Here is a 144,179-nt window from a genome sequence, read left to right on the forward strand (position 1 = left end):
TCTTTTCCTTAAATGGCTCAACTTAACTTCCTAAAACTCAACCAGTTGCTATCAAGTTGACTCCAACTCATGGAAATCCCATGTGTGTCAGAGTAGGTCTGTGCTCCATGGGGTTTTCAATGGCTGGTGTTTTGCAAGAAGATCTCCATACCTTTCTTCTGTGGTGCCTCTGGGTAGACTCAAACCTCAAACCTTTTCGTTGTCAGCTGCACGTGTTAACTGTTTGCTCTACCCAGGGAATCCCAGGTTAGCATAGTGTTTAGTAAATATGTGGTGAAAAATTCTATAGCGTAGATGGAAACAATCTGAAATCTTTCTGAAAATTAGTAACCCTAAAACTTTAATTCTTCCAGCCACAGGTCCCTTTTTTATTTTACATTAGCCACAGCTTCAAGACTTTGAACTTGTTGGGATTCTGAGAAATAAAAATTTAAAGACTCTTGGCTTTTAAAAATGGAATTTTCCATTCTTTCATATTCTCAGCACTGTACAACTTCTAAGAATATTTAAAATTATATCCAATTGAATTTGGAGCATTTCTCTGACTCAAGGCCATAACTCATAGAGTCGTTCTACCAATATTCCCACTGACTCAGAAAATACCTTATAACTAGTACATTTACATTTACTTGTTTCTGTATCATTGATGAATAAAATAATGAGTAAATATGATTAAATAGCAAGATTTAGCAGAAATATATTCTATTCTGTTCATCTTCTTTTAGAATACTTGATGTTATCTTTTTTTCTCCTTTGGGTATCATTCTAGGTTTCTCAGATTTGCAATAGGGTAACCTTAGACAATATTCTCTTTTCGATACCCAAATTGTCTTAACTTTGGCCAGTAGAGTCACTTTTAGACTGGCTCCTGTGTCCTTTTGACATGACCGTATTAATCTTTGAAAGCATCTTTGCTTTCTGACACAATAAGATGTTACCAGGCTTATCTTCTATTTCTTAGCCTTATATATGGAATCAGCTGTTTTTCTTTGGTTTGTACCATTTACCAATTTCCATGGTATAAGTACCCCCACCATGACAGGCTTCAAGTACTAATATGATATCAACGAACAGACAGTTGGAAGGCCATGTGCATGACTGGCTCTTGTGAGCTGGCCCCAGCACACTACTGCTACCTCACTTTATGAGTCAGAGCTTACCACAGATCCAGGTGTTAGAGACTAATAATATTAGGCAAGATTAATAAATATATATATTCTTTAAATAAAAATGAAAAAGAATTTTACTCAACATTAAGACATCTACTTTTATAATTATAGACAATGCTTTAGTGCCTATGAGTGATCAAAGATGGCTACTATAAAATGTAACAACCTGTAGCTGGCAGATTTGAAGCCCTGCAATTTATAAAAAAAGAAAAAAGATGCAAATTGTTTCTATCTATGCTCTGTAATTAATTCAACAAACGTTTATTAAATCTTTCTATGTGCCAAGTACTTACAAACTTTAAAGATTTAAAAAATACACAGTGCTGATAAGAACACTGTATTTATTATACAATGACCAAATGCCCCAGATTTTCCAGGACAATCCCGCTTTCCATATTTTGTCCCAGCTTCAGACCAGGTAGAATGATTTTAATGTGCAATATATGAGTATGATGAATTTGAGGTTGTAGTCTTCCAGCAGTGCTATATTATGTGTTAAAGGATAGGCCTATGAAGTAGAGGAAAAGAAAACACCACTCTCTTTCACTTTCCTTCCCTCTGATGCCGGTTGTGCTGGTGGGCTAAGGGCTGCGGTGGGCTGCGGTGGGCTGCAGGATACGGGAAAATAAAATCACCAAAAGGAGTGATGATCAGCGATCTCATAATAAATCTGGATGTTAATTCACATGCCTCAGGACATCCAGTTGGGAACTACACACCAACATCTGAGATCAGACTTTCATCTACCTCATACCCTGTTTAATAATTACTGGAGCCCTGGTGGCACAGTGGTTAAATGCTGTGCTTGCTAACCAAAGGTCAGCAGTTCGAATACACCAGCCACTCCTTAAAAACCCTATGGGGCAGTTCTACTCTGTCATACAGGGTCATTACAAGTTGGAATCGATTCGACCGCAACGGGTTTCGCGTTTAATAATTATAGGTGATTGGAATGCAAAAGTTGGAAAAAGATGAAGGCTTAGTAGTTGTAAAATACGGCCTTGGTGTTAAAACGGATGCCAGAGATTGCATGATAGAATTTTGCAAGACTAATGACTTATTCATTGCAAATAGCTTTTTTCAACAACATTAACCACAACAATATACTTAGACATCACCAGATGGAAAACACAGGAATCAAATTAACTACATCTGTGGAAAGAGATGATGGAAAAGTTCAATATCATCAGTCAGAACAAGGCCGGGGCCAACTGTAGAACAGGCCATCAATTGCTCATGTGCAAGTTTAAGTTGAAGCTGAAGAAAATCAAAACAAGTCCACAAGAACCAAAATGCAACCTTAAGTATAAAAAAGAAAAACCCTAACTCATTGCTGTCAAGTTGATTCCAACTCATAGCGACCCTATAAGACAGAGTAGAACTGCCCCATATGGTTTCCAAGGAGCAGTTGGTGAATTCGAACTGCTGACATTTTGGTTAGCAGCCAAATGTGTAACCACTGTGCCACCAGGACTCCAACCTTGAGTAAATACCTCCTGAATTTGAAGACTATCTCAAGAATAGATTTGACTCATTGAATGCTAATGACTGAAGACCAGATGAGTTGTGGGACGACATCAAGTACATCATACATGAAGAAAACAAAAGGCATTAAAAAGATAAGAAAGAAAAGACCAAAACGGATGTCAGAACAGACAATGAAACTTGCTCTTGAACGTCAAGTAGCTAAAGCGATTGGAAGAAATGATGAAGTAAAAGAGCTGAACAGAAGATTTCAAAGGGCAGCTCGAGAAGACAAAGTAAAGTATCATAATGAAATTGGCAAGACCTGGGCTTAGAAAACCGAAAGGTAAGAACATGCTTTGTGAAGATTACAGCCAAAAAAACAACAACATAGACACAGAGGCAAGCAAGCAGACATTATCTGAAGATGATGAAGGCAGATGAGTCTACACATCCAGAGCTCCAAGGATTGCTAGCTACTTGAAGCTGTAATAGTCAAATCAGTGCCCTGAATTCAAACTACTATCCTCCTGAACTGTGAGAAAATAATATTCTGTTTTTTTTTAATACTACTCACTTGTGGTACCTCTGTTACAGCAACACCAAGAAACTAAGACATGGTTTTTTGTTTTTAAGCTTACTCACATTAATTTTATTAAAAGTAAATATGATGAGTTCCAGTATTTCATATGATTGTGAATCACATTCCAGTTCTCCAGAAAGTCACATATATTTTCAATCCGGAAGGCTAACGTGCCCTCCTTGTGCAACCGATGAATCACACAGATAGCTTAAAATGCCCACAATTAGGACATGCTCTAATGTTAAATAATAATTGGAATTCTTTGCAAAAGGATTTGTACACTCAAGAGTGAACTATTTTGTACCTGAAAAGCTTACCAAGAACAAGACAATGGCTTAAAAATTACTTTTCTAAATATAGTTCCCATACAAAATAGTTTCCAGACAAAATTATTAGTTTATCTTATTCTATTTAAGCAAGAATTTAAAAAATAGTAACTATGTGAAAGCTACAGCGCCACAAAGATTGAGCCATTTTACTAGTGTAAGTACGCAGAACAGTCTTGGAACAGGCAAGTAAAATATTCAGAAGGCTGAATCATGGCTGCCCACCAAACTGATTTCAACTATTATTTACACACTGTGAGACAGCAGAAACACCTTATGCAGAGAGTTCAGTAGCAGAATGGCACTTGGTTTGCTCTTAGTAGAAATAACATAGATGCAACAATTTAGAGACAAACAATGGCCTTGCATGCTGAAAATCTGATTTTTTCCCTCTGATCCACACACTGTTTATGGTGTAATCTGTCGATGAGTAAACAAATGTGTAGGATTAATCTCACTGGGATCTAGGCCCTTTAAACCGAAAACAACAAACCCGTTGCCTTCGAGTCGATTCCAACTCATAGCAACCCTATAGGACAAAGAAGAACTACCCCATCAGGTTTCCAAGGCTATAATCTTTATGGTCCACAGACTAGGAAGAAGGACCTGGCAGTCTACTTCTGAAAAACATTAGCCAGTGAAAACCTTAGAATAGCAGCAGAACATTGCCTGATATACTGCTGGAAGATGAGCCTCCCAGCTTGGAAGACACTCAAAAGATGACTGGGGAAGAGCTGCCTTCTCAAAGTAGAGTCGACCTTAATGATGTGGATGAAGTAAAGCTTTTGGGACCTTCATTTGCTGATGTGGCATGACTCAAGATGAGAAGAAACAGCTGCAAATATCCATTAATAATCAGAACCTGGAATGTACGAAGTATGAATCCAGCAAAATTGGAAATCATCAAAAATGGAAAGGAACACATAAATATCAATATCCTAGGCATTAGTGAGCTGAAATGGACTGGTATTGGCCATTTTGAATCAGACAATCACATAGCCTACTATGCTGGGAATGACAACTTGAAGAGGAATGGTGTTGCATTCATCGTCAAAAAGAGTGTTTCAAGATCTGTCCTGAAGTACAATGCTGTCAGTGATGGGATAATATCCATATGCCTACAAGGAAGACTAGTTTCTACGACTATTATTCAAATTTACACACCAACCACTAAGGCCAAGATAAGGAAATAGAAGATTTTTATCAGCTGCTACAGTCTGAGATTGATCAAACATGCAATCGAGATGCATTGATAATTACTAGCAATTGGAATGCGAAAGTTGGAAACAAAGAAGAAGGATCAGTAGTTGGAACATATGGCCTTGGTGACAGAAAAAATGTCGGAGATCAAATGATAGAATTTTGCAAGACCAACGACTTCTTCATTGCAAATACCTTCTTTCGCCAACATAAACGGCGACTATACACATGGACCTCGCCAGATGGAACACACAGAAATCAAATTGACTACATCTGTGGAAAAAGATGATGGAAAAGCTCGATATCATCAGTCAGAACAAGGCCAGGGGCTGACTGTGGAACAGACCATCAATTGCTCATATGCAAGTTCAAGCTGAAACTGAAGAAAATCAGAGCAAGTCCATGAGAGCCAAAATATGACCTTGAGTACATCCCACCTGAATTTAGAGACCATCTGAAAAATAGACTTGACACACTGAACACTAGTGACCAAAGACCAGACGAGTTGTGGAATGATGTCAAGGACATCATATGTGAAGAAAGCAAGAGGTCATTGAAAAGACAGGAAAGAAAGAAAGACCAAGATGGATGTCAGAGGAGACTCTGAAACTTGCTCTCAATGTCGAGCAGCTAAAGCAAAAGGAAGAATTAATGAAGTAAAAGAACTGAACAGAATATTTCAAAGGGCCTCTCGAGAAGACAAAGTAAAGTAGTATAATGACATGTGCAAAGAGCTGGAGATGGAAAACCAAAAGGGAAGAAGAACATGATCGGCATTTCTCAAGCCGAAAGAACTGAAGAAAAAATTCAAGCCTCGAGTTGCAATAGTGAAGGATTCCATGGGGAAAATATTAAATGATGCAGGAAGCATCAAAAGAAGATGGAAGGAATACACAGAGTCATTATACCAAAAAGAATTAGTCAGTATTCAACCATTTCAAGAGGTGACATATGATCAGGAACCGATGGTACTGAAGGAAGAAGTCCAAGCTGCTTTGAAGACACTGGTGAAAAACAAGGCTCCAGGAATTGATGGAATATCAATTGAGATGTTTCAACAAACAGATGCAGTGCTGGAGGTGCTCACTCGCCTATGCCAAGAAATATGGAAGACAGCTTCCTGGCCAACTGACTGGAAGAGATCCATATTCATGCCTATTCCCGAGAAAGGTGATCCAACCGAATGTGGAAGTTATAGAACAATATCATTAATATCACATGCAAGCAAAATTTTGCTGCAGATCATTCAACAACGGCTGCAGCAGTATATCGACAGGGAACTGCCAGAAATTCACGCCAGTTTCAGAGCAGGACATGGAACCAGGGATATCATTGCCGATGTCAGATGGATCCTGGCTGAAAGCAGAGAATACCAGAAGGATGTTTGTTTACCTGTGTTTTATTGACTATGCAAAGGCATTCGACTGTGTGGATCATAACAAATTATGGATAACACTGGGAAGAATGGGAATTCCAGAACACTTAATTGTGCTCATGAGGAAGCTTTACATAGATCAAGAGGCAGTTGTTCAGACAGAACAAGGGGATACTGATTGGTTTAAAGTCAGGAAAGGTGTGCATCAGGGTTGTATTCTTTCACCATACCTATTCAGTCTGTATGCTGAACAAATAATACGAGAAGCTGGACTATATGAAGAAGAACAGGGCATCAGGATTGGAGGAAGACTCATTAACAACCTACATTATGCAGATGACACAATCTTGCTTGCTGAAAGTGAAGAGGACTTGAAGCACTTACTAATGAAGATCAAAGACCACAGCCTTCAGTATGGATTGCACCTCAACATAAAGAAAACAAAAATCCTCACAAATGGACCAATGAGCAACATCGTGATAAATGGAGAAAAGATTGGAGTTGTCAAGGATTTCATTTTACTTGGATCCACAATCAGCATGGAAGCGGCAGTCAAGAAATCAAAAGAAGCATTGCATTGGGTAAATCTGCTGCAAAGGACCTCTTTAAAACATTGAAGAGCAAAGATGTCACCTTGAAGACTAAGGTGCACCTGACCCAAGCCATGGTATTTTCAATTGCATCATATGCATGTGAAAGGTGGGCAATGAATAAGGAAGACCGAAAAAGAATTGACGCCTTTGAATTGTGGTGTTGGCGAAGAATATTGAATATACCATGGAATGCTAGAAGAATGAACTAATCTGTCTTGGAAGAAGCACAACCAAAATGCTCCTTAGAAGCAAGGATGGCAAGACTGCATCATACATACTTTGGACATGTTGTCAGGAGGGATCAGTCCCTGGAGAAGGACATCATGCTTGGCAGAGTACAGGGTCAGTGGAAAGAGGAAGACCCTCGACACAGTGGCTGCAACAATGAGCTCAAGCATAACCACGATTGTAAGGATGGCTCAGGACCAGGCAGTGTTTCGTTCTGTTGTGTATAGGTTCGCTATGAGTCGGAGCCGACTCGATGGCATCTAACGACAACAACAACAATCCTTATGGAGAGGCCCTGGTGGTGCAGTGGTTAAGTGTTTGGCTGCTAACCAAAAGGTCAGCAGTTTAAATCCACCAGCCATTCCTTGGAAACCCTATGGGCCAGTTCTATTCTGTCCTGTAGGGTCGCTATGGGTCAGAATCTACTCAACGGCAATGGGTAGTCTTTATGGAAGACAATTGCCACATTTTTCTCCCGTGGAGTGGCTGGTAGGTTCAAACCATCAACCTTTTGGTTAATAGCCAAACACTTTAACCATTGCACCACCAGGACTCCTTCAAAGTCTCTTGGTCTAACCAAAATCAATTCTTGGTTGATACTGGACTTCCATAAGGAGCCCTGGTTAAGCAGTTGGCTGCTAGCCAAAAGGTGGGCGGTTCAAACCCACCAGTGACTCCACATGAGAAAAGACTGGGCAGTCTGCTCCTGGTGATCTGCTCCCTTAAAAATTACAGCCTAGGAAACCCCATGGGGGTAGTTCTGCTCTGTTACATAGGGTCACTAAGAGTCAAAATTTGACCCAATAGCACACAACAATGAGAACACCATGGAGTGTGATTGAGGAAGACTGGCGAAGCTGAGCTGTTCAGACACCGAAAGTTTTCATCTCTTAGTCCCCATTTTAAGATTCGCTGCCTGGTGCAAATTGTTAAGCCCTCAGCTCCTAAACAAAAGACTGATGGTTTGAACCTACCCGGAGGCACCTTGGGAGAGAGGACGGGTGATCTGTTTCCAAAAGGTCACAGCCTTGAAAAGCCTATGGTCCTTCTTTCTTGTCTGTTTTACTCTGCACATGTGGGGTCACCATGAAATAACATCTACTAGACGTCGTCCAACAGCAGTCGCCATCTTGTCTTTTGTTTCTTTTTTTTAAAGGCACTGAATTTTTTTTTTTAGTACACATACATACGTAATGTATATATAGAAGGATGCACAAATCATAATAGTACACGATGATTTTTACAAAGAGGACACACGTTTATAATTAGCATTCATACCAAGAAAAGGTCATCATCATGAGCATCCCAGAAGCTCCCCTTCTAGTCGCTGTTTTCCCCAAGGGTACCTATTCCCCTTACTTATAACACTGTAGATTATTTTCCCAGTTCTTGAAATTTATGTAAATTTAATTATATAGCATGATCTCTATCATGTCTGGATACCTTCACTAAATATCATGTTTATAAAATTTGATCCGTATGCTGCTTTAGCTCATTTCTTCTCAATGCTCTCTAGTATTCCATTATATGAATATTGTAAAATTTATCTGTTCTACTGTTGATGTTCATTCTGTCGTATGTAGAGTCACTATGAGTCAAAACCGACTCAATGGCACCTAACAATAATAACAACAACTGTTGATGAGTAATGGGTTACTTTCGTGTTTGGGGCATTACCGAATAGTGCTTCCATGAACATAGTTTTACATGTTTTTGGTAAATGTACGCATTCTTGTTGAGCATGTGTACCTAGTAGTGAAATTGCTGTGTCATAGGACATACATATGTTTACCTTTAGTATATATATTGACAGATACTAGGGTCGCTATGAGTTGGAATGGACTTGATGGCAGCAGGGTTTTCTAAAGTGTTTGTACCAGTTTATATTCCATAAGCAGTAGATGAAAGTTTGGGTTGTTCCACATGGTCATCAACACTTCATATTTTTCATCTTTTTTTTTTTTTTAATGTTATTTTATCCAGTGAGTGTGTAACACCAGTTGATGATGAAAGCAATTAGGCAGCTAGGAGTATAAAGAAGCTTCCTTAATCTGACAAAAAGTGTCTGCAAAAATCCTACAGCAAATGGCATACTTAATGGTGAAATATTTAAAGCTTCCCCCCGAGATCAGGAATGTGACCTGGATGCTCACTGTCACCTCTTGCACTCAACATTGTATGGGAGGTTCTAGTCAGGACAATAAGTAAGGACAAAGAATTAAAAGGAATAAGGACCAAAAGGGAATTAGTAGAACTGTCATTATTGACAGATGACATGACTGTGTATGTAAAAATATCTAAAAGAATCTATGGAAAAAATTATAGGATTTAGTAAGTAAATTTAGTGAGGTTGCTGCATAAAAAAGTCAAGGTACAAAAATCAGTTTTATTTTACACACCAGCAACAACCAAATGATCTTGGTTGCCAGTGTATTGGTTCTATAGATCAACTGGGGGCAAGTGATATTTTAATAATATTCAGGTGTCTGATCCATGAGCTAGGTATAAATCCTTATTATTTAGTTCATTAATATTTCTCAGTTATGTCTTATAATTTTCATTGTACATATTTTGCACATATTTTGTTAATTTATTCTAAAGTTTCATACTCTTTGATGCTATTGCTAATGTTTCTTTTTCGTTTTGTTTTGTTTCCAATTTCCAGTTGTTCATTAAGAGAATGTAGAAATATAATTGAATTTTGTATGTCAAACTTGTGTCCTGCATTTTTGCTTCACTTTCTTTTCTTTTTTTAATTGTATTTTAGGTGAAAGTTTATAGCGCAAATTAGTTTTTCATTCAAAAATTTACACACGAATTATTTTGTGACATTGGTTGTAATCCTCACAATGTGTCAGCACTCTAACTCTCCCCTTTCCCTTTCTACCCTCCGTTTTCCATGTCCCTTCGTCCAGTTTTCTTGTCCCTTCCTGCCTTCTCTACTTTGGGCAGATGTTGCCCATCTGGTCTCGTATACTCTATTGAACTAAGAAGCACATGTGTTATTGTTTGTTTTATGGGCCTGTCTAATCATTGGCTGAAAGCTGGGAGTGGCTTCAGTTCTGAATTAGCAGCGTGTCTGGGGGCCATAGCCTCAAGGGCCCCTCCAGTCTCTGTCAGACCAGTAAGTCTGGTCTTTTACCATTTTGTCTTTTAGATTAATTCTATAGTATGAACCTTCCCCATAGTTTCACCATGACACAGCACATCCAACTCATAAGAGCTTGGAAGTTTGAGTTTTAAGCTTAGAAATTTTATAATCGTTCCTGCAGTTACACATGTAGAACATTGAATGAATTTCTTCATTAAACCCTTTACTACATTGTCCATTATTATGTAAACAATTTGGACAATTTTTGGGTCCCTTTTTTTCTGTGATAGTCTTTATCATCTTGATTTTTATCACCTTTCTCATCTACTTTAGATTTGTCAACTTTTGAAGTATCATTGTCCATTTTCTTAAGGTTCATTTTACTTCAAAAATTAAGATTCACACTCAAATTCTCATTCTTGTAGTTCAGGAGTCAGCTTAAATATAATATCCTCTAATTTATTATCCAACCTCAATATTTCTAATGGATTTGTCTCACAGACTTGGTTGCCACACCTTAGACAATCATTGCCCATCTTCAAAGTGATGGACAATACAAGTCCTACAGAACATATGGAGGCATTCTGTCACCATAGCTGCCTTGATCCCTTTGTAGATACAGCAGGTGATATACAGATTGAAAATTTTCACCAAATGTGTCCTTTGGATAACCCTTTGTGGTTAGCTAAGACTAGCTTTTGTATTTAGTAGTTCAGGCAAAGAGGACATTGTTGTTGTTAGGTGCTGTCGAGTCAGTTCCAACTCATAGCGACACTATGTACAACAGAATGAAACACTGCCGGGTCCTGCGCCATCATCACAATCATTGCTATGTTTGAGCCCGTTGCCGCAGCCACCGTGTCAATCCATTGCATCAAGAGTCTTCCTATTAAATGAAGAACACCAAGGACACGGGGCAATTACGAGCCCAAGAGACAGAAAGAGCCACATGAACCAGTGACTACATCATCCTGAGACCAGAAGAACTAGATGGTGCCCGGCTACAACCTATGACTGCCCTGACAGGGAACACAACAGAGAACCCCCGAGGGAGCAAGAGAGCAGTGGGATGCAGACCCCAAATTCTCATAAGACCAGACTTAATGGTCTGATTGAGACTGGAAGGACCCCAGTGGTCATGTCCCCCAGACCTTCTGTTGGCCCAGGACAGGAACCAATCCTTCAGACATGGATTGGACTGAACAATGGGTCGGAGAGGGATGCTGGTGAGGAGTGAGCTTCTTGGATCAGGTGGACACTTGAGACTATGTTGGCATCTCCTGCCTGGAGGGGAGATGAGAGGGTGGAGGGGGTTAGAAGCTGGCAAAAAGGACATGAAAAGAGAGAGTAGAGGGAGAGAGCAGGCTGTCTCATTAGGGGAAGAGTAATTGGGAGTGTGTAATAAGGTGTATATGGGTTTTTGTGTGAGAGACTGACTTGATTTGTAAACTTTCACTTAAAGCACAATAAAAATTAATAAAAAAAAAAAGAGTCTTCCTATTTTTTGCTGACCCTCTTACTTTATCAGCCATGATGTCCTCCTCCAGGGAATGGTCCCTCCTGATAACATGTCCAAAGAACATGAGACCATCCTCACTTCCAAGGATCACTATAGCTGTATGCCTTCCAAGACAGATTTGTTCGTTCTTCTGGCAATCCGTGGTATACTCAACATTCTTTGCCAACACCATAATTCAAAGGCGTCATTTCTTCTTCCATCTTCCTTATTCATTGTCCAGCTTTCACATGCATATGAGGCGACTGAAAATACCATGGTTTGGGTCAGGCGCGCCTTAGTCCTCAAAGTGCTTTGCTTTTTAACACTTTAAAGAGGTCTTTTGCAGAAGATTTGCCCAATGCAATACATTTTTTGACTTCTTGACTGCTGCTTCTATGGGCGTTGATTATGGATCCAAGTAAAATAAAATCCTGGACAACTTCGATCATTTCTTCGTTTATCATGATGTTGCTTATTGGTCCAGTTGTGATGATTTTTGTTTTCTTTATGTTTAGGTATAATCCATACTGAAGACTGTAGTCTTTGATCTTTATTGGTAAGTGTTTTAAGTCCTCTTAGCTTTCAGCAAACAAGATTGTGTTATCTGCATATCACAGGTTAATGAGTCTTCCTTCAATCCTGATGTCACGGTCTTCTTCATATAGTCCAGTTTCCTGGATTATTTGCTCAGCATACAGATTGAATAAGTATGGTGAAAGGGTACAACCCTGACACACACCTTTCCTGATTTTAAACCCTCAGTATCCCCTTGTTCTATTCAAACTACTGCCTCTTGGCCTATCTACAGGTTCCACATGAGTACAATTAAGTCTTCTGGAATTCACATTCTTCAAAATGTTACCCATAATTTGTTATGATCCACACAGTCAAATGCCTTTGCACAGTCAAAAAAACACAGGTAAACATCTTTCTGGTATTCTCTGCTTTCAGCCAAGTTCCATCTGACATCAGTAGTGACAACCCTTGTTCCATACCCTTTTTTGAATCCAGCATGAATTTCTGGCAGTTCCCTGTTGATGTACTGCTGCAACAGCTTTTGTATTACCTTCAGCAAAATTTTACTTGCGTGTGAAATTAATGATATTGTTTGATAATTTCCACATTCTGTTGGATCACCTTTCTTTGGAATGGACACAACTATGGATCTCTTCTAGTCAGTTGGTCAGGTAGCTGTCTTCTAGATTTCTTGGCATAGGTGAGTGAGCACCTCCAGTGCTGCATCTGTTTGTTGAAACATCTCATTTGGTATTTTGTGAATTCCTGGAGCCTTGTTTTTCACCAATGCCTTCAGCACAGCTTGGACTTCTTCCTTCAGTACCATCAGTTCATGATCATATGCTACCTCCTGAAATGGTTGAAAGTAGACCGATTCTTTTTGGTACAATGACTCTGTGTATTCCTTCCATCTTCTTTTGATGCTTCCTACATCGTTCAATATTTTGTCTATAGAATCCTTCAGTATTGCAACTTGAGGCTTTCAGCTTGAGAAATGCCAAGTATATGCTTCCCTCTTGGTTTTCTAACTCCAGGTCTTTGACCATTTCATAATACCTTACTTGGTCTTCTCTAGCCATCCTTTGAAACCTTGTGTTCAGCTCTTTTACTTCATCATTTCTTCCTTTTGCTTTAGCTACTCTACATTCAAGAGCAAGCTTCAGAGTCACTTCTGACATACATTAACCACTGTACCACCAGGGCCCCTCCACAGGTATACACTTAGGATTTCAATTCAGGGATAATGTACTCATTAATGGAGCCCTGGTGGCACAGCGGTTAAAAGCTTGGCTACTAACAAAAAGGTGGGCAGTTCCAAACCATCAGGGTCCCTTGGAAATCCTATGAGGTAGTTCTGCTCTGTTCTGTAGGATCGATATGAGTCAGAATCGACTCAAGTGCATCAGGTTTGTTTTTTTGGGGGGAGGGGTAGGGGTACTCACTAGCCTTGCTTCCACTGCCAGCCTTATTTCTGCTTTTGTGGCCAGTAAAAATGTGACTGTATTAGTCCTTTTTTTTAGCCAAATGCTTTAATGGGAATTAAATTATTAATAAATTTTAGTAAGCTCATTGTTCATTCATTCTGCATGTTCCTACAATTATGTGAAGTGCCTGGGAACAGAGATGAAACACAAAATCTCTGCTCTTGAGGAGACAAAGAAGACAATTAAATTACACAGGATTTAATGGAAGCAAACAATTAAGGAAAGTTCCTAGAGGAGGTAACTCCTCAGTTAAAATTTGAAGAGGTTCCTACTTGCATTGCACTGTCTGTATCCTGCATCCCCTTGAAAGACTTTCATTAGGTGTTCCATCAGCCTGCAACTTCCACATGCAACCAAATACTGATTCAGCTAACTTATATTGGGATACTATTCTGGGCCAGACAAAAACTACCAACCCAGATCATGCTCCCAAGGAATTCCAACCTAGCTATCTAAAATTGAAGATAGATAATGGACCACAATCACCACAACCTCCAACAGACTGAGCCCAGAACAACTAGATGGTGCCCACTTATCACCACTGGCTGCTGTGACAAGGATCACAATAGAGAGTCCTGGATAGAGCGGGAGAAAAAAGTAGAACAAAATTCAAATTCACACAAAAAAAAGAAAAAAGGCCCGACTTGCTGATCTGACAAAGACTGGAGAAGTCTCAAGTGTATGGCCCCCAGACACCCTTTTAACTCAGTACTAAAGTCATTCCCAAGATTCACCCTTCAGCCAAAGATAAGATAGGTCTATAGGGCAAACAATACACATGTGAGGAATGTCCTTTGTAGTTTGATCATGTATACTACACTAAATGGGCTCATCAGCCCAGAAGCAAAGATGAGTAGGCAGGAAGGGACAGGAAAACTGGACAAATGGAAACAAGGAGCTGGGGTGGAGAAGGGGAGAGTGTTGACACATCTCAGGGTTAGCAACCAGTGTCACAAAACAATTTGTGTATTGTTTAATAAGAAACTAATTTGCTCTGTAAACTTTCACCTAACAAAAAAATCCCATTGCTGTCAGGTTGATTCTGACTCACAGCGACCTTACAGAACAGAGTAGAATTGTCCCATAGAGCTTCCGAGGAGCAGCTGGTGTACTCAAACTGCTGACCTTTTGGTTAGCAGTCAAGCTTTCAACCACTAAACCACCAGGGCTCCACTTTTACCTAAAGTACAATCCTTGTTGTTGTTAGGTGCCAGTTCCGACTCGTAGAGACCCTGTGTACAGCAGAACAAAACACTGCCTGGTCTTGTGCCATCCTCACAATCATTGTTATGCTTAAGCCCATTGTTGCAGCCACTGCATCAGTCCATCTCATTGAGGGTTTTCCTCTTTTTTGCTGACCTTCTAGTTTACTAAGCATGATGTCCTTCTCCAGGGACTGATCCCTCCTGATAACTTACCAAAATATGTGAGACGCGTAGCCTTGCCATCCTTGCTTCTAAGGAGCATTCTGGTTGTACTTCTTCTAAGACAGATTTGTTTGTTCTTTTGGCAGTCTATGGTGTATATATATATAAAAAAGCACAGTAAAAAATTAAAATTGAAGATAGAATGTGGTAAGTCTGGAAAAACACGCATAATCTTTAGATGGATTTGCTTTGGCTGGGAGGATTTTGCATTTGAATTGACTCTTGAAGAATGATGTTATGGATTGAACTGTGTCTCCCAAAAATGTGTCAACTTTGGCTAAGCCATGATTCCCAGTATTGTGTGATTGTCCACCATTTTGTCATCTGATGTGATTTTCCTATGTGTTGTAAATCCTACCTCTTTGATGTTAGTGAAGCAGGATTAGAGGCAGTTATGTTAATGAGGCAGAACTCAATCTACAACATTAGGTTGTATTTTGAGTCAGTCTCTTTTGAGATATAAAAGAGAGAAGCAAGCAGAGAGACATGGGGACCTCATACCACCAAGAAACTAGTGCCAGGAGCAGAGAGCATCCTTTGGGCCCAGGGTCCCTACACTGAGAAGCTCCTAGTCCAGGAGGAGATTGATGACAAGGACCTTCCTCCAGAGCCAACAGAGAGAAAGCTGAAGCTGACCTGAATTTGGACTTCTAGCCTACTATTATTCTGTGAGAGAATAAACTGTTTGTTGAAGACATCCACTTATGTATTTCTGTTATAGTAGCCCTAGATAACTAAGACAGATGGGAAAGCTTTTTTTTTTTGCACACAGGGATGACAAGTTTTTTTTTTTTTTTAAGGCAGAGACAGTAGCAAAGTAAAAACTGTGAGACAGGAGATGGGACCTGTTTGAAAAATTGATGTTAGTTTGGCTGGGCAAAGGGTAGATATACTTCTAAATTATTATTATGTGGTTGTATATTGTGGAGCCCTGGTGGCATAGTGGTTAAGAGCTGTGGCTGTTAACCAGAAGGCTGGCAGTTTGAATCTACCTGCTGCTCCTTAGAAACCCTATGGGGCGGTTCTACTCTGTCCTATAGGGTCACTATGAATCGGACAGCAATGGGTTTGTTGTTTCTTTTTTTAGGTTTTTATGTTCTATATTCTGGATAAGATTGGAATGATAGCTTAGGGCCATGCTTAGGAGCCAAGACCTGCACTGGCCAGTATAGCAGCCACTAGCCGCATGTGGGTATTGAGCATTTGAAATGTGGCTTGTGGGACTGAGGAACTAAATTGTTAATTTTGTTCAATATTAATCCATTTAAATGTCATATTTAAAAAACTGAACCAATATGAAATATTTTTTCTGTTAAACATAACTTTATTGTTTTAATAGGAGTACATTTTACTTTGATGGTTAAAAATTTAGTGTCCCAATTGAGATGTGCTTCAAGTTGCTGGATTGCAAACACCTAGTACAAAAAAAAGTAAAATGTCTCACTAATAATTTTTACATTGATTACGTGTATTTTGGGTATATTAGGTTAAATAAAATATATTAAAATTAACCAATTTTGAAGCTACTGGAAAATTTTAAATTATATATATGCTCACATTATAATTTTATTGGACAGTGTTGGTCTAGACTTTATTCAATAGCCGTTGAAGGTTTTTGTGTAGAAGATTGATATGATTACAATTCTGATTGAGGGTAATTCATCTAGCACTGGAGCGGGATGGTGTAAATTTTGAAAGATTGGTGGAGGGAAGACTCTTAGAAAGTGATAAAGATGCAGGTCCTGGGATCAGGTCCTTCAAAATTATTTGGAATGAAGAACGGTTGAACCCAGTTTAGGCAGGAAAATCAACATTTCTCAATTTTTTCTTTTTTCACCCTGAGGGCTTATTTTCTACAGTGTTTTCAAATTCAAATAAATTCTGCTCACACCTAGCCAGATTAAGAAAGATTAAAATGTAAACATGCTGTAACAAAAATTGTTCTTTGTGAGGAATGTTATAAATGCAAACATAGAACTCACCTGGGCTGTCTTTGGAACAGTCACTAGCTTTTTTGTGTGCCTTGAAATGCCATTTCCATTGTTCTGTGAAAGAGGCAGTTTCTCCTGTCTTTACCTCAAAGTGCCTAAGGCTCTGCATCCCCTGATTATAGGGTTTTTGGTTTTAAAACTGAGGCAATGTAAAATGTTCCTGTTAAACACAACTTTATTGCTTTGGTAAAACTGCATTTCACTTTAACTGTAGAAAATTTAGAGTCTGAAATTGAGATGTTTTGTAAGTGTAAAATACACACCGGATTTCAAAGACTTAGTACAGAAAAAAAGAATGTAAAATAATAATTTTTGTATTGATTACATGCTGAAATGGTAGTAATTGGGGGTATTTAAACCAAAACCAAACTCATTGCCATGGAGTCGCCCCACAGAGTTTCCAAGGAGCGCCTGGTGGATTGAACTGCTGACCTTTTTGGTTAGCAGCTGTAGCTCTTAAGGACTAGGCCACCAAGGTTTCCTGGGGTATATTAGGTTAAATGAAATATTTTACTAAAATTAATTTCTCTTATTTAAAAAAATGTTTAATGTGGCTACTAGAAAATTTAATATCACATATGTGGCTCTCATTATATTTCTGACAGACAGCACTGCTGTATGGGATATTCTTTTTCCTTTGGCTGCTAAATTCAGTTGCTGTGGTGACTAAGGGGGCCAGCAGGCGCAGTGTTTCCTGGAAGGAAAGGGTGAGATGGGGGAGGGGATGTGTAACATCTTGGAAAGTCTTCTTGGTTGTCACGTTTCTCAGGCCCTCAATTCTCGGCTAATTATCTCAGAAAATCTCGTTTTGGGAAATAGACAATGTAATCTGGCTTGTTATATCAGTTATATCAATTTGAGTTCTAGATCGTCAACCAAAACCCAAAAGGAAGATGCACTTCTAGCTCATCATTTAGAAAAGTTTATCCATTTACTTGCTCTGCTTCTTTTACCCTCTTGTACTACAGGGGTTGCTAGGCTACATATTAATGGGCATTAGGAATTTGGCCATTGTTATCTCATCCTTGATATTATCTCTCACTTACCCAGCTCCTTTAACTAGAAACCAAATTGGTTTACTTTGTTTACTGTCAGACTGGAGCCTCCTTTCTCTCTCCCCTGTCATTCTTCATCTTTCTCTGTTTTCATCTTTTTTGCTTTGTTTCTCCTCATCTCTTTCAATTTTCTGGTATAGGTTAGTAATCAGATGGTTATCTCACCCTTTCTTCAAGAAATTCACAGTCCTTAACTAATAAGATATTGATAATCTGCCCCAGTTGCGTGAGAATCAGCTCAGTTAGCCTTGTTCCTCTTTTATTTAAGTGGGAGGAGTAAGCGAAACCTGTAAAGTCTGTGAGAGCCAGGACTTCTTTGTCCTACTGGCTGATGAATCCTCAGTTTCTTGGAGAGTACCCAATATATAGTATGTGCTCAGCAAATATTTACTTAATTGATTTGATAACTATTGTATCTCTAGATGCCAGAGGTGGATTAACCGGTAAGCACGATATGCACTGGCTTGCATTGAGCAAGGTACACACAGGCTTAATTGTATTTACTGGCTAACCTGTGGCGAGCAATCTCACATGGGTTTCAGCACACCTTTGATGTGGGTGGGGGACAGGTGAAATTGTGCGTTGAAGATTGGTGGGAAGACACAATTGAGCCTGTGGGAACCTTGCTTATAGGGTAATCCAGCCCTACTAAATGCTGTAATCCTAACTATAGGCAAAATGTTGCAGAATGGGTAGAACTCAGTATGGCGAATGCTACATTAAGAAGTTTGGATTGTATTGCAGGGGCAGTTGGTTCCTCGCTTTTTAGCTGCCCAGGAGAGTTGGTCTGGCTCTTAGAGATTCAGATTTTCTTCCTCCTGGGTGAAATTATGCTAATCAGAGGAAAAGCAGAGAGCCCAAAACAGGCCAAACTCTCCTTTTGCTTTTCTTCTTTCAGAGTGCCCTTCTCTCCCCTTCAATATTATAAATCCACCCTCCAATCAAAAATCAGCTGATAAAACTCATAGGTTTGTTTGTTTGTTTGTTTTGCTCACACTCCTTCAAGCAGCCTTAATTCTCTGATAGCAGCACCTGCTAGACTTTGCCTTAGATAAATAGCATTTATCCTCATCCCTCTGTAGGTTGATTCAGTCCTGAACAGAAGTGAGAGCCAAAATAAATGTATTTGCTCTACCTCCAGGCTTTTCTGTTAGCATTTTGTCTGTGAAACTAAGAAGTTGCTATTAGAGGCAAAGAAGAATAAGGATGAGGGCTCACAGGATGTGGTTTTAAAAGGGGTGGGGGAAGGAAGGGAGGGAGTTATTGCTTGCTTGCGAGGAAAGAGGAGTACCCAAATTTGAGGTCATAAAATTCCGAGAGGTCAGGCGGGAGTGGGGTGGGGCTGGGGGGCTTGACTCCCTTCCTAGCTCCACCCCTTACAGAGAATATAAATAGGTTGCTGGCACATCTCTGCCTTAGATGCTTTAACGGATGAAAGTGAGTGTGAATTGGTGAGGACCTGAAGAAAACTTGCTGCCGAAAAGGACGTTTTGAAGCTTTTGTTGACTGGAAGAGGTGTTTCCGGAATCCTGCTCCTAGATCTTTATTGAGGATTCAGAAAGGATTAAATTAGGGCCATGGGGACAGAGAAGGTAAGAATGATGTAATTACTGGTTATTTTTGTCTGTTTGGGGGACACTGAGAAAGGCAAACCTTAATGGTGATGTCATATGCTTTTTTCCTCTAAGTCATCCTAAGGCCTTTTCATTTCTCTTCCAGACTGCAGTGTTACAGTTTCACCAGTTCTCTTTGAATGTCATACCCAAAAAGATTTATTTCTGTTCTATTTTCACCTTCCCATCCTATGGGAAAGTCGCTTGTAGAAGTTGTGTTTATTTCTCCGGTTTATTTTACATTGTTATATGCTGTCGAGGGTGAGATGGTTGAGTGTCCATAGGAACCGGGAGCTGCTTGGTTGTGTTGCTTATGAGTGTGTCTCTGAGGGCCATCGTGGGGCTTTCTTTGGAGGGACCTGGGATTCAACTGGGGGTGTGCATCAGTGACCTGCCATCTGTTCTGTAACCTCTAGGGTTCCTTGGATACTAAGGAGAGAGAATCCCAAGTGGCCTTTCTATTGTGATTATGATTGTGAATGCAGAATTTATTGATGTATTATTGTGTGTCGTGTATGCATTTTTTGTAGGGAGGAAGACATTCTCACTAAGATAAACTGACTTGAGAATAAAAGAAAACAAGAAAAGGGAAAATGGGAAGGAAGTAAAGGACCTTGAGGAAAGTGAATAATGGGGTGGCGGAGGGCGGGGAGGAGGGGAAGAAGTTTCTGTTAAAAGGGAAAAGGGTTAAACAAAACAAGAGCTATGCATTGGCAGAAGCCCGCAGGTGTTTCTGCTTATTTGGGACTGAGACCTTATTTGGGACTGAGACGGCTGGGAGGCCCCATGCAAGGTCAACTCAGAGCTGACGCTCCCAGGCTCTGCCTGACCAGGGAAAGAGAAGGAGTCTAAGATAAAAAGCTTAAGATAAAAAAAATAATAATAATAATGGATGGGATTGGGAGTGTGGAGATGGCATTAGGCATTAAAATTGAGTTGCCCTGAGGTGGAAATCCAGGATAAGGTAACACCCACTTGGATTACTCCCTGCAGAGTGAGAAGGTTGATCCTCACCAGCTTCACTCCCGAAGAAATGTCTTCTGTGCGTTGGGTTGAGAATAAGCATTTGTTCTCCCCCTGCTGGGTGGGGGTTAGCAGTACAGTATCCAAAATACATAAACCCAGTACTGTCGAGTCGATTCCGACAGGACAGGGTAGAACTGCCCCACAGAGTTTCCAAGGAGCACCTGGTGGATTCGAACTGCCAAGCCTGTGGTTAGCAGCCGTAGCACTTAACCACTACGCCACCAGGGTTTCCTATCCAATAGACACAGCAGAAGAGTTTCAAATGGTGCCAGGACGCAGCGAGTAGATAAAGCAAATTACATGGTCCAGAGAGATAACAGATTTTATTAAAGAATAGCCCAGTATCTTCACATATATGACCACCACCATCACTCAGGACTTCTGTGGACTCTAGGGTGTAGTTGAGATTACCCTGGGTCTAGCTGTTTTCAAAAGAACCAGTTCTTAGAAACCCTAAGGCTGTTGTTTCTCTGCCCTCCTAGTTCTTTGTTATATTCCTGAGTGCAATTCCATCATTGTCTTTACCTGGGGCAGTTTTTTAAATGCTTCCAAACTGTCCGACCCATTTCTTAACTTCCTTCTCAAATTTTCTTGTTACTTTTCCCAAGTTAACTTCAAATGCTTTTCTATCTCCGGATAAGTTCCTACTTATCTGTTCCTTTGTTACTCCCGTTTATTACCTAAATCTCACCTAATTCTCATACTATTCATAGACCAAGCTCTCCTAATACATCTCCTTAGTTAATAAGAAACAATCATCAAGAGTTTTAAGAATTGTCTTTCTCCCCACCCCCCCTTCCCCCTCAGGTCACTGCCTCTCTGGTCTTTGCCATCACCATTGCTACAATCGGCTCTTTCCAGTTTGGCTACAACACTGGAGTCATCAATGCTCCTGAGTTGGTGAGTACTGGACAAATGGAGTTAGAATTTGGAGTAAAAAAAAAAAAAAAACCCATTGCCATCGCCTCGATTCCGACCCATAGTGAACCCTATAGGACAGAGTAGAACTGACCCTGTAGGGTTTCCAAGGAGCACCTGGTAGAGTCGAACACCCGACCTTTTGGTTAGCAGCCATAGCTCTTAACCACTACGCCACCATGGTTTCCAGAATTTGGAGTAGGGAAGTTATTTTTAAGTAGAGTTTCAGGCATTCAGAATTGAAGACAAACTTGCTATCTAGCCTGGCTAAGGTGAAGAGGGAGAATATATTGATGGGGAAGTCTTGTGTCATTTAACCAAAGCAAAAAGCTTATTTGTCACCTACCCTGGACTGCACTCATTCTCACTTTTACCCTATGATGATAAAAACCAAAAACCAAACGCGTTGCCCTTGAGTCAATTCCGACTCATAACGACTCTATGCTGATACAGCCCCTCTGTTAGCCCTTAAGGGATAGTTAAGGTGGGATAGTTGCTAATGGAAGCTGTTTGAACCCACAAGAAGTGAGTTTGAAACCACCAGTGGCTCAGAGCAAGAAAGACCTGATCTGCTTTTGTAAAGATTACAGCCAGGAAAACCCTACGGGGCAGTTCTGCTCTGTCACATGGGGTCGCTATGAGTAGGAATCCACTCAAGGGCACCTAACAACAAGGGATAGTTACAAATAAGGGGGGAATACCTCTTAGGAAAAGAGTCCTGGTGACGCAGTGATTAAGTGCTGGGCACTAACCAAAAGGTCAGGTCAGTGGTTCAAACCCACCAGCTGCTCCACATGAGAAAGATGTAACAGTCTACTCCTGTAAAGATTTGCAGCCTAGGATATCCTATAGGGCAGTTCTACTCAATCCTGTAGGGCCACTGTAAATGAGAATCTACTCCAGGGCAATGGGTTTGGCTTTTGCCTCTTAGGAGAGGACTGGGGTAGTCCTGAACATCACTTCTGCCACCTACTGGGATTTTCAGAACAAATAAAAAACTGCTCTTTTTACAGCTAGTAATGAACTCCGGATCCCTGGGTGGTGCAAATGGTTAAATGCTGTGCTACTAGCTGAAAGGTTGATAGTTTAAACCTACCCAGAGGCACCTCAGAAGACAGGCTTGGTGATCTGTTTCTTAACGGTCACAGCCTTGAAAACCCTCTGGAGCAGTTCTACTCTGCATACTTGGGGTCTCCATGAGTTGGAATCAACTTGAATGCAACTAACAAGAATATTAACCTCAGTATTTTATCTGTCCATTTCATCCCCATAACTTTGAGTCCCTACTTATAAAGCAAGTGAAATGCTGTCCTGTTAGGAAGGGTAAGCACCCCCCACATTTCTAATCTTGTTCTTATCCAACTGTAACAGTCTGTCCTCTTGCCAACCGCTTTATTTTGCAGATTATAAGAGACTTTCTCAACCGCACTTTGGATGCGAGGTCAGAAAACTCTCCCTCAGCGATATTGCTCACTTCCCTCTGGTCCTTGTCTGTGGCTATCTTCTCTGTTGGTGGTATGATTGGCTCCTTCTCCGTTGGACTCTTTGTCAACCGCTTTGGCAGGTATTGACCAAAAGCTGGATGAAGAAGTGGGTCATACTGGTTGTACTGAAGACAGGTATTGAGAATTAGGGCAGGGAGATGGTGTTTTCGAATGAGAACACCCCATCAAAGGAAGCTTAGTCCACCTGGCACTGAATATGACTGTTCTTGCTTGGAGCTCTACTGTCTTGTATAGCTTTCACTCAGCCTTTTAGGAAATGGGCCATGTGAATGATTGGCCTTTGCAGTCCAGCTTAGGCTAGTTCAGTTATTCTCTAGTAAGGTCAGCTGTGGAGTTTCCCAGAAGCATACTTTATTTACAGGGTCAGAAGCTGTTTGCTTTTCTAAATAATTCTGGGATTCCATGCAAGTAATTTCATTATTTTACACAGCAGGATCTGTAGGAAATATTTTATAATCTTTGGTCTTTGGCAAATACGGATTATGACGAAATAACTGATTTTTTTTTTTTCCCTCAAGGAGAGAAATTTGAATCTCTTCACTCTAAGTTAGCTTAAAATGTGTTACAAGGTAGAATGCTTTCAGTAATGATTGGCGAAAGAGCCATTTCGTTTGCTAAATAGGTGTGCTGGAAGCAAATGGAATGCAAGTTTAAAAAATTAATCAAGCAATCTATTTGATGATGTTTAATTTTTGTTGTTTTGTGAGGCTACCCTCTGTCAGTAAAATTTTAATTGGGACCTACAACAACTAATATGGCTTTCTTCCTATTGTTTTATTACCAAAAGAACCCAATAGAGGAGTGAGGGAACAGAAAGGAATGAAGAAAGTAATTTTTCTCCACCTTGGCCTGCATATTTAGGATCCCCGGGGGAGCTTTTAGAAGTCCCAGTGCCAGATCATACAGCAACCCAATTAAATCAGCATCTCTGGGGATGAGAACCATGTATCAGTATTTCTGAAAGTTCCCCAGGAGTTCCGGTGGGTAGCCAAAGTCAAGAAATCACTGTTGAGGTATAATGGAGCTGGTTCTTCACAATACCTGTAGTAGTTTTCCAGCGTTAATCTTGTACTTCAGCCTTCTTTCAGCTGTTTCAGTGTCTTTGCCTCTTGCGTTTCCCACACAAATGCATTAATCTATTATTTCATAGTGGTTATCAACACTAATCATTAATAGCATCACCCCAGTCTAGTCTAGAGAAGGCCAACCAAAGCTGATAATCCCTTTTGCATAGTATTTTCTGTGGATGCAGAAAAACTTGTTTGAAATAATCTATCCTCTGTATGTTGGTAATATCTAAGCAACTATGTTATATGAAATGTAGTAAGAAGCATAAAAAGAATGAGCACTAGTCCAAAAGCTTCTCTTTAGTGTGTTCCTGTATCAACTACATGGGAATTAGGGTTCTCAAACTAGCTGGCATCGGATCACTTGGAGGGCTTTTGAGAAGATTGCTGGGCCCCACCCCTAGAGTCAGACCTACTGAGTCATTAGTTTGGGGATGAGGTGGGGTAGTTTCTGGGTTGCTAGTTTGTGGACTGCTTTGAGAACTACTGATTTAAGATGCTTGCTAAAATCCTAGATTTATAGCTGGTACTCACAGATATTCTTAACCAAGTTCTCTAGATGAATTTTTTGCATACACAGGTATAAGGACCATCGATCCTGATTATTCTAACTAGAAATGTTCTGATAATAAACAGCGGAAAAGAAAAATTAGATTCAAAGAAGATGTATAAGCCTGGAGAATATCAGAATAAGGAAAGAAGGGGAAAGATTTAGGGCTAGTTTTGTTAACCTCACCTGTCTTTGATTTACCCTTACAGGCGCAATTCGATGCTTATTGTCAACATATTGGCTATTGCTGGTGGCTGCCTTATGGGGTTCTGTAAAATAGCTCAGTCGGTTGAAATGCTGATCCTGGGCCGCTTGATTATTGGCCTCTTCTGCGGACTGTGCACAGGTTTTGTGCCCATGTACATTGGAGAGATATCTCCTACTGCTCTACGGGGTGCCTTTGGCACTCTCAACCAGCTGGGCATCGTCATCGGAATTCTGGTGGCCCAGGTACTCTAGGACTTCTCATACTTAATGTTAGTTTCATGGCTCATTAAATGAATTAACTTAGGTAAAGAAGTCAGGAGAATGTCTGGCACATATTCAACCATATTTAAGTTTCAAGTATCACTATAGCTCACAGACAGTTCAAAAAGCAATGAGGATCAACAACAGAAAAGAAAAAAATTTTCTTGTGGTAAAAGAGTGGAGTTTTTTTTTTGTTTTTGTTTTTTAATGAACTCGTGACCTTATGAGGTTTATTGCATTCTCTTTGTCTGGTTTCTAGATCTTTGGTCTGGAAGTCATCTTGGGGTCTGAAGAGTTGTGGCCTGTGCTATTGGGATTCACCATCATTCCAGCTGTGCTACAAAGCGCAGCCCTTCCATTTTGCCCTGAAAGTCCTAGATTCTTGCTCATTAACAGAAAGGAAGAGGAGAATGCCAAGCAGAGTGAGTATCTTTCACACCTTTCCTTTAGGAATTTTAGGGTTGTGGTTTAAGGATATTGGATGTATTTTTTTGTCACCCACTTTCCCTGCCTCCCTGCCCCCTCAAAAGGCAAAATTGAACGAACAGTTTTCTGATTACTGTTGGGATAGAAACTTTGAGCTTCTAAAGAGTGAAGTGAGAAGGCAAGTACTGTATGGAAGCTGATTGATCAGCCATATCCAGGTCTCCTTGCTTTGTCTTGTGCTGCTGCTGGCTGCTTCCCAGTAATCTTACAGGAAAGATAAATTTGGGACAGCACATTGACTTTATCCTTTCCCCTTTGTTCTTTTCACTAGTTCTCCAACAGTTGTGGGGCACCCAAGACGTGAACCAGGACATCCAGGAGATGAAAGATGAGAGCGTTAGAATGGCCCAGGAAAAGCAGGTCACTGTGCTGGAGCTCTTCAGAGCACCCAATTACCAACAGCCCATCATCATTTCCATCATGCTCCAGCTCTCTCAGCAGCTCTCTGGAATTAATGCTGTGAGTATCTACTTTTGTGTCAAAGGTGTCCTATGATATTTCACTTAAAACACCTGCCCAGAGATATAAGTAGCATCACCTTTTAGTTGTTGCTCCCCTACTCACATATACAACATCTGAAGTCCCTCACAATGTTTGCCACATAGCCTGCAACTCAGAAAATTTTCCAGGTTGATAATTTTACATGTAGAAAAATGAGAAAATAGATGAAATTAAAGTTTTAGATCACCCATAGCTTTAGAGCTTATGGTTAACATTTGCCCTCCTCTAGACTTTTTTCAGTATGTATGTGTGTCAGATTTATCTAATATCCATTAATCTTTTTGACCACTAATTTTTTACTTCCAGTCTTGTTTAATTCCAGTGTATCTATGATACCATCAATGAACATGTAAACCGTACAACCAAACTATATCCTAGAATTTATGCATCTCAGTGTTTTTGTTTTTCTAAGACTTTATAGCCTAAAATCAGTGTAAGGCCCTGGAGAACAGATAGGAAATCAATTCAAGAGGTTTGGGAGGACATGGGTAACTTCTCTCAGAGCTGGCCTTACCATTATATATTTTTTACAACTAGAGTAGTAACTATGGTAATTTAAATTGTGTAGCAAAGATGGAAGCTAGCATTTGGCAGCTGATTCATGCCCTGAGGGTTGTCTGCCAATTTTTGATCAACATAACAAGGCATTTTGCAAAACACTTAATGCTTAAAATAGAATTTAGTCCTTGGCCTTTTCTCCTGCCTAAAGGATACACTTGGCATTTGAAATAACAGTAATTCTCATGAGGGGTTGGAGGCTTATACATCAGCATCTGGGAGGAAAGAGAGTTTGAAAAAGTCTCCCAGGTAATTTGATGAATCGCAATCTCAAATTTCCTCATTTGAAAAATCCCTGGAATAAAATATACCCCCAAGACTTTCAGAGCAATAGAGCTGGGACTAGGGTGAGGTAGGTGAGGTACCTTGGTGTAAGTGCATGGTCGTGAGAGTGAGTGCCTCAAATTATGTGCTCTGGGCAGCTCACTTGCCTCACCCTATTCCTGGCTCCACAGAAAAGGATCTGAGACTACTGTCTGAAAACTGCATGTGATAGATAGATGAGCACTCTGCAGGACAGGACAGCCTCCTTCCACTTCGGGAAATGGTGTGTAAATTCATTGCTTTTAGAATAAGATGTCTCCCAATTTAGTCAGCAGATTCTGCCCTGGGTATGTAGTCTAACCCAGAATTACCTGGGGCAGTGGTAAGAGGGAGCCTTGATTCTATTGAATCATATCTCTGGGTAGGGGCCTGGGGATTGCTTGTTAGTCTCTGAAAGGTTAAATCTGATGTATAGCAGGTTTGGAAATCACTTTTCCAATCTACCTTTGAGGAAATAATGTTTTCTAGTTTCCCTTAAAAAAAGGCAAAAGGGTGAGTGGGTGGTGGGGAGGGGGGGTTGGGTAGTGCTTACCTAGCAAAGTAAACTGCTTTTCGAAGAGATGATGTGGAGATTAGTTTAATTTAGCTTGATGGCATTAGATAGCAAGGTAGTGTTTCTGTAAGAAGTTTGCTTGAGATGTATGTGTGTATATTCTCTTCATGATAAACAAGTCCACACATCAAAAACATAATTAGGTTTTTCACATGTGGCCTTGTTTGTAAGGAAGAGAATTGGCATAAACATTGCTAGTTAGAACTATTCAACTATCCTCAGAAGCGTATGTCATCATAAAATATTATATTGGAATTTTTTAAAAATAGTTTTCATTAGCTCATCCTTGTCTCTCTCCCACAGCAAGGATGCAGCTATAAATCTCAGTTTCAGAAAAAAACACAATCTGAATCTTATTTTAGAAAATACAAATATACATAGTTTCTATTTTAGCTAGTGGGGATTTGCAAAGTTGTTTCTTGAGGAGGCAAATCCTAATATGGTGCCATATATTCATCAAAAAAACTCTGAGGAATATTGCTACAGAGGCAGGTACTCTGAGTAAAATATAAACTCTTAAACTGAACCTGAGGGACGAACTGAACTTGAGTAATCTAGGTAATGTTCTCTTGCTATCTTGAGGTCTGAGTCCAAAATTTTTGACATTTTTTTAGCTATGGTAGCAACCTTACGTTTTATTTTAGCACAGCATCTAGCAAATAGTAAAAGTTCAAAAATAGTAGCTGGTACTATTTCCTAAAATAGGTAGAAAAAGCATAAGGCTAGGAATTCTAGCCTAAACTCTCCTTCTGGTTAAATGAACACCTCAGTTTCTTCACTGTCAAAATGAGACATCAATGTTGTTCCTATCAATGTTTTGAGGATTTGGGAAAGAGGCCATTGAAAAAGCACTTAGTACGACTTAAAACCTTTATTCAAGTGACTAACGTAGTAGGTATAAGAAAGAACCTAAATGGAGCAATGGGAATAATCACACTATAAAGAAAAATAATAGAATTGAGAATTAAGAGAATGGAGATAAGATGCAGAATATTTGCAAAAAAGGATATTGTGATTGAACAAAGAAACCCTGGAAAGGACTCTTCCTTACCTACTGAAACGTTTGAAGGTGTTTTTGTTTTTGAGTTTATTTTTTGAGGATTTTTTTGTTTTGTTTTTAAACTGGTAAGCACTGCTAATTCAAAGTTGCATCTTGTCTTAGTCATCTAGTGCTGCCATAACAGAAATACCACAAGTGGATGGCTTTAACAAAGAGAAATTTATTCTCTCACAGTCTAGTAGGTTACAAGTCCAAATTCAGGGTGTCAGCTCCAGGGGAAGGCTTCCTCGCTTTGTCGGCTCTGGAGGAAGGTCCTTGTCCTCAATCTTCCTGTGGTCAAGGAGCTTCTCGGGCGCAGGGACCCTGGGTCTGAAGGACACGCTCTGCTCCTGGTGCTGCTTTCTTGGTGGTATGAGGTCCCCCACTCTCTGCTTGCTTCACTTTCCTTTTATCTCTGGAAAGATAAAAGGTGGTGCAGGCCACACCCCAGGGAAACTCCCTTTACCTTGGATCAGGGAGGTGACCTGAGTAAGGTTGGTGTTACAATCCCACCCTAATCCTCTCAACATAAAATTACAATCACAAAATGGAGGGCAACCACACAATACTGGGAATCACGGCCTAACTAAGTGACACATATTTTTGGGGGGACACAATTCAACCCATGACACATCTCCTTTTGTTTTGTTTGTTTGTTAAGGTGTTCTATTACTCCACTGGAATCTTCAAAGATGCAGGTGTTCAGGAGCCGATATATGCTACCATTGGTGCTGGTGTGGTTAATACTATTTTCACCGTGGTTTCGGTAAGTTACATGGATTAATAATTTTGGGGTAGAAAAGAGGAATCCTTGCTACAGACGTTCAAAGATGGCTTGCATGTCCTTCAACCTCCCTACCATCATTTAGTTAAAACTTTTTTGTGGTTTTTTAATTCCTCTTTGGGGAAAAGAAATACACTAAATGATGGGTCTCTTCACTCTACAAGCAAATATGGGATGGATGAGAAAGAGAGGCAGAGAAGGGACTGTATAGGATGCTTTGAACTTAAAACTGGAGGAGATATATAACTATAGCAAGTATCCTCTTAGTAAGGCAGATTCAAGTAGCTCATACAGTATCTTCACGAAAGGAAAAGCAGAAGTTTCATGTTATTTTTCTTCTTTTAGCTATTTCTGGTGGAAAAGGCAGGAAGGAGGACTCTACATATGCTCGGCCTTGGAGGCATGGCTGCTTGTTCCCTCCTCATGACTATTTCTTTGTTATTAAAGGTGAGTGCTCTCTGAGTGAAGGAAGGGAGGGAGGTTACAGTTGACTCTGACAGGGGGTGGTTAGTTAAGGTTGGAAATATCAATAAAGTCAAATTTGGGAGAAACAAGATGCCCAGAGTTTAAAGAAAGGTATATCTTCAGAGATAAGTAATTAAACTATTCTATTATAACCTATACATTTATATAACTTCATAGTTTACAAGATACATTATCTAATTTAATTCTTAAAATAACCTTGAGGTAATTATTTTTCCCATTTTATAGATAATAAAAAGGTTACATGGAAAATGACCTGTGAGATTATACAGCTAGGATTCAAAAACCCAGGGCTGTTGATTCTAAGTCCAATAACTTTCCATTATACCACAAGACAGAAAAATCTTGCCATTACTGATATTCATTTTCCCTTTGAGAGAGTAGAGTGGCTAAACAAATCTAGAAGTTAGGAAACTAGTATCAGTCAGTACTTATCTCTGGGAAGCTGGATCCTAGGTCATGTTCTCTTTAATATTAATTTTCCTCTATTCCATTCTCACAGGATCAGTATAATTGGATGAGCTTTGTCTGTATTGTGGCCATCTTGATCTTTGTGGCCTTCTTTGAAATTGGACCAGGCCCCATTCCCTGGTTTATTGTGGCTGAACTCTTCAGCCAGGGACCCCGCCCAGCTGCAATGGCAGTGGCTGGTTGTTCCAACTGGACCTCCAACTTTTTGGTGGGACTGCTCTTCCCCTCAGCTGCAGTAAGTAAATCAAAACAAAACTCACCTAGCTTATCTTGAAACCAGACTACTTAGACCAACATGTTTAAGATAATACTTAACAACGGTCACTGATGCCATGAAGGATTAGATATCAAGGGGGTTTTTTTTCTCCTCATTTTAAAAGACATATTTATAGAAAAAGAAGAAATGACAGTAGCAGAAAAGACTGAAGCGGGAAGGCAAAGCTGGGAACTTCTAAAAGACCACTGAAATGGTCTGAAACCATACAGGCGTAGTTATGCCTAGAAACAGAATGGTAGTGATAAGCCTCAAAGATTCCAAACCAATACTAAATACTTGATCATGGCTTCATGATCTTAAAGACTCACTAAGCATAGGATGTTAATGAATCAGACAGATATTGTTATAAAATGACCTGGAGCTGATTTGTTAAATGAACTTGGCAATGAACATTTAGCATGCATTTACTATTTCTGTGAGTCTTTCAAAAACCAAGATTTTATAAGTAATAATCAAAAGTCCTAAAATAATTCAATAGTATTTGGAAACTGCTAACTTAAATGACTAGGAAAAGAAAATTCCAGGGAAATAATAGTAAGTTAGCAATGGAATTGTGAAGAAATCTTATCTTCATTAAATATGGGAGGGTCATGGCTTGAAGCCTGTCGGCAATCTGGATGAGAAGAAAATGGATGTTTTGTCAATGATCAGATTTTAACATTGACCCTCCTTTTTTGTCTCCTTTCACTAGAGCGCTTTAGGACCCTATGTTTTTATCATCTTTACTGCCTTCCTTGTTATCTTCTTGATCTTCACCTTCTTCAAAGTTCCTGAGACCCGTGGCAGGACTTTTGAAGATATTACACGGGCTTTTGAAGGGCAGGCACAGGAGACCGGGAGATCTGGGAAGGGCCCCATTGAGATGAACAGCATCCAGCCTGTGAGGGAGACCACCACCAATGTCTAAGTCGTGCCTCCTTCCCACCTCCCTCCCAACATGGAAAAAAAACCTCTCCCTGGATGAAGGAGAGACCTCATCAGGATGTAACCCAGGACTGTTTCTGAATGCTGCTACTTGATTGCTTTCTTATCCCACATACTTCACGAGCACTCAGATGAAGCCATTGTTGGGGTTAGTCGTATCTTCAATGGCTTTTTAAACATTTTATTTCTTGGACATTCTCTTCTGTTTAGGAGAGACCAAGTGAACCTACCTTCATTTCAGGAGGGATTGGCCACTTGGCATATGACAACTTTGCCAGTTCTTCCTCCCTTAGGTTCTAATATTGCCTCACTAGGTCATACAGGGAGTACAAGTGAGGTTACAGTTCCCCCAACCTCAGACTTACCAGGAAGAGAAGCAGATATATTTAAGGTGTAGAGGGCAGAGGGGGATTAAATAAGACAGCACCTTCCTTACTTCCATATAGCTCTGCAGAGCAAATTAACTTGTTTTATTTATTTTATCTTCTGGTTTTATTGCATAAATATTTATTTTTTTAATGTAATTTTACCAAAATAATGGAAAACCAGGAAATCGAGTTAGAGGGAGGTGTTTAAAGAGAGGCTATACGGTAGAAGAAGATTCAATACTGGAGAGGTTATGGTTCAATAAGGAAGAATTTAGGGAGAAATAGTAGTATAGTACATTATTGAAGGGTATATGAAGTGGTGCCTGAGGTTTGTACATTACCTCTTAACAATTTCTGTCCTTCAGATGGAAATTCTTAAGCCTAATTTCTCAGAAAAGTCATGTGCCTATATAAAAAAGCTAGTGGTTTCCTTTGGAACTTTTCTCTTTGTTTAAAATTATAGTTTATACGTAGTATTACTTGAAATCTAGGATTGTTAACTAAGATGGGATTCTAGTTGATGGCAGTTGATGTATTCTAATCTCGGGGTGGAGTCCGTAGGAGGGAAGATTATTTCTAGAAATCTCTCTCCCTTTAATGGACCAAACCATTCCTTCCCCTTGTAGTGGACTCATATTTTTCAAATATCTCACTACCCACCTGGTGGCAGAGCCCTCCAAATGAGAAACTTAGAACATTGATTCTTGATAAAGTATTTCTCCACTTTGTTCTTTAGGAGATTTTAGGTGTTGGTTTTTTTTTGTTTTGTTTTGTTATAATCCATAGCTTTAAAGGAACTTACAGGAGAATATTTATAACTAACTTGAATTTGTAACCTCAGCTCTGGGAGAGGATTTTTCCTGAATGTTTATTATCTAGCTTAAGTGTGTTCTTGCTTCAGGGTCATGGCATGCTTGTTTATGTCTGTTTTATCACTTTTAGGGAACTTGAACCTTCCCAATAGACCACACTTGAGATAGTCCGAATATATGTGCAGTGTAGCCCACACTTGAGAGAGCATGAATGTATGTGCACTGTCACTTTGCTCTGGGTGGAAGTAATTTATTGGTAACTTGTTTCCTCTATGTTCCTACTGCTTCCTTTTGGGTAAGACTGTATTAAAACACATCTCTATGTATAAAGATACCACTGCCTCTGCTGGGTGGAATTTGCATCTTTGGTTTTCTCCCAGTCTTTAAAATTCAATCTCATCTGTCCTCCTTTCCTTGGAGAGTTGGGGAGAACTTGATAAATCCTGATGTTGAGGATAGAGGGCTCAGCCTTGCTCTGGAGAAGAAGCAGTGGAGAGAGGGAGGCAATCTTTTGAGGGGATAAGAAGCAAATGGAAGACTGCTTCTAGCCCTGGAGAGTTTCAGAGGGTTAGATATGATGGAGGGGATTTACTCTCGCCACAAGGTCATCAACACTTCTACAATCATCTCCTAGTTTCCCAGTATTTTTATAAATGAAACTGGGCCCTGATGACACTCACCCTCTCTTCCCATTTTTTCATGTTTGATCTCCCTTTCCCTCTTTGGTGCTTACACATTACACATAGCCAAATCCCTGCCTTTGACAGTATTTTAGTTCTCAGTTCTCATCATTCCCTCTGGTCACTGAGCCTTTGGATAAAAACCCACGTAACTATGGAGTGGGGCTCTGTTGGAAGAGGTGACTTCCCTCTGATCTAACTGCCCCTGTACTTCTGGCCCCTCAAAGACAGTGGGTTGGCAGTAATGCAGCATGGAAGGTTTCTCATTTCTCAGTGACCAGGCTGTGAATATTTCCAAATGGGTTTTCTATTATTAATGTTACTGTGCTTCTTTTGTTTTGAAATAAAAATGGTGAATGTGCATATGACATCACAGACTCCTTCCTGTTTTTGTCCTCCTATAACAACAGAATCAGCTTTAAATCCTAGTTTGGCTACTCATTACCTGTTGTGACCTTGAGCAAGTTTCTTAGTCTCATTTCAATGCATATGAAAATACCTGTTTATTATGTCGATTAAATGGAAAGTTAAAGCCTTAGCACATTGCTTTGCCTATTTAATAAATTACATTGCTTTCCTCCCTCCCAGTGAGGATTAGCTGTTATTCTGCTTTTCTCTTAAGCTTTCCTATTTCCTTTCTTCAGTCTTTGCTTCCTCAAATTCATCCATATGTCAGGGTGATCCATATGGCATATATGTCACTATCCTCCTTAGAATCCTTCAATAGCTTCCAGTCAACTAAAAAATGAAACCTAAATCCACTAGTTTATCACACCCCAAGGGCAAGGTCCCTGTTACCTTTTCAGTTTGATTTATCATTTCTTAGCTCCCGTTCATATAAAAAAAAACCTCACATCCACTAACACTTTCACTCTTCTGCTTTTGCTTATGTAGTTCTCTTGACACTCCCTACCTTTTCATTCACTTACTAAAAATATTTGCCTACCTTTTTTACTTTTACTTACGCAGCCCAGGCATTAGCTCCATAAAGCCTTCCTTATTCTCAACATGTTCTTTACACTCTGGTACTGTGGTAGGTGTTAAAAGGAATGAAAGGATGAAATATTTTCTGAAAGAGCTTTGGTAAGTATACCATATTCTCCATAATTGTGGTTATTGTCTTGACTCCCTTTTTCCACCTCTGTTCCCTTAAAATGCATTTTCTACATAACCAGAGTGAAACTTTTAAAATCAAATCATGCCACTCCCCTTCTTTAGGCCTTCAAATTGTGGCTTATTGCACTTAACATTCAGACTCCTTACCGTGACCTATAAATAGGGGGATCATAAGTCCTAATTTACTCCTGTTGTCCTGGTGTAATTACTATTCTGCATTCATTCATTCTCAAAGTGCCCTGACAATAAGTTATGGTTAAACCAGAAAACAACAGTTACCATCTAGTCAATTCCAGCTCATGGCAACTGCTACATACGTAGAGTTTTCAGTGGCTGATTTTTCAGAAGTTGATCACCAGGTCTTTTTTACCCTAAGACACCACTGGCACCACTGGGTGAACTCAGACCTTCAACCATTGTACCTCCCAGGTTACCCTACCTTCATCTTGTTATGCTTCGTATTTGCTGAGTGAGCTCTGGCCCCAGTGGTCTTTAGTTCTCATGTTCATCAAGTTCATTATTACTTAGGTTCTTTGCACTTGTCTCATCCTTGGAGTATTCTGCCTGAGAGTTTTACATGGCTGACTTACCTTGTGAGTTATGTCTTAGTTAACCTCTGTAGAAATTAAGCTCCATAAAAGCAAGTACCTTGTCTGCCTTATTCATGGATATATCTATAGTGCCTAGACCACTATCTAACACTACTTATTTAAGTGTATCAGTCTGGGTCCTATCCGAAGACAGAAAGCACACATCAATTTCAACAGGGAAAATTTAAGGAATATTAAGCTATAATAAAGAGTGAAAGAAAATACGATACCCTAGGGCTGAAGGAAAGTATCCAAGGAAGGACAAACTTGGGAGGCCACATCCCCAAAGCTGAGGTTCTGACCTCACTGGAGATGATGAGTAGCAGAGAAATTTGCTGGTTTGGGCCAGAGCTGTTTTACAGTCAGTAGACAAGCAGGCAACAACTCTGCAGGATCCGGAGCTGGTGGCCAGACCTGTGTATAGAGGGAGTCAGGATGCTAATGTGGGTAGAAAGCCTGAAGCAAGTGGTGTCCCTATGGAAAGTGATCACTAGGCTAAGCCAGGCTGCAAGGCTGCCGAGGGACCTTGCATTCCAGGTGCATGGCTGGGGTAGAGCACCACCAAATTTTCTCTCACTGGCACCGTTCACCTGCAGGGGAAGCCCCTTCCTCTTGGACTATCCTTCCAGCACCCTCTACTGAAAAATCCTAACATTGTGCTTAACACTGTAAAAAAGAAATGCTTAAAGGAATTCCACTGATTACCACAAAGCAGGTGTTGAAGGGTGAATCTGGAGCTAAGAGGCAATACATTGATAACCGGCACAATAAGTATTTGTTAGGCAGCTGGATGGAATAGTCCTTGGTTGAGAGCATTTTCTCCTTCCACACTTCCCAAAGCTACCTGATTTTATATAAAATTAAAATCAAAATCTTTTTTAAACTGTGTTTATTGAGGAAATTTGGCCAATCGAGTGGCCCCAGCTGAGGTTAGGAGGGAGGTGAAGAGACGGGGTGGAGGGTGGGAGAAGGTTGCCCTGGGCAGGGCAGGTGAGACAAGGAAAGGGTAGAGAGAGTAGGTTAGGGTCTGGGACTCAGAACCGCGAAATTATGTTGGGGGCCAAGCTGCACGAGAGGTAGCGGCTACACCACGCTGTCACCATCACCATGGAAAGCTTGGGCTGTCAATTCTCGAAGAGAGGCACCAAGGAATCATCTAGTAACAAATCTGTCTCCTTGACCAGGGCCATGGCTGCAGCCGAGCCGCTGAAAGTGCGGGTCCCTCCAAGCGGCTATCTCCTCCTTCTTCCGGTCGCCGTCCTGCTCCCGCCGCTGCCATAGGGCGGGCGCCTCAGCGAGCACCAAGCCTGCCAGAGTCCCGGGGCTCGCAGCTCCGTAAGCCCCTTTTCGGGCCCTGGGGCCGGGGGCCGGCTCTCCCATCCCCGGTCGTCCCACAGAGGCAGGGCCTAGCCGAGCCGAAACCGCCGACCCGGCAAAAGGCGCGGCTCGGCCTCCGCGAGCAGCCTTCACTGCGCAGGCGTGGGCGGCTGCGGAAATGTGTTTTATTCCGTTTTGTTCAGGATCATTAAATCCATTTTTTGCTATAACCTAGGATGTGTTTGGAACCCAGCAAACCTTCAAATGCAGGTATTTCCCGTCTCTTATTCTGAAGTGAATTTAAAATTAACTGCTCTTCTTGGATTGCTCTAGGCTTTGTGACTTAATTGCGTAAGGCTAAATCATCGGAGTTGGGAAATATTTCGGAGATTAAGTTATTAAATTCAAATCTCATTTTTTACAAGAGGAAACTGAGCCCCAGAGAGATGAATAGTTTCCCAGTGAATCACTGGCAAAGCTGGAACTAGCACTCTTGTCTCTCTCTTTTGATATATATATATTTTTTAATTTAGCATTTTGTTCATGTATTGCTCAATCAAAATCAAAGAATACAGCAAACGAACGTTTAGTACAGGTTAGAGGTGAGTGAATAATAATATGATACAAGCAATACCGGCTCATCCACAGGTACAGAAGGACCTGGGCCTAGAGGACATGTTACTTAGAGGACCAAGGAAATGTTTTGATTTATTTTAAAATCAGAAGAAAAAAATGAATGGATTATATTCATTGGACTATCTTGATTTTCAGTTGGAAAATATAATTTTTGACATTTTTTAAAATGGAGACTGGGTCCATGATCTCTCTTTTAATTTTAATGTGGTAAGACACAAAACATTTGCCATTTCAACCATTTTTGGGGTACAATTCAGTGACATTAATTACATTCATCATGTTGTACAATCATCACCACTGTTTCCAAATTTTTCCATCAGCCTTAACGTGAACTGTATGCCCATTCGGTAATAACTACCCCTTTCCTCCTCCCATCCACCCCTGGTAACCACTAGTAAACTTTGGTCTCTATGCATTTACATATAAGTAGGATCACACAATATTTGTCACCCCTGTCTCTTGGCCAAATGCTCAATGATTGGAATAAAGTTAAGTAGCGACCGAGGTATAAGGGTGCCAGTTTCTACACACTCTTACCAGAATGTTTTATTATTGAACTTTTTAGTCTTTATCCATTTCAGGTCAAAAGGGGTCCTTTTTCTTTGAGTTTGTAATTTTAGTATGAGGCTGGGCATTTTTTCCACATGGTTAAGAGCTCTTTATATTTCCTTTTCTGTGAATCATTTGTACATAGCAGAGGAGGAATTTTACTCCCAGGTATACCCAAGAGAAATGAAAAAATATGCCCGTACAAAAACTTGTATGAAAATGTTTATAGCAGCATTGTTCACAGGAAGCGAAAATTGGAAACAACTCAAATGTCCATCTATTGATGAATGGATAAACAAAATGTGGTATATTCATAATCCATGTAACAGAATATATGTATGAATATACAACTGAATATAATTTGACTACAAATAGGAATGCAGCACGTGCTATTTGTGGTACAATAGGGACGAACCTTGAAAACAATATGCTAAGTGAGAAAAGCCAGTCACAAAAGACCGCATATTGTATAATCCCATGTATATGAAATGTCCAGAAGAGGCAAATCTATGGAGATAGAAACTAGATTAGTGGTTGTTTAAGGCTGGGGGGATGGGACACAGAGGGCAAGTAGCACAATGTTTTCAAAGGTTTATCCATTCATCATTTGATGGACATTTGGATTATTTCCACCTTTCTGGCTATTGTGAATAATGCTATTGTAAACACTGCTGTACAAATTTTACTTTGCTTTGTTTTGTTTTTGTGCCCTTGTGGTACAATGGTTAAATGCTTGGCAGTTTGAGCCCACCAGCTGCTCCGCAGAGAACAGACCTGGTGATCTGCTGCCTTAAAGATTTCTACCTAGGAAACTATGGGGCAGTTCTATTCTGTCCTGTAGAGTCCTTATCAGTCCAAGTTGACTCAACAGCACACAACAACAGATGTACAGGTTTTTATATGGACATATGTTTTAATTTCTCTCAACGGAGTAGAGTTGCTAGGTTTTATGGTAACTGTGTTTAACCATTTGAAGAACTGTCGGGCTGTTTTTGAAACTGCGCCATTTCACGTTCCCACCAGCAGAGTATAAGGTCCAATTTCTCCACATCGTCACCAACACTTGTTATTATCTGATTTTTTGTTTATAGCCATCCTAGTGGGTATGAAGTGGTACCTCATGTGTTTTTCATTTTCATTTCCCTAATGACAAATGAAAATTTTGAGCATCTTTTCATGTGCTTACTGGCCGTTTTTGTACATCTTCTGAGAAACATCTAAACAGGTTATTTACCCATTTTTAGATTGGATTGTTTGTCTTTTTATTATTGGGTTGTAAGCGTTTTTTTTCTATATAGTCTAGATACAAGTCCCTTGTCAGATACATGATTTGCAGATATTTTTTCCCATTCTGTGGGTTGTCTTTTTCACTTTTTTGGTAGTGTCCTTTGAAACACTTAGTGTCCATTGAATTTTTTTAAATTTTAATGAGGTCAGATCTGTTTTTTTCTTTTGTTGCTCATGTTGTTGTTGTTGTTGTTTTAAATCTAAAGATCTACTGCCATGTCCAAGGTCATGAAGATTTACCCTTATGTTTTCTTCTAAGAGTGTCATAGTTTTAGCTCCTATTTAGGTCTTTGATCCATTTTGAGTTAATTCTAATATATTGTGTGAGGTAAGAGTCCAGCTTCATTCTTTTGCATGTAGTTTTCCAGGGGTCCCAATACCATTTGTTGAAAAAACTATTCTTAGCACTCTTGTCAAAAATTGGTTGACCATAGACACATGGGTTTATTTCTGAACTCTCAGCTCTCTTTTATTGACCTATATGTTTGCTCTTATGCTAGTGCCATACTGTCTTGATTACTGTTGCTTTGTGGTAAGTTTTTAAATTGGAAAGCATGAGCCCTTCAGCTTTGCTCTTATTCAAGATTGTTTTGATTATTCAGTGTCCCTTGCAGTCCTATACGAATTTTCAAATCAGCTTGTCCAAGAAGCCAGCTAGGATTCTGATAGGGATTGTGTTGAATCTGTAGTTCAATTTGTGCAGTATTGCCATCTTAACAATATTAAGTCTTCCGATCCATGTACACGAGATGTTTTTCAATTTATTTAGATCTATTTAAATTTCTTTCAAAGTTTTACAGTTTTCAGAGTATAATTTACACTCTTTTTTGTTAAATTTATTCCTTGATATTTTATACTTTGATGCTATTATAAATATTTCTTAATTTTATATTTGAATTATTTATTGCAAGTATATAGAACTGTGATTGATTTTTGCATATAGATCTTGTATCTTACAACCTTGCTGAACTTGTTTATTGATTCTAATAGTATTTAGTGAATTCTTTAGGATTTTCTATGTACAAGATCTTGTCATCTGCAAATAGATATAGTTTTACTTCTTTCTTTCCAATCTGGATGGCTTTTATTTCTTTCTCTTGCCTAATTGCCCTGGCTAGACCCTCCAGTACAATGGTGACTAGAAATGACCAGACATCCTCGCCTTGTTCCTGATCTCAGGAGGAATGCTTTTTTAAGTCTTTCACCATAAAATATGATGTTAGCTATTGTCTTAGTTATCTAGTGCTGCTGTAACAGAAATACCACAAGTGGATGGCTTTAACAAAGGGAAGTTTATTCTTTCACAGTCCAGTAGGCTAGAAGTCCGAATTCAGGGTGCTGGCTCCAGGGAAAGCCTCTCTCTCTCTGTTGGCTCTGGAGGAAGGTCCTTGTCATCAGTCTTCCCTTGGGCTGGGAACATCAGGTCCAAAGGACATGCTCTGCTCCCAGCCTGATTTCTTGGTGGTATGAGGCCCTCCCCTCTCTGCCAGCTTCCCTTTCCTTTTATCTCTTGAGAGATAAAAGGTGGTGTAGGCCACACTCCAGGGAAACTCCCTTTACATTGGATCAGGGATGTGACCTTGGTAAGGGTGTTACAATGCCATCCTAATCCTCAGTAACATAAAATTACAATCACAAAATGGAGGACAGCCACAGAATACTGGGAATCATGGCCCAGCCGAATTGATACACGTTTTTGGGGGGGACCTAATTCAGTCCAGGACACCTGTGGATGTTTTGCAGATGCTCTTTATCAGATTTAGGAAGCTCCCTACTATCCTAGTTTGCTGAGTGTTTTTTATCATGAAAGACTGTAGGATTTTGCCAAATGCTTTTTTTCTGCCTCTGTTGAGATGATCCTGTGGTTTTTGTCCTTTATTCTATTGGTATGATGTATTACATTGATTTTGTGTGTGGAATCAACCTTACATTTTTGGGATAAATGCCATTGGTCATGGTGCATAATTCTTTTTATATGTTGCTGGATTTGGTTTGCTAGTATTTTGGTGAGGATATTTATATCCATACTCTTAAGAGATATTGGTCTGTAGTTTTCTTGTAATAGCTTTGCCTGGTTTTGGTATTTCAGTAATACTATTCTCCTGGAATGATTTGGGAAGTATTACCTCTTCTTCTATATTATGAAGAGCTTGTCAAGAATTGGTATTAATTCATCTTTATATCTTTAGTAGAATTCACCACTGAAGCCATCTGGGCCTGGGCTTTTCTTTGTGAGTAATTTTTTAAGTTATTAATTCAATCCGCTACTTGCTATGGGTCTGTTCAGAATGTCTATTTCCTTTTGAATCAGTTTTGGTAGCTTGTGACTTCCATCCATTTCATCTAAATTTTCTAATTTATTAGCATAAAATTATTTAAACATTCTTTTATAATCATTTTTACATCTGTGAGCTCAATGGTAATGTCTCTTCTTTCATTTCTGATTCTAGTAATTTTTACTTTTATCTCATTTTTTCTTGGTCTGTCTAGCTAACCCCAACCCAGTATTGCCAAATCAGTTCTGATTCATAGTGACCCTATAGGACAGAGTAAAACTGCCCCACAAAGTTTCCGGGGCTGTAATCTCATGGAAGCAGACTGCTACATCTTTCTCCCTTGGAATAGCTGGTGGGTATGAACCACCAATCTGTCGGAAAGCAGCTGAGCACTTAACCACTGTACCGCCTGGGTGCATTTATCTAGCTAAAGGTTTCTTAATTTTATTGATCTTTTCAAGGAAACAGTTTTTGATTATATTGATTTTTCTGTATTGTTTTTCTCTTATCTATTTAATTAATTTTTACTCTAATCTTTATTATTTCCTTCTGCTTACTTTTAGTTTGCTCTTCTCCTTCCCGTGTCTTCGGGTCAGACCCTAGGTTATTGATTTAAAATCTTTCTTCTTTTTTAATATAGGTCTTTGGGTATAAATTTTCCTCTAAGCAGTGCTATAGCTTCATTCCATAAGTTTTGGTATGTTGTGTCTTCATTTTCATTCATCTCAAAATATTTTCTAATTTTCCTTTTGATTTCTTGTTTAACCCACTGGTTGCAAAGTTATTTTAACATTAGAAAATCAAGTACTGTAATTCATCACACAACAGATTAAAAAAGTATAATTGTCTCTGGTATTTTAATTGGAATAATATTGAATTTATAAATTAATTTGAGAACTAATATCTTTACAATATTAAGTCGTCTATTTTTGTATTCCTCAAAAGAGTTTTACAGTTTTATTTATATAACTTCTCAAGTAAATTAGGGCATACTGTATTTCATTTTATTGATGTGTACTGATGCTTATAAATCTTTTCTATTGAAAGGTGGCTTTTTGAATAGAACCTAAAATATAGGAAGAATTCACAAACACTGGAATAAATTTCAATCACTGCAGAGTATATCATCAATGTTTAACATAACAACTCCTTAAAATGCTATCTTGATCAACACTGTTTTACAAGTATCTAAAAAATGTGCTTTATAATATAATCTTAAGTGGGGAAGATAAAAGCAAGAGGTAGTGGAAGTGGTGGCCGTATAAGGTCTCATGAATTACCCCAGTGTCAAACTGCTGGGGAATTGTGCCTTCTAAAAGTAATCCCCCCTCACACACACACTCTATTTAACAAATATTATTTTGCATCCACTGTATGATACAAAGGAACCCTGGTGGCACAGTGGTTAAACACTGGGCTTCTAACTTAAAGGTTGGCAGTTAGAACCCATCAGTGGCTCCACAGGAGAAAAGACCTGACAACCTGTTCCCATAAAGATTACAGCCTAGGAAACCCTATGGGGCAGTTCTACTCTGTTGAATAGGGATGAAGGAGTCACAAAGAGTTAAGCGCTCTGCTACTAACCAAAAAGGTATGTAGGGGAATCTCATTGTAGTTTTAATGTGCTGTTTCCTAACGACCAGTGATGTTGAGCATATTTTTATGTGTTTTTATTTGCAATTTCTGTATCTTTTTTGATGAAGTATCTATTCAAATCTTTTGCTTATTTTTAATTGGATTGTTTTCTTATTAAGTTTCTAAAAAACAGCTTTATTGAGGTGTAATTGACATACAACAAATTGCACATATTTAAGGCATATAATTTGATAAGTATTGACATACGTACACTTGTGAAATCATCGCCATAATCATGGAGGTGGGATGGGAAGAGGATGGGTCAGAGGCTGGTAACCTCTGGTTCGGAATACAGTTTATTATGTTCTATACCAGTAATTAAACTTTTCTGAGAATCTGATAAAAGTTTTGGACTCTCTACCAAGAAAAACAGATGACTCAAAATTTTGCTTACATACCTAAGGCTTTCCTGACTACCTTCTATTGCTGTAGGTGAAACTCTTCCTCTTCTGATTGTAAGGCTCATTCTTGCTCACACCTCCTGCTACGTATTAGACTGTTTTGCTGCCTTTTTCTTTTCTCATCATTTCTTTCCTTTCTTTTCTATTTATTTTTATTCTTTACCACAAATCTTTTGTGCATGCTTCTCTGTTAAGTGCTGAGCTTTGGTGCTGATTGTACAATGGCGAACAAGACCTTGCCCTCCAGGAATTTACCTGAAGATTATCTGTGACTGTATTCTATTAGAGAAGAAGGGTTATTGCAGCCTTAAACCTTAAACCAAAAATATCCCCTGAAGTCTTCTTAAAACCAAACAATAGTTTAGCTTAACCAGTAAAGAATGTTTGCCTTGAGCATTGTGTTATTTTAAGATCTGCAGGGTACTGAATTGACAATAGCAATTTGAGAGATTAGATAGGAGCCCTAGGGAGGCAGTGAGCTTATGTTCATGGGGGAGGAACAACTTAGAAAAGGAGGATGGGAATGGTTGCACAACCAGAAGTATGTAATCAATGTCACTGAAGTGTGTATGTAGAAATTGTTGAATAGGTATATGTTCTGCTGTGTATATTCTCAGCAACAACAAAAAATTAAATTGTAAAAAAAGAAAATTGGCTATTGCAATACTGTGAAATATATCCTATGATTGGGGAAAATGCAGAATGCAAAGGCTGCATTACTTGACTTAGTTGTTACTGGCTAGTAAAGGCTACCCAAAGGAGGTGACAGTTAAAAATAAACCTACCCCAGACACTCTGGTAACTCAGAACTGAAGCTGCTCCCGAAATCCACCTTTCAGCCAAAGATTAGATAGGCCGAGCTCTTAACCACGTATTAAAGATAAACATGCAGAAGTGAGGGGAGCAGCCACCAGCCAGAAGTTGTGTAATTACCACAGCTTAGTTCTTAACAGTGGTTAAGAGCTTGGCTAATAACTGAAAGGTCAGCAGCCTGACTCCAGGAGCTGCACCTTGGAAACCCTGTGGGGCAGTTCTACTCTGTCCTATAGGGTCGCTATGAGTCGGGCTCAGCTCCATGGCAACGGGTTTAGTTCTTAACCCACTGATTTTCAGGTTTTCTTTTATATCTGAGAGCATTCCCTGCCTCACTCTTTCTGGGAATTGCTTTGAGGGAAGGCCTTGTAATCATTAGCTAATACATCTCAAAAGGCTATTTGAAAGGAAATACATACCAATTCAAATTGGAAAACAGGGGACTTACAGTATTTGCTCAAAAGCACAAAAAGGAATTGACATTGAATATCTGTAAAGAAGTCTTGATGTTTGTTCAAGGAAGTAAAACATTAAGGTTTTTGTGTGTGCGTGTTAAGTTTTTTTAAACTAAAAGCCAGTCGTGGAGTTTTTCTGATAGGAAGGAGCTGATATCCTGTTTGTATACCTCATCTGTGGGTATAGAAATCCGTGCGTTTATATTAAGCCACTCATCTATACCAATTAGACTACAGATTGGCTGCTCCAGTGATTGTAATTGCTCTTTTCACTGGAAGATACTGAGAGAGTGTGACATGGAGAAAAGCAGGGGAGGAGGAGAACCTTCTTGGTAAGAGCAGAAAACCACAAATTTAAACACAATAAAGACTCTTACAAACCCTACAGTTCGTATCAGCCCAGCAGTTTTCCAGGTCATGCCAACAGCCCTGAGGTTTCTTATCCTGATTCTCTGTGTAGTTTGTGGAGACTTAGCTGTATTTCTCTCAGCCAGTGTGGATACTGCAGGATCACCTCCTTTTCCCCTTTGGAACCAGACTGTCACTGAGTGGTAAAATCCTAGAGAGTCTCTTTTAAGCTTTCAGGGAATTAAGTGGTGTCTTTGATTTGCAAAGGAGTCAGGGTCAGACTCACCTTGTCTGTGGGGCAGTTTTGATGTGGCTGCAGCTTGTCATTCTTGGCCTTTCAGTTTGTAGTGTGGGCAGGCTTGCAGTGAGATGTCTTAGGCAACGGCAGTTCTTTCTCCAGAATTCCCAAGGTGATAGATATATCAGTACAGTGTTGGTTTGGCAGTATGAGCTCATCCTAAAAAGGAAGTTAGAGTAGAAGTGAATCCTCGACCAATAAGACTACGATGTATCCTCTAGGTGTTAAAGGGAAACTGTTGAAATCTTCTTGGGTCCTACAATGGCTTCCTATAGACTGTGCCCCACTAATTCGTTGGCCTGCTGTTTACAGGATACTCATGATAATTGGACAGTCGCCATGAGTCCGAATCAACTCGATGGCAGTGGGGTTTAATGATGTTTATAAGGACCTTGGGTGGTGGCGTAGTGGTTAAGCGCCATGGCTGCTAACCAAGAGGTCAGTAGTTCGAATCTGCTAGGTGCTTCTTGGAAACTGTATCAGGCAGTTCTACTCTGTCCTATAGGGTTGCTATGAGTCGGAATTGACTCGATGGCAGTGGGTTTGTTTTTTTGTTGGGTGGTACAAGCGGTTTGCTCGTGGCTACTAACCTAAAGGTTGACAGTTTGAACCCACCCAGCAGCACCATGGAGGAAAGTCCTGGCAATCTGCTTCTATAAAGATTACAGCCAAGAAGACCTGGAGGAGCAGTTCTGCTCTGCAACACATGGGGTTGCCATGAGTGTGAACCGACTCGACAGCAACGGGTTTGGTCTTTTTTTAATGACACTTACAGCCCATTTGCTGCTATGCTATAGTTCCCATTTGATTTGGTCAGAATGCTGAGGGTGGTACAAGATATGAGGTTGAAATCTGACATTTAGAACTTTACATACATGCTGGATAATTTGGCCCATAAAATGAGAAAGTTGGAGCCAAGATAAATAAAGAAAAGCATACCAGTTTGGGCTTTTTTCCTGGTATGTTGATCCCAAATTATGCTGAAAGAAGAACGTAATGATTTAAAATGAACTAAATGGGAGTGGGACTCTCATCCTGACCCTTGGAGTGAGCACTATTAATAGAAAGTAGATCTATCTTAGGCCCAAAAAGAGTGGACTAAATTTTTCTGGGGTCCAAGTGATAAGTGGTAACAAAAAGCTAGTCATACAGTCTTGTAAACAGACAAGCTCAATTTATAGCCCCTACTTGACAATACCTTTCTGAAAACAGCTCAAGTTTGGAGTTTAGCCACAGCATCTCTTGGCAATTGAAGGGAATAAGACATAAGGGGCTTTACCCTATACACTCTTTTATATCCTGAAACCTTACCCTGCTGGCCTGAGTCTGTGTCACTCCAGATCATTCCCAAAACACGCTAAAATTTGTGGGAAAAAACAAAGAAGCAAATTTGAAATAAAACTGTCATTAATATAGGGGGTAAGCAAAATGCTTACCAGCCAGGACTTAGGGACCAGCACCCCAGATTTTTAAAATTACAAGTTTCCTTTAAATAAGTGAATAACTGTGATGGTTAAGGTTGTGTGTCAACTTGGTTGGGCCATGATTCTCAGTGGTTTGGCAGTCACGTAATGAGGTCATTTGGCAGTTATGTAATGATGTCATTTGGCAGTTATGTAATGATGTAGTTAACCTTCATTTTGTGATATAATGTAATCATCTTTATGGTATGATCTAATATGATCAGTCAGTCAGTCGTAAGGGGAATTTCTTCAGGGATGTGGCCTGCATCCAATATATATGAACATTCTGGCAAAGCTCACTGACTATTGCTGTCTCTGGATCTTGCATCTGCTTGTCGTCTTCTGATCTCTGGTTCTTGGAACTTGAGCCAGCAGCCAGCTGTATTAGCTGCTAATCTTGGGATTCGTCAGCCTCTGCAACCTGTGAGTCAGCAGCCTACCATCTACCTGCCGATGTTGGGTTTAACATTTCCTGGAGCTACGTGAGTCAGGAGAAGCTGCCATGCTGACGTCTGACTCGTGGACTTGGGCTTGCCAGCCTCTACAACCATGTGAACATTTAGCATTTCTTCAAGATAAATCTCTCTCTCTCTCGCTTTCTCTTCATATATATATATATATATATGTATATATGTATATATATATATGCTTCACTGGTTTTGCTTCTCTAGAGAACCCTGCCTAAGTCAGTAACTAACCACTTCAAGATCTACCTGATGGTAAGTACAGAAGGCTGAATCTCATGACACCCAGTAAGGAAGATTAGATATTTGATGCTTAGCAGGTAAGGGAATGCTGAAACTTATAAATTTGCAAACTTCAAAAAGGTCGTTAGAAAGTTGTACTGATAGCATACATTAGAAAAAAGATCAAATGTGCATTTGAAAATAAAAGGAATAGTAGTGTTGAGAAGACCAGAGAAGAATGTAACATTGAATATCTATAAAGGCATTATGATGTTTGTTCAAAGGAGTTAAACGTTAAGCATCTTTTCTGTTAATAGAATTTTGATTGACGTAGAGTTATTTTGATAATGGAAAGGCCAGTGTCCTCCTCCAGTCAGGTGAGACAAGGACTGAGAATTGCCATTCGATTTAGCAACATGGAGCTCACTAGTGATCTCCATGGGAGCAGTTTCCTGGAGTGACGTGGTTGAAACCCTGATGGTCATGGCTCAGAATAAGATGGGAGGATATCAGACAAAATATACTTTGAGAAAAAGAGTGTTGTAAGAGAGAAATAGGATAATAAAATGATTTTAAAAATCAGTGATAAAATGAATTAATACTCAACCTTTTCAAAATATAGATGAGGAGGGAACACTTCCTAACTCATTGTGAAAGGCTAGCATTACTCTGATTCCAAACCCAAAGACATAAAAAAAGAAAATTATAGGCCAATATCCCTTATGAGTATAGACGCAAAATTCCTTAACAAAATACTAGCAAACCAAATCCAAAAGCTTATTAAAAGGATTTATACCATAAGCAAGTGAGATTTATCCCATGAATGCAAGGGTGGTTCAACATTAGAAAATCAATCAATGTAGTACACCACGTTAATAGAGTAAAGGAAAAGAACCACATGATCATCTCAATCGATACAGAGAAGACATCTGACAAAATCCAACACTGTTATGAACTGAATTGTATCCCTTAAAATAAGTGTTGGAATCCTAAGCCATTGTCTTAGGCTGGGTTCTGTAGAGAAACAAAATCAGTAAACTGTATAAATATTATATAGAAAGGAATTTGTGTCAAGGAAATGACTCATGTACTTGTAGAGGCTGGAACATCTCAAGTCCGTGGGTCAGGCTGGAGACTTCTCCTGATTCACGTAGTCACGGGCTGGTGAACTCAAGATCGGCAGGTCAGACAGCAGGGCTGTTGCTCATATGCTGCAAAGACTAATGTACCCAAAGATCAACAGGCAAGATGGCAGGTAAGCTGCTAGCTCAAGTCCCAAGAACCAGAGGTCAGACGAAGAGGAGCCAGCTGCAGGATCCAGAGGGAGCAAAAGCCCGCAGCCTGGCCAGAAAATCCACTTATATTCAATGCAGGCCATGCCCCCAAGGAAACTCCCTTTCAACTGATTGGCTACTCACAGCAGATCACATCATAGAGATGATCACATATCAAATCTCATCATGGGAGTGATTACATCATCATATGACTGTCAAACTACATCATAACTGCCAAACCACTGAGAATCATGGCTGAGCCAAGTTGACACACAACCTTAATGATCATACCCATATACCTGTGGATATAATCCAATCTGATGGAGTGTAATCACCATCCATATGCCGTTTAATGTAAATATCAGTTGAGGTGATACTACTGTAGGATGGATCCTGTTGTTGTTGTTAGGTGCCGTCGAGTCGGTTCCGACTCATAGCGACCCTATGCACAACAGAACGAAACACTGCCCGGTCCTGTGCCATCCTTACAATCCTCATTATGCTTGAGCTCATTGATGCAGCCACTGTGTCAGGCCACCTTGTTGAGGGTCTTCCTCTTGTCCGCTGACCCTGTACTCTGTCAAGTATGATGTCCTTCTCCAGGGACTCATCCCTCCTGACAAAAGTATGTAAGACGCAGTCTTGCCATCCTTGCCTCTAAGGAGCATCCTGGCCGCACTTCTTCCAAGACAGATTTGTTCATTCTTTTGGCAGTCCATGGTATATTCAATATTCTTTGCCAACACCACAATTCAAAGGCGTCAACTCATCTTCGGTCTTCCTTAGTCATTGTCCAGCTTTCACATGCATATGACGCGATTGAAAATACCATGGCTTGGGTCAGGCGCACCTTAGTCTTCAGGGTGACATCTTTGCTCTTCAACACTTTAAAGAGGTCCTTTGCAGCGGATTTGCCCAATGCAATGCATCTTTTGATTTCTTGACTGCTGCTTCCATGGCTGTTGACTGTGGATGCAAGTAAAATGAAATCCTTGACAACTTCAATCTTTTCTTCGTTTATCATGATGTTGCTCATTCGTCCGGTTGTGAGGATTTTTGTTTTCTTTATGTTGAGATGTAATCCATACTGAGGGCTGTGGTCTTTGATCTTCATTAGTAAGTGCTTCAAGTCCTCTTCACTTTCAGCAAGCAAGGTTGTGTCATCTGCATAACGCAGGTTGTTAATGAGTTTTCCTCCAATCCTTATGCACCGTTCTTAGTCATATGGTCCAGCTTCTTGTATTATTTGCTCAGCATACAGATTAAATAGGTATGGTGAAAAAATACAACCCTGACACACACCTTTCCTGACTTTAAACCAATCAGTATCCCCTTGTTCTGTCTGAACAACTGCCTCTTGATCCATGTAAAGGTTCCTCATGAGCACAATTAAGTGTTCTGGAATTCCCATTCTTCCCAGTGTTATCCAGAGTTTGTTACGATCCACACAGTCGAATGCCTTTCATAGTCAATAAAATACAGGTAAACATCCTTCTGGTATCCTCTGCTTCCAGCCAGGATCCATCTGACATCAGCAATGATATCCCTGGTTCCACGTCCTCTTCTGAAACCAGCCTGAATTTCTGGCAGTTCCCTGTCAATATACTGCTGCAGCCATTTTTGAATGATCTTCAGCAAAATTTTGCTTGCGTGTGATATTAATGATATTGTTCTATAACTTCCACATTAGGTTAGATCACCTTTCTTGGGAATAGGCATAAATATGGATCTCTTCCAGTCAGTTGGCCAGGAAGCTGTCTTCCATATTTCTTGGCATAGACGAGTGAGCACCTCCAGCACTGCATCTGTTTGTTGAAACCTCTCAATTGATATTCCATCAATTCCTGGAGCCTTGTTTTTCACCAGTGTCTTCAGAGCAGCTTGGACTTCTTCCTTCAGTACCATCGGTTCCTGACCATATGCCACCTCTTGAAATGGTTGAATATCGACTAATTCTTTTTGGTATAATGACTCTGTGTATTCCTTCCATCTTCTTTTGATGCTTCCTGCATCATTTAATATTTTTCCCATGGAATCCTTCACTATTGCAACTCGAGGCTTGAATTTTTTCTTCTGTTCTTTCAGCTTGAGAAACGCCGAGTGTGTTCTTCCCTTTTGGTTTTCCATCTCCAGCTCTTTGCACATGTCAGCATAATACTTTACTTTGTCTTCTCGAGATGCCCTTTGAAATCTTCTGTTCAGTTCTTTTACTTCATCGGTTCTTCCTTTTGCATTAGCTGTTCGACGCTCAAGAGCAAGTTTCAGAGTCTCCTCTGACATCCATCTTGGTCTTTTCTTTCTTTCCTGTCTTTTCAGTGACCTCTTGCTTTCTTCATGGATGATGTCCTTGATGTCATTCCACAACTCATCTGGTGTTCGGTCACTAGTGTTCAATGCATCAAATCTGTTCTTCAGATGGTCTCTAAATTCAGGTGGGATATACTCAAGGTCATATTTTGGCTCTCGAGGACTTACTCTGATTTTCTTCAGTTTCACCTTGAACTTGCATATGAGCAATTGATGGTTTGTTCCACAGTTGGCCCCTGGCCTTGTTCTCACTGATGATATTGAGCTTTTCCATCATCTTTTTCCACAGATGTAGTCAGTTTGATTTCTGTGTGCTCCATCTGGCGCGGTCCATGTGTTTAGTCTTCGTTTATGTTGGCGAAAGAAGGTATTTGCAATGAAGAAGTCGTTGGTCTTGCAAAATTCTATCATTCGATCTCTGGCATTGTTTCTATCACCAAGGCCATGTTTTCCAACTACTGATCCTTCTTTATTTCCAACTTTTGCATTCCAATCGCTGGCAGTTATCAAGCATCTTGATTGCATGTTTGATCAATTTCAGACTGCAGCAGCTGATAAAAATCTTCTATTTCCTTATCATTGGCCCTAGTGGTTGGTGCGTAAATTTGAATAATAGTCATATTAACTGGTCTTCCTTGTAGGTGTATGGATATTGTCCTCTCACTGACAGCGTTGTACTTCACGATAGATTTTGAAACGTTGTTTTTGACGATGAATGCAACACCATTCCTCTTCAAGTTGTCATTCCCAGCATAGTAGACTATATGATCGTCCAATTCAAAATGGCCAATACCAGTCCATTTCAGCTCACTAATGCCTAGGATATTGGTGTTTATGCGTTCCATTTCATTTTTGATGATTTCCAATTTTCCTAGATTCATACTTCGTACATTCCAGGTTCCAATTATTAATGGATATTCGCAGCTGTTTCTTCTCATTTTGAGTCCTGCCACATCAGCAAATGAAGGTCCCAGAAGCTTTACTCCATCCACGTCATTAAGGTTGACTCTACTTTGAGGAGGCAGCTCTTCCCCAGTCACCTTTTGAGTGCCTTCCAACCTGGGGGGCTCATCTTCCAGCACTATATCAGACAACGTTCCGCTGCTATTCCTAAGGTTTTCACTGGCTAATGCTTTTCAGAAGTAGACTGCCGGGTCCTTGTTCCTAGTCTGTCTTAGTCTGGAAGCTCAGCTGAAACCTGTCCTCCATGGGTGACCCTGCTGGTATCCGAACAGTGGTGGCATATCTTCCAGCATCACAGCAACACACAAGCCCCCACAGTATGACAAACGGACAGACACGTGGGGGGGGGGATCCTAAACCTCATCATTTCCAAGTTATAAAAAAAGCAGCATAGACACAGAGACACACTCCCATATTCAGGCGAAGACAGATGCCATGTGAGGATTACCAAGAACCAAGGAATGCCTGGCTCTACTAACAGAGAAGGAATCCACATGGCTGAGACCCTGATTTGGACTTTCAGCTTCCAGAACTGTGAGAAAATAAATTTCTGTTCTTTAAGGCTCCCCACTTTTTATTATAGCAGCACTAGGAAACTAAGACAAACACCCTTTCATGATAATAACATTCAACAAGCTAGGAATAGAAGGGAAATACCTCAATACGATAGATGGCATTTATGAAAAACCCACAAGTAACATAGTAATTGGAGAAAGACTGAAAGCTTTTCCCTTAAGATCAGGAACAAGACAAGGACACTCTCACCACTGCTATTCAATATTGTACTGGACTTTGTAGCCAGGGCAATTAGGCAAGAAAGAGAAATAAAGGATATCTGAATCGGGAAGGAAAAAGAAAAGCTATTTTCACAGAGACAAGATCCTATATGTAGAAGACACCAAAGAATCCACAAGAAAACTACTAAACTAATAAATGAATTCAGCAAAGTGATAGGATACAAGGTCAACACATAAAAATCAGATTTTTATGTATTGGCAATGGCAAATATGAAATGGAAATTAAGAAAGCAATTCCATTTATAACAGCATCTAGAAGAATAAAATAGCTAGGAATAAATTTAACCAAGGAATTGAAAGACTTGTACGCTCAAACTATAAAATATTATTGAAAGGCATTAAAGAAGTTCTAAATAAATGGAAGGACATTCTATGTTTATGGATCGCAAAACTTAAAATTGTTAAGATATCAACACTCCCTAAAGCAATCTATAGATTGGATGCAATATCCATCAAAATTCTGACAGCCTTCTTTTCAGAAATGAAAACAATCCTCAGATTTATGTAGAACTGCAAATAGGCCCATATAGCTAAAGCAATCTTGAAAAAGAACAAAGTAGGAGGACTCATACTTCCCATCTCAAAACATAAAGTTACAGTTATCAAAACTGTCTGGTACTGGTATAATGATAGACTTATAGACCAGTGAAGTAGAGTTGAGAGTCCAGGAATAAACCATACATCTATGGTCAATTGATTTTTGATAAGGGTGTTAAGTCCATCCAGTAGGAAAAGAATGGCTTCTTTAATAAATGGTGCTGAGACAACTGGATTTCCACCAACAAAAGAATAAACCCAGACCCATAAACCCCCAAACCAAACCCATTGCTGTTGAGTCAATTCCGACTCACAGCGACCCTACAGAACAGAGTAGAACTGCCCCATAGAGTTTCCAAGGAGCGCCTGGTGGATTTGAACTGTGGACGTTTCGGTTAGCAGCCATAGCAATTAACTGCTTTGCCACCAGGGTTTGCACCTAGACCCATACGTCACACCATATAACCCACCAGTGCCGTCAAGTCGATTTTTGTATATGGTCACACCATATACAAAACCAAAAACCCATTGCCGTCTAGTCAATTCTGACTCATAGTGGCCATATACAAAAGCTAACTCAAAATGGATGCAAGGCCTAAATGTAAGAACTGAAACCATACAAATCTTAGAAGAAAACATAGGGGTAAAGCTTCAAGACCTTGGTTTTAACAATGGATTCTTAGATATGACACCAAAAGCATAAGCAACAAAAGACAAAATAGATAAATGAGACTTCATCAAAATTAAAACTTTTATTCATCAAAGAACTTTTTCAAGAAGGTGAAGCAACAACCTCCAAATTGGGAGAAAATTTTTGGAAACCATATATCAGATAAGGGTTTAATATCCAGAATATATAAAGAACTCTTAAAACTTAACAACAACAACAAAAAAAAAAAACAGTGAAAAAATGGGCAAAGAAATTGAGTAGACATTTACTCAGAGAAAGGCCAACAAGCACATGAAAAGTCGTTCAGCGTCATTAGTTTTTGTTGTTGTTAGATGCCGTTGAGTCGGTTCCAACTCCTAACAACTATGATAATGTTACATGTCAACTTGGCTAGGCCATGATCCCCAGTATTGTATAATTGTTTACCATTTTGTGATCTGATGTAATTTCCTCCATTTTGTTTTGTAATTATGTGTTGTAAATCCTAAGCCTCCATATATTAATGAGGCAGGATTAGTGTGAGGTGTCAAGTCACCACCTTATTCAAGTAAGGGGAATCTCCTTGAGGGTGTGGCTTGCACCCACTGTATATGAATGCTCTGGCAAAGCTCACTCTCACCTCGGATCCTGCATATGGCTCATCATCATCTGACCTCCCCCTCTTGGGACTTGAGCCAGCAGCCAGACATCTAACCTGCCAATTCTGGTATTCATCAGCTTCCGCAGCCCTGTGAGCTAGCAGCCTACCATCTGACCTGATTTGCCAGCTTCCACAGCCCTGTAGGCCAGCAGCCTGTCATCTTACCTGCTGATTTGGGATTCGTCAGCCCCTGCAACCACATGAGTCAGGAGAAGCCTATAGCCCAACGTGACCCACGGATTTGGAATTTGCCAGCCACTACAGCTACATGAGCCATTTCCTCGAGATCTTCATTAGTTTTGCTTCTGTAGAGAAGCCCAGCCTAAGACAGCGACCCCACGTATAACAAAATGAAATGTTGTCTGGTCCTGTGCCAATCCTTAGAATTGTTGCTATGCTGTAGCCCACTGTTGCAGACACTGTGTCAATCCATCTTGTTGAGAGTCTTCCTTTTTTTTTGCTGACCCTCTACTTCTCCAGAGACTGGTCACTCCTAATAACATGTCCAAAGTATGTGAGATAAAGTCTTGCCATCCTTGCTTCTAAGGAGCATTCTGACTGTACTTATTCCAAGACAGATTTATATATTCTTCTGTCTGTTCACACTAATCCTGCCTTATTAACATATAGAGGCTTAGGATTTACAACACATAATTCAAATACATCAATTCTTTGGTCATTAGGGAAATGCAAATTAAAACCACAAAGAAGAGTTGAAAGCAAGAGCACACCCAGATGCTTGTTCACCAATGTTCATTACTGCTTCCAGTAGCCACTGTAGTTTAACATACTAGACAGATGGGTGGTGGAGGAGAAGAATACCTTTTCAAAAAATGGTGCTGGACATAAAACAAGCCTTTGCAGAATCCAAAACATCAAAATATTACAAAGCATCTTCTCAGACCACAAGGCCATAAAAGTGGAAATCAATAACAGAAAAATTAGGGAAAAGAAATCAAATACTTGGAAACTGAACAATACCCTCCTGAAAAAAGACTGGGTTATAGAAGACATTAAGGAGGGAATAAAGAAATTCATAGAATGCAACAAGAATGAAAACACTTTATCAAAACCTCTGGGACACAGCAAAAGCCGTGCTCAGAGGTCAGTTTATATTCATAAATGCACACATACAAAAAGAAGAAAGAGCCAAAATCAGAGAACTGTCCCTAGAACTTGAACAAATAGAAAATGAGCAACAAAAGAATCCATCAGGCACCAGAAGAAAACAAATAATAAAAATTAGAGCTGAACTAAATCAATTAAAGAAAAAGGAACTAAATCAATTAGAGAACAGAAAAACAATTGAAAGAATTAACAAAGCCAAAAGCTGGTTCTTTGAAAAAATTAACAAAATTGATAAACCATTGGCCAGACTGACTAAAGAAATACAGGAAAGGAAATAAATAACCTGAATAAGAAACTAGATGGCCCACATCACAACAGACCCAACTGAGATTAAAAGAATCATATCAGATTATTATGAAAAATTGTACTCTAACAAATTTGCAAACCTAGAAGAAATGGATGAATTCCTAGAAAAACACTACCTACCTAAACTAACACAATCAGAAGTAGGACAACTAAATAGACCCATAACAAAAAAAGAGATTGAAACGGTAAGCAAAAAACTCCCAACAAAAAAAAGCCCAGGCCCAGACGGCTTTACTGCAGAGTTCTACCAAACTTTCAGAAAAGAGTTAACACCACTACTACTAAAGGTATTTCAAAGCATAGAAAATGACGGAATACTACCTAACTCATTCTATGAAGCCACCATATCCCTGATACCAAAACCAGGTAAAGACATCACAAAAAAAGAAAATTACAGACCTATATCCCTCATGAACATAGATGCAAAAATCCTCAACAAAATTCTAGCCAATAGAATTCAACAACATATCAAAAAATAATCCACCACGACCAAGTGGGATTTATACCAGGTATGCAAGGCTGGTTTAATATTAGAAAAACCATTAATGTAATCCACCATATAAATAAAACAAAAGACAAAAACCACATGATTTTATCAATTGATGCAGAAAAGGCATTTGACAAAGTCCAACACCCATTCATGATAAAAACTCTCAGCAAAATAGGAATTGAAGAAAAATTCCTCAACATAATAAAGGGCACCTATGCAAAGCCAACAGCCAACATCACTCTAAATGGAGAGAACCTGAAAGCATTTCCCTTGAGAACGGGAACCAGACAAGGATGCCCTCTATCACCGCTCTTATTCAACATTGTGGTAGAGGTCCTAGCCAGAGCAATTAGGCTAGACAAAGAAATAAAGGGCATCCAGATAGGCAAGGAGGAAGTAAAATTATCTCTATTTGCAGATGACATGATCATATACACAGAAAACCCTAAGGAATCCTCCAGAAAACTACTGAAACTAATAGAAGAGTTTGGCAGAGTCTCAGGTTATAAGATAAACATACAAAAATCACTTGGATTCCTCTACATCAACAAAAAGAACATCGAAGAGGAAATCACCAAATCAATACCATTCACAGTAGCCCCCAAGAAGATAAAATACTTAGGAATAAATCTTACCAAAGATGTAAAAGACCTACACAAAGAAAACTACAAAGCTCTACTACAAGAAATTCAAAAGGACATACTTAAGTGGAAAAACATACCTTGCTCACGGATAGGAAGACTTAACATAGTAAAAATGTCTATTCTACCAAAAGCCATCTATACATACAATGCACTTCCGATCCAAATTCCAATGACATTTTTTAATATGATGGAGAAACAAATCACCAACTTCATATGGAAGGGAAAGAAGCCTCGGATAAGTAAAGCATTACTGAAAAAGAAGAAGAAAGTGGGAGGCCTCACTCTACCTGATTTCAGAACCTATTATACAGCCACAGTAGTCAAAACAGCCTGGTACTGGTACAACAACAGGCACATAGACCAGTGGAACAGAATTGAGAACCCAGATATAAACTCAACCACATATGAGCAGCTGATATTTGACAAAAGACCAGAGTCAGTTAATTGGGGAAAAGATAGTCTTTTTAACAAATGGTGCTGGCATAACTGGATATCCATTTGCAAAAAAATGAAACAGGACCCATACCTCACACCATGCACAAAAACTAACTCCAAGTGGATCAAAGACCTAAACATAAAGACTAAAATGATAAAGATCATGGAAGAAAAAATAGGGACAATGTTAGGAGCCCTAATACAAGGCATAAACAGAATACAAAACATTACCAAAAATGACGAAGAGAAACCAGATAACTGGGAGCTCCTAAAAATCAAACACCTATGCTCATCTAAAGACTTCACCAAAAGAGTAAAAAGATCACCTACAGACTGGGAAAGAATTTTCAGCTATGACATCTCCGACCAGCACCTGATCTCTAAAATCTATATGATTCTGTCAAAACTCAACCACAAAAAGACGAACAACCCAATCAAGAAGCGGGCAAAGGATAGGAACACACACTTCACTAAAGAAGATATTCAGGCAGCTAACAGATACATGAGAAAATGCTCTCGATCATTAGCCATTAGAGAAATGTAAATTAAAACTACGATGAGATTCCATCTCACTCCAACAAGGCTGGCATTAATCCAAAAAACACAAAATAATAAATGTTGGAGAGGCTGTGGAGAGATTGGAACTCTTATACACTGCTGGTGGGAATGTCAAATGGTACAACCACTTTGGAAATCTATCTGGCGTTTTCTTAAAAAGTTAGAACTACCATACAACCCAGAAATCCCACTCCTAGGAATATACCCTAGAGAAATGAGCCTTCACATGAACAGATATATGCACATCCATGTTTATTGCAGCTCTGTTTACAATAGCAAAAAGCTGGAAGCAACCAAGGTGTCCATCAACGGATGAATGGTTAAATAAATTGTGGTGTATTCACACAATGGAATACTATGCATCGATAAAGAACAGTGACAAATCTGTGAAACATTTCATAACATGGAGGAACCTGGAAGGCATTATGCTGAGTGAAATTAGAGGCAAAAGGACAAATATTGTATAAGACCACTATTATAAGATCTTGAGAAATAGTATAAACCAAGAACACATACTTCTGTGGTTATGAGGCGGGGGTGGGAGGGAGGGTGGGAGAGGGTTATTTACTGATTAGTTAGTAGATAAGAACTACTTTAGGTGAAGGGAAGGACAATACTCAATACACGGAATGTCAGCTCAACTGGACTGGACCAAAAGCAAAGAAGTTTCCAGGATAAAGTGAATGCTTCCAAGGTCAGCGGAGCAAGGGCGGGGGTTTGGGGACTATGGCTTAAGGGGACTTCTAAGTCAATTGGCAAAATAATTCTATTATGAAAGCATTCTGCATCCCACTTTGAAATGTGGCATCTGGGGTCTTAAATGCTAACAAACGGCCATCTAAGATGCATCAATGTGTCTCAACCCACCTGGATCAAAGGAGAATGAAGAACACCAAGGTCACATGACAACTATGAGCCCAAGAGACAGAAAGGGCCACATGAACCGAGACTTACATCATCCTGAGACCAGAAGAACTAGATGGTGCCCAGCCACAACCGATGACTGCCCTGACAGGAAGCACAACAGAGAACCCCTGAGGGAGCAGGAGATCAGTGGGATATAGACCCCAAATTCTCATAAAAAGACGAGAGTTAATGGTCTGAATGAGACTAGAAGAATCCCCGCGGTCATGGTCCCCAAACCTTCTGTTGGCCCAGGACAGGAACCATTCCCGAAGCCAACTTATGAGACATGGAAGGGACTGGACAATGGGTTGGAGAGAGATGCTGATGAAGAGTGTGCTACTTATATCAGGTGGACACTTGAGACTGTGTTGGCATCTCCTGTCTGGAGGGGAGATAGGAGGGTAGAGAGGGTTAGAAACTGGCAAAATTGTCATGAAAGGAGAGACTGGAAGGAGGGAGCGGGCTGACTCATTAGGGGGAGAGTAAGTGGGAGTATGGAGTAAGGTGTATATAAGCTTATATGTGAGAGACTGACTTGATTTGTAAACTTTCACTTAAAGCACAATAAAAATTATTTTTAAAAAAATATGTAAAAAAAATGGTGCTGGAGCAATTGGACATTCATAGGTAAAAAAAAAAATGAACCTCAACCTAAACTTCACACCTTTTATAAAAATTAACTCAAAGTGGATCGTTGGCTTAAATGTAAAATGTAAATGCATAAGAAAACTTCTAAAAAAGAACATGGGAGAAAAATTGGGGGGACCTAAAACTAGGCAGAGTTCTTAGGCTTCATAGCAAAAATACAATCATTAAGAGGATTCCATTTAACCCACCAAAAAAATCAAACCCACTGCCATCGAGTCGATTCCGACTCATAGCAACTCTATAGGACAGAGTAGAACTGCCCCATAGAGTTTCCAAGAAGCACCTGGTGGATTTGAACTGCCGACCTCTTGGTTAGCAGGCATAGCACTTAACCACTACGCCACCAGGGTTTCCAGATTCCATTTATGTGTGGGTAATTCCATGAACAGCTGCCTTCTCTGTCATGAGACCGGAAGAACTGGATAGTGCCTGGCTACCATTACTGAACATTTTGATCAAAGATTCTATAGAAGAAACCTGTTGAAAAGGGGGAAAATGAACAGAACATCAAATTCTCGTGAACTCCAGGCTTTCTGGAGCCATGGAGGCTGGATGAACTCCCAGAACGATTTCTCTGAAATTATTTTTAAACCTTAAACTAAAAATATCCCCGATGTCTTCTTAAAGCCAAACAATAGTTTAGTCTGCCTTGAGCATTATGCTCTTTTAAGAACTACCCATGTGGGATCAAAGTGACAACAGCAACTTGAGAGATTAGATAGAAACCTTAGGGGGCAGTGAGTTTATCTTAATGGGGGAGAAACAACTCAGAGAAGAAGGGTGAGAATGGCTGTACAACTCAAAGAATGTAATCAGTGTCACTGAATTGTACACATAGTAACTGTTGAGTAGGTATATGTTTTGCTATGTATATTCTCAACAGCAACAACAAAATAAAATTTTTTTTAATAACTTTTATTAAGCTTCAAGTGAACGTTTACAAATCCAATCAGTCTGTCACATATAAGTTTACATACATCTCACTCCCTACTCCTACTTGCTCTCGCCTTCTTGAGTCAGCCCTTTCAGTCTCTCCTTTCTTGACAATTTTGCCTGCTTCCCTCTCTCTCTATCCTCCCATCCCCCCTCCAGACAAGAGTTGCCAACACAATCTCAAGTGTCCACCTGATATAATTAGCTCACTCTTCATCAGCGTCTCTCTCCCACCCACTGTCCAGTCCCTTTCATTTCTGATGAGTTGTCTTCGGGGATGGTTCCTGTCCTGTGTCAACAGAAGGTCTGGGGAGCATGGCCGCCGGGATTCCTCCAGTCTCAGTCAGACCATTAAGTTTGGTCTTTTTATGAGAATTTGGGGTCTGTATCCCACTGATCTCCTGCTCCCTCAGGGGTCCTCTGCTGTGCTCCCTGTCAGGGCAGTCATCGATTGTGGCCGGGCACCAACTAGTTCTTCTGGTTTCAGGATGATGTAGGTCTCTGGTTCATGTGGCCCTTTCTGTCTCTTGGGCTCTTAGTTGTCGTGTGGCCTTGGTGTTCTTCATTTTCCTTTGCTCCAGGTGGGTTGAGACCAATTGCTGCATCTTAGATGGCCGCTTGTTAGCATTTAAGACCCCAGATGCCACATTTCAAAGTGGGATGCAGAGTGATTTCATAATAGAATTATTTTGCCAATTGACTTAGAAGTCCCCGCAAACCATGGTCCCCAGACCTCCGCCCTTGCTCTGCTGACCTTTGAAGCATTCATTTTATCCCGGAAACTTCTTTGCTTTTGGTCCAGTCCAATTGAGCTGACCTTCCATGTATTGAGTGTTGTCTTTCCCTTCACCTAAAGCAGTTCTTATCTACTGATTAATCAATAAAAAACCCTCTCCCACCCTCCCACCCTCCCTCCCCCCCCATAACCACAAAGGTATGTGTTCTTCTCAGGTTTACTATTTCTCAAGATCTTATAATAGTGGTCTTATACAATATTTGTCCTTTTGCCTCTGACTAATTTCGCTCAGCATAATGCCTTCCAGGTTCCTCCATGTTATGAAATGTTTCAGAGATTCGTCACTGTTCTTTATCGATGCGTAGTATTCCATTGTGTGAATATACCACAATTTATTTACCCATTCATCCGTTGATGGACACCTTGGTTGCTTCCAACTTTTTGCTATTGTAAACAGAGCTGCAATAAACGTGTGTGCATATATCTGTTTGTATGAAGGCTCTTGTATCTCTAGGGTATATTCCTAGGAGTGGGATTTCTGGGTTGTATGGTAGTTCTATTTCTAACTGTTTAAGATAACGCCAGATAGATTTCCAAAGTGGTTGTACCATTTTACATTCCCACCAGCAGTGTATGAGAGTTCCAATCTCTCCGAAGCCTCTCCGACATTTATTATTTTGTGTTTTTTGGATTAATGCCAGCCTTGCTGGTGTGAGATGGAATCTCATCGTAGTTTTAATTTGCATTTCTCTAATGGCTAATGATCGAGAGCATTTTCTCATGTATCTGTTGGCTGCCTGAATATCTTCTTTAGTGAAATGTGTGTTCATATCCTTTGCCCACTTCTTGATTGGGTTGTTTGTCTTTTTGTGGTTGAGTTTTGACAGAATCTTGTAGATTTTAGAGATCAGGCGCTGGTCGGAGATGTCATAGCTGAAAATTCTTTCCCAATCTGTAGGTGGTCTTTTTACTCTTTTGGAGAAGTCTTTAGATGAGCATAGGTGTTTGATTTTTAGGAGCTCCCAGTTATCGGGTTTCTCTTCATCATTTTTGGTAATGTTTTGTATTCTGTTTATACCCTGTATTAGGGCTCCTAGGGTTGTCCCAATTTTTTCTTCCGTGATCTTTATCGTTTTAGTCTTTATGTTTAGGTCTTTGATCCACTTGGAGTTAGTTTTTGTGCATGGTGTGAGGTATGGGTCCTGTTTCATTTTTTTGCAAATGGATATCCAGTTATGCCAGCACCATTTGTTAAAAAGGCTATCTTTTCCCCAATTAATTGACACTGGTCCTTTGTCAAATATCAGCTGCTCATACGTGGATGGATCTATGTCTGGGTTCTCAATTCTGTTCCATTGGTCTATGTGTCTGTTGTTGTACCAATACCAGGCTGTTTTGACTACTGTGGCTGTATAATAGGTTCTGAAGTCAGGTAAGGTGAGGCCTCCCACTTTCTTCTTCTTTTTCAGTAGTGCTTTGCTTATCCGGGGCTTCTTTCCCTTCCATATGAAATTGGTGATTTGTTTCTCTATCCCCTTAAAATATGACATTGGAATTTGGATCGGAAGTGCGTTAAATGTATAGATGGCTTTTGGTAGAATAGACATTTTTACTATGTTAAGTCTTCCTATCCATGAGCAGGGTATGTTTTTCCACTTAAGCATGTCCTTTTGAATTTCTTGTAGTAGAGCTTTGTAGTTTTCTTTGTATAGGTCTTTTACATCCTTGGTAAGATTTATTCCTAAGTATCTTATCTTCTTGGGGGCTACTGTGAATGGTATTAATTTGGTTATTTCCTCTTCGGTGTTCTTTTTGTTGATGTAGAGGAATCCAAGTGATTTTTGTATGTTTATCTTATAACCTGAGACTCTGCCAAACTCTTCTATTAGTTTCAGTAGTTTTCTGGAGGATTCCTTAGGGTTTTCTGTGTATATAATCATGTCATCTGCAAATAGTGATAACTTTCCTTCTTCCTTGCCAATCCGAATACCTTTTATTTCTTTGTCTAGCCTAATTGCCCTGGCTAAGACTTCCAACACGATGTTGAATAAGAGCGGTGATAAAGGGCATCCTTGTCTGGTTCCCGTTCTCAAGGGAAATGCTTTCAGGTTCTCTCCATTTAGAGTGATATTGGCTGTTGGCTTTGCATAGATGCCCTTTATTATGTTGAGGAATTTTCCTTCAATTCCTATTTTGGTACGAGTTTTTATCATGAATGGGTGTTGGACTTTGTCAAATGCCTTTTCTGCATCAATTGATAAGATCATGTGGTTTTTGTCTTTTGTTTTATTTATGTGATGGATTACATTAATGGTTTTTCTGATATTAAACCAGCCTTGCATACCTGGTATAAATCCCACTTTAAAAAGAGAATTCCATTTATGCAACATTTGTGAAATAACGTAAGTACAGAGATGGAGAACAGATTAGTGGTTGCCAGGGGTTAGAGATGGTGTAGGGGAGAGGTACGGCCATGATAGGGTAACACGAGGGGGTCTTATGATAATGGTACAGTTAAGTATTTGTGGTGGTGGTTATACAAGGCTACACCTATGATAAAATTGGAGGTACACACACACACAAATGACTGCATGCATAACTGGTGAAATCTGAATAAATGGTATGGATTGTTCTATTATGATTTTCTCGGTTTTGATATTGTACTATAGTTACATAAGGTGTTGTTCGGGGGGGATGGCTGCAGGAAGGGTATACTGGACTTGTACATTTCTTTGCAATTTCCTGTTAATCTATTATTTCAAAATAAAAAGTTAAAAAAAATTAGTTGGTGAATTTTACTTGTATGTAAATTACGACAATTAAAAAACCTAGGGGTCAAGTCCACACTGGTATAAATAAGTGATTGAGTATATTAATAAATGGGAGAGATAAATCTCTCATAAAGAATTCCAAAAAAATTATGGAGATACTCTACCCTCAGGGAGGGTGTATTAGATTCCTAGGGCTGTCGAAACAAATTACCACCAAGTGAGTGGCTTAAAAAAAACAATTTATTCTCTTACAGTTCTGGAGCCCAGAAATCTGAAATCAAGGTGTCCAGCGGGCCCTGTTCTCTTTGAAGGCTCTAGGAAAGAACCTTTCCTTGCCTCTTTTATCCTCCGGTAGTTGCTGGCAATCCTTGGCACTCCTTGGCCTGTACAGGCATCATCCAGTCTCTGCCTCCATCTTCACATGGCTTTTTCTGTTCTGTGGCTCTGTCATCTCTTCTTACAGGGACACCAGTCATTGGAGGAGGGTCCACCCAAATACAGTATGAATTTTAGCTTAGCGAATTATATCACCAAAGGCCTTATTTTCAAATAAGCTTACCTTCTGAAGTTCTGGGTGGACACAAATTTTTGGGGGGGAGGGGAGAATATTCAACCCAGAGGAGCCCCTGGGTGGTGCAAATGGTTAAAGTGCTTGGCTGCTAACCGAAAGGTTAGAGGTTCAAGTCCACCTAAAGGCACTTCAGAAGAAAGGCCTGGTGGTCTACTTCTGAAAAATCAGCCACTGAAAACCCTAGGGAGCACAGTTTTACTCTGATACACATGTGGTCACCATAACCAGAGTCTGTGAGGGCCATGAACTGTACAAAATGGGTCCTGCCCTCAAAGGACTCTGGGAGAGAACCAGAGTGCCTTACTGGGCATTGAACTGAGCCAGGAAAAAACATCAAACACCCGACTTTATGGTAATGTCAACTGAAACCTATTAACTAGCACAAAAACAACCCCATCCATCATAGACATGGTTTTGTCTGGTTCCCCCGCATGTATCCTTGCACGTAAGCACTAGGTATACAAACCCACACCCCCCTGTGCAGACCTCTGTCCCCAGTGACTCAGTGCTTCACTGTCCATTGCGGGAATGTTGGCATCTACCTCTGTCTGATAAAAGCTAGATCTGATCAACCTGGCTTTTTCTGCCTTTTTTTTCGGAATCTGACCGGTGCCCCTCAGAGCCACTCCTTGCTGCTGGTCTGGTGGAGTGTGACAGAGTCCGCAGCAACTGTTTTTTGTTTTTTTTCTTTTAATTCAACCCACTACAGAGGGGAAGCATAACTCCCTACTCCTCACATGAGGGCTGCACATAGTGACTTCTTTCCAAAATTGGGGGATGAGGGGCAAAAAGAGTGACTTTACAGTGGAGAAAGCTGACAAACCTGACAAACGCTGCTTCAGCCAGGTGATCAAGGTCAACGACAACAGTCATAAATCATGTTTATAATAGGTACTCTTGAAATGATGTGATGAAAATGGCACTTTATCTCTGTGATCTTTCTCCCCAAAGCCCATAACCCCTGCCTAATCATTAGGAAAACATCAGACAAATTCCAGTAGAGGAGCTTCTACAGCATACCTGGCCAGAATTCCTCAGAACAGTCCAGGTCATCAAAAACAAGAGTATATTAGTACTATACTAATATATTAATAATAGAGGGAAAATTAAATTTAAAAAATTAGACCTGACATCAAAAGAACAAAAGATGCAAAATAGATAAACTAGACCTTATTAAAACTAAAAACTTGTTCTGCAAAAAGCCCTATTAAAAGGATACAAGACAATTTACAGACTGGGAGAAAATATTTGCAAATCACATATCTGACAAAGGATTTGTATTTAGAAAATACAACCCCTGATGCCCTTGAGTCAATTCCGACACATAGCCAGCCACCCTATAGAACAGAGTAGAAGTGCCCCGTAGAGTTTCCAAGGAGTGCCTGGTGGATTCAAATTGCTGACGTTTTGGTTAGCAGCTGAAGCACTTAACCACAATGCCACCAGGGTATCCAGAAAATATAAAGAACTCTGAAAACTCAACTTTAAAAAACAATCCATCTACACCAGTGTTCAATGCAGCGCTATTCACAATAGCCAAAAGGTGGAAACAACACAGATACCCATCAACAGATAAATGGATAAACAAAATGTGGTAATACAATGGAATAGCACTCTGCCATGAAGAGAAATGAAGTCCTGATACATTCCACAACATGGATGAATCTTGAAAACATTTTGCTGAGCGAAATAAGTCAGTGACAAAAGGGCAAATGTTACATGGTCTCACTAATACGAAGTATATACCCAAACCAAACCAAACCTGGTGCTGTCGAGTCGATTCGGCTCATGGCGACCCTATAGGACGGAGTAGAACTGCCCCATAGAGTTTCCAAGGAGCGCCTGGCAGATTCAAACTGCCGACCCTTTAGTTAGCAGCCATAGCACTTAACCACTACGCCACCAGGGTTTCCATGAAGTGTATAGAATAGGTAAATATATAGAGATCAGAGTTTAATAGTAGTGAGGGGTGGGAGCGAGGGAGAATGGGGGAATTATTGTTTAGGAAGCATTTAATTTTTGTGCAAATGGAAAATTTAGCAAAGGCTATTGATCATGGTTGCACAACATGATTAACGTAATTGAGTTCACTGAACTGTGTATGTGAAAAACGTTGAATTGTCAAATGTGGTGCTATGTATATTTTTACAACAATAACTTTAAAATCCAATTAAAAAATAGAGATAAAAATTAATTTAAAAAATAGGTCAGAGAATTTACAATAGACAATATTTTTACTAATGAAAATATGTAAAAACCTGTGTGATACAGGTAAAACTGTACTTTAAGGGAATTTATAGCTTTAAATGTATATATCAGAAGAGAGAAAAGGCTGAGAATTAAGGATCTTCAGAAGTTAGAAGAACAGCAAATTAAACCCAAAGAAAGTAGAAAGAAGTAGTTAATCAGTTGACATCTGAATGCCATTTTTGCTGGTTAGAGTGTCAGCTAATTGCACAGGAACTTAGAAATGTCCACCCACTCCTTATTCCCCTAAACAATGCAAAAAGTTGTGGTACAATGTTTATTCTGGACCAGTGCTGGGGTGGCTTTTGCACACCAGCAATTTCCTTTTATGATATGGTTACCTCACAACTTCATTAGGTTTTCTTGGAGTGGATGCTATAATCTATAACTTCTTGATATGATTTATAATTTTTCACTTAAGAAAGCCTAACCAATATGATTGACATGTTGTTAGGTACCCTTGAGTCGGTTCTATGTATAACAAAAGGAAACATTGCCCGGTCCTGTGCCAGCCTCACAGTTGTTGTTAGTTTGAGCCCATTGTTGCAGCCACTGTGTCAGTCCATCTCATTGAGGGTCCTCCTCTTTTTTGCTGACTGTCTACTTTACCAAGCATGATGTCCTTCTCCAGGGACTGATCCGTCCAGATAACATGTCCAAAGTAGGTGAGACGAAGTCTCGCCATCCTTGCTTCTAAGGAGCATTCTGGTTATACTTCTTCCAAAACAGATTTGTTCGTTCTTTTGGCAGTCCATGGTATATTCAATATTCTTCATGATTGACATAGAAAGTAGCACTATCTTCTGATTATAAAAAACATTCAGGATATAATGTGTCATGTTGAATGAAAATAAGTCAAAATATTTGAAATTTTAATATCCTGGGTACTTTGTGAAATCGTCAGTAAACACATAATGAATGCTCAGAATTGCATCAGACCCCAGGTTTCAATATTTTTCTAGGTCCCATCCTACTCAAAATTCTGAAATGTCCTATCACCCATGTTTCTGAGATATCTGGTAAAAGAAGAATTGATTTGGAATAATAGGTCCTAAGTCTGAAGCCAAGATTTGCTCATTAATACTTGTGTGATTTGTTACAATTTACTTAGCCCTCTAAAGACTCTTTTTTTTTAATTTATAACATCAGGATTAGAATGAAATGGAATGAAGTGATCACAGCAACCCTTCAACAGATAACAGTTATAAAAACTGGATAAAATATCTATTTTAAAAATCTTCTTTAAACACAAAGTGTTCAAAAGTACACAGAAACTATAAACCAAACCAAACCCATTGCCATCAAGTCAATTCCGACTCATAGCGACCGTATGGACAGAGTAGAACTGCCCCATAGAGTTTCCAAGGAGCACCTGGTGTATTTGAACTGCGGACCTTTTGGTTAGCAGCTATAGCCCTTAACCGCTATGCCACCGGGGTTTCCAACAGAAGCTATAAAAAATAGATAACATTTATTCATCAAAAACCACAATTAAAAGTAATAAGAATTGCAAGCGTTTGGTTTTTTGGCATGAAAGTGCTTTCCAACCCCCATGATTCTGGCAACAGAAAGCAGTGGGAGGGATAGGAATCATGGCTTCACTAGACCAAGGTGCTAAAGATCAGAGTTCAGAGTTAGGAAAACAGCAGAAAGTTTAAGGAGGGATTGCCTTAGTTATCTAGTGCTGCTATAACAAATATCACAAGTAGATGGCTTTAAAAAACAGAAATTTGTTCTCCCAGTCTAGGAGGGTAGAAGCCTGAATTCAGGGCACCAGCTCCATGGAAAGGCTTTCTCTCTCTATGGGTTCTGGGGGAAGGTCCTTGTCATCAATCTTCCCCTGGTCTAGGAGCAACCAAAGGACATGCTGTGCTCCAGGAGTATCTTTCTTGGTGATATGACGTCCCTTTCCTCTCTGCTCACTTCTCTCTTATATCTCAAAAGAGATTGACTCAATGTACAGCCTAATCCTGTAGATTGAGTCCTGCCGCATTAACATAACTGCCTCTAATCTTGCCTTCTTAACATCGTAGAGGTAGGATTTACAACACATAGGATAATCACATCAGTTCACAAAACAGTGGACTATCACACAGTACTGGAAATCAAAACCTAACCAAGTTGACACACATTTTGGGGGGACACAATTCATATTTTGGCAGCAATAAAATTATAAAAAGAGTGAGATTCAAAATCTTAAATATAAACTCTGCTCAAATCCCTAGATGACAGCTAAACTATGCTCACCTAAGGATGATTCCCGGGAGCCCAGTAAAAGGCAGGCAGAAGCATAGAGTCTGTTCTAGAAAGATAGAGTTCAATGGGAAAGCTCAGTAACTTTGCAATTTTTTAAACTCAGTTTGTTCCCCAGCCTTCCACAGCCCAGATGGCAGAAAGCTGAGCCCTTGTGACTGGAAGTATAAGAGGACAGAGCCCAGGGTCAACAGAGCAGTTAGAAATTAGAAGGGAATTCTACCAAAAAAAAACCTACCAAAACAAAACTACAGAGAAAATGATCCTAAATAGTTAAGTATGATCTCTGCTGAAATTCTTGGCTGACCACCAAATTTTGCAAGTACAAGAGTCCCCACGGGGCCAGTCTAAAAAAGCAACAACAGAAAGCTATTAAGAACAGAGTAGAGAGATCAGGTGCATTTTGCTGGGAAGATATTTGCCTACTAGAACAACAACAATAAAAATGCCCAGAACACAACAGAATCCAGTATTGCTACAGCTAAAACATACGACATCAAGTTTTCAACCGAAAATTACTAGCTCATTTTACCCCCACAGAGTGTTCCACTTTGACCTACTCCTAAAAACTAGAGGTGGACCACGGGAGCCTACCTCTTACCTCTCTCAGATCATATCCTTGTTGGATGCCCCATATCTGTCCCAAACTATAAGTATGCCAGATTCTCTGATTCTAGTGAGCCCTGCATTTTCCTCAGCTAACTTGTGGTTTTGGCCATGAACCACTGCAAGATTCTCTTGTAAACTCTCGGGGAAGCTGAAGCCATGCCTAAGGTCCAGGAACTCAGTTCGGCTTATCTTCTCCTTGTGCGCCTTCATTGGCAATATTGCCCTCCTCACACATGTATGTGCTTGCTACACATTTCTTCACGACTAAAGAGGTGATGAAATGTTAAAGAGAAGCCAGGAAATGATTGATACAAAAATCAGGATAGTAGTTATCTTGTGAGAAGGGACTGGGGCAAAAAAAGAAAGTGACATGAGTTTCTAAGGCTCCAGTAGAGTTCTATTTCTTGATCTAGGTTGTGAGCACAAGGGTTTCATTTTGTTATTATTTTTTTAATGCATTGCACACATATACTTTATATATAATACTTCACAATTTAAAAACAAAATGAAGACGCAGAATTTCTGGGTTAGATTCTGTCTGTCTTGTCAGAGAAGGTAAATGGATGTCTCAAGTTTTCTTCTCTCACTGAATTTAGAGAATAAGCTTAATTTTGGAGCCAACCTAGAAGAGAATAAGTATCTCTTCCTCATCATTGAAAAACAAAGCAGAAAGACCTATGGAAATACATATGTACATAAATGTAAACTCTATGGACAGAAGTGTTTTCTGTTTTTTTTCCCCCACCACTGTATCTCCGGTGCTTAGAACAAAGTCTGGTAAGTAGCAATATTTAATAAATATTTGTTGAATAAATGAATAAGTTCATGATATTAATGTGTTGTGGTACATCCTGAAGGCTTGGTCATGTTCTCCCTGTAAATTTTGGAAAAGAACATCTGGGTTCGTGTATTATGCCTTGCCTTTTTTTTTTCCCTCAATCTTCCTGCTGATACAGTCAAACAGGGTGAACGAGACTGATATACTTTCAGTTAAATCCTATAACGTTCAACAGATCTCTCTCTGCATGCCCTCAGGAATTTGTACCTCCACTGTAATACCTAATCACACTCTGCCAAGAATGTTTGCATGTCTGGCTTCACCACTGTAAGCCAAATTGTAAAAACAAGTGTCATTCACTCTGCCAAGGTTTTTTTTTTTTTCCTCCCCATCTCAGTGCCTCCAGTTGGTTCCGTTTTGGAAGTTCCTCAGTTAATCAAGCATATCGGCATATATCTACCATTACACAATTATTTCCATCTTGAACTGCATGCACTTGAGGAATATGCCTGAGCATCCATTCCCTTGTCCCTCTCTGAACATTTGGCGATGGTTAGGAAACTTCTCAAATGTTCTAAGACAATTGAGGAGATTGGTGAGCCCAGGGCAACAGAGGACCACTAGAGGGAGGTGTGACCCTCCAAGTGGCCTAATGTTGGCTTCCCAGGCCCTGCCCAAAGCAAGACAGTCAAATCGTGGTTCAAAAGCCAGGGCTCCAAGGTTCTGGCCTTCCCTAACAGTAAAAAGTACTTGAGCTATTTTCATATTTCAAAAATGCTAATGGAAATGTTACTGTTTACTGGCAGTTATTTATTCCCAAAGAGGTTACTCGTATTCTTCCCAAATAGAGATCTTTACCATTTTTGTCTGATAATATGTGCTCTGAAAAAATTCCAATAATAGTAAAAATTCCCTCATAATGTTACTTCCTAGAGATAACCCCTGCTGTTTGACATATATCTATCTTTTTTTTTTTTAATGTCTATGTGACATAAATGGAATCATCTTAACCTGTAAAATAATCTTCCCTTTTACCTTAATAAGGGAATTCTTTACCGTGGATTTAAATCTACCTCGTTTTTAAATTTTTATTTTATTTTTATGACTGTATAAATACAATATATGACACTATCTGGACATAATTAAGCAAAGTTATATCCATTGACATTTAGTTTAGCTTTTTTTTTTTAAGCTATTGCCAACGATGCTGCAATGAGTGTCTTTGTATGGTTGTCTCATTAATGCCTATGCACAAATTCCTAGAAATGTAATTGGTGGATGAAAGGGTATTCACATTTTATGTTTTCCTACACATACTGGCATTTATTGCATACATTCTATGAGCTAGACAAAATACGTATTGTATTAGATGATTATCTCATCACATCCTCACAGCAACCTTTTTGAAATAGCTTCAAGCATTATTTCATTTACATACAAAGAAATTGAGACTCAAACATTTGCAAAGTAACTTGCCCAAGGTCACAAAGCTAGCAAGTGGTAGAGCTGGGATTTTTCATTTTTGTCTTTACCAACTCTTGAAAACCTGGGTCTAATCATAGCAATGAATCTTTGGTGGTATAGTGGTTAAGTGCTGTGGCTGCTAACCAAAAGGCTGGCAGTTCAAATCTACCAGGTGCTCCTTGGAAACTTTATGGGCCAGTTTTACTCTGTCCTATAGGGTCTCTATGAGTCGGAATCTACTAGATGGCAGTGGTTTTGGGGTTTTAATCATGGCGAAAATGGCTCTTTTATCTGATTGCCTTTCAGGATGACATACCAATTTACTCTTCCTCCAAATTTTATGTAGGAGTGCCCATTTATCCACAACTTCCTCAGCCCTAAACATTTTTCAGTCTTTCTTAATATGATAGATGAAAAATGTTTCACTGCTTTTCTTTTACACTGAGACTGAGAATATGTGCTTATTGTTTTGTTGGTTTCCTGACTTGCTTAGGACATTCAAGATTAGATAGTCCATTACAATCTTCTGGTATTTTTATTATTTAAGTTTTCATATTTTAATTCATTTTGAATTTATTTCAGTATCAAGTTTAGTTTATAAGACATTTGGAGTGCCATAATTCCACAAATCTCAGTGTTATTTACAAAAGAATCACTTGATGATAAAGGAATGTGGTTTATGGGACCACATGCATTTATCATAACCTGATGGTTTGTGAGAGTCTGATATCACATTTGCTGTAAAATACTCTCTCACTCCTCAGGAATTAGGCTAACTCAGCGGGAATATGCAAGTTGGTAAAGTTGAACTTTTTCACACAATAGATAATAGCTGATGTTACATCCCAAGTTTTTCATTTGTAAACTAGCTTCGTAATTTTGAGTATAGTAACTGTTTCCACATTTGAGACAGAGTGTACGAATTACTAGTCCTTGGGTGGTGCAAAAGGAGCCCTGGTGGCACAGTGATTCAGCCTTGGCTGCTAACCGAAAGATTGGTGGCTCAAACTCACCAGCCGCTCTGTGGGAGAAAGATATGGCAGCCAGCTTCAGTAAAGATTTCAGCCTTGGGAACCCTATGGGGCAGTTCTGCTCTGTCCTATAGGGCCACTGTCTATGAGCTGGAATTGACAGCAACTATTAATAGTAATGAATTACTACATACACATACACAAGCGCATATATGTTTGCGTAGAGAAATCTGTGGATATGAATACACACCAAACTCCTAACAGTGGTTATATTCAAAAAGAATTGTTGACAGGGGAGGCGTTGAAAGAGATGGTGGATAAGTGGTGAAGAAGAAATGGTGCTTAAAAAAACAACTGTGCATCCTTCAGAAATTTTTCTTTTCTTTACATTGTGTAATAAGCATGCATCATTTTTTTTCAAATTTTTTAAAAGAGTGAAAAATGTTTTAATTATTAAAAGTTTAAATCAATAACAAATATTGGACTATCGAGTCTACCCAGAGGCACTTCAGAAGAAAGGCCTGGTGATCTACTTTAAAAAAAAAAAAAGCCATTGAAAACCCTATGGATTACAATAATCCGATCCACAACAGATCACCAGACCATGCAAGATCGGGCAGCATTTCCTTCTGTTGTGCGTGGGCTTGCAGACTCAACAACAGCTCACTACAACAACAAAACTACATATAATACATCGTGGTGATCTAAACTAACCTAAGGAGCCTCGGTGGCACAGTGGTTAAGAGTTTGACTGCTAACCAAAAGGTCAGCAGTTCAGACCCACCAGCTGCTCCTTTGAAACCCTATGGAGCAGTTCTACTCTGTCCTATAGGGTCACTAAGCGTTGGAATGGACTCCACAGCAATTGGTTTTTTAACATAAACTCAATCAAATGTGCAATTTCCATATGTATTTGTTAGTGTTTCTGAACTCTACATTGTAAAGCCAATTTAGCTGTGGCTCTGCTGCAGCAGGTACATACTAGTTTTACTTTATATCAGAAACTCTTGGTTTCCCACTCATAACCAAGGATTCACCCTCTTCTCAAGGTCATGTCTTTTTGTCAGATGGTGAATCTTGCTTGATCTAAGCCATTTATGATTATCTCATTTGCTCGTTAGTTAAACCATGGGTTTATGTCAATTCTGGATGATAATATGGCTGAAAGCCTTCTGAGAACACTTTTCTGGCTTTTATATTGTCCACCGGTAAAACTAATAACTCTGACAGCCCTGTTGGGACCCAGAGTGGAACCAGCTTCAGAGGGCTGGTCAATACGCTGACTGAGGATGACAAAACATAGACATGGAAGGAACATAAAGCAACAGTAACTCTGAGCCACTGGATTGAAAAACAGAAGCAAAATTCCAACCTTCATGTTATTTGAGAAGTAAAATATAATATTGTTTAAGCCATTTTTTGATGGGATTTTTGTTACCTGAGCCAAATGCAAACCAAAATGCACTCTAATTTCATGGATTTTTATATTTGGAAATTCTCATTATTCTTCAAATTTTTTTTATTATTATCAAATATTTATTCACCTTAACTAACTTTAGAATCAGATTGTCAAGTATCCTAAAAAAACACACATATAATTAGAAGAATTTTAACTTCACTACAGTAATGAGTCTTCCCCTTCAAGAACATAATGTCTTCCCCTTCAAGAACATAGTATTTATTTATTCAAATATCCTTTTATGTTAGTTAATGAAGTTCTACAACTTTCTTCATACGCATTTTACGTAATCCTTATTAGATCCCTAATATCTATCCCAAAAGTAGACTGGCACAAATTCTTTTAATAACTCCCATAGAATTTTGTCATGAAAAAGAATTTGAATTTTATTCAGTATGCCTCTGATCTCTGAGTGCTTGCTAAAAAATGTATTTTCTTGGGCTCTAAACTCAGGAATCCTGATTCCGTAATTTGTGATAATTCCCCAGAATCTGGATTTTAAAAAAAAAAAACCTGTAAAGATTATTTTGCTTAACATGGGATACTAAAAGAATACTATGATACGTAAGTGTTAGCTACTAAAAGGTTTTGTTTTGTGGAATAACATACTTAAATTTGCTTTTTAGGTTATTTTCCCTGTACTATATATAGAGAAGGAACCCCTGGTGGTGTAGTGGTTTAAGTACTATGGCTGTGAACCAAAGGGTCGGCAGTTCAAATCCACCGGGCGCTCCTTGGAAACTCTATGGGGCGGTTCTACTCTGTCCTATAGGTCTCTAGGAGTTGGAATTGGCCCGACGGCACTGGGTTTGGTTTGGTTTTGGTTATAGAGAAGAAAGGCGTTCTGGTGGTGCAGTGGTTAGGAGCTCAGGCTGCTAACCAAAAGCAGTTTGAATCCACCAGCTGCTCCTTGGAAATCTTGTGAGGCAGTTCTACTCTGTCCTATAGGGTCGCTGTGGGTCGGAACTGACTCCATGGCAATGGATTTGGGTTTTTTTTGGGGGGGGGGGTTATAAAGAAAAGAAGCCATGGTGGTGCAGTGGTTAAGGCGCTCGGCTGCTAACCGAAAGTTTTGGCAGTTCGAACCCCCCAGCTACCCCACGGGAGAAAGATGTGGCAGGCTGCTTCTATAAAGATTACAGCCTTGGAAACCCTAAGGGCAGTCTACTCTATAGGGTCGCTTTAAGTTAGAATCCACTGGATGGCAATGCGGTTGGTTTGGGGTTTATGGAGAAGGGATTGGGGGTGGGAAGACCAGAAATAGATCAGTTAACATATTTTAATGATCAGGCCTAATAACGAGGATCTAGATTAGGATCCTATGGGGAAGAGTGTAACAGAGAGGAACATAGGGAGTTTTGGAGTCAGACAAAATCTGGGTTTGAATCCAAATTTTTACCACATACAACCAGTTATCATCTTTGGCATGTTGTTTAAGCTTTTGGCCTCTTTTTCCTTATATAAAAATGGTTATAATAATAATACCTACATCATATGAATATACGGAGAGTATGAAAAAAATGTGCTACACATTAGGGGCTCAATACATCATGTTTTTGTTGTGGCATGGAGTTGAGTTGATCCCTACTCATAGTGACCCTATAGGCCAGAGTAGAACTGCCCCGTAGGGCTTCCCAGGTGGTAATCTTTACAGCACTTTGCCAGCTCTTTGCAAACTGTAAAGCAGCTGGTGGGTTCAAACCTCTGACCTGTCAGTTAGCAGCAGAGCACTTAACCATTGTGCCCCCAGGGCTCCTTCGATGTATCACGCCTAATATGGAAACCTGTCGGTTAGTTTGGAATATATTTAAGAGGTAGACTTAGATACTAGTCACTACAGAGATATAGCGGTTAAAAGTAAATATCCTAGGATAATGGCCAGACTTCTGGGTATAATAATAGGGTGGGTTATAGTGTCACGAATCAGCATTAGAAATGCTGTGAAAAAGGAGAAAGGAAAACGATAATGGGGTTTAATTTTGGATTTGAAGTGTCAGTGAAATTTCCATAACTGTAGGTTGACATTTACTGAGTGCCTACTATATTCCACAATCTGGGAGCTCTTTTGCATACATTACCTACCACCAATCCTCACCACAATGGAGTAAGAAAATTACTACTCTTATTTTACAGATGAGGAAATGGGAGTATTAGAAAACAGGTTTGTACACATGGAGATACCAAGTAGCAGGTATGTCCTGAGCGGGGACACTGCAGTTACAGATTTGGGAATGTTTGGCCTAGGGGTGTGGAGGTGCTAGTGAGAAAAAAGGGTAAAGGGTAAAGACAGAGAATAGAACAGGGCTGCCTACAACACTACTATTCATAGAGTGGACAGAGAAAGAAAATCCCATAAAAAAGCTGCAAATTAAAGATGGGAGAGGCATCCTAGCTAGGTCCAAAGAATGTAACCATTCGAGTTTCTATAAAGACAGGCTGTCATGTCTACATTCCTTACTCCTGAAGCCTAGCGAACTCCTAGCAAAATATCTGATATTTAGTTAAGTATTAACAAATATTTGTTGACTGAACTAATGAAGGGTACATTTTGAGGTCATTGGTAATTTTAGCTTGATTGGTTAGGGGCAGAACGTGGATTGCAGTGGATTGAAGAGGAATGGAGCAGTTTCTCGGTAGAGACAAGGGTTGTATTTGACTCAGACAATAAATGCAAGGCAGCAACGTTGGATGTTATTTAAATTTCCTGAGCTTGTTTCTTTGTACATAAATAGTAGTTAACCTCAGATTGCCACTTACGGATCAAGTGAAGTTTATGTTCTCCCATGTAGTGCTATATAAAGTACTCTTAAAGGAATTTTGCTCCAAGTTGGGCCTCACTTTTTTTCACTTTTAGAAGATGCAAGTAGTATTTAAGAAAAGGCAGAGTAAAGAGCCACTGATAGTTAAAAATCATATTTCCTATGAAGACTGATATAGAAGATACTTATAGCAAGGGCTTTTTTGCTTGCAGAGTCTGAGTAGATAAAAGGTAGCATTTTTGACTTGAGGAGATAGGGAAACCCTGGTGGTGCAGTGGTTAAGAGCTGCAGCTGCTAACCAAGAAGCCGGCAGTTTGAATCCCACCCACTGCTCCTTGGAAACCTATGGGCAGTTCTACCCTGTCCTATAGGGTCACCCTTGAAGGCAACTAGTTTGATGATATAGGAATTAGTTAGGGAATCAGTGTGAGTTCACACACTTGTAATAGTTCAGTGGGCAGCACTGTGAAGGAAATCTGCAGAGCCTGACAGTCTGGGGGATGTTAAGTATAATTGTAGGATGAATAAAAAGCTCAGGATGGGCAGGAGGTTTAAGATTTGAGATCTAGGATCTGAGAGGCTAAGATTTAGAAGTTGCAGAGCAGACAAAATACATAGTTAATCTGGTGTAACGTGTTTGTTGTATTGTGCGAGGATGCTCTCTACAGCTGGAAGAGAGGAAAACAAGTGGAACTTATGTAAACCATAAGATGTGTTAACTTGAGATGTTAGTAACCTGTAAGACACATTAGACTTAGGTAAGTGGAGCACATGTGTACAGAACATAGGGATAGGAGCAAGGGGTACCTAATTGTCTTATTAATTCTAACACTAAATATCGTTACAAGAGGCACTCAACATCCCCAACTCTTAAATTGGCCATCCATTGGTGACACCCATCCCAGTCCCACAAGTACCTTGCCCAAGTAAAGCAAATAAATTCCATAGCTACTCATCAAGCTAAGAGGAACTAGAGTCATGGCCAGTTCTTGCCCCTAGGTGTCTCTGATAGAGCTAACCTGTGACCTGACCGTCTGCAGACACATTCCTTTTGCAGAGCCTAGCCGTGGTTCAATCTCAAATTCTTGTCCTCAGTCCCCATCCACAGTTCTTGTAAATAAGCCATCAGTGTAGAAGGATGGTGCATCAGAGACAGGACTCATGAACCATGCTAACCTTTCTACTCTACTTGCACTGAATCTTAAGTGCATTCGCCTACCACATCTTGTGCCCCTTGTTTTTCACCTCTTATAATTTATTATGGTTCGAGCATCTTTGATTTGTGAGCTTTTGTTTCTTGGAAGATCACCTGGAAGCATACTTGGAGGTAGTGATACCATTGCATTATAGTAATTTTCCAGGACTTTCTTTTTGGACCAGTTTAACCCGGAATGGCTTAAGCTGGGAGACTCACCACCAGCTGCTGCTGCTTTTCTATCAGGTTTCACTTCTACCTCACACCAAGGAAGCTATTCAAATGCCTACATTTTGGTATCCTTAGTCGAACTAACTTCCTGTGCCAGAAGCTTTTGTCTGCCCCAATTAACTTCTTTCTTTAACAAATTCCCTTTAACTTCAGGCTTGAGGCAAAAGCTGACATGGCCCCAGGAGGCATGCAATATTTACCAACATCCTCCCCCACATTTCCCTGCCTGTCTGGCAGTTGTTGGCCTTTATCTTTTTCCCTGCAGTAGCCAGGTTTTTCTGAATAGTAGGATTATTCAGAGTAGAATTAACCTTGTCCTTACCCCAAGAACTAGGTGCTTGAAATTTCCTTCTGTAAAGATTTACAGACTTGGACACCCTATAGGGCAGTTCTACTGTCCTATAGGGTCGCTAATGAGTGAACTCAATGGCAGTAGCTATTTTGTTGGGTCTTTTCACCTTATTCGCCTTCTATTGTGTATATTCTTGGTGATCCTGTGACCAAAAAAAGGGTTAAGCTGACAAGCCTTAAGTTGAGTTTACACCTAGGAAAGGACTTAAATTTTGCATTTCGGAAAAGCCTTTTTTTTTTTTTAGCCTTTTTGAAGCTTCCTCTTAACAGTGACTTACAGATAGTGAATTTTGCTCTAATATTTACTGGTTTTAGTCTAATAAAAAGTGATCATTTACCATTTTAGGGATTAACTATGTTTTTCAAGTTTCTAGAACATCAAGACCCTGTAGGACAGAGTAGAACTGCCCCATAGGTTTTCCTAGGCTGTAATCTTTTACAGGAGCAGATCCCAGATCCAGAAGCAGATCTCCAGGTCCCAAGGAGCTGCTGGTGGGTTCAAACCAAACTTTTCCGTTAGCAGGTGAGCGCTTAACCGTTGCACCACCAGCTATGGTACTTCACAGCTATGAGATATAAATTTCGGGAAAGATATTTATGATACATTCTCAAGTAGAAAAAGCAAACTGCAGAACAATATGTCCTACATCAAACAAAGTATTTAAGACCTGTGTGTTTAATGAAATTTTTACTGTTTGAACCTCTGGGTAAAATTAGGGCAGAAGACAGTTAACAGTAAAATGGTATTATTTTATTTATCTGTACTAATATTTATAAATCAACCAGCCATACTGGTACTATTACCATAATGCAGCAAAATACAAAACATCTTTCAACACATATTCAAATAATGAACAAGTTAGAGGTTATAATAAAACAGAGCAGAAGGGTGGAGGAAATCAATGAAGCTCCTTATGGCTTAACCCTTCACCTTAAGCCTTCCAATTCTATAAAATACAAATAATCCTTTACCACATCTTTGTGCTTTTAGTTTCTATTCTTGAGGCCAGATTCTAAAGATATCTAAGCCAAAGACGTATTTTATCATGTTGTCCAGAGCAACAAAGGTGCCTGTTAATGAAACCTGTTTGCTTAAATGTCCATCATAACCCTGCTCCCCCAATCTATACAACAGGCACAAAGAAAACCAGGATATCATGGCAGAGATATATAGCTCTAAAACAAGAAGTCCTACAGGAGAGGAAGCAATGCAGCCACTGCCCAGATTAACATTGAATTATATACCCATTGTCACCACATCTTCAGGCTGTATGTTCATGGAATAATTTAGGAATAAATCTATGGTTTGTGAGGTCTCCAGATCACTGACAGAATTTTGCTGAAACTGGACCTGGGGCAGCAGGAATTCCTCTCCACAGTTTTGGAACTGATTGTTCCAGACCTGGTTGTTCCAGGATGATTGGTTGTTCCAGGATGATTGGCTGTTCCAGGATGATTGGCTGTTCCAGGAGTGGTTGCTCCAAGCCTGGCTGTTCCAGGAGTGGTTGCTCCAAGCCTGGCTGTTCCAGGAGTGGTTGCTCCAAGACTGACTGTTCCAGGTCTGGTTGCTCCAAGTCTGGTTGCTCCACATCGAAAGGTTTCCAGAGGGAAGGCATCCCTGGTGAGAGGAAGAGTAGAGGTCCAGGAACTCTATAGGTACCGAGACCTTCTGAAAGAGAATGGTGGTAACTGAAAGGGTACAAAGAATATCAGAATTGTCTGTGGTCGAGGTTGTATGTTTCAGGGATGGACAAAACTAAAAGGCCATTGGAAGAAAACAGCACACAAATAAGTTTCTTGTTACCTGAGCCACACTATTGCTAGTCTTTGACCAGTTGGTGTTTTTCTGCCACCTCTTACATTTCATTCTCTGGTTCTGGAACCAGGTCTTAACCTGTAGGAAAAAGGCAAGGGTGAAACTTCAGACACTAGAAATGTAGGCATGCTTGAGAAAGAGATGCCGTTCACTAGTTTCCCTGGCAGTTAAAAAAAAAACAAAAACAAAAACAAAACTACCTAAAGTTCAGGAACAGAATTTGAATTTCTAGATCCCTTTTAAAAATCCTGAGCCAATGTTCTGAGAATAAATATCCAAACCCCTCTGAGCCAATGTTCTGAGAATAAATATCCAAACCCCTCAAGACAGTTGGCCGCTTTTTGTTTAATAAATCAAAGCACACTACATCTCTCTCTACCAATTAGTTCACATTAAAATTTCTGATCTCCCTTTTTTATAGGGCTTACCCAAGCATTAGTTACAGCCCCCCCCAAGCTTATTTATATTTAATGATAATGGTAGCATTTCAATTCAGGAATTATAAAATATAACACTAGGACAATGACTATAAAATATCAAGTTACATTCCAAAACACATCAAACTAAAATTCCCAGATGGCTTACTGACTATGAGTTAAGAAAATGAGATCATAGAAGGGCCAGAAAACAAATATCTTGGAATAGGGAAGGACTTTATAAGTATGGCACCAAAAGACAAACTAAAATATTTTACTGAAGAAAAGCCTTCAATACATCATTATAAATGATACACAATTGATATAGAGATGAGCTTTTAAATCCATTTTAAAAAGTGAACATTGGCTAGAAAATAAAGAGTAAAGAGGATTAAAGCAATTGAGAGGGGGAAAAAAAATGGCCAATAACACAGATGAAAAATTATCAACCTCAGTAATCAAATGCTTGCATGTCTGGAAGTTAAGAGTAGTCCTTCTGTGATTAAGGAAAAATGGGAAACATTTTCACAATCTTGGTTTGTGCAACAAGGGAAGGTGGTTAAATAATGATGACATATTCACACAACAGAATATGTAATGGAAGGAGTGCTGGTCAAGAAACCAAAATATTCAATTTTCATTCAATTATCTGGGGGGGGGAGGAGGGGAGGTTCATCCACAAAAATGTTATTGGATCCTGATCTGCTCATCAGTTTTATCTTATTGCAAGAACAAAGCAAGCTTACCTGTTTGTAGGTAAGGTTCAGGGCTTCGGAAAGCTCTTGCATCTGCTGGAGGCTGAGATATTTCTGTTTCTGAAACCTGTCTTTGAGTATGCACAGCTGCATCTGGGAGAACACGGTTCTGACCTTCTGCTTCTTGCCCTGACCCTTACCTTCCTTCTTCACCGTGCTCTTCCCCACTAAAGCAGAAGTGGACGGTTTTATTTGGGGACTGGTGGAAGAATCAGGGCTATCCTGAATAAGCCCATCCGTGGAGGAAGGAAGAGGAGAGGCTGTTGGGAGAAAATAAAATGACAAACTTTTACCTAAAACCTTGCAAATATCAAAATATTCTATTTACAAACATTGTTTTCAATTCACTTTCATAAATCCTCACAAGCCCCAAAGCTAGTTAGGCATTAAGTAACATCTTAATTCTTAACTGACAATTATTGAGCACTTTGCTAACCTCATGTACACCTAACAATCCAAGAAATGCTATTGATGACTGATTTTAACATGTAATGGAACAAGCTCAGAGAGGCTTTTAACAATGTGACCACCACCATACATTGCTGGGGAGCAGAGTGGAACTCAAACCTCAGGCAACTTACTCTGGCAACCACCTTTAACTGCGCACTGCTGTCAGAAAGAATGGTGATCACCCAACTAATGCCTACCTTAGCTCTCCATAAAGAACTTGTTTGTAACCTTACTCAGCACTACCTATGTAATTTTTTAACTAACTACATGATCAGATTCTGGGTACCCTACAAAATCAACAATGTACTGCCCAGGTTATTTCTAAATACCAGGACTAGCAGATGTGAACTGATAGGCTTCCATCTCAATCCAGACGTTGCCTTTACAAGCTGTGACCTCATCTCCAAAATAATTCCACCCTCACAGGGTTTCTTCATGGATTAAAACGAGGTAATAGATAAAAAATGCTTAGCACAGGACCTGACATTAATCGATTTAGTAACTAAAAATTAGGTTTACTTCTGTTATTACCTAGACTTAGTAGCCACTTAAATATTTGCACTGAGGTGTTCCTAGGTTCACAGTGAAATTCTATCCTGTAGTCTTGGAAGAAATAGACCTTAAACAGCAAAAATTCACCATCTTGTGTTTCTTGCCAGTAGGCCTAAGAAAGTCTTCCACTAATGACTAGAAGTGGAGCAGACCATGTTCTAAAAATTAGGTATACAAACATTAAGGAGCCCTAGTGGTTCAACAGGAAACTACTCTGTCCCATAGGGTCACTATGAGTAGGAATCGACTTGATGGCACTGGGTTTAGTGGTTCAGTGGAAACCCTGGTGGCATGGTGATTTTAAGTGCTGAGGCTGCTAACCAAAAGGTCAGCAGTTCGAGTCCACCAGGAGCTCCTTGGAGACTCTATGGGGCAGTTCTACTCAGTCCTGTAGGGTTGATATGAGTCGGAATTGACTCGGCGGCACCGGGCTTTTTTTTTTTTTTAAGTAATACAGTGGTTAAGTGCTCAGCTGCTAACCAAAAAAAAAAGACCTGCCAGTCTGCGACAGTAAAGATTACAGCCTAGTAAACTCTGTGGTACAGTACTACTCTGTCCTGAGTCGGAATCGACCTGATGGTACCTAACAAAGTACAAACCTTGTACTTGCTTGCTAAGAAGGATCGGCCCACTGTTTGTTCCCAAGCTTGTCCTCTTACAACCCAGCACCCTATTCAATGTTTGAAATTATAAAAACAAGGACATTATCACAAAGTTTAGAAAAACGGGATCATATTCAAGCCTAACACTCGAATATAGCAGTTATTTTGCTCAATTATTCCTCCTCCTTAACTTATTTTTACAGTTTTAACAAATGCAATTTTGTAACCTAGTTTATGTCGTGTTAAAAAATGGCATTCCTGGATGAAAGGAGCTTACTTTTTTATTTCAAAACTCCATTTCCAATAAAGTGGTAGCAGATTCACAGTATCCCAAGCATTCCTCGGTTACCATTCAGAAGCATTAGTAATACGGATTTTGAAGCCAAACTAGTTCGAATCCCAACTCTAGCCACTTTGATGATCAGCAGATTGAACTTCCTGGAATTATCTTTACCATAAAATGAGGTGAACACTTCTGTGAGTTTTATGAGAATTGGGCATGGTACCTAGCACATATACTTAAACTCAGAGCTGCCCAATATTATCCACACACACCCAGAAGCTGGGAGAAAAGCCAACTCTTACAGTCCTTATTTCAGTTACAGTAAAATACCTCAAGGTGAGATTTATGGAATTAGCCATGCCATTGCTGGCACTCTGTGAATAAAAGTAAATAAAATAAAAACGTGATGCTCACTGCCAATCCGTGTTCTGTCTTCTAGCCAATTAACAGTAACACTTACTGACAACTGTGTGCCCAGTACTATAGTGTTAAGATTTATTTATGCACCCGCTCATTTAATTATTACAGTAACACATCTGTATTCCCACACTACCTAAGCTTGCAGGTTTCTCAATAACTAGCAAGGGCACTGTTTAACTACTGAGAGTTCTCATCTCTCAGCCCTAATTCACACCTGGGACAGGACATAGTTAAAATGGCACGAGCCACCAAGTTACAATCCAAAGAGGGTGTCAAGAGGCTTAATAGATAACGATATCTTACTTGTATTCCAAACTCAAACCCACAGCCGTCGAGCCCATTCCGGCTCATAGCGACCCCATAGGACAGAGTAGAACTGCCCCATACAGTTTTCAAGGCTATTAATCTTTACGGAAGCAAACTGCCACATCTTTCTCCTCAGGAGCGGCTGTTGGGTTTGAACTGCTGACCTTTGGGTTAGCAATCAAGTGCTTTAACCACTGTACCACCAGGGCTCCTTCTCCTTAAATTAATGGGCTAGAATTGCTCAAGAGGGATATAGATGACCCTCAATTCCCTTTCCTTCTTTCTCTTTCCGTTAAGGAAGTTAGACCTCCAAGGATTAAATTTTTCTTACCAGTCTCTGAGTAGAGTGCCTCAGCAGATGACATTTGCAAGGATGTGTAATTTTCTTCAGCCTCCAAAATCGCAGATATTGGTGAAGTGTCCCTAGAATCACATGCTTCAGGCAGGCTTTGGGGAGAAGCTAGATCCACACTCATGTTGTTGGGTAGAAGAATAACAACAAAAAAGACTTAGACTGTGATAAAGGCCAAGTCAGACTTAAAGGTTTTTCAGTGGAAAATATGAAGATCTCCAGATAGGAGAGTATTAAAAGGCTGGGTTGAAGGGAATAGCCCCAAGAGCCAACAGGAGAGCAGCCCAATCCAACAAAAATGAAAGGTTTGGAGTCTCTGGATTTATAAATGAAGGCTCAGTATATAACGAAGGCCTTAGGCCGGCCCCTTCTGGCTGCCCTCATTCCACCACACACCCTGGTGAATTCCCAGTTAATCCTGTCTGCCAGTCTCATCAAGTCCATTGTAATGCAAAAGTTCCTGAAAGTAGAGCTGCAGGGTAACCCAGACTGGGTGGAGAAGGAACTAGAAACCTGGGGCCAAATAACCGACAGACAAAATAACCAAAAATCAAACCCCTTGCCCTCAAGTCAATTCCGACTCCCAGCGATTCTATAGGACAGAGTAGAACTGCCCCATACGGTTTCCAAGGCTGCAAATCTTTAACCAAAGCAGACTGTCACATCTTTCTCCCTTGGAAGTGGCTGGTGGGCTCAAACCGCCGACCTTTTGGTTCGCAGCCGAGCACTTTAACCACTGCACCACCAGGGCTCCTTGTCAGACAAAATAAACCCGGCAATTAAGTACTTCCAAGTTCACCGTGTTTCCACCTGTTAAATCAAAGATGCACCTCCAATATCCGAGGCTACCTCTGGTAATGGGTAATTAACTTTGGTTTTGAGATCCTTCTGAAAACCAAAACCAAATCAACTGCTTTTGAGTTGATTCCAACTCGTACCAACCCAACAGAACAGAGGATAACTGCCCCATACGATTTCCAAGGAACCCTGCTGGCACAGTGGTTAAGAGCTCAACAGGTTAATTTTTACGGAAGCAAACTGCCACATCTTTCTCCCATAGAGCAGGTGGTGGGTTCAAACCACCGACCTTTTGTTAGCAACCCAGTACTTTAACACTGTGTGACGCTATCGGGCAGAGTAAAACTTCCTCATAGGGTTTCCAAGGAGCAGCTGGTGAATTGGAACTGCTGACCTTTCCGTTAGCAGCCGAGCTCTTAACCATTATGCCACCAGGGCTTTCAAAACCTGCCTACTTTGGCAGAAGCTTCAACTAGCTCCATTTTCCTCTTTGATTCACCCTAAGGTCACAAGAAAACACAGGCAGCATTGCAGTACGTCGCTAAGGCATCAGTTGATGTTCAAAACGGTACTTGTTTTCCACTCCTATTTTGCTCTTTTAGCTTTCAGAAAGACTAAAGCTTTCTATCAGGATTGCTGTTGTTAGGTGCTGTCGAGTGGATTTCAACTCGTAGTGACCCAAGGTGACAGTAGTCTTGTTTATAACAAAAGTCAGAGGGAAGGGTTTGTAACCTGCAACATAAGACATTTTGGTCTTTTGTTAGTAATTATGTTTCTGCCATTACTATGGAGTTGATTCCAACACATAGCGACCCTGTAAGACAGAATAGAAGTGCCCCATAGGGTTTTGAAGGAGCAGCTGGTAGATTCGAACCACCAACCTTTTGGTTAGCGCCAAGCTTTTAACCACTGTGCCTCCAGGGATTTTTATACACAAGATCCAGGATAGAATCTTGGTACAGGCACTTATTAGAAAAAAATATATATATATTCATTTGTAACTAAGGGTGACAGTAACTACCTCAGTGTATCCTTGCAAGAATTAAAGAAAATAAAGTGCTAAATATACATAATAGTTGACACATCAGTGACCTATACACAGTGGCTGCTAATAGAAATCCTTTCAGGATCCTGTGCCTATGACCACCAAGTTGGAAACGATCTTTTTGTTGTGATTTTTAGTTTAATCCACTGAGCAACATGATAGAATGAAAGCATCCCCTTCTTACTCCAGGAGATATTGGGTGTTGTTGTTAGGGGCCATCAAGGCGTTTTCGACTCATAGTGACCACATGTGATAGTGTAGAACTGCCCTCAGGGTTCCCTAGGCTGTAATCTTCAGGGAAGAAGATCACCAGGTCTTTTCTCCCGAGGAGCTGCTGGTTGGATTAGAACTACCAACCTTTTGATTAGCAGCCAGCCTAGAGCTTAACCATTTGTGCCACCAGGGCTCCTTTTTATTGCCCACTAAGCCAACCCAATTGAAGAAGGGAGCTAAAAAAAATCCTCTAGGCAAATAATATTCCTGTAAACGGAATTGCCAAAGTATTTGAAACAGTCATTTTTTGGCCTCTTGTCTTTCCTAGTCCGTCATCTTTTGGCTTTTTTTCTCTGGCTTTTTCCTTAATTACCTTTTCCTTCTCAGGCTTGGCCTTTCACCATGTCTTTCAACCCTACCCCACACTCAGGTCTTCTCCCTCCTCAATTTTTTTGGTATGTCTTCCAAGGAATGAAGTTTTTAGAGTTGCGTTCCAACACTAACATAGTAATGGGCAACACTAAGTCTACAGCCTTCAGTCTTCCTCTTCATTCCCAAATGCAACATTTGAGGAAGCTAAGATTTCGTTGCCATTCACAATCTCAATTATATAGTTTTCTAAGACACATCCTAAAACTAATCTTCCCATTCACTCTGTGACTTGGGTCTCCACGGAGAGCTGCTGGTTTTGCTTCCACCTGAACTGATTTTTGTTCACAAAACAAAGATGCGACTTTGAGACAGTAGGAGGAATATTGTCAAGTTCAAAGCTGGGGGACAATATTCTGCATAACCTTTTCTTTGTCTTCTCAAACTATCATTCTGGAGGAGGAAAGAGGAGGAACAGGGGCATCAGGGAAAGGGTGAATGAAACTCCATTCAACGTGCTTTAAGCAGATAGTCTCAGTCACATTAGAAGTAGGATGTTGATTTCTTTAAAAAAGGAAAAATCTGACTCCCTGCCTCTCAACCAGCACAGGGTGGAGAATGGAGCAGTCAGGGCAGTCAAACACCTGAGTTTGCCTGCTGCTCTCTTATTTTTTTCTCTAAACTGCTGGTACAAGGAAGCTTTGTTCTTTCCTACCAGGGGGTCTTTGCGTGAAAGCCTGGAGGGATTCTCCCCATCCCCCCACCCCGTCCCATCGAATCTAGGGTGAGAGTCACCGGTGTGAAAGACCAAAGGAAGGGAAGGGGGCTGGTAGCTGGAAGGCAGACTTACTACATTCTTCCCCATGGAAAGCCATTTGAATAAGGCTGAGAATGCTTTGGAAGCTGTAGGAGACTTTGGATTTTGGGGGATGGGTTGTTCAGGTGGAGGAGGGGCGGGCTGGGTTGTAATGTGCTGGAGTCCGGAACTGCAAATACAATACTGATTCGGTGAAATCCTGATTTTAGATTTAATTCTCCTAAAAGGATTGCCTGGGAAGGAAAAAAAAAAAAAACAGCTGAATATTAGAGATGAAAACTATTTTACAAATAAGATTGATTATTTATAGATAAGAAATTACACACTAGGCCACACAATCTCTTAATGCAGGCTTCCTATCTCAAAATTTAGTGCTTTTCCCATCAGATTTTTTTTCTTTTTTTTGTCAAGGTAGAAAGGAAGTGACAATCATCAAGAGTACTACTGTAGAATTCACCTCCCAGTTTTCAGAGATGGTGTATACATCCAAATGAAGTGGAATTATTCCGTCTATTATTGACTTGCCATTGATTTCACTCCTTACTCCATTGTTCACTTGGATTGACTTGCATATATCCAAGCCGATAGTTATTCACTTATTTTCTTTTTGCTTGATTCTTATATAAGTTTCTGCGTCTGTTTCTCTCTTCATTGTTTCACTGTACCTAATAAACATGTACGTAAGTAGCTCCTGATCGAGTTATCAGGATACGTATATATATGTGTGTGCATGTATTTATATATATATATATATATATATATATTTTCTTAACTGATTTAACAAACATTGGTCAACAACTTTTTGTTTATTGCTTATTCAGCTAGTAGTTAATGAGTGCCTATTATATGCCTGAGATAATTAGACTCTATTCCTGCTTTTAGGAGCTAACAGTAATACACAATATATAAAGACAATTGCAATATCATGCGGTAGGTATTAAAAACAAAAACAATAAAAAGGAGGTGTGTACTGGATGCTAAGGGACTACAAGCCATGGGAGGTGGGATGGGGGAGGGGGAGTCAGGGAAGAATTCCTGGAGGATCTTAAACTGAAAAAAAAAAACTGAACTGAGATGGAAAAATGTGATGAGAATACAAAAAAAAAAAATCAAACTCGTTTGCCATCAACTTGATTCTGACTCATAGCAACCCCATAAGACAGAGTAGAACTGTCCCATAGGGTTTCCAAGGAGCGGTTGATTGATTCAAACTGCCAACCTTTTGGTTGGCAGCCGAGCTCTTAACCGCTGCACCACCAGGGCTCCATGTATGTATATATAAAAAAAAAATGTGTGTATAGGGGAAGGGAATTCCAGAAAAAGAAAAACCACTTGTGGATTCCGATTCGTGGTGACTCCATGTATGTCAGTATAGAACCCTGCTCCATAGGGTTTTCAATGGCTGGTATTCAGAAGTAGATTGCCAAGCCTTTCTTCTGAGGTGCTTCTGGGTGGATTTGAACCTCACACCTTTCAGGTTAGCAGTTGAGTGCATTAACTGTACCATTCAGGGAAGAGCCCTGGCAGTGCAGTGGTTAAATGCTGGGCTGCTAACTAAAAGGTCTGTGATTCAAACCCACCAGCCACTCCGCAGGAGAAAACAGAAAACCAAACCCATTGCCATTGAGTCGATTCCAACTCATAGCGACCCTATAGGACAGAGTAGAACTGCCCCATGGAGTTTCCAAGGAGCACCTGGCAGATTTGAACTGCTGACCTTTTAGTTAGCAGCCATAGCTCTTAACCACTAAGCCACCAGTGTTTCGTTGCAGGAGAAAGATGTGGCACTTTGCTTCCATAAAGATTACAGCCTTGGAAACCCTATGGGGCAGTTCTAGTCTGTCCTACAGGGTCACTATGAGTAAAAATTGACTCAATAGGAGTGGAGGCCACCCAGAGACTCCCAAGAAAAAGAACAATTAGGCCAAAGGCAGCGCCAAGGCATAAAAGAACATGATGGATTCCAATACTGTCATTTAACGTGGCTCAAAGGCCTAGTGCCCGTGAGGGAATCATAGACGATAACGTCAACAACTTAATTAGCATCTAAACAAGTACTGAAAAATTACAGTAGAGTTTTGATTAATGTGATTTTAATAAATGCAGATGGAGATATCAAATAGGTCATTGGAAATTAGGACCCAGAGACCGGAGAGGTGAAGAAGTGACCATGGATAGTAAAAAGACTATATGCTCTGCATTTAAATCTTCTCTTATTAGTGTACTCCCTCCTTGTGTTCCTCCTATCATTCTGGTGATTCTTCCTTAGTCTCCTTTGCTGGTTCTTTCTCAACCCCCATATATATGAGAGACTGATTACACACATGGACAAGAATCAGACCATAGGTAAAAATAGAACTCTCTTTCCACAATCTGCAGCAAACAGACCAGGAGGCCAAACCACAACCTCTGCAGCAATTGGCCCAACCATCAGGACTTGATCAATAACTAAATTTTGTCCCCACTTCCAATGTCGGTCCAACCAGAGAAAGCCAAACATACTTCCCTAAACAATCACATAGGATAAATCACATAGGATGCCTGATTCTATTTAGCCCACCTCCTGTTTCTCCATACCAACAAAGACCAATCAGGGCATACTTGAAACTTCTCTTTTTTTCCACTATAAAGCTTTAACAAATTATGGATAACATTGTGAGGAATGGGAATTCCATAACACTTAGTTGTGCTCATGAGGATCCTTCACATAGATCAAGAGGCAGTTGTTCGGACAGAGCAAGGGGCTACTGACTGGTTTAAAGTCAGGAGAGGTATGCATCAGGGTTGTATTCTTTCACCATACCTATTCAATCTGTATGCTGAACAAATAATAAGAAGCTGGACTATATGAAGAAGAACGGGACATCAGAATTGGAGGAAGACTCTTTAACAACCTGCGTCATGCAGGTGACACAACCTTGCTTGCTGAAAGTGAAGAGGACTTGAAGCACTTACCGATGAAGATCAAAGACCACAGCCTTCAGTATGGATTACACCTCAGCATAAAGAAAACAAAAATCCTCACAACTGGACCAGTGAGCAACTTCAGGATAAACGGAGAAAAGACTGAAGTTGTCAAGAATTTCGTTTTACTTGGATCCACAATCAACAGCCATGGAAGCAGCAGTCAGGAAGTCAAAAGACGCATTGCATTGGGTAAATCTGCTGCAAAGGACCTCTTTAAAGTTTTGAAGAGCAAAGATGTCACCCTGAAGACTAAGGTGCGCCTGACCCAAACCATGGTATTTTCAATCACATCACATGCATGTGAAAGCTGGACAATGAATAAGGAAGACCGAAGAAGAATTGGCCCCTTTGAATTGTGGTGTTGGCGAAGAATATTGAATATACCATGGACTGCGGAAAGAACGAAGAAATCTGTCTTAGAAGAAGTATAACCAGAATGGTCCTTAGAAGCAAGGATGGCGAGACTGCATCTTACATACTTTGGACTCATTGTCAGGAGGGATCAGTCCCTGGAGAAGGACATCATGCTTGGCAGAGTACAGGGTCAGCGGAAAAGAGGAAGACCCTCAATGAGGTGGATTGACACAGTGGCTGCAACAATGAACTCAAGCATAACAACGATTGTAAGGACGGCTAAGGACCGGGCAGTGTTTTGTTCTGTTGTGCATAGGGTCAGTACGAGTCGGAACTGACTTGACGGCACCTGACAACAACAACAAAGCTTTTACACTCCCTTGCCTACCTTTGGAAACCCTGGTAGCATAGTGATTAAGTGCTACAGCTGTTAAACAAAAAGTTGGTAGTCCAAATCCACCAGGCACACCTTGGAAACCCTTTGGGGCAGTTCTACTCTGACCTATACGGTCAGACTATGAGTCGGAATCGACTCAATGGCAATGGAGTGAGCCTGCCTTCGGGAATCCCTGAGTGGTGCAGTTAACACACTTGGCTGCTAACTGAAAGGTTGGAGGTTCAAGTCCATTCAGAGGCACCTTGGAAGAAAGGCCTGGCAATCTACTTCTAAAAAATCAGCCATTAAAAACTCTATGGAGCACATTTCTACTCTTGACACACATGGAGTTACCATGAATCAGAATCAACTCAAAGACAAGTGTTTTTTTGGCTGCCTTTGAGGCTCTACCAAATATAAGTGATGGTGACTGACTTCCTTGTTATAGCAGTCCCTGAATAAGTAGCCTCTGTTCTCATTTGGGATATCTTCATTTATTTCTACATATCTAAATGTTAGAATGTTCCAAGGTTTAATTTTCAAACCTCTTTTCTATCTACACTTACTACCTTCGTGAACTCATCCTGTGTTCTGACTTTAAATACCACTTGTATACTTTTGACTCTCAAATGCATATCTTTACCCAGGCCTGTTTACCAAACTAAAGTTTCCTATATTCAACTGCCTACCTAACAGCTCCATTTGGATGTCTAATAGCCATCTCAAAATTAATATTTTCAAACGAAACTCCCAATGTTTCTTCCTAGACAAGCTTCTCCCAAACAAAAAAACCAAACCCTTTGGTGACAAGTTGATTCCAACTCATCGTTCACCCTATGGGACAGAGAAGAACTGCCCCATAGGATTTCCAAGGAGTGGCTGGTAGATTCAAACTGCTGACCTGTTGGTTAGCAGCCAAACTCTTAACCGCTGTCCATCTCAGTGGAAGACAATTCTATCTTTCCTGTTGCTCAGGCCAAAATCATAGAACCATCTTTGTTGACTATTCCTTCAAAATACATATAGAATCCAATGGCTTATTTTACTCTTTTCCCTCCATGTCTGTTATGGATTGAATTGTGTCCCCCTCCCCGCCCCCAGAATATCTGTCGAATTCGCTACATCATAATTCCCTTGTATGATTGTCTACCATTTTATCTTCTGATGTGATTTCCCAATATGTTGTAAATCCTATCACTATGATGTAATAAGATGGATTAGTGGCAGTTATTTTTTTTATACTGATGATGTCTGAAAGATTAGATAGTGTCTTAAGCCAATCTCTTTTGAGATATAAAAGAGAGAAGCAAGCAGAGAGACATGGAGACCTCATACCACCAAGAAGGCACTGAGGTTCTTGCCCTGAGATGCTCCCAGACCGAGGCAAGACTGATGACAAGAACCTTCCTTCCAGACAGAGAGAGAAAGCCTTGCCCTGGAGCCGGTGCCCTGAATTTGGACTTACAGCCCGCTGGACTGTGAGAGAATAAACCCTTTGTTAAAGCCATCCACTGTGGTATTTCTGTTATAGCAGCAGTAGATAACTAAGACAACATGCTTCCTTTTTTCCACTGAGTGAGTTTTTGTTCATCATGACTATCAGGGTTTGGGGAATCATCAGAGTAGCAAGAAATAGTTATTATTATTTTTTTTAAAGAACATTTTTTTCATTGCCTGTGTTGTAAGAGAGCTGGGGATTTAAAATTAGCTGTGTGCCATGGTAGAAGGGTCGGCTCACATTTGGTACATGTGCCACCCAAGCTGCATGGGAACTCTTCCAAATACTTCAAAGCTGCGACTCTGACCAAACCAACATCTGTGGCCTGAATTATTCCAAACCCTTCTAAGCAGTCTCCCTGTTTGCACCCTAATTTTCCTATAATCTAGTCTCAACGCACTGGCCAGAATGATTTTTTTTTTTCCTAAGAGTAGTCAGATCTAGCCGTTCCTTTGTTCAAAATCCTCCTTTGGCTTTTTTCCATTCAAAAAGGTCCCCCTCTGGCTTTGTAATTTTCCTCTCTGACTTGCTTCCTTATATTCTCCCCACCCCCATGACCTCCTTGTGATATTGAAACTAGACAGGGAAGCTCCAGGATGGGGCTTTTGTCCTTAATTTTATCTCTCTGGGCCACTCTTCCTTAGAAATCTAACCAGCTAAATCTCTTAATATCACCTTTTCAATGTCTTTCTCTCCCTATGCTCCACTTTATTATTCTTCTTAGCACATATTAGCACCTATACAGTATACATTCTATCCATCCATCCGTCTATCCATCCGTCCATCCATCCATCCATCTACCTATCTACCCTTTATCTCCCCACTCTCACTAAAATATAAACTCCATGAGGACAATTGTTTTAATTTTTGCCTTTTCTGTTTAGTATGGTGTCCCCAGTCCTAGAAGAGTGGTCCACAGGCCAGCAATGTCAGCATCACCTAGGAGCTTGTTAGAGATAGAAATTGACGGGTTTTACCACAGAATAATTTAATAGGAACCTGGTGGTGGGGTTCAGGAACCCGTGTTCTAACAAAGTTCTCCAGGTAATTCTTATGCACTCTAAAATTTGAGAACTATTGTTCTAAAACAATATCTGACAAATAGCAGATGCTATTAGGGAACCTAAAACTAACACAGAGTCCCACAGTATAGTTGTTTTTAAGGGTTTTTTTTTTTTTTGTCACACTGAATTGCACAGTAATATTTAAATGTAAGGAAGTACTCTTATTTGCTTACAAAGCCCTAGTTCTCATTTAAGCCCATTCCTTCATCAACAAATAATTACTGAGCATCTATACCATCAGGGCTCCAAACTGATAAGTCAGTGAGCCTGGAGCTCTTCTAGAAGAGTTGACTATAATTTGCAGCACTCCTTCAGGCTTCCCTGGGAGATAGATTACTCTCGAATCCCCTGTATTGTAGGGATGATCCACACTACAATCAAAACTGCTAATTTAAACAGATGCTTCACCAAAGAAGACCTTCAGGCAGCTAATAAACAAATGAAGAGGGATTCCTGATCATTAGCCATCCCAAGGCAAAACCAAACCTGTTGCAGTCAAGTTGATTCTGACTCTTAGAGACCCTATAGAACAGAACAGAACTGCCCCACAGGATTTGCAAGGGATGACTGGTGGATTCGAACTGGTAACCTTTTGGTTAGCATCCAAACACTTAACCACTGAGCCACCAGGGCCTCATTACCCATTTCGCCCCCACTCAAATCAAAACTACAATGAGATGCTGTCTTATATCCCCCCCTCCCGTAATGGCACTGATCAAAAAAACAGAAAACAACAAATGCCGGTGAGGCTGTGGGGAGATTGGAACTCTTATACACTGCTGATGAGACTGTAAAATGGTACAACCACTATGGAAATCAATATGGCACTTCCTTAAGAAGCTAGATATACTATAAGATCCAGCAATTCCACTCCTAGGAATATATCCTAGAGAAACAAGAGCCGTCACACAAATAGACATACACACATCCACATTCATTGTAGCATTATTCACAATAGCAATGGGATGGAAACAACCTAAGTGTCCATCAGTGATGAATGAATAAACAAATTATGGTACATACATACGATGGAATACTACGCAACAGTAAAGAACAATGATGAATCCATGAAACATCTCACATCACGGATGAAACTGGAAGACATTATGCTGAGTAAAGAAGTCAATCACAGAAGACAAATATTGTATGAGACCACCATTATAAGTCAATAGTAGTTTTATACACAGAAAGAAACATTCTTTTATTGATTGATCGTGCTTTAGGTGAAAGTTTCCAAATCAAGTCAGTGTCTCATACAAAAAGTTATACACACCTTGCTATGTACTCCTAGCTGCTATTCCCCTAGTGAGACGGCACACTCCTCCTCTCCACCCTGTACTCCCTGTGTTTGTGTTCATTCAGCCAGGTCCTTTCTCCCTATTCCTTCTCATCTTGCCACCAGACAGGAGTTGCCCACATAGTCTCATGTGTCTACTTGAGCCAAGAAACTCGCTCCTCACCAGTATCATTGTCTATCTTATAGTCCAGTCCAATCCCTGCCTGGAGAAAAGAAACATTCTTTGATGGTTACCCGGAATGGGACGGAGAAAAAGGGAGAATCACTAAATACATAGTGAACCAAACCAAACATATTCTTGACTGGCCTATAAAATAAGCAATAATACCTGCGAGGAGTGTGCTTCTTAGAACAATCAGCTGTACAAGACCAAAAGGGCAACATTTGCCCAAAAGCAAAGACGAGAAGGTAGGGAGGGGCAGGAAAACTTGGTGAATGGAAACAGGGAACCCAGTGTGGAAATGGGAAGAGTGTTGACGCATTGTTGGGATTGCAACCAGTGTCACAGAACAATATGTGTATGAATTATTGAATGGAAAACTAATTTTCTGTGTAAACTTTCACCTAAAGCACAATAAAATGTGTGTTTTTTTTTTAAAAAAAAAACCCTAATTTAGAGATTACAAAAGGAGTTACACAGCGTTTCCTCCACTTATTTTGCCTGATGCAGCTAAAGCGCATGAGCAGAGTTTTTTCCCTAAAACCAAAAAAACCAAACCAGTTGCTGTTGAGTTGATTCTAACTCCTCGTCACCCCTTGTGTTGCAGAGTAGAACTGTGCTCCATAGAGTTTTCAAGAGTTTTTGGAAACAGATCGCCAGGTCTTTCTTCTGAGGCACCTCTGAGTGAGTGTGAACCACCAACCTCTGGATTAGTAGTGTTTAACTGTTTGTACCGCCCATTTTTCCCTAAAAGAGTTTTTTATTATAAAAAAATGTGAAACTTCATAAACTCTCACATACGTATATCTACCACCACATATATCTACTTATGGCCAATTTTGTTTCATTTATGACCTTAACATGGTGACAAGTTTTGAAGTCCCAACATATGGAAACCCTTGATTCCTTTTTCCATCATCCTGCCCTTCATTCAATCAATAACTGTGTCTTGATAATTTTACTTCCTCACACTTCTCCAGTCTGCCCCTTGGATGTCCAACACCATTCCTCTTAACCCTTGTTCAGGCAACACCTCTTGTCCAGGGGTTCATGCTCTTTCCCTGCCTTCAGTAGACCTTCCGCAGACAGAACCACTGTACACCAGAGTGATCTACTCCAAATTCAACCATATTATCCCTCTTCTCTAAGTTAGCTCAGACTTCACAGCATGGTGCACAAGACCCTCCCTTGTCTGCTTCCTCCCTTCCTCTTAAGCCAACTTCAACCTCTGGCAAATTTCTTTATCAAGCTATCCTGCTGCTGTGAATGCTTTTCACCCAGCTCTTTGCTTGGTTAATGTTTAGTTACCTGTCAACACACAGCTCAGGTGACCTTCTAGGGTGCCTCTCTTCTGTGCTGCCTTAACACCCAGTGCCCAACCTCTCCCACAGCAGTTACAGCTTTCATTTAGGTTTTTTTTTTTTTTGTGTTTGAATTCTCAGCTAGATTAATAACTCCTTTTGGTCCTGCTATGTCCCTGTGGGAGACCCTGGTGGTGTAGTGGTTAAGTGCTACAGCTGCTAACCAAAAGGCTGGCAGTTCAAATCCACCAGGCGCTCCTTGGAAACTCTATGGGGCAGTTCTACTCTGTCCCTTAGGGTTGCTATGAGTCGGAATCAACTCAGCAGCAACGGGTTTGGTTTTGGTTTTTGGATGTCCCTGTGAGTCAGAATTGACTCTGAGGGCAGTGTGTTTTTATGTCCCTTTAACCTAGTGCAGTAATCCTACTCAAAGTATAGTCCCATTACCAGCAACATTAGCATTACCTCGCAATTTGCTAGAAATGCAAATTCTTGGGCTGGGCACCACCCTCCAAATCTACTGAATCAGAATCTTTGGTGGGGGGGGTAGGCCTACTAATCTGTTTTTCAAGAATCTGTAATTCCTATGCACCCTAAAGTTTGAGAAGCACTGCTCTGATACAATGCTTGGGCAGTAGGGGAAAAAAGCTTATTATATATTCATTAATTAATGATTCAACTCCAGTGGCTAAAACACATTCATAAAATTGGAGAATTATAAGAACTTTCAAAAAAAGAAAAGAAAACCAAGCCAAATTTCTGACTCCTGGGTCAGCATTGGACTTGTCAGAACTTCTTATGTTAACTAAAGGTTTTTAACATTCAAGGACTGAATTATTATGTTTATCAAAATCTAAGGCCTCCTACTGGAGACTTCAGAAAGGTAAACCATCAAACAGAATTGTCAAGAAGAGTCATGACTTTGAGCAACACCTTGTTACCAGAATACTACTCCCTCTTTCCCACCCAACCCTCAGGGATCTTTGACCCAATGTAAAAAAGGATTTCTCTTTTCAGTCCCAGTTAGGTATAGCCCCTGGCGGAGATTATCTAGAAATGCCTACCAAAGTTTAGCAAATGTATAGAATTGCCCGGAATAAGGTGATATTGGCCCAGAAGAGAACAGGTTCCTGGGTTGCTCAGTAGGTGTTAGAAAATGAGGAAGAAGAGTGTGAGGAGTTGAGCAGGGTGGAGGGATGATGGTAGAGGTGGGAAGAAGAGTAAAGGGAGAAATCTAGCACCTGTGTTAATTTTCTTATCTTGACTTTAGCTGTTGCTCTAATTAGCTGGTAGTCAGATAAAGCTGTCAATACTAATAATACTATATTTAAATATTGTACTTAGACTATTTCAGAACATCAGGATATTTTAGTTGTTGAAACGAGGTAGAGGAAGAGGGAACAAGAGGTCTCTGCCTCCCAGGGGTAAATATGAAGTTTATTCAAAGCTAGGGCAAACAGCATGAGGTTGAAAAAGAACTCAAATTTAAGGAAACATTTGTTGAAGGTACTAGAAAGGGCTAGTGCAAGAAGATGAGGAAAATGGGGAAACTTTTATTTCTTCATTTAAACTGAGGAATAACTTACATATGATATAGTGAATAAATCTCAAGTGTACATCTTAGGGAATTTTTGCTTACTGTATGCACCCTATGTAACCACCACCTGGATTAAAATGGAAGGCACTTCCAGGACCCCAGTAGGCTAACTCGCATTTTAATTAAATGCCTTGGGATTCCCAAATCCAATATTCTTTAGACCATTTTCAGCTTCTTTGGTTTCAGTTATGGCGTCAGACAGCCTGAATTTGAATCCCAGCTCTATCCACTAGTTATGTGACCAGTTGTTTCACGTTTCTGTGCCTCAATTTCCTTTAGTGTAAAACCAAAAAGAAAAACAACCAAACTTGCCGTCGAGTGAATTCTGACTCATAGTGACCCTATAAGACGGAGTAGAACTGCCCCATAGAGTTTCCAAGGAACGGCTGGTAGATTTGAACTGCTGACCTTTTGGCGAATAGCTGTAGCTCTTAACCACTATGCCACCCAACCCCATACGTATTGACATCGAGTTGATTCCGACTCATAGCAACTCTATAGGACAGGGTAGAACTACCCCATAGTTTCCAAGGAGTTCCTGGTGGATTTGAACTGCTGACCTTTTAGTTAGCAGCTGTAGCACTTAACCACTATGAAACCAGGGTTTCCACTTTGTCTCCCAGGGTTTCCTTAAGTGTAAAGTGCACGTCTTTGTTAAAAAGCAAAGATGTCACCTTGAAGACTAAGGTGCGCCTGGCCCAAGTCATAGTATTTTCAATCACATCATAGGCATGTGAAGGCTGGACAATGAATAAGGAAGACTGAAGAAGCATTGACACCTTTGAATTGTGACACTGGCAATGAATATTGACTGTACCATGGACTGCCAGAAGAACGAACAAATCTGTCTTGGAAGAAGTACAACCAGAATGCTTCTTAGAAGCAAGGATGGCGAGACCACGTCTTACATACTTTGGACAGGTTGTCAGAAGGGATCAGTCCCTGGAAAAGGACATCATACTTGGTAAAAGTACGGAGTCAGCGGAAAAGAAGAAGACCCTCAAGGAGATGGATTAACACAATGGCTGCAACAATGTGCTCAAGCATAACGATTGTAAGGACGGCGCAAGACCGGGCAGTGTTTCGTTCTGTGGTACATAGGGTTGCTATGTGTCAGAACCGACTAAATGGTGCCTAACAACAACAACAAAGTGCACGTAATAACGGTGGCTTCCTCATAGAATCGTTGTGATAAATAAAATGAGCTAAAACATGCAAACTGATCAGGAAAGTGCTTGACGTACTGTAAGTGCTCAATAAATGTGGTTGAGTGCTTGGCTTCTAACTGAAAGATTTGGGGTTTGAACCTATCAGCTGCTCCACAAGAGAAAAAAGACCTGGAGATCTGGTCCTGTAAAGATTTCAGCCTAGGAAACCCCATGGGGCGGTTCTACTCTGTCATAGAGGGTTGCTATGAGTCGTTTCCGACTCTTAACACACGACAACATCATGATAATTATTTTCTCTAAGTAATTTTTGGAGCCCTGGTGGTGCAGTGGTTAAGAGCTCAGCTGTTAACCTGCTAACCAAAAAGTCAGTAGTTTGAATCCACCAGCTGCTCCTTGGAAACCCTATGGGGCAGTTCTACTCTGTCCTACAGGGTCGCTGTGAGTCGGAAAATCGACTCGATAGCAAAGGGTTTGGTTTATGTATGTTTTATTTTGGGGGATCCATTTAGTCATTCACTCAACAAAAATTTATTAAACATCTATGAGGCATAAGATGCTGTGCTTAAAGCTGGGGAGAAAGAAATAAATTATACATGTTTCCTATACCAAAATATTTTAGAGCATAGTATGGAGAACTAGTCATGCAAACAAGCAAGTGCATTAAAGCATTACTGGAACTATGGTGGAAACGTGTGACATACAGCAGGAGTACAAAGGAGGGACTTCTACCTTGAGGAGAGATGACTTAGGAATATCATCATAAGGGTAGCAGTTGAATTGAGCCTTTAAATATGACCAGGCAGTAGGGAAACAGTTTGGTACAGGTATAGATAGACATATCATGCTAAAAATAGTAGATCCAATCCAATGCCCATTGCCGTCCAGTGGATTCTGACTCATATCAACTCTATAGGACAGAGTAGAATTGCTCCATAGGGTTTCCAAAGAGCAGCTGGTGGATTTGAACTGCGGACCTCTTGGTTAGCAACCAAATGCTTAACCACTGTGCTACCAGGGCCCCCAAAATAGTACGTAGGAACCAGATTAGACAAAGGCCTATGTTATACTAAGGAAGCCCTGGTGGCATAGTGGTTAAGAGGTACAGGCTGCTAAACAAAAGGTCAGCAGTTCAAATCCGCCAGATGCTCCTTGGAAACTCTATGGGGTAGTTCTACCCTGTCTTATAGGGTAGCTATGAGTTGGAATTGACTTGATGGCAAAGGGTTCGAATTTTTTTGGTTTATGTCTTACTAAAGGTCCCTTGGTAGCTCAAATGGTTTGTACTTGCCTCGTAACTGAAAGGTTGGTGGTTGGAACCCACCCAGTGGCATTGTGGAAAAGGCCTGGTGATCTGCTTCTATAAAGATCACAGCTCAAAAAAAGGCCCTATGAAATAGTTCTGCTCTCTAACATATAGGGTCGCCATGAGTCAGAATTGATTCGAAGGCACAAAACAGCGACAACAACAACAACAGTCATGCTAAGGAGTTTAGGCTTTATCCTGAAGGGGGGGCGGGGGGAGTGGCTGAAGGGTTTTTAACTGGGGAATGATATAATCAGATTAATAAAAAACACCTAGAAAAGCCTAGGGAAAGAAGACAGAGCAAGAATAAAAGCAGGGAAACCCATTAAGAGACTAAAGCAATAATTTAGTCCTGTTGGTAAACTGACTTGCTATCTGTTTTTGTATGGCCTGCAAGCTAATAATGGTTTTGACATTTTACTTTTTTTAAGATCTTAGATTGTTGGAAAAGTAATCAAAAGAATAATATTTCATGACTTGTAAAAAGTATATGAAATTCAAATTTCAATGTCCTTAAATAAAGTTTCATTGGGAAATAGGCTCATTTGTTTACATATTATCTATGACTGCTTTTGCCCTACAAGTAGTTGTCACAGAGACCATACGGTCCGCAAATCCTAAAGTATTTGTTATTTGGCTCTTTATAAAGTTTGCCAATCCTTGACCTAGATAAAAGTGATAAAAGTCTCTACTAAAGTAGAAGTCATGCAGGGAGAGTGGAATAGATGTATATGAATTACATTAAGAGGTAGAGTTGATAGGACTTGACAACCTGTTTGATGTAGGTAGCCAGAGGAATGGAGATCTCCAGGACACTTTTTCTGGCTTGAATGTCGTTGGATAATGGTGCCAAATTTGAATTACAAGAACAGAAATAATTTTAAGAAGATAATTAATTAAATTCTAGGTGTTTTGAGATTGACATATCTGAGGTACTTCCAGTAGGTATTTGGATAAAGGAGAAAACCCTTGAGAGAGGTCTCATCATACAAAGATCAGTGTGTTAATAGCACATGGCTAGAGGTAGAAGCTGTGAAATCAGCTGGGGTGAACAAATAAAGCAGGGTTACAAACTCAAACATTTTCGGGGCCAAGCAGACTGGGTGTAAGAAAAAATATTGACAGAGAAATGGTATTAAAAAGTAATCTACTTTTCTCTTAATTCTCATACAAGGGCAAAATAAACATTTCAATAGCAAAGATATTTGGTAGGTCTCAGCTTCAGGGGCAAGGAGACAACAGAATGTGGTGTTTGTTGTTGTCAGGTGCCGTCCAGTCGGTGGCAACTCATGGTGACCCTATGTACAATAGAACAAAACACGGCCAGGTCTTGCACCATCCTCACAATCATTGTTATGTTTGAGCCCATTGTTGCAGCTGCTGTCTCAGTCCATCTCACTGAGGGTCTTCCTTTTTTTTTCTCTGACCCTTCTACTTTACCAAGCATGATGTCCTTCTCCACGGACTGGTCCCTCCTGATAACATGTCCAAAGTATGTGAGATGAAGTCTTGCCATCCTTGCTTCTAAGGAGCATTCCGGCTGTACATCCAAGACAGATTTGTTCATTCTTCTGACAGTCCATAGTATATTCAATATTTTTCACCAACACCGTAATTCAAAGGCATCAATTCTTCTTTGATTTTCTTTATTCACTGTCCAGCTTTTGAGGTGAATGAAAATCCACTACTTGGGGTCAGGTGCACCTTAGTCCTCAAGGTGACATCTTTGCTTTTTAACACTTTAAAGAGGTCTTTTGCAGCAGATCTGCCCAAGCAAAAAGGGTGGTAGGGACTGATGCTTCATTTGAAGGCAGAAGCTAGTACAACTCCAGCTGCTTGTTGTCATTCAGGAAAGTGTCAAGTATTGTCAGATCTTCCAGTTTTTGAGAAGCCATAAATCAGGACTTGATTTTTGAATCTTTTGATTTTTTTAAAATAGGGAAGTTGATTTTTTTTTTAATTGTGGTAGGTGTATATATATATATATAAAACAAAACCTTTGCCTTTTCAACATATTTTATGTGTACAATTCAGTTACATTAATTACATTCATTCATCAACACGTTATACAACTATCACCACTATTCATTTCTAACTTTTTTCATCACCCTTAATAGAGCCTTAGTGTCCACTCTCTTGATTTTTTAAATGTTGTCAAGTGATTCAAAAATTTTAACACACTAAGAGATTTTTAGTAAAACATGTCTACATTTCATATTAAGTCCTTGGACTGAACTCAACACTGTAGGCTACCTATTTGGGTCCTCTAGGACCTGGAATAGAAAATGAATAGCCTAAGGCCACAGACAGATCGTAGCAGGCCAACAATATTTAAGAGAAGAGCAGAGAGAGATACCAAAGATACTGAAAAAGTGGAAGCAAAGTCAGGAGAGAGTGAAATCATGAAAATATATTTTTTTAATTATCCAGAACTTAGAAATATGACAAGATTACTTCATACCCTTTCAGTGTCTAAGAAACCCACTCAAGTGTCACGTGATGTTATAGGGGAAGTTAACTTTGCTTGGTAAATGAGCACTGGCTTCACCTTAAAGTCACCAGCTGCATCAGCCCCTAATAAGAGTCAGCCTGTCCTTTGAAGCTTTGAAGGCCGGCATTGACTTCTCCTCTCTAGCTGTGAAAGTCCTGGATGGTACCTTCTTCCAATAGAAGGCTGTTCAGTCCACCTTGAAAGTCTATTGTTTAGTGTAGTCCCCTTCATCAGTTACCTTCGCTAGATCTTCTGGATCACTTGCTGCAGCTTCTACGTCAACACCTGCTGATTCACCTTGCACTTTTATGTTATGGAGATGGCTTCTTTCCTTAGCCCTCATGAACCAACCTCTGCTAGCTTCAAACTTTTCTTCTGCAGCTTCCTCACCTCTCTCAGCCTTAAAAAAAAAAAGAAAAAGGACCTTGCTCTGGATTAGGCTTTGGCTTAAGGGAATGTTGTGGCTGGTTTGATCTTCTATCCAGACCACTAAAACTGTCTCCGAATCAGCAAGAAGGTTGTTTCACTTTCTTAGCATTCGTGTGTTCACCGGAGCAGCACTTTTAATTTCCTTCAAGAACTTTTCCTTTGCTGTCACAGCTTGGCTAACTGTTTGGAACAAGAAGCCTAGCTTTCAGCCTGTGTCGGCTTTCAACATGCCTTCCTCCCTCAGCGTAATCATTTCTAGCTTTTGCTTTAAAGTGAGAGACTTGCAACTCTTCCTCTCACTTGAACACTTAGAGGCCATTGTAGGATCATTAACTGGCCTAATTTCAATATTGTCATGTCTCAGGAAATAGGGAGGCCCGGGGAGAGGGAGAGAGACAGGGAACAGCCAGCTGGTGGAGCAGTCAGAACACACACATTTATCGATTAAGTTTGCCATCTTATATGAGTGAGGTCTGTGGCGCTACAAAACAATTACAATAGTAACATCAAAGATCGCTGATCACACATCAACATAACAGCTATAATAATAATGAAAATTTTGAAATATTCTGAGAATTACCAAAATGTGACACAGAGACATAAAGTGAGACATGCTGTTGGAAAAATGGCACTCATAGACTTCTTCAATGCCGGGTTGCCACATACCTTCAATTTGTTAAAAAAAAAAGGACAAAGCAATTATCTGACGATAAGGACCTTCCCCCAGAGTCCACAGACAGAAAAAGCCTTCCTCTGGAGCTGGCACAGTGAATTCGAACTTCTAGCCTCCTAGATTGTGAAAGAATAAATTTCTCTTTGTTGAAGCCATCCGCTTGTGGTATTTCTGTTACAGCAGCACTAGATAACTAAGACCGATGGCAAGACTTTGTCTCAAGTACTTTGGATATGTTATCAGGAGGGACCAGTCCCTGCAGAAGGACATGGTGCTTGGTAAAGTAGAGGGTCAACGAAAAAGAGGAAGACCCTCAAAGAGATGGATTGACACAGTGTCTGCAACAATGGGTTAAAGCATAGCAACAATTGTGAGGATGGCGCAGGACCAGGCAGTGTTTTGTTCTGCTGTGCACAGCGTTGCTATTAACCTGGGTACTTATGAGTCGGAATTGACTTGACAGCAGTGGGTTTTTATGTATGTAATAGGGACCTCAAGATGAACATGTATAAAAGAAACTCTTGATTTCTGCTTGGCCTCCCCACACTCCCCCCAACAAAAACAAAACAGAAATGCTCTTCCGTTGCCTAGCATTCCATCTACTTACTGAGACCCTCAGTTCAAATCTTTACCTTCCTTCTACATCCAGTCCTTCATCATCTCTTTCATTCTTAAACATGCCAAGCTCTCTCCCTTCTCAGAGCCCCTGCACTTGCTGTTTCCTCTCTCTTTAAACTCTTCCAGTGATTTTGACCCTAGTTCAAACCAATTCCTTAGGAGCTTTAACTAACCATACTATTTAATGTTGTCCCCTCCACCTCCCCAGAACTCTCTGCCACATTCCATGTTTCATTCTTATTTATAGCACTTATCACTAGCTGGAATTACCTTATTTAATGGTCTAATTGTTTATTGTTTCTCCCAACACGATAAGGAAAGCTTCATGCTTATTTCACAACCACATGTCCCTTGTACCTAGAATAATGCCAGGCTCGTGGTAGGAGCTCAGTGAGTTTTGGTGTGTGAATTTGCCTACCGATTTGCAGCCAAGGGTATGCATACAATCAGCCAAGTCGTAAGTAGAGTGAGTCCAGGAAGCGGGCTTGCATCAAGCCTTGAGGAGCTCTAATGTATGGTTGAGGGAAGGAGGAGGAAATAAAGGAGTTGGCATACAAGTAGGACAACACAGGGCAGTGTTGTGTAGTGAAAGCTGGGTGAAGGGACTATCTTAAAGAGGGAGAAGTGTATACTGTGTCAAATGATGGTTAAGAGTCAAGTACCCTCGGATCTAAAAAATGCCTTTTGATACATGAAGGTCACAGCTGCTCCTATAAAGATCTTTTCCGATAGAGTGAAAAGAGTCAGAAGGCAGATTGTGATATATTAAACAATGAACAGAAGTGTAAGGAATGGAAAGGGCACCAGCAAGTGCATTTCTCTTTGAGAAAAGAAAAAAAAAAAAAAGACATAGCAGAAAAATAAACAATAAAACTTCATTCACAAGTGGGAAGCCCTCCTCCCACTTATGGTAAATGAACCCTTATTGGGTCACCTCATCCGACATTCTGGACAGCTGTGTTTTTCATGTAACAGTTAGATCAACTGCTGAGTTTGTCCAGGTTCCCTTCTTAGCTCTCCTGCTCTCCACCTGCCCACACCTCTCTGTATTTCCTACCATTCTTACCAGTGTACATCCAGTTGATCTGTCCTGTCTCTCAATGTATTTTTGATATTGTAAACTCTTTGTTTGGAACCACCTTCTGACCTGAAGAAAAGGAGTTAAATAGTGTTAATATGGAGCCCTGGTGCCGCAGTGGTTAAGAGCTACAGTGAGCTATGGCTGCTAATCAAGCGGTTGGCAGTTCAAATCCACCAGCCTCTCCTTGGAAACCCTAGACTCTGTCCTATAGGGTCACTATGAGTCAGAATCAACTCGATGGCAATGGGTTTGGTTTTGGTTTAATGTTAATATGTCCCTGGGTGGTGGAAACAATTAATGCACTCAGGCTGCTAACTGAAAAGTTGGTCGTTGGAGTCCACCCAGAGATGCCTCAGAAAAAAGGCCTGGAGATCTACTGCTGAAAAATCAGCCATTGAAAACCCTATGGATTGCATTGTATCTGTGGATCGCTTTGGGAAGAATTAACATTTTCACAACTCAACATTGTGAAAATATCAGTTCTACCCAAAGCGATCTACAAAGACAATGCAATCCTGATTCAAATCCCAATAGTATTCTTTAACGAGATGGAAAAACAAATCACCAACTTCATAAGGAAAGGGAAGAGGCCCTGAATAAGTAAAGCATTACTGAATAAGAAGAACAAAATGGGAGGGTTATGTGGCCTGATTTTAGAACCTCTTATACAGCCACTGTAGTCAAAATAGCCTGCTACCGGTACAACAACAGATACACAGACCAATGGAACAGAATTGAGAACCCAGACATAAATCTACCCGTCTATAAGCAGCTGATATATGACAAAGGCCCAAAGTCCATTAAACGGGGAAAAGACAGTATTTTTAACAAATGGTGGTGGCAAAGCTAGATAAGCATGTGTAAAAAAATGAAACAAGATTCACACCTCACACCATACACAAAGACTAACTCAAAATGGATCAAAGACCTAAATATAAAATCTAAAATGATAAAGATTCTGGAAGAAAAAATAGGAACAATGCTAGGGGCCCTAATATACAGCATAACAGGGTATGGACCATAAGTAACAATGCACAAACATCAAAGAGAAACTAGATAACTGGGAACTCCTAAAAATTAAACACTTAGGCTTATCAAAAGACTTCACCAAAAGAGTAAAAAGAGAACTTACAGGTTGGGAAAAAAAAATTGGCTTTGACATATCCAACAAGGGTCTAAGCTCTAAAATCTACAAGATACTGCAACACTTCAACTCCAAAAAGACAAATAACCCACTTAAAAAATGAGCAAAGGACATGAACAGACACTTCTCCAAAGAAGACATTCAGGCAGGTAACAGACACATGACGAAATGCTCTCGATCATTAGCCATTAGAGAAACGCAAATCAAAACTACACTGAGATACAGTCTCACCCAGACAATACTGATACTAATCCAAAACACACAAAATAACAAATGTTTGAGAGGCTGTGGTGAGATTGGAACTATTATGCGCTGCTGGTGTAAAATGTAAAATTGTACAACCACTTTGGAAAACGATACGATGCTTCCTTAAAAAGGTAGAAATAGAAATACCATATGATCCGGCAATCCCGCTCCTAGGAATGTACCCTAGAGAAATAAGAGCTGTCTCATAAATAGACATATGCACAGCCATGTTCACTGCAATGCTAGTCACAATAGCAAAAAAAGGGGAACAACCTAAATGCCCATTAACAGATGAATGGATAAACAAATTGTGGTACATACACGCAGTGGAATACTACACAACAATAAAGAACAATGATGAATCCGCGAAACATCTCACAACGTGGGTGAATCTGGGGGGCATTATGCTGAGTGAAATAAGTCAGTCACAAAAGGACAAATATTGTATGGGACCACTATTATAAGAACTCAAGAAAAGGTTTACTCACAGAAAAAAGCATTCTTTGAGGGTTAAGACAGTGGGGAGGTGGGGAGGAGAAATCGCTAACTAGACAGTAGACAAGTGTCAACTTTGGTGGAGAGAAGGATAATACACAATATAGGGGAAGTCAGCACAACTGGACCAAAGCAAAAGCATAGAGGTTTCCTAGACACATTCAAACGCTATGACGGACCGAGTAGCTGGGGCCAGGGCCTGGGGCCTTGGGACCATAGTCTCGGAGAACGTCTAGGTCAGTTGGCATAACATAGTTTATAAAGAAAATGTTCTACATTCCACTTTGGTGAGTAGCATCTGGGGTCTTAAAAGCTTTCAAGTGGCCCTCTAAGATGTATCTATTTGTCCCATCCCATCAGGAGCACAGGAGAATGAAGAAAACCGAAGGCACAAGGAAAATACTAGCCCAGAGGACTAAAGGACCATGTGAGCCAGAGACTCCACCACCTGACACCAGAAGAAGTATATGGTGCCTGGCTACCACCAATGACCGCTTTGACAGGGATCACAACTGAGAGTCCTAGGCAGAGAAAGAGAAAAATGTAGAACAGAATTCAAATTCATGAAAAAAGACCAGACTTACTGGTATGACAGAGGCTGGAGAAACCCCTGAAACTATGGCCCTCAGACACTCTGCCAATCCAGAACTGAAACCATTCCCAAGTCTACTTTTTAGACAAAGATTAGACAGTCCTGTAAAACAAAAAATAACACAGGTGAGGAACATGCTTCCTAGTTCACTCAAATATGCAAGACCAAATGGGCAACTTATGTCCAAAAGCAAGATGAGAAGCCAGAAAGGGACAGCAGCTGGACGAATGGTCACAAGGAACCCGGGGTAGAAAAGGGGAGTGTGCTGTTGCATTGGGGGGATTGCAACCAATGTCACAAAAAAATATGGTGTATAAATTTTTGAATGAGAAATTAACTTGAACTGTAAACTTCCATCTAAAGCACAGTGAAAAAAAAGAAAACCCTATAGAGCACAGTTCTACTCTGACATACATGGGGTTGCCCTGAGTCAGAACTGACTTGATACGCAACTGGTTAAAAAAAAGTGTTAATACGGAATTTTACTTGAACCATGTGATATTGGAAAACAGCCAGAGTAAAAGAAATCCCCTACTTTTTGTGTTCAGGACGGCTTACTGCAAATAACCACACTTCCCATATGACCCATATGGATGCCCCCTTGTTTACCTATGACAAGGTCAGAGACACAGCCCTTCCAAATTCCCACTCTTTGCCTCATAAGTGAGTAACTAAATTGCTTGTCCCCACTGATCAATCAGAAACAAACTGCTTGTTAACCAAACTTTGATTAAGTTTCTCTCCTTTCCCCAAGTCTTTGAACCAATAACACACACACACACACACACAAAACCATTGCCATTGAGTTGCTACCCAATAGAACAGAGTAGAACTGCCCCATAGGGTTTCCAAGGAGCGGCTGGCGGATTTGAATAGCTGACTTTTTGGTTAGCAGCAGAGCTCTTAACTACTGAGCCACCAGGGCTTTGAACCAGCATACTACCCCTTTTTAAGGGCCCCTCCAGAAGAATAAAAGTCCCTGGGAGGTGTAAAGGATTTGTGCTTGACTCTAACCTACGGGCTGATAGTCGGAATCCACCCAGAGGTGTCATGGAGGAAAGGCTTGGAGATCCGCTTTCGTAAAGATTACAGCCAAGAAAACCCTCAGAGACCAGTTCTGCTCTGTAATGCATGGTGTTGCCAACGAGCCATGCAAGAGCTGGAATCGGCTTGACAGGAACAGGCTTGGCTTTTGTCCAGTAGAACAGACTGACCTCAGTGTAAAACATTCTGATTTACTATCCAATAATGTCACCTGCTCACCCCACTTCTTCACACCTCGTTTTTTCTATCCTTGTTTACTGTCAGTCTCTATAAAAGAAAAACACTTTTTTGCTTTGAAATGCTCGCAGATCTTACAGGCTTGTGGATCTCATGGTCGGAATATCCTTCCTGTTGTAGTTGTCCTTCTCCCCAACTACTACAATAGTCCCTTTCTCTTTCCCTCTTTTCTTTCTGAATAAAGCTTCTTGCTTTTTAACATATGAATTTATTTTTCCTTTGACAGTAGTGAGATCAAAGCAATCAAAGGACTGTGGTAGGTATGAGGTTCAGAGTAAGCCCTAGGACTAGAAGTGATGTGAACAAGATACCTATCTTGAATAGGACTGGAAGGGTTTACCTGATATGGTGACAGGTCCAGGAATTTTGCAAGCACTTGTGACTGCCTGACGTTAACATTGCTGTTGTGTTTAAAATGGATCCACAGCATGTCCAGGAGTGGTTTGCTGACTGGGCCCTGCCTCACTCTCCCAGACTGCCTTGCTCTCCTATGGTTAAATTCTCCTTTTCTCCGGGGCTTTGTCTCTTTAGGCATCCAGCCGTGCTTCTCAGAATTGCGATCACCTAAAGGGAAATATGAAATAGAAAAAGGCAAACTACAGAATTCCAGGTCCAGCTCCTGCTCACTGGGCTACCAACAGCCCTTCTGACCTTACTGTTGTTGGTTGTCATTGAGTGGATTCCTACTCATGGTCGCCCCACGTATGCAAAGTAGAACTGCTCCAAAAGGTTTTCAGAAGCAGATCCCCAGACCTTCGTTTCCAGGCGTCTCTGGCTGGGTTCAAAACTCCCACCTTTACAGCCAGTAGTCAAGCACGTAACCATTTACACCACCCAGGTCCTCCTCACCTTACAACCTGCAAAGCCCTGCTCCTACATACCTGCTGCTGCTTCATGAAGGTCTTCCATTCTTCCAAAGATACTAGGAGTATAGGGCTCAGGAGGCGTTCTGGTGGCACAGTGGCTAAGCGCTTGGTTGCTAGCCAAAAAGTCAGTGGTTCAAACCCACCAGCTGCTCTGTGGGAGAAAGATGCAGCAGACTGCTTTCTAAAGATTTACAACCTTGAAAACCCTATGTGGCAGTTCCACTCTGTCCTATGGGGTTGCTACGAGTCGGAATTGGCTTGATGGCAGCGGGTTTTGTGTTTTTTATGGAACTTTCTATGGGTAAGCAGAGATATTTTTTGGAAATTCCTACTTTTGCAGCCCAGCTGGTCAAGGAGAAAGAAGATTAGGAGCAAAAAAAAAAAAAAAACAAAAAACGATGATTCCTGAAAGCTTCTCGGCTTCCCAACGGTCCTGACCTGCCCTAAAGAGTTTAAACTCCTAATCCCACCTACTGAAGCCCTGGTGGTGCAGTGGTTAAGAGCTTGGCTATTAACCAAAAAGGGCTGTTGTTTGGCTCCTTGGAAGCCCTAAGGGGCAGTTCTACTCTGTCCTATAGTGTCACTATGAGTCGGAATCTACTTGACAGCCATGGGTTTGTTTTAGGGGGGTTTTTAACCACCCCTACTACTGAGGACAACTAGTAACCACTACCGTTATGACTTTTCCCAGTGAATTAAAAAGCTACTCCCATGCCCTGGGGCATTTTTTCTAATTGACTCTGGCTTTTTTTTCTTTTACCATCCCAAAACAAACCTAACCCTTTGCCATCAGTCAATTCTCACTCATAGTGAGCCTATAGGGCAGGGTAGAGCTGCCCCATAGGGTTGCCAAGGCTGTAATTTTGTGGAAGCAGAAGCCACAGCTACATCTTTCTCCCACAAAGCAGCTGTTGGGTTGGAACCGGGAGATCTTTCCTTTAGCAATCGAGCGCTTTAACCACTGCGAAACCAGGGCTCCTCCTTTACCATCCAGTTTCACCCCACTGCCTGCATTTTATGTTCTGAGAACTAGGACTCTGCATGAGAATAGTCCAAAATCTTCTGTCTCTAAATTCTTTTAGGTTCACGGTACCTTCTCGGTTAGCTCCTCCTTTAAGAATAGGCACAGGCGTCTCCTTCGCTCCTCATCGTCAAAGGTTAGGGGAGAAATCCGCAGCCCTGACCTACCTGGTCAGCGACGCCAGATAAAATGGATACTCCTTACTTTTGCCCCAAACTGACAAAGAATGTCTGGCTTTGGAAAACCAGAGCAGATGAGAGGAGGAGATGTTTTATGAGATTATTTTACCCTGCCTAATCTCTTTTTTTTTTTTAATCTCTTCAGCTAAAGAGTTGTCATGATAATCACTTCGTGTAATCTGGGAGAGCTGGTTTTATCTGATGAGATATAAGAAGGCGTGGTAGCTCTTTCCCTAAGGAGCCCTGGTGGCGCAGTGGTTAAGTGCACTCCCGCGGAGGTTGGTCGTCACCAGCGGATGGCCGGGAGAAAGATGTGGCAGTCTGCTTCTGTAAAGATTCGAGCCTGGGAAACGCTATGGGGCAGTTCTACTCTGTCCTATGGGGCCCCTGAGTGGGAATGGACGGCAACCAGGTATCTTTCCCTATTTTCACGGTTTGATTGGCATGCTGTGGTCACGGTCTTCCTCCTCAGGAAGGAAGAAAATATTCCCAGGTGGACATGGGTAAATTTGTCTGCTTTACAAGCCCTAGGGTGGTAAAAGAAAAAAATAAGGGGCATTAATTCCCGCTGCTTAGGAATTTAAGGGGGAGGGGAAAACAAGTTGTGGCAAATCATATGCCTACCAAAGAATGTAAAAAAAAAAAAAAAAAAAAGCCCATTTATTTACAATCTGAAGGATAAAGTTTTTCTGTTGTTTGAATGTTCTTGCCAAGTAAAATTTTCTTTTGCCTATTGGCCATTTGTAATTCCTCTTTCTGTTCTTATATTTCTCAGCTTATCTTTGATCTCAGAATCCTAAAACACATTTGCTTTATATGAAACTAAATTGGTCTTGAGACTAAACAAAAATCAGTAAGACTTTTTAAAAAATCAGGAAGATGAGACATGTTATCATTGGGGAAAATTGGATTAAGGGTACACGGAATCTGTCCTATTTCTTGCAATTGCTTGTGAATCTACAATTATCTCTAAATAAAAAAGAAAGAAAAGTCAGGCAAGTTGTTAAAATCACAGTCAGCTATGAATTAGCCACAGTATAGAGAAAAGACAGGGGCAAGGAAGTGCCATATCACATCATTATTACAAAGTTAGGAGATGTTAAAATTATCGGTTAAAAAAAAGAAAGACTAGATATTTATATTTCTACATCTACCAAAGAGAATTTCAGATGAAACAGAGATTTAGAAACAACAACAACAAAAAAAAACCCAAGAAACCATAATAGTAGTAAGAGAAAACAGGGGAGATTTTTTTCCCCCTTATTTCTGGACTTGGGAAGTCTTTTCTCAGCAAGACAATTCTTTTCTTGCATCCTGATTACTGTTGTTTATTTTACCATAGGACTCTTTTTAACACCCTTTTGTTGTAAAAATTTTCGCTCACATAAATATGCCCATCGCCTTTGAGCCGCTTGTACTCAGAGCGACCCTATAGGACAGAGTACAGCTGCCCCATAGGGTTTCCAAGGAGCAGCTGGTGGATTCAAACTTCTGACCTTTTGGTTAGCGGCCGAGTACTTAACCACTGCACCACCAGGGCTCCTTCATAGAAATATTGTAAGACTAATACAATGAACACCATGAACCATCACTTAGATTCAACAGCTGTTAACGTTCTGCCATATTTGCTTCATGCCTGTATTCTTAGAGTTATATATACATCGTGAATATACATCATGATACTTTACCATTAAAAACATTTAAGCATGCATCTCCAAGAAATAAGAACATTATCTTACACAATCATATTACCATTTTCAAACCAAACAAAATTAATAATAATTCTCTAATATCTGAACATCGACCAGTTCATTTTGGAACAGTGGCAATGTATGTTTCTTCCATCTTCTCTTGATGCTTTCTGCGTCATTCAGTTTTTACCCATAGAAGCCTTCAGCATTGTACCTTGAGCCTTGAACTTTCTCTTCAGTTTTTTCAGCTTGAGAAATGCTAATCACATTCTTCCCTTTTGGTTTTCTAACTCCAGGTCTGCACATTTCATCATAATACTTTATCTTGTCTTCTCGTGCTGCCCTTTGAAGTCTTCCGTTGAGCCCATTTACTTCATCATTTCTTCCCTTTACTTTAGCTACTCTGTACTTAAGGCTTCCATTTTGGTCAATGATTTTATTCTTCTTGGATCAACAATCAAGGTCCAAGGAAGCAGCAGTAAAGAAATCAAAGGATGTATTGCATTGGGCAAATCTGTTGCAAAAGCCCTCTTTAAAGTTTCAAAAAGCAAAGAAGTCTCTTTGATAACTAGGATAAGCCTGACCCAAGCCATGGCCTTTTCTTTTTTTTTTTTTTTTTAATATAATTTATTTTATTTTGTTGTTGTTGAGAATAAACACAGCAAAACTTACACCAATTCAACAGCTTCTACATGTACAGTTCAGTGACATTGATTACATTCTTGGAGTTGTGCAACCATTCTCACCCTTCTTTTCTGAGTTGTTCCTCCCACATTAATACATACTCACTGCCTGCTAGGGTTCCTATCTAATCTTTCGAGTTACTGTTGTCAATTGGATACCATACAGGTAGATCTTGAAAGAGTTTAATGGTCAAATTAGGCATTTTCTAGATAAGCTAGACTATTATTTGGTTTTAAAAAAACTTCAGGGAAGGATATTTTTGGTTTAACCTTTAAAGATTGTCTCAGGGCAATAGATTCAGGGGTTCATCCACCCTCTGTGGTTCCAGAAAGTCCAAGCCGTGGCCTTTTCCATCACCTCAATGCATGGGAAAGCTGGATAATGAAAATGTAAGACAAAAGAAAAATCGACGTGTTCAAACTGTGGTATTAACAAAGAATATTGAATATACAACGGACTGCCAAAAGAACATACGAATAAGTCTTACAAGAAATATAAACAGAATGTTCCTTAGAAGCAAGAATGGCGAGATTTCAACTCGCTTACTTTGGACATGTCATTAGGAAAGACCAGTCTCTAGAAAAGGACATCATGTTTGGTAGAGGGCCAATGAAAGTGAGGGAACCCCTCAAAGAGATGAATTGATACAATAGCCATAACAATGGACTCAATCAAATCATGAAGATGGTGCAGGACCTGACAATGTTTCTAATTCTAATACCTTTTACATTAATTGGCTGGAATTCAACTTGGATTGATTGGTTAACTTTGAACTAACATTTTTAATTAGATTAATAATAATTTTTTCAGAGTAACGAGTAGTAATATTATCTCTAATGGTGGCAAATCAGTTTCTTTTTCCTTCTTTTTTTTAGAATTATTATAAATTAAGTTCATGGATTTTTATATAGTCAATTGGTATCATCAATTATTGTCATAATTCTTTTTCATGTTTCAATTGTCTTAAATTTGGCAAAACAAATCCCTTTAGGCTTTATCCTATATCTGTTTATTTGGGGTGTCCCCATTAGTCTTTGAAAATTTTCTTGCTTTCTGGAACAAGGTGTTCCAGATTTACCTTCTATCATATAAAATTTAGAATAAGCTTGACTAGTTCCAAAAAAAAAAAATTCTCTGGTATTTTTTAGAATCAGGAATTAATCAAATCAATATATTGATTTAGGGAGAACTAAAGCACTTTTGGAAACCCTGGCGGTATAGTGGTTGAGCGCTACAGCTGCTAACCAAAAGGTTGGCAGTTCAAATCTACCAGGTGCTCTTTGGAAACTCTGTGGAGCAGTTCTTCTCTGTCCATAGTGTTGTTATGAGTATAAAAAAGCATTTATGATATTAAGTATTCCTATCCAAGATATACTTTTCTGTTTGTTACAGTCTAGTTAGAATCTGTAAGTCCCCCATGTGCCTTTTACTGATCATTATCCCCTCTCTTCTTTCTAGTGATATAAAAAAAAAAAAACCCATTACCATTGAGTTGATTCCAACTCATAACAACCCTATAGTGATTTAGTGATAAGCACTAGCCTTCTGTATTATGGTATTTAATTACTTAATTTTCTTTATCACCTTACTACTAAATTAAGTACACCTAAAATTTTTTTTTTTTTTTAAATACATATGTGGGAACCCTGGTGGCATAGTGGTTAAGTGCTACGCGTGCTAACCAGAAGGTCAGCAGTTTGAATCCACCAGGCACTCCTTGGAAGCTCTACAGGGCAGTTCTACTCTGTCTTATAGGGTCACTGTGAGTCTGAATCTACTCAATGGCAATGGGTTTTGGGTAAAATATATATAGTTTAATTTTGCTTTTTAAAAAAAGCTTACACAAGTGTGCTTACACAGTATGTATTTTATTGTCTGACTCATGGTGACTGATGTGTGTTGGACTAGAACTGTGCTCTATAGAGTATTCAATGGTTGATTTTCTGGAAATAGATTGCCCGGCCTTTTTTCCAAGGCACCTCTGGGTGGACTCCAACTTTTTTGTTAGCAGCCAAGCACATTAATCATTTGCACTACCCAGGGACCCCACAGATGTAGGTAGTTTGGTATAATTGATGCTGGGAGGATGAAGAGTTTCTCCTCTATTCGCTTCTATTTTATAAGGGAGATAAAAGAGATCATCAGTCAAGAGTGAGGAGAGGGAACTGATGTTAAAGGTTGGAAGGGAGAAAAGAAGTGAAAGTGTCTAAGAGAATGGGAGAATGAATGGACTGGGGATATGTAGTAAGTTTGTAGTGCATTGAAGAGTATTCACTTGATGATTGTGATCATAAATTTAAAGGGAAACCAGTCAGCATGTGCAAAACTAATAATCAAAATCAGCCTAAATCGAATCTCCGTTTTTCCACTTCTCTGATACCGGCTGCTACATGAAGCACTCCTCTCTCTGACCCTAGCCACTCAGAGCTAGGACAGACCTCATGAGTTAAAAAGATACTGCCCTTCAGACTATCTAATAGGTAGACACCAGCCCTAAGTTTGGGTCCACCAGAAGCTCTCCTCACTTCTGACCTACTGGCTGTAAGTTTGGGGATTTGCTCTACCCACTTGGGATACCAGCTGCAAGCTCAGGGGTCCCCAGCCTCCTTACTTCTTAACTGCTGGCTCCCACTACTGCCTCAGGTTCAATAATTCACTAGAATGACTCAGAACTCATGGAAAGAGCTATACTTACAATTACATTTTATTTTTTTGTAGAGAAATAAAAGTACACAAAAGAAAAGACACATAGGGCAAGGTCTGGGACTGTTCCTGATATGGAGCTTCCATGTACCAAAAAGGGACATGCTACTCTCTACTTGCTTGGATGTTTTTTGCCAATTAGGAAATCCATTGAACTTCCATGTCCAGAGATTTTATTGAGGGTCTTATTATGTAATGTAAACTCCAGTCCCTGTTCCCTGAGATTGGTTGGTGTCACAAGTCATCATGAGGTATTCTATGGTGGGTCTTTCTGGCCTGGCAAGCCCCCATCCCTGAGTCACCTCATCACCTCACCTAACCTGTTAGTTAGGTATGGCCTGGAGTCTTTATGGAAGACACTCAAATTCCAAGGTTATCTTAGAGAGTATATCTATGGAACCTAGGGCAAAGCCTAAATGCTCTGGGTAAGGTTAATGTAAACCCCACAGCATGGCTGTGTGTTTTTCTCTAGCTATAATCAACTGCTCAGGTGACGTATGAAATGCGTGAAGAGTTTAAAAAAGACTGTAGGGCTTTGTAGGGCGAGTATGAAGAAAGGCTATAAAGAAGAAGCAACTGTCATGTTAGAAAGTAGTGAAATATAGACTACTGACATAGGGAATGGAGAGTGAGAGGCAGATTGAAGAATTGCTGGTGTTGGAATACTAGATTTTGTGAGTTCGTAAGTTAAAAGTGTCGATTGATTTGTCAATATAAATGTCATTGATGACCTTTGCCAGAGAAGTTTCCATATAGGAATGAAGTCAATGTCAGCCTTCAGTGGTTTGGAGTAAATGAGATGGGAAAAAACAAGAGGGGTTATGAATGTAAACTGATGATTCCCAACCTGGCTGCACATCATAATCCAGTGGGACATTTAAAAAAATAAGTTCTGATGCAGCTGGATAAGTATCTATTGCCTAATTGATTTGGAACGTATTGTGGAAGGTCTTCTTTCAAGAAGATTGGCTGATATTGTTAACGATTATTAAAATTATAATACAGTGGAAAAAAAAACGCTTTCATTATTACTAGTGAGAGAATAAGTTAGGTAAATCCTTCCTGTAGTGCTAGATGCAAAATGATTTTTAAAACATGCTTTAACTCTATAATTTCATTTCTAGGGCTTTGCATAAAGAAATAAATATGGAAAAATGATAGTACATAAAATATAATGCAGCCATAAAAATAACATTTTCAAACAATACTTGATTTTAAAATTTCCACACTTAAAGAAGATGTTAAATTTAAAGAATTAGTGTTAATTTAAAGAAGAAGAAACACATTGCACATACAGTATGAATCCAATTTGTTTGAAATATGGACCCAAAAAAAGCCTAGAAAGAAATGCAATCAAAGTTTAATACTGGTTGTATATGCAAACGATTTTTAGTCTCTTTTTTGGTTTTCTGGATTTTCAAAAAGGAAAATATTTTACTTTTATATTCAGAAAACAGATGAAAAAGAAAAGAAGGTCATATGAGACTAGAAAGAGTTAGGGTAGTAGAGAGTCGCACGCAAGGCAAGGCAAGAGAGTTTTTTTGTTTGTTTTTTAGGATCAGAGAAGATTGAACATGTTTATAAACTAAGGAAAAAATGAGTAGAAAGGCTCTGGTTTAATGTACAGGAAGGTAATAGGCTTTGATAAAGTTTCTGGCTGGTGATATAAGAAGACATGAGATTAAAAAATAAATGAATATTGTATTCATAACTTTGATGTAGCCTTTAATATAAAACTACTATTGAATTACCAAATAACATGAACAACAGAAGCCCTACCCTCATCTCTGATTCCAACCTATCCCTGAGTCATTCAATAAGACAACTCAATTTTTAACTGATACTTATCAGCAGTATTCAACCATCCAGGCATAGGGCCAATTTGAGACTCATGAAAGGCTGAGATTTTTTTCTGGCATGTGGAAGGACAAAAGAGCAAGAGAAATGAGGGAATTGTGGGTGTTGGTGAGATAGTGATTCAGGTTTATTAACCATGATATTCAGACTTTAGAGAACTGAGTGAGCCCAGAAAACCATGACAAGATCAGAAGAAAATTGGGGCATCAAAGCACAGACTCTTTGAGGTTGCATTGAAGCAATGAAGGAACACTATGAAATAGCTGAAAGAATATTTTAAAAAATGAGGTAATGGGATTTTAGAGCTTGAGGTTTTTAGTGTGAATTAGACAATGAGGTCTAGATCTTGGCCTTCAGGGTGTGAACTTTAGTGAATTTCAGGAAGGCTTGATTGTTAAATGGTTCATCTGTGTTAATTGTAAAAATCACATCACATTTCAGAATTTATTAAGAAATCTGAGGAGTGACTCTCTTAAACCATTAGTGCCATCTTCTTGCCTTCACTTCCATCTTTATCCTTGGGCCATCCATCAAATCACTCTTGAGAAAAAAACTAAAACTAAACAACTTTGCTTCTCCCATCCAGTCACGCAGACAAAAATCACCCTTCTAAGACCATAATCAAGTATGTAGAGAAAAGGCAGAAGGGGCCATTTAGAGATATATTGACAGATTGTAGGATGGATGTGCCAAACCCATTAGATCCTATGGTGTGTTACTCTTTTATTTCCTGAACATTTTCACAGAGATGAGTAATTTCTTTATTGACTATTTTCTCAAATAAAATCAATAAGCTTATATTAAAGAAACTTCAAATGTTCCAAAAAAAAAAAAAACTCTCTGCCACCCAGTCAATTCCCACTCATAGTTACCTACTGTAGAACTGTATGATGGGTTTCCAAGATCATAAATCTTTACGGAAAAAGACTACCACATCTTTCTCCCATGGAACAACTTGTGGGTTTGAATCACTGACCTTCTGGTTGCAGCTGAGCACTTTAACTACTGCACCACCAGGGATCCTTTCAAATATTACAGAAAAGCAAAAATGAACCTGTTGCCATCATCCCAACTAATGGTGAGCCTATAAGACACAGTAGAACTGTCCCACATGGCTTCTAAGAAGCTGGTGGACTTGGACTACCAACCTTTTGGTTAGCAGCCCAGCTCTTAACCACTGTGCCACAACTCTTAGATATCATGACAGGGTGAAAATAGAATGTTTAGAACCTCCTTTGCATTTCCATCCTCCAGTTCTACTTCACAGACTTGGCAATTGTTGTTTTTTCTTGTTTATCCTTCCAGAATTGCATTTAAGCATAAGAATAAGTGACTTAAAATGTTTCCCTTCAGAGTACATATATTTAACATATATCAAAATATGTTAAATCTGAAAAATAATCTCCATTGAAATACAAGGGAATCTTCTTAAAGCACACTTGAAAAGTTTCAAAGACGTTAGGAAATTATGGAGTTGGAGAAGGTACAAGAACATTAGAAATATTATCACATTGGAATTTAATAGAGAGTATTAAGAGTATATAATATAAACAGAAATTGATACAGCCTACAATATTTCCCATGCTGTACTGGAAATCACATAGGAGTTGAAGTTGAGAGATGGAAGTACTACTTCAGGCTCAGACAGTTAGGAATAGTTACTTGTTGATGAAGTCGAATCATTTCTGAGCAATTCAGTTTCCTCATCTATGGGTTAGAATGATGATCAAGTAAGATAATACATAAAAATTTGCTCTGTATCCAGCGCTGTTAAAAATGTTGATGTTGTTCTCATCTTCATTAATTCTGAAATCACTTGAAGTTCTTCAAATACCTGGAAAGGCAAGACAATCATCAAATATATTCAGCATTAAAGGAACAAGAAGGACATTATTAATTGCATGGTACAATCAATAAAAATCTAATGATTAAAGTAGATGGTTCTTTCTCTAACTGGATGGAATGTGAAAAATATATGAGCTATCCAGTAACTATGTGATCACAAATGATCTCCAAAAAGTCAATATATTCCATTTTACTTCCTTACAACTTAGTGCTGTACATATAAAACATTCTTACTTCTTGTGTCTTTTGTTATGTTTCCCCTTGAACATTTCTTTCTTGTATTTCTTCCTCTTTTCAGAAAACCATTCTTTTATCTGCATAAAATAAAGTGGGAGAGGTAACTAATCCAGGTGTAAACACATTGGGTTATATAATAGTATTCAAGTGACTTTGTCAGTGAAGAAATAGGCTACCATACCTGTTTATCTGTCATGTTAAATTGAAATGACAGCGATAGATAATCTCGTTCTCTAGGGCATTTATTAATTTAAAATTTGCCCAAAGATTGTCCATGAGGGATTTGCTGAGTAATCTTTTCTTGGGATACAGCCTGTCTCTTCCCATTTTCTCTTCTCTTCTCTCCTCTCTTCTTCTCCTTCTTCATTTTCCCATTTCTCCTTTCCCTTTTTTTCATCTTCACTATGATTCCTGGTTGACTGCTCTGGATTTTGATTGTAAGGCATTGCTGTTTTTTTCCGTGTAGCAAGATCTGTAGGGTAAAATCAAGGTGCAGCTAAATTTGACTTTTAGCTCATAGTCAACATACTTCAGTGTGAGATTACATTTGATTTTCATAAGATAGCAATGTTGTACATTGGTAATGGAAAGCAGAGAGGAAAGAAAAAGCAAAGTGATCAAAATCACTGAAGACTTTCATGAAAAGACAGATTAAAAATAATTTATTTTCAATTTAGGTACATACTAAGGAAAAAAATCTCCCTATTGAAATTAATATATATATCCTTGTGATGCTGGAAACCTTGATGGTTTTTTTGTGATGTTAGTCAAAAAATAAATTACCTTGAAATGAATAATTTGAGATGTGACAAATTTACTAAAAAGTCTAGAGCAAAATGAGAGACCAGGGACAGAGCTAGAAGTTGATTCTTTAAAGAGATTAACAAACTAGATGATCCTCTGAAGAGTGGTCAAGTTAAAGGAGAAAAGAAAAACAAAACAAAACCAAGCCTGTTGCCATTGAGTTGATTCCAACTCACAGCGACCCTATAGGACAGGGTAGAACTGCCCCATAGGGTTTCCAAGGAGTGGCTGGTGGATTCAAACTGCCAATCTTTTGGTTAGCAGCTGAGCTCTTAACCACTGAGCCACCAGGACTCCAGTGAAAAGAGAAACACACCTAAATAATATTAACCATCAAGAAGGAACTATAACTACAAGTTAATTATAGTTTAAAAACATAATGAGAAAATATGAACATTTTTACATCAATATGAAATCTTAGACAAAATCAGCACATTAGAAAAAAAAGTTGTATATCTAACTCAAGAAAAAACTGAAAGTCTGAATAACCCTGTGACTAAGATGAGCATGTTTCAGTTTGGCCAGGATGATCCTAGTATATGCCTGTATCCTGTCATAATTATTAATGACGCCCCCTTTCACCCTGAAAGTGATCTGGTTTAGACCACACATTGTATGGTCACCATACTTATGCTATTAAAGAAATCAAATCAGTAATTTAAAATAACCAAGACACTTGAGAAGAATATAATTAGTGACTTACTAGAAGGCTAAAGCAATTAAGGCAATGAGGTACTTGTGTACAGATGGACAAGTAAGCCCCTGGGACCCAAGGAGAGTCTAAAAACTGACACATGTATATAATAATAATAATAAAAAGATATATGATAGAGGGAAAATTACAAATCAGTGGGGAAATGATAGGCTATTAAATAAATACTGCTAGAAAAGATTGATAAAATCTACAGTAAAATTGAGAACTTCTTTCACCAAAGATTCTTATTAATCAAGTGGAGAGACAAGCTACAAATTTGAAGATATTTGTAACAGATATAACTGACAAATTATTGGTATTTACAATATACAAAGATTTCCATAAGTGAGTAAGGAAAAGACAAACAATCCAATAAGGAAAAAAAAAAAAAAAAGGCAGGAGCTAAGAATAAGCATTATACCAAAGAAAAAACTTGAATGGCTAATATTTTGAAAATAGTTTTTACCTTATTCGTAGCCAAGTTGAAGATAAGAATGAGATGCCATTTTATATCTACTTGATTGGCAGGAATTAAGAATTCTGATAACGCCAAGTGTTAGAGACTGGTGGATTGACAAGCTTTATACAGAGTCAGACAACTGGTTACTGACATAAGGCCTCAGGGGGAGGCAGAATTTTGCTGGTATTAACCACACCCTTGAGATCTATGATCTGTTTCTCTCTGGGTGATGGCATGTAAATGTAATGTTTTAGCTTCCTTTCTTACAGGGTAGCAGCACTGGTGACACAGTGGTTAAGCATTCAGCACTAACCAAAACGTTGCCAGTTTGAACCCATCAGCTGCTCCATGGGAGAAAGACGTGGCAGTCTGCTTTTATAAGGATTTACTATCTTGGAAACCCTATGGGGCAGTTCTACTCTGTCCTATAGGGTCACTATGAGTCGGAATCATTCAACAGCAACGAATTCGGTTTGGTTTGGTCTTATGGGGTGTCTTAGGCTGGGTTCTCTGGAGAAGCAAAACCAGTGAAGCGTGTGTGTGTGTGTGTGTGTGTATTTATATCAAGGAAATGGGTCACCTGGTTGTAGAGGCTGGAAAGTCCCAAGTCCATGGGTCAGGCTGGAGGCTTCTTCTCACTCACATAGCTGCAGGGCCTGGCAAACCCAAGATCGGCAGGTCAGATGGCAGGCTGCTGGCCCCAGTCCCAAGAACTGGAGGTCAGATGCTGAGGAGCCGAATGTAGGATCCATAGCAGAGTAAAAGCCAGCAAGCTTTGCCAGAAAGTCAACATATATTGGAAGCAGGCTACACCCCCAAGGAAACTCCCTTTCAACTGATTGGCTACTCACAGCAGATCCCATTGTGGAGGTGATCACATTATATCAGAGCTCATCATGAAGGTGATTATATTTATTACGTAGTTTGGATGACTGCCAAACTACATAACTGCCAAACCGCTGAGAATCATGGCCCAACTAAGCTGACGCACATCCTTAACCATCACACAGGATAACAGTTAAAAGCCTAATCAACCCATATCTCACACAATACTCAAAAACGGATTCTAAATGGATCAGAGATCTAAATATAAAAACACAAACTATAAAGATCATGGATGAAAAAATAGGGTCAATATTAGGGGCCCTAATGTATTTTTTTTTTTTTTAATGTATGGCATAAACAGGACATGAACCATAATTAACAATAAACAAACACCAGGAGATAAGCTAGACGAATGGAGTCTTCTAAAAATTAAACACTTATGCTCATCAAAAGAGTAAAAAGAGAACCTACAGGCTGGGAAAAATTTTTTAGCTATGACATATGCAACAAAAGTCTAATCTCTAAAATCTATAGGAAAATCCAACACCTCTATAACAAAAAGACAAATAATCCAATTAAAAAATGGGCAAAGGATACGAACAGACACTTCACCAAAGCAGACATTAGGTAGCTAACAGGCACATGAGGAAATGCTGCTAGAGAAACACAAATCAAACCTACAATGAGATACCGTCTCAACCCGACATTACTGGCATGAATCAAAAAAACATTTCAAGACCTATCATGAAGTATAACACTGTCAGTAACAGGATAATATCCATACACCTACAAGGAAGACCAGTTAATACAACAATTATTAAAAAATTTATGCAGGAACCATTAATGCCAAAGATAAAGAAATTGAGGATTTTTACCAATTTCTGCAGTCTGAAACTGATCAAACATGCAATCAGGATACATTGATAATTACTGGTGACTAGAATTTGAAAGTTGGAAACAAAGAAGAAGCATCGGTAGTTGGAAAAATATGGCCTTGGTGATTGAAACAACACTGGAGATCACATGATAGAATTTTGCAAGACCAATGGCTTCTTCATTGCAAATACCTTTTTTCAACAATATAAATGGTGACTATACGCATGGACCTCACCAGATGAAATACACAGGAATCAAATCAACTACATCTGTGGGAAGAGACAATGGAAAAGCTGAATATCATCAGTCAGAAAAAGGCCAAGGGCCGACTGTGGAACAGGCCATCAATTGCACATGTGCAAGTTGAAGTTGAGTTAAAATTAGAACAAGTCCACGAGAGCCCAAGTACTACCTTGAGGGTATCCCACCTGAATTTAGAGGCCATCTCAAGAATAGATTTGGTGCATTGAATGCTAATGACTGAAGACCAGAGAGTTGTGGAATGACATCAAGGACATTGTACATGAAGAAAGCAAGAGGACATTAAAAAGACAAGAAAGAAAAAAAAGGCCAAAATAGATGTAGGAAGAGACTCTGAAAGTTGTCTTGAACATCAAGTAGCTGAAGTGAATGGAAGGAATCCCATGTGAAAGAGCTAAACAGAAGATTTCAAAGGGTGGCTTGACAAGACAACGTAAAGTATTACAATGAAATGTGCAAAGACCTGAAGATAGAAAACCAAAAGTGGAAGAACACACTCGGCATTTCTCAAATTGAAAGAACTCAAGAAAAAATTCAAGCCTTGAGTTGCAATACTGAAGGATTCTACAGGGAAAATACTACATGACGCAGGAAGCATCAAAGGAAGATGGAAGGAATACATAGAATCACTGTACCAAAAAGCATTGGTCAACTTTCAAACACTTCAGGAGGTAGCATATAATCAAGAACCAATGGTTCTGAAGGAAGAGATCTGAGCTGCACTGAAGATATTGGCAAAAAACAAGGCTCCAGGAATTGATGGAATACCAATTGAGATCTTTCAACAAACAGAGGCAGCACTAGAAGCACCCATTCATCAATGCCAAGAAATTTGGAAGACAGCTACCTGGCCAACTGACTGGAAGAGATCTATATTTATAACCATTTCAAAGAAAGGTACTCCAACAGAATTTGGAAATTATTGAACAATATCATTAATATCACATACAAGTAAAATTTTGCCGAAGATTGTTGAAAAGCAGTTGCAGCAGTATATCGGCAGGGAACTGCCAGGAATTCAAGCTGGAAGGGCTGTGGAATGAGGGATATCATTGCTGATGTCAGATGGATCTTGGCTGAAAGCAGAGAATACTGTAAAGATGTTTACCTGTGTTTTATGGCATTTGACTGTGTGGATCGTAACAAATTATGGATAAAATTGCAAAGAATGGGAATTCCAGAACGCTTAATGGTGTTCATGAGGAACCTGTACTCAGACCAAGAGGCAGTCATTCCAACAGAACAAGAGGATACTGCGTGGTTTAAAGTCAGGAAAGGTGTGTGTCAGGGTTGTATCCTTTCATTATACTGATTCGATCTGTATGCTGAGCAAACAATCCTAGAAGCTGGACTACATGAAGAAGAACTGGGCATCACGATTGGAGGAAGACTCATTAACCTGCGATATGCAGATGACACAACCTTGCTTGCTGAAAGTGAAGAGGACTTGAAGCACTTACTGATGAAGATCAAAGACCACAGCCTTCAGTATGGCTTACACCTCAATATAAAGAAATAAAAAATCTTCACAACTGGACCAATAAGCAACATCATGATAAATGAAGAAAATATTGAAGTTGTAAAGGACTTCATTTTACTTGGATCCACAATCAACACCCATAGAAGCAACAGTCAAGAAATCAAAGGACTCATTGCATTAGGCAAATCTGCTGCAAAAGACCTCTTTAAAGTGTTAAAAAGCAAAGATGTCACTTTAAAGACTAAAGCGTGCCTGATCCGAGCCACAGTGTTTTCAGTTGCCTCATATGCATGTGAAAGATGGACGATGAATAGGGAAGACCAAAGAAAAATCTATGCCTTTGAATTATGGCGTTGGCAAAGAATGTTGAATATACCTTGGACTGCCAGAAAAACAAACAAATCTGTTTTGGAAGAAGTACAGCCAGAATGCTAATTAGATGCATGGATGGTGAGACTTCGTCTCACATTCTTTGTATATGTTAGCGGGAGGGCCCAGTCCCTGGAGAAGAACATCATGCTTAGTAGAGTAGAGGGTCAACGCAAAAGAGAAAGACCCTCAATAAGATGGATTGACACAGTGGCTGCAGCCATGGGTTCAAGCATAACAACGATTGTAAATATGGCTCAGGACCAGGCAGTGTTCTTCTCTGTTGTGCACAGGGTCACTATGACTTGGAACCCACTGGACAGCATCTAGCAACAACAACGTACTAATTTAATTATGATTTGAGCATCTATATTTATGCCAGAAGATTATCTGTATCAGTTAAATACTTTACTTTTTCAGCTAAGAAGAAAGTGTCATAACTTAGTTTTTCAGTTAAGAAGAGACTGTCATAAACAAATTTGCATTTTAAAGAGATTCCAGCTGCCCAGAGGAGAAGGCAGCAAGAGTGGACAGGGAGCATTAGTTAGTTAAAGGACATGGACTTTAGGGAGTGGGAAGTTGGCAGAGAAAATAAGGAAGTGAATGGTAGTGAGAGATATTGAGGTTAAGTTTGAAGATTGAGGGATGGTGGTGAGGTATCCGAGGACTACTAGGTTTCTGGCCCTGTCCGGGGACAGATGGTAGTACCTTTCACTAGGGCACTATATTTAGTAGGAGAAAATCTTGAGTCTGATTGTGCACAGAGTAAGTTTATTGTGCCTTTAAGACATTCAAAAAGAGAGGTCAAGTAGGCAGGAAAATGTAGTTCAGATCTACAGCTGAAAACAAAAGAGCTGGGCTGAAGATGTGTATAAACTTAAGAATTATGGGCATATAGTTGATCATTGAAGCCATGAAATGAATATTACTAGGGTTGCAAAATGACCACTGCAGGTAGAATTCAGCCAACAGACGTGTTTCTCTTGTGAAGCATTCTCTTTTGAATCAAAGTTTGAATTTATGGTAAACATTTAAAAATCAAGAGATTTAAAATAAAAATTCAGATTTCCAAATTAAAAGAAAATCTGGAACCAGTGTGCCTAAATTTCCATGTAACCAACAATTGATTGGATCTGAGAAGCATCGCCTTCTTTAAATGGATTATGCTTTCTCCTATTAGCTACAGTCCGCATAAGACCTCTCTTCCCATTTTCCTGCTCAACTGTGCTGTAGTTAAACCTATACTCTGTTGCTGGCTGAAATCCATAACCATTAGTAGAAAAAAAATCAAATTTCACTGAAGATTCCTGAATACAAATGGCTACAATAGGGCATAATGTGGTTAAAAAAACCCAAAAAACATTGCCTTCAGTCGATTTCAACTCATAGTGATCCTATTGTGGTTAGCCTACTAAAATCATGACAGCTTGTTTTTTTGTTTTGCTTTTTCTTTTCCCCAACAAAATTCCAAAGGTCAAGGTTCACCTAAGGTGAGACAAAACATAACAAAAGACTTGAGTGCATGCAAGGAGATGCACAGATTGGAGAACAGGGAACACCACAGAGAACAAGTACATATACTATATTTTTACACAAATAATGTGCGCCTTCTACATTTGTTTGCCAGCCTTGTCCTCCCCTTGTAAGGTATTTTCATAAGTGCCCCATGCCAGTTTTTTTTACATGTTGCTGTAAAAAAAATTAACATAGTGTGCTTACGAAAATACCTTGGTTGGGAAGGGTGTGGTTGACAAACACGCACAGAAGTCATGTATTATTTGGGTAAAAATACGGTTAACTTCCAGGTTTTATTCAACCACAGTTATATCTTAGTCCCTAGAAGATGAATAATAAGTCCAAAACCAAACCTGTTGCTGTTGAGTTGATTCTGATTCATAGCAACCCTACAGGACAGAGTAGAACTGCCCCATAGGGTTTCCAAGGCCGTAATCTTTATGGAAGTAGGCTGCCGCATCTTGTTCCTGAGGAATGACTGGTGGGTTCAAACTGCCGACTTTTGGTTAGCAGTCTAGCACTTAACCACTGTGCCAAATAAGTCCAAAGGAGAGGAAATAATAATAACAGTAACACAATAATAAGAAGAACACAAACTCATACAGCTAGTAAGAGTTGTAGTTAGAATTTGGACTCAGATCTGCCAAGCTAAAAAAAACAACAAAAAAACACAAAACCGTTAATATAAAATATAATGCAGTAGTTAAAAAAAAGTATCAAGTATGTCAATATATCTTAATACAGAAAATTGTCCCAGATACATTTGAGATGAAAGAGCAACTTCAAATTAACACATACAGTAGAATAAGTTTCTTAGGCTAAAAAAAAAAAAAAAAAAAAAATCCAACCAGATGGCTTTACTGGTGAATTCTACCAAACATTTAAAGAAGAATTAAATGCTTCACAAACTCTTCCAAAAAATAAGAGGAAGGAACACTTTCCAAATCATTCTATGAGGGCAGTATTAAGCAACAAAAAGAAATAGAAGACATCCAGATTAGAAAGGAAGAAGTAAAACTATCTCTGATGGCAGATGACATGATCTTGTATCTAGAAAATCCTAAGGAATTTACATGCATTTATGGTAAATTGATTTTCAAAGAGGGTGCCTGTGTCTCACTCAGGGCTCAACCACAGAAGCAAAACCAATAGATGTATATTAAGAGATTTTTTTGCAAGGAATTGGCTTACTCAATTTGGGGACTGCCTAGGTAAGCGTGAAATTCATAGGGCTGGCTGTCAGGAAAAGCAGGCTGGAACTCTCGGACAAGGGGTCCACAGGCAGAATTTCTTCTCTTCAGGAAGCCTCAACTTTACTCTTAAAGCCTTTCAACTGATTAAATCAGGACCACTCAGGTTGTCTAGACTAATCTTCCTTATTTAAAATCAACTCATAGTAATTACATCTAAAAAATACCTCACAGCAACACTTATATTAATTACTATTTGATTGGGTAGCTGGAGACTGTAGCCTAGGCAGCTGACATAGAAATCTCTGTCACTCTGTTAACAAAATCAGAGAAAGATATCCCAAGAAAAAACAACAGAAGAGTAATATTCTTTACTAATATACAGTTGCAAAAATCCTCAACAAAGTACTAGCAACACATAAAAAGGATTATATGCCATGAGAAATGGGATTTAATCCAGAAATTCAAGGTTGGTTCAGCATGTGAATGTCAATCAATAGAATAAAGGACAAAAACTCTATTGGTTATCTCAATAGAGGCAGAAAAAGCATTTGACAAAATCCAACACCCTCCATGATAAAAACACTCGACAAACTAGGAATAGTTTTCCCTGATAAAGGGCATCTACAAAAAACTTACAGCTAATATCATACTTAACAGTAAAAGGCTGAAAACTTTGCCCCCAAGATCAGGAACAACACAAGGATGTTTGCTCTTGCCACTTGTATTCAGTATTGTACTGGCAGTTCTAACTGGAGCAATTAGGCAAGAAAAAGAAATAAAAGACATCCAGATTAGAAAGGAAGAAGTAAAACTATCTAATTGCAGACCACAATCTTGTATATAGAAAGTCCTAAGGGATTCCCATGCATTTACAGTAAATTAATTTTCAACAGGGGTGCCAACATTGCTCAATGGGGAAAGAAGTCTTTCTACCAAATGGTGCTGGGACACCTGGATAAACGCATGCAAAAAATTTAAGTTTGGCCCATACCTAACTCCGCGTAAAAAAAATAACTCAAAGTGGATCAAAGGCCTAAACGTAAAAGCTAACAGGAGATCTACATGACTTTGGATTAGGCAATGTTTTCATAGATACGACACCAAAAGCACAAGCAAGCAAAAGAAAAAAATAAATTGGGCTTGATCAAAATTAAAAGCTTTTGTGTATTAAAGGGCAACTGTCAAGAAAGTGGAAACCATGGTGGAGTAGTGGTTAAAAGGTGCGGCTGCCAACCAAAAGGTCGGCAGTTTGAACCTACCAGGACCTCCTTGGAAATTCTGTGGTCTAGTTCTACTCTGTCCTATAGGGTTGCTATGAATCGGAATTGACTCTATGGCAACAGATTTGGTATTTTTGGTTTTTATCAAGAAAGTAAGGAGCCCTGGTGGAGCAGTGGTTAAAGTGCTTGGCTACTAAACCCAAAGGTCAGTGATTTGAACCTACCAGCCTCTCCATCAGAGAAAGATGTGGCAGTCTGCCTCCAAAGAGATTACAGCTTTGGAAGCCCTGTGGGGCAGTTCTACTCTATTCTGTAGGATTGCTGAGTCAGAATCGACTCAATGGCAAAGAGTACCAAGAAAGTGAAAAGACAACCCATAGAGTGGGAGAAAATATTTGCAGTTATATATCTGATAAGGGTCTAGTACACAAAATCTGTAAAGAACTCTTACAATTCATCAACAAAGACAAATAACCCAATTAAAAAATGGGCAAAGGATCTGAATAGATATTTCTCTAAGGAAGATATACAAACGGCTAATAAGCACATGAAAAAAAAAAAGGGAGAATGTTATGGTACGTGAATTACATCTCCATTTTTATGTGTGTTCATATAATTGTAATACATAAAATAGTTGCTTCTGCACACTAAAATAATATTATTTAAATTCAAGCTTACCAAGTATTCTATTTTAAAATCTGCAGTTTCCCATTTGTGGGATTCAAGTCATTAATTGTACCATCAGTTTTCCTCTTTCTATTTTAACCATATCCATCAGCAATACAAATAGGCTCTGATTACTAACTACCACGTGAAAAACAGCAACGACAACAAAAAGACTTATTGAATCCCACATTCCTTTATTGCTACCACCCCATTTTCATTTTCTTTTATAGCAAAGCTCCTCTAAAGAATTTTCTGTATTTGCTGTTTGCATGTTAGCAATGTCCCCGCCAGTATCTCTCTTGAATCTACTCCAATAAGGCTTTCATCCAACTCTCCACAGGCACTTCTCTTGTCAAAGTCAGAAATTAACGACCTTAACTTTGCAAAAATCTAATGATCAGTTCACACTCCTCAGCTTACTTGATGTATCAGGAGATTTTGACATAGTAAATCACTCTCTCCACCTTGAAAAATTTTCTTCTAGGACACCTGGGTTTCCTTCTATATCACTAACTGCTCCTTTAAAGATTCCTTTGCTTGTTCCTTTTCTTTTCCTCTTCTGCTCCCACCTTGGACCTTTTGAGTCTCCCAAGAATAAATTCTTAGATCTCATGATCTCCTTTACATACAATCCTATCCCAGGTCATTCCATCTCATGGCTTTTAATGCCACTCATATGGTGAAACCCTTGTGGCATAGTGGTTAAGTGCTCTGGCTACGAATCCACCAGGCACTCCTTGGTAACTCTATGGGGCAGCTCTACTCTGTTCTACAGGGTCACTTTGAGTTGGAATCGACTCGACAGCAATGGGTTTGGGTTTTTTTTCATATGGTGAAGACTTCCAGAAATTATCTCCAGGTTTGTATATCCAACTCCCAATTCTATGTACCCATTGGACGATCAATTCATGATCTCTACTGAAACCAGATTCATGCTCTGTTTTCTCCATTTAGTAATACCAGCTCCATCAGCTTAGTTGCTTTGGTCAAAAACCTTGGCAACATCCTTGACTCTTCCTCTTTTCTCATTGTCCAAGCCAATCTGTCAGAAAATCTTGCCTGTTTTTTTCTTTTTTCCAAAATATACTCACAATACTAACACATCCTACCACCATTATCTCTAACTTAGATATAATTTTTAACTCTGTTTGCTTCTGCCTTTCCCTGTCTGCCCTATAGTCTATTTCCAGCATAGAGGAGAGAGTGATCCTTTTAGAATGTAAATCAGATGATATCACTCAAAACCTGAAAATGACTTTCCCTTTCACTCAGAGTAAAAGTTAAAGACCTTACAATGGCCTACACAGCCCTATAGGATTTGGTCCCCGCTAACTTCTCTTATTAACACTTCCCTTCACTTACTCTGCTCCATTCTTTCCTGTCTCTTTGCTTTTCAGCAAACAAGCCAAGTTTGTTCCTAACTTAGGCTTTTGCACTTGCTGTTTGCTCTGCCTAGAAAACTATTTCTCTTCATAAAAGCATGACTTGTTCCCATACATTCTTCAAAAGAGTCTCCAAATCTACTTATCAGTGAGGCCTTCCTAGAATGCCATATTTGAAATAGCACTCACCCTCTTCCCCATACTCCCTGTCCACATCCTCTTGATAATTTTTCTCCATAGCGCTTACACTGTCTTCCATACCATTTATTTTACTTGTTTATTTATCTTCTGTTTGCCTGTCTAGAAGGTAAGTTTGATGAAGGCAGAGCTTTTAGTTTTGTTTCCTTTTCTATGCCAAGTAACAAGAACACATAGTAGGTGATCAATAAATATTTGCTGAATGAATGACTAAACAAAAGATTACTGGAAAAATATGATAACAAAATGCTAACTGTGGTTATCCCAGGGGAGGGAAAATGGTGGGAAAGAAGGAAACTTACTTTCATTTTTTTTACTTCAATATTGTTTGAATATCTGTTGCAGTTGAGTCAATTCCGACTCATAGCAACCCTATAGGAGAGAGTAGAACGGCCCCACTGGGCTTCCAAGAAGCAGCTGGAGGATTCAAACTGCTGACCTTTTGGTTAGAAGCCAAGCTCTTAACCACTACGTCATCAGGGCTCCTTTTTCACTTAGTAGTATGCATTTAAGATTCCTCCATGTCTTTTCATGACTTGATAGCTCGTTTATTTTTATCACTGAATAATATTCCATTGTGTGAATGTATTACAGTTTGCTAATCCATTCACCTATTGAAGGACCTCTTGATCACTTCCAGTTTTTGGCAATTATGAATAAACCTGCTACAAACATTCATGTGTAGGTTTTTAAGTAGACATCATGTCGTTTGGGTAAATATCTAGTACCTCGATCGCTGGACCATATGGTAAGTCTATGTTTAGCTTTCTCAGAAACTGTCAGACTGTTTTCTAAAGTGGCTGCATTTCCACCAGCAATGAATGAGAATTCCTGTTGCTCTAAATCCTCACCAGAACTTGATGTTGTCAGTATTTTGGATTTTAGCCATTTTGATAAGTGTATAGTTTTTTTTTTTTTTTTATAGCGGTAGCTCACTGATGTTTTGATTTGCAATTTCCTAATGTCATATGATGTTAAGCATTTTTTAATATGTACAACACAGAGTGAATTCTAATGTAAACTACGGACTTTGATTAGTAACAATGTATCAACATTGAGTCATCAATTGTAACAAATGTACCACAGGAATACAAGATATGAATAGGAAAAATAATGTGTAGGGGAAGGAGCACATGGGAACTTTCTGTACTTTCAGCACAATTTTTCTATAAATGAAAACTGCTATAAAAAAAAGTCTGTTAAAAAGTGTAAAACAAGAAAACAAACAAACAAAAAACGCAGAAACGTTTATTTGAGCTATAATGCCTTCTCATTTGTTGCTCTGCTGGTGCTGGCCAGTCTACCTTCATTAACAGTTATTGTTGTTAGTTGTCATCAAGTCAGCTTCGATATGCTAAGAGGTTATGACACAGGTTTTGCTGCTCTTAGCTTACCATTCACCTGAAGTGTCTATAAGACAAGACAAGGAGAATAATCAAGAAAGGTAACAGGATTTCTTTAGAAAGAGTTGGTGGTAGGTTGTGCTTTCCTTCCCTGCTGCACACACCAGTCTCACATTCTGGGTGAAAAGAGTTTCTGCTTTCTTAATCTTGGCCAGGTGAAGAGAACGTCATAGAACCACTCATAAAGCTTTTGTGTTTGAGGATACACAGGGACTGGTGTGAGAGTGCATCGGGAGCTGTCCGTGGTGGCTGAATATTGACAGAGGTCTCTGCTGGTAACAGCTTCCTGATCTTCCGGGTTGGCTGATCAGATGTGGGTGAGCCAGATGTGTGACCATTTTGATGGGGCTGGATTTGGACCGTCATGGCAGGGTTGCTGCCTACGGCCTCACAGGCCTTGCAACCTAGCAGCTCTTCTTGAAAAGAACACCGACCACCAGAAGGCTGGGACTGAGGAGGGGGCCCCTTGGGCCAGCTGTAAGAAGTGTAGCTCTCGAATATTGATGAAAAAAGTACCCAGTGGGGAGACAGCTTTAAAACTAACAGAAAATTCTTTCGGGGTGGGAGCGGGGGTGGTGAACAAGCAAGAAGTGTAGTCTCTGCCATACTCAGGTTACAACTACACCACTACGGTCGGGCTTTTATCCTTTTCCATTAATCTGTTCATCTTCCCCCCTGCCCGTCAGATCTTGAGACTCCTGCAAGAGGCAAAGGAGAAAAAGGAAGAAAGAAAAAATTGATAGCATTCTCCACCCCTCCCCACCCCCTCTCCACTGTAAACATCCAAGCCTAAATCAGGCCTGACTTGGAGGAAGAGGAAAGGAGCTGTTAATCAAGTGAGACAATAAAGTATTTATTTGGATCAGATAGGGTTTTAATTAAAATTTTTTTCAAATAATATTTTATTGTGTTTTTGATGAAAGTTTAAACAGTAAATTAGGTTTCCATTTGACAATTTCTATACAAATTGTCAAATGACATTAGTTACCTTTTTCACAATGTGTCAATATTCTTTTTAATTGTGTTCTGGTTGTTCCATTTCCAGTACTCTAGTTTCCCTGTGCCCTTATCTTCTCATCTTTGCTTTAGAGTAAATGATCTTTTGGTCTCATATAGATGCTTTTTAGTAGAGCACTGTATTTATGGGTAATATCTGTTATTTTGTGTGCCACCCTGTTATTTCACTAAAAGATGATCTCAGGGGATAGTTTCGGCTCAAATTTTAAAGAGTATCTCAGGACAATAGTCTTAGGGAGTCCTCTGATCTCAACTGGTCCAGTAAGTCTGGAGTTTTTAAGACTTTGAGTTCTATTTCACATTTTTCTCCCCTTCTATCAGGGTCCATCTATTGTGGCCCTGATCAGAACTGTCAGTAGTGATGGCTGGGCACCATCTAGTTCTGGGTTCAGCATGGATGAGGTCGTGACTTGTGTAGACTATTAGCCCTATAGACTAGCTTTTCCTCTGAGACTTTGGCTTCCTTCTCACTAATCTGCTCCTGATGAATAGAGGCCAATAGTTGTATCTCAGATGGCTGCTTGCAAGACTCCAGACACTACTCACTTCACTAAGATGCAGAACATGAACTTTGTGAACTATATTACACCAATTGACTGAGTTGTCCCATGAGATTAAGGTCCTAAGCTTTCAAACCTAGAAAATAAATTTTTAAAATTTATTTTATTATTGTACTTTAGATGAAGGTTTACAGAACAAACTAGCTTCTCATTAAACAGTCAGTATACATATTGTTTTATGACATTGGTTAACAACCCCACAACATGTCAACACTTTCCCCTTCCCTACCTTGGGTTCCCTATTACCAGCTTTTCTGTCCCCTCCTGCCTTCTCATCCATGCCCCTGGGCTGGTGTCCACCTTTAGTCTCCTTTTGTTTTATGGGCCTTTCTAACCTTTGGCTAAAGGGTGAACCTCAGGAGTGACTTCATTACTGAGCTAAAAGGGTGTTTTGGAGCCATACTCTGGGGGTTTCTCCAGTCTCCATCAGAATAGTTAAGTCTGGTCTTTTTTTGTGAGTTTAAATTTTGCTCTACATTTTTCTCCAGCTCTGTCTGGGACCCTCTATTGTGATCCCTGTTAGAGCAGTTGGTGGTGGTAGCCGGGCACCATCTGGTTGTGCAGACTGGATTTTTAAGTGCCTGGATACTGGTATTTATTTGATAGTGACCAAGAGAGACTGGAAAGGCTCTGGGATCTGCCTGAGATTTCATCTGGGGCCAGGGAAGGCGACTCAAGAGAACAAGTTAAAGGGGCAGTTATTAAGGAAGAAATAAATCTGCCCTGTTCACATTCTTCCAAGTTCAGCTCGTGCACACACAGTTATGCTCTGATGACTATTTTATTCTACAGCAGCTACAGTTTACAAAAATGGAACTTTAATGCTTGCAAAAGGGTCATGGGGGTCAAAGCTGGAGAAGAAGGTTTAGACTAGTGAACACTGAAGCCAAAGCTTCAGGCTTATGGTTAGGGATACATCACACATTTCACCCATTTTATGTATGAGGAAGCTGAAGTTTTTAGAGAGTAAGTGACATGTCTTAGGTCATACAGGTTAGAAAGTGGCAGAGGCTAGAAAGGAACTAAGGTTCTGTGGCTCAAAATCCCAAATGGAAGCAGGGCTGAACCCAGAAGTGACTCTCGTGGGGAGTGTGGTGTTCAGGATCTAGGTAAATGCCATGAACATGTGACAGACAGCCATGGCCAATAGTTTATATTTTTCTTTTTTTTCCTTCTTAATCCAAGAAGTTGGACTATATGAAGAAGAAAAAGGCATCAAGATTGAAGGAAGACTCATTCACAACCAGATGACACAACTTTGCTTGCTGAAAATGAAGACGACTTAAAGTACTTAACGATGAAGTTCAAAGACTATAGCCTACAGCATGGATTACACCTGAACTTGAGGAAAGCAAAAATTCTCAGAACTGGACTAATAAACAACATCATGATAAATAAAGAAATTGAAGTGTGAATAATTTCATTCTAGCTGAATCACTAATTGAATCAACAATTAATGTCCATGGAAACAGCAGTCAGGAAATCAAATGAGGTATTGCATTGCACAAATCTACAATAAAAGACCTCTTTAAAGTTCTAGAAAGCAAAGATGTCACTTTGATGACTAAGGTGCACCTGGCCCAAGCCATAGTCTTTTCAATTGCCTCATATGTATGTGGGCTCTCTTTTATTTTGTTTTACTGGAACCTAGCCCTTAAATGGGAGCCCTGGTGGTACAGTGGTTAAGAACATCAATGCTAATCAAAAGGATGAGCAGGTCGAATCCATCAGCTGCTTCTTGGAAACCCTATGGGGCGGTTCTACTCTGTCCTATAGGATCACTATGAGTCGAAATCGACTCAACAGTGATGGGTTTGATTTTTTGGGGTTGGTCCTTTAATCTTAGTAAACAAGCTATTGCCCTGAAGGAGATCTGATTCTCCAGCTCGCCCTGAGTTTGTTCAGAGGATAAAGAGCAAAAAATGACAATTTCTGGAGCAACAGCAGCTGCAATGTAATAGGAATTACATGGATAGCTGAGAAATGTGCTCATTTGAATTTTAACCCACTAAAAGAGTCAGGTTTTTACTATAGTTCAGAAAGAAGCTCTGAAACTTGTTCTCTTGCATCAAAGCGGTAATGTCTTAAAGAATCATGAAGAGCTACTGTTCAGAATTTTGCTACAGAACAAACTTTGGGAAAAGTCAGCACTCTGTACAATAAGGCAATCATAATAAAAGACCTCAGAGACCTGCCCTATAGGTGGAAGTTTTTTCAAGCCTACTGGTCAACAACTCTAATTTTGGTTAAAGTCGTATTGTTGTTATTAGATACCATCAAGTTCGTTCCGACACATATCGACCTCATGTATAACAGAATAAAACATTGCCCGTTGTTGCAGCCACTGTGTCAGTCCATCTCGTTGAGGGTCTTCCTCTTTTTTGATGACCCTCTGCTTTACCAAGCATGGTGTTCTTCTCCAGAGGGCTGGTCCCTCATAATAACATGTCCAAAGTGAGATGAAGTCTCGCTGTCCTCGCTTCTAAGGAGCATTCTGGCTATACTTCTTTTAAGACAGGACTGTTCATTCTTCTGGCAGTCCATGGTATATTCGGTGTTCTTCACCAACACCGCAATTCAAATGCATCAATTCTTCTTCGTTCTCCCTTTCACATTGTCCAGCTTTCGTATGCATATGAGACAGTTGAAAATGCCATGGCTTGGGTCAGGCGCACCTTAGTGCTTTTTAACACTTTATAGAGGCCTTTTGCAGCAGATTTGTCCAATGGTTAAAGTTAGCTTGTTTTAAAAAACTTGAATAGCAGTGATAATATATTTTCACATCAACTTGAGAAAATGTCCTGGTGTTCCAGACTCTGGCAGTTTCTAAATATGAAATATAAATTTCCAGAAATCCATTGTATAGAGTGATACTCCCAGTATTTTTATATCAAAAAAATTTTTAATTGTTTTTTAGTGGAGGTGTAAGCTTTGTTGTAGAGAGGATAATATAATGTTTAAAACTCACACAAAAAAAGAAAAGACAAGAAGAAAGGCTTTCAAAAAATACTCTTAGGCTGAAATATCATTAACTTGTTACTTGAGAAAAATCCACTATTATTAGATGAGAGGCACTGGAATATCGGCTGAATGCCAACTACACTGTTCTTTTTAAAACCCTGGGGACAAGTGTAATGTTCCTTTTGACCCTGGGACTCACCTACTGGGAAGTTCTTCACTTCCTGTTTCTATCTCAAGCACAAATGGATGGTTCCAGTGCACTGGGAGCAGTCTCATTTTTAACTTCGTGCTTCTCTTGATGTCTCTAGGAAGGTAATAAGAACATTAACCAAAACCATACCCATTGCTGTCAAGTTGATTCCAACTCATAGCAACCCTATAGGATAGATTAGAACTGCCCCATTGAGTTTCCAAGGAGCACCTGGTGAATTCGTACTGCCGACCTTTTGGCTAGCAGTCCTAGGTCTTAACCACTATGCCACAATAAGAACATTACATGTATATTTATAGATAAAAAGACTGAAACGCAGCACGAGATGGTCAGGATGGTTCTTTCTAGGTAACTGGATTGCAGATGATTTTTAATTTTTTTCTTGTCACTTTTTGCGTTATTTAAGTTATCCATGATGAAGATGTAATACAGTGAAAACTGGGAGAGCCAGAACAGGACTGCCTTTTTTTTCCAGGCCTCGCAAGTTTTCCATGTTTGACAGGGTGCAGTCTTACCACTTTCTGATGGCTGGTTTTAGTGGATAATATTTGAGTTTTCCTTCTCTGACAGGTTTTCGCCTTACACAGGTTCCAGCTTTGGCAGGTTTTACTGTACTTTCTAAATTAAGGGAAAATACTTTAAAAAAAAGTTTAAGGCTTATCATGACTTATTGATAGAGTTTAGTGTTACTACTTCTGATAAATATTAATTGCAACCAGGGAGGGCCTTTTGCACAGAGGAACATAAACATGGTTTACTGTTGACCTCAGACTCCTTGGCATATCTCAGTGCAATCAAAGAAACCCACCACGTGCACTTGATTTTTAAGTCACCCCCGCCACAAAGAAAAACATATATCTGCATATCACATCTGATGTCTCAGTGAGCACTACTGCCAGGATTGCTCTGAACCCACATCTATCCAGATTTTAGGACTAAAAGTGGCTCAAGAAATATTAAAACAACAACAGGAAACAAGTGAACAAACAGCTTCAATAAATTCTTTTAATTATGATCAGTACATATATAACAAAACATTTCAACATTTTTTTACATGTACAGTTCAGTGGCATTAATTGCTTTCATTCATCTTACTATGCAACCATCACCACTATCCATATCCATTTTTTTCTGTCACCCTTAACTGAAACTTACACCAAAAAACAAAAAACCCCAAACCCATCATTGCCAAGTCGAATTCCGGCTCATCGTGACCCTGTAGTAGAGTAGAGCTGACTCATAGGGTTTCCAAGGCTGTAATCTTTATGGAAGCAGACTGCCACATCTTTCTCCTACAGAGCAGCTGGTGGGTTCGAACCACTGACCTTTTGGTTAGCAGCTGAACGCTTAACCAATGTGCCACCAGGGCTCCTAAGAGAAGCTCAGTGACCCCCTAAACAATGACTCACTTTTCCCCCCGCCCTCCCATTCTTGGCAACCACGAACAGACTTTGATGTCCATACATTTGCCTATTCTAGATATTTTGTGTAAGTGGAATCGTATAATTTTTGTCCTTTTGTGACTGACCTATTTCACTCAGCATAATGGTGGCGTAGTGGTTAAGTGCTAAGGCTGTTAACAAAAGGGTTGGCAGTTTGAATCCACCAGGCGCTCCCTGGAAACTCTATGGGGCAGTTCTACTCTGTCCTATAGGGTCGCTATGAGTCAGAATCAACTCGACGGCACTGGGTTTGGTTTTTTTTTTTTTTTTTTAAATGTTTTTAAGGTTTACCCATGGGGTAGCATGTATCAAGACTTCATTTCTCTTTGTGACAGTGATGCTCTGTTGCATGTATGTACTGCATTTTGTTTATCCAGTTACCTACAGAGAACAACAAACTCTTGACCATAAGTGACATTCATACAATTCCAGTGGCTCTGGTTATACAGCAGCCAAATAGTGCAAGTATCTTCCAGTCATTGGTGAGCTTCCTTCTGGATCCAGCACGTGTTGTGATCGAGTGTGAAGAGTATCCTCATTCCCAAGCAGTAGATGGGACTACTGAGACATGAAGTCCTTGCTATGAAAGCAAAACTGTCTCCACCCAGGTCAGTTAGAGATTGCTCAAAACCGATAAAAAATACTAAATACAAACCTTTGGGTTTCAGATTAACATGCTCCACCGAGCTGAATCAGACCTGATAGAATTTCTCACTCCTGTGTAGTTCTAGGAAACCCTGGTGGCGCAGCAGGTAAAAGCTTCGTTAACCAAAAGGTCGGCAGTTCAAATCCACCAGGCACTATGGGGGATCGGTTCTACTCTGACCTGTAGGGTCGCTATGAGTCAGAATCGACTCCATGGCAACGAGTTTTTTTTTTTTTTCCAGTGTGGTGCTAGCTCCTTGGCAAGCAGGAGTTAGCCTCTTTTGTGAGTCGCATAGCATGGCTAGAGGCCTATTAGAAAGCCATGTTCAGAGAGAACTCTGCAAGGAAGCCCTAATGATTCCTAATTCTTATGACTCTGGTGACTAGAGACTATTTCTTAATCTCCTCACCAAAAAAAGCAGAAAGTTTGTTTTTAACCAGGAACTCTTAATTGTCTATAAGCAGGAAAGGAGTTACAAGGGAGGCTCAAGAGCCTGAGTTAGCACACACACATACACATATAAACATGTTAAGAAAAAAAGAGATGCTCCATGACCTTCATCCCCATCCCCACATACATATCCTTAAGTGGGTCCTATGGTTGTAGAAGGAAAATAAATAATATCTATCCCTAGGAAAATCCCTCCCTCAATAGCCTTTATCATAGTCAATCCAGCTATCAAAGCATACTTGTTTTGTTTAGCGGAAACATATAAGGTATTGTCTTTAAAAACTTAAGGACACTTCAGTACATAGTGTCAATAAATGATTATTTTCGATATGATTAGAGAAATACCCTACACCGGTATTTTTTAGGGGGCCCAAATGGTTTGTGCTTGACTGCTAACCTAAAAGTTGGCGGTTCAAACCCACCAGTGGTACCGTTAAGAATGCAACCAAGAATATTGTATCAGCAGTTTTACTCTGTAATACATGAGGTCACCATGAGTTGGAATCAACTCAACGACAACTAAAAACAAGAAGACAGACACACAGACATACAACTTACATAAAAGAAAGGTACGCTAGTAGCCACATTTCTTTGGTGCTGCCTGTTTTGAAAATATAAAACAGCACTTTTATTTAAGAAAATCAGATGAAACTTTGATAATTGGGGTTTATTCTGGAGGAAAAAAAATCAAAGAATCATTCTAGGTGAAAAATTTGGTGAAGTGTAATATTATGACCACTGTTTTACAGATGTGGAAGCTGTGTTGGTAAAGTCACATAGCTAGTAGCAGGAGAATTGGGGTCAGATCCGTTTGCCTCCTAACCATTATGCTATACTACCACCTTCTCTGGGCCAATCTTCAGAAATATATCTTTGAAGTCAAGACTAGATCTTGTCTAGCCAAGGCACGTGCCTGATGCCAGATAAGATATCAGCATCCCGGAGAAAAGACTTTTCCTGAGATTATCATGACTTCGATCCTCTTTCTCTAAAGAGATTGCACCAATAGTCTAAAGATTATTGCATCAATAGTTAAACATACAGGAAAAGGAAAAGTTTATCTAGTCTCGTGGTTCTCAAACTTGACTCAAACTTGGTGTCACTGGAGGAAGCTTTAAAAAATACTGACCCTTGGGGCCTACCACCATAGATTCTGGTTTAAGTGATCTGAGGTGTCTCTTGGACATCAAGATTTTTTTTTTTTTAATTTGATTTTGTTTTAGGTAAAAGTTTACAGCGTTAATTAGTTTCTCATTCAAAAATTTATGTACAAATTGTTTTGTGCAATTCTCGAAATGCGTCAGCACTTTCCCCCTTTCCCTTTCCACCTTGGGTTCTCCATGTCCATTCACCCAGTTTTCTTGTCCCTTCCCTCCTTCTCGTCTTTGCTTTTGGGCAGATGTTGCCCATTTGGTCTTGTATACTCGATTGAACTAAGAAGCATGTTCCTCACATGTGTTATTGTTTGTTTTATAGGCCTGTCTAATCATTGGCTGAAAGCTGGACTTCAGGAGTGGCTTCAGTCCTTAGCAGGGTGTCCTGAGGGACCACTTTCTCAGGGATTCCTCCAGTCTCTGTCAGATCAGTAAGTCTGGTCTTCTGTGCATGTGTGTGTGTGAATTTGAATTTTGTTCTACATTTTCTTCCCATTCTGTCTGGTATCTTCTGTTGTGATCCCTGTCAGAGTGGTTAGTGGTGGTAACTGGGTGCCATCTAGTTCTTCTGGGCTCAGGCTGGTGGAGGTTCTGGTTCATGAGCTCCATTAGTCCTTTGGACTAATATTTTCCTTGGATATCAAGATTTTTTTTTTAAGTTCCTTAAGTTATTTTGATGTTGAGAGCTACTGGTATAGTCCAGTGCTTTCCAGACTTTTGTGATCTTGTTAATATGTAGCTTCTGATTCAGTAGATATTGGGTAGGACCCAAGAACCTACATTTCTAACAAGCTTCCCTGGATATTACTGCCACCAGTCCACTTTTATATTACAGTGGAGTCTATACAAGGTGACAAAACTAAATAGGAAGTAGGATATAATGTTAAAAACTCAACTGGAACAAGTAAACCGGGTAGGAAAATTACTGAGGGAAATACAGTATCAGAGAAGACAATGGTGTGGGGTATCAGGAGAGTAATGGAGCTGCCATTAGAGTACTGATGCACTGGGGATTTAAAAAGCTGAGGAAGGGCTCATGTTGGGGAAAAGGACTGGGCATATGCTATATTG

The 144,179-nt window shown here is 39.7% G+C and overlaps 3 protein-coding genes and 1 pseudogene across 3 annotated transcripts; 1 reads left to right on the plus strand and 3 right to left on the minus strand.

The window, feature by feature from the left end:
• Positions 1-10,091: 10,091 nt before the first annotated feature.
• Positions 10,092-11,561, minus strand: LOC126076239 (polycomb group RING finger protein 5-like; annotated as a pseudogene).
• A 7,838-nt stretch (positions 11,562-19,399) lies between these two features.
• LOC126075135 (solute carrier family 2, facilitated glucose transporter member 3) lies at positions 19,400-33,775 on the plus strand. The gene is made up of 10 exons (XM_049882366.1): positions 19,400-19,592; positions 21,447-21,539; positions 22,961-23,121; positions 24,889-25,129; positions 25,407-25,569; positions 25,905-26,092; positions 29,270-29,374; positions 29,738-29,839; positions 30,378-30,581; positions 31,315-33,775. Exons 1-10 carry the CDS (start codon positions 19,578-19,580, stop codon positions 31,528-31,530), a joined length of 1,488 nt encoding a protein of 495 aa, XP_049738323.1. The 5' UTR covers positions 19,400-19,577; the 3' UTR covers positions 31,531-33,775.
• Positions 33,776-36,265: 2,490 nt separating this feature from the next.
• NANOG (Nanog homeobox) lies at positions 36,266-84,984 on the minus strand. Its single transcript, XM_049884818.1, has 5 exons — positions 84,840-84,984; positions 81,887-82,155; positions 80,713-80,802; positions 80,164-80,577; positions 36,266-36,661 (listed from the first exon to the last, which is right to left on the minus strand). The coding sequence occupies exons 1-5, from the start codon at positions 84,982-84,984 to the stop codon at positions 36,266-36,268; spliced, it is 1,314 nt and encodes a 437-aa protein (XP_049740775.1).
• Positions 84,985-121,314: 36,330 nt separating this feature from the next.
• Positions 121,315-133,304, minus strand: NANOGNB (NANOG neighbor homeobox). Its single transcript, XM_049884819.1, is given in 5 exon segments — positions 121,315-121,398; positions 121,503-121,570; positions 121,573-121,638; positions 121,641-121,793; positions 133,256-133,304. Coding segments are annotated over 5 exon segments (420 nt in total).
• Positions 133,305-144,179: the final 10,875 nt, after the last annotated feature.

Source organism: Elephas maximus, chromosome 4 (genome assembly GCF_024166365.1).
Source record: "Elephas maximus indicus isolate mEleMax1 chromosome 4, mEleMax1 primary haplotype, whole genome shotgun sequence".
Lineage (NCBI taxonomy): Eukaryota > Metazoa > Chordata > Mammalia > Proboscidea > Elephantidae > Elephas > Elephas maximus.

What these genes read in the sequence shown, in the direction of transcription:
- LOC126075135 (XM_049882366.1), top strand. An exon ending in TCATCAATGCTCCTGAGTTG is followed by an intron (nt 21,540 to 22,960) that starts GTGAGTACTGGA and finishes TTTATTTTGCAG; the next exon opens with ATTATAAGAGACTTTCTCAA. An exon ending in AGCTCTCTGGAATTAATGCT is followed by an intron (nt 26,093 to 29,269) that starts GTGAGTATCTAC and finishes TTGTTTGTTAAG; the next exon opens with GTGTTCTATTACTCCACTGG.
- NANOG (XM_049884818.1), bottom strand. Translation starts at nt 84,984, where the DNA reads ATGAGTGTGGATCTAGCTTCTCCCCAAAGCCTGCCTGAAGCATGTGAT. An exon ending in CTAGCAATAGTGTGGCTCAG is followed by an intron (nt 80,578 to 80,712) that starts GTAACAAGAAAC and finishes ATTCTCTTTCAG; the next exon opens with AAGGTCTCGGTACCTATAGA. An exon ending in ACATACAGCCTGAAGATGTG is followed by an intron (nt 36,662 to 80,163) that starts GTGACAATGGGT and finishes AACACATCCTAG; the next exon opens with GTTATAGCAAAAAATGGATT.